This window comes from Spea bombifrons, chromosome 10 (assembly GCF_027358695.1).
Source record: "Spea bombifrons isolate aSpeBom1 chromosome 10, aSpeBom1.2.pri, whole genome shotgun sequence".
Classification (NCBI taxonomy): domain Eukaryota; kingdom Metazoa; phylum Chordata; class Amphibia; order Anura; family Pelobatidae; genus Spea; species Spea bombifrons.
This window is the reverse complement of record NC_071096.1, coordinates 34,921,223-35,065,401: the sequence shown is the minus strand read 5'-3', so window position 1 is coordinate 35,065,401 and position 144,179 is coordinate 34,921,223. Positions and strand designations below refer to the sequence as shown.

Below are 144,179 nucleotides of genomic sequence, written 5' to 3'. Positions count from 1 at the left end.
TCACATAGTATGGAGACGGTTTCGCAAATGCACAGAGTTGTCAACGCGTTAAACAGTTATACCTCCAAAGCACATTGTGTGGCTGACAAAATAGCCTGTGTTCCTAATTAAGGTAGATTAATTTTCACAGAATTCATTTCTGACCAGTGGAAAATTAACGCATTGCAAACATTTTAGAAAAGAGTGCTAAAGATAAGGGAAAGCTAGTGATGGCAAGGGAAAGCTAGTGATGGCAAGGGAAAGCTAGTGATGGCAAGGGAAAGCTAGTGATGGCAAGGGAAAGCTAGTGATGGCAAGGGAAAGCTAGTGATGGCAAGGGAAAGCTAGTGATGGCAGTGGATCCTGTTGTCCATGAGCAAGCAGAGCATGTTGGGGGCATTTACTTAATAAAATCTCTACATTACCAGGGAAAAATATTATGTAGATATACTTTGTAGAGTGTTTGGAATTACAAGGTTCCTAAAGCAGAGTCTATGAGGGAAGGGACAGAACACAAACACCATGGTCTGGCAAAGTCATACAATGGAATGATGTATTCAGAGAAAAGAATATAGAACATTTCTGAATGCTTTAATCCTACATTGGTGTAAAATCATATAACCAAATGCTTAACCAGACTAGGGATGATGACCTGTATGGTACTCCAACAGTACACATTATGAAGACAGACATAACATGACCATTTGCATAAAAAGATGTAAACAGTGCCAACGGTATATCATCCATGTACAAATGCAAGTTTAACACAATTTTAAACATAGGGTTAGAGAGATTAGACGCCCTGAAACAGTTGTGCTTGTGTTGCAAAAGAGTTAGCCGTGACATTGGTACCCCATCCCAAAATAGTGATATTAACTCAACTGGTGCAAAAATTGTATGAAGCCTTTAAGAAAATATAAAGTAAGACCTAGAGTAAGAATGCTGCAGTGTAAACTCAATGACAGGTTATAGGAAAACAATGTCAAAAAGAGAAAATACACAACATTTGACAAATCGAAAGAAATGGGAATTTTAGAAATGTTCTGAGAGTTTTGTCATAAGTCCTTGCCAAGTATCTATACTGTAAATATTTATTTACCCTTGCCTTGTTAAAGTATGTTAAAGGGTTAAGGCAAGTGACCTAGAAGGGACCATTTCCCTGGGATAATTAGGGCCTTTGATCTCCTCCATTGCAAGCTCCCAAATCAACAGCATGCTTTATTTGAAGTTACTTCCAAACAACTTCCTCGCAGATATCTTGGGAAGCACTTCACACAGGAATGCAGCACTCGGGCCCGATAAAAAGGCATATTGGGAGATTGTAGGACGGACTAACCAAAGCTGCCTTGCTTGGCTTACCCACATGGTTGGAATCAGTGGTTCATATTAGGGGAAGGTCACCTTTAAAATGATTTAATTTAATTGTTTTCCTCAAAGTAAACATTCCCTGTAGTAACGTTTTCTGAAAACAGTCAAGCTGTTTTTAAATAACCTGCTAAGCTCTTGTTGTGCCTGCAAAGTTATCATCTAAAACAAGTAGTTCCACGTACCGAGAACTCCTTTTCACTTCGCTTCCCTGGTGACGCAGACCATCTCCATACCTGAAATAGGGCAGGACACTGGAAGAAAATGAAAAAAAAAATTCTCCCCTCATGTTAAAAACCACTCAGGTAAAATAGTTTATTAAAATATGCATTGAAGGGAGGGAATTAATCAAATATCAGCAGGGAAAGTTCTCTGAGTAGAACTCGCAATCCCTGGTGAAACAGATAACTATATACCAAAGATCAAAAATAATGGGGTGGGGAGAAACAGCAGATTCAGTAACAGGAAACTAAATTCTCACCTGGTAATTCCTTACTACTACCAAACAGAGCCCTAAGTTCCCAAAAAAGTCTAATGCCTCGAAAAGGGATGGATGTTCTATGTGGCAGCTTTACAGATAATGCTCAGGTGCAGAGCGCTTTGAGGGAGCCAACGTCAGCAAGTTGTTCAAGTAGGGAATTACCTTAACGTCTAAGATACAAAAAAGCTGTGATTTTGCAAACCAAAATTTGTTGATAAGCTTAACAAAAGTCTCCTCTCTGGATGAAATGTCATAGCAACCAGGGATCTGAAGTAATCATGACCAACTCTTGGAGAAGGAAAGCCTGCCTGCCTCCCTCCCTCCGGCATGAGTCTGGCATCAGAATCTGCAGCCAGGGTTATCACCTCTGCCCCTTCCCTCTCTCTCTGCACTTGACCTTTGGGACGCAGATAGGGTTTTTCCACAAAATTAAAGCAACTGGACTCTCCTCTAACCCCTGAGTTAGAAAGGGATTAAATTTGAACCTTGGAGGCGCTCCTTTGAGAAAGCACATTTTTATCTACAGTGTTTTGATTCAAACAGATCTTACCCCAGGAAGGAAATGCCACATATGTGGTTTGTGGAGTAATTGTCTGCCAGCCAAGCCTTAAGCCACAGGACTGTCCTTGTGAGATGCCGCACAAGTTAATAGCTAGGCAGGTATTCGTTATTCATAGCCACTTGTTTGGACCCAGGGCTAGCTGACATAGCTTCAAGAGCTTGCTGGAGCCAGACCCTGGCTGTGGACGCAATGGCAATGTTTGGGCGTAAGTTAGATGCTTCTAAATCTCTTTGCAGCCCCTCTGCCTTCTTATACATAGGATCTTAGAAGTGGGAAGCATCTCTAAAGGAATTGCAGTCTTCTAAGTGGCTTAATCCATTCGGGGAATAACCCAGAGATCTTCATTCTTGGAGTCTAAAGCTTCTTAACTCTCCTAGAGAACAATTCTCTTTTCCAGTTGCGTGCACTGAGCAGAGATGACTGCAAGGGGTTTGTGCACTGTTAAGGCCTCACACTTTAGGGTAGCGAACTGGCGATATTATGCACCTTTCCACCAAGGATATCTACAAGGATGTCTTGGTAGCTGATGAGTAAGCCATTTGAATGGTCAAGATGAGTCATCTTGCTATAATCAGGATATGCTATGACCGTTATCTGCTCCAGAAGACTTCCGGACTTCCACTTAGTTTTCTTCCAGACAGGTAGTAATACACGGATCCTCAGTTTTGTACAAAACAGGTTGTACATTGGGAGAAGATTCTGGAGGCAATACAACCACTTTATCTGGAACAAAACTGAACAGAGCTGCTTTACTCAGCCCATAGTTCAGTCATTCTTTCAGGAGGTGGTAGCAATCATTAAAGGCAGTAAATTGACAGATCTTCTGGAGTGGCTCAGAAACAATATAGAGAGAGACACAGGAGAACTAAATTGAGATCTTGCGAACCATCAGAAGCGCCCTTTGCTCCTCAGGAGTAGTTTCATCTCCAGTCTGTTGGGTGAACCATTCCTGGATTGGGATGGAATATAAGGCCTTGGTAAAGAGTGTCACATAATTGGTAAGCTTTAACTGAGCCTGTGAGTTGAAGAATCAAATCTACATACCAAATCCTCTGTGGCCAATCTATAACTACTAGAATTGAAGCATGTCTTGGTCAGATTTTCTAGACAATCCTGCAGATGTTGAAATTCCACTTGTGAGAAAAAGGTCTCCACAAAATGCTTTCAAATTCAGCAAAATGGACACCAGGACTTGTGCCTTCAACCTGGACGCCGTAAGGCGTATTTCATGGATACCCTATATATATATATATATAAGACCAGTCCCTCTGGATGTAGAGTTGTCTTGCTTAGGAAGTCTGCCAGTCTATTCTCTACTCCGCTGATATGAAATGCATACAGTAAAAAACGAACAAGCTTTTGCCCATAGGAAGATCCTCAGAAAAGGTCTCAGAAGAAGGGGTGTACTCATACCACACTGTTTGAAGCATCATCCGATAATGGAGCTTTTTCACCCTATTAGAGAGACATGTATTTTCCTGGTGACAGTAGCCTTGACATTTCTTGATAAACGGCACCTTATCCTCTGCTGCTTGCATCAGTCGTTGGGATTTCCTTGGTTGAGGGAGGCCAACATTTGTCTGCGAGTATGCCCTGCTAAACCAACAGTCATGGTCAAGGAGCTGGACATGGTATAAAGAACAAGAACACCCCAGCACATGAGTACAAATGGTCGCAGATTTCTTATGTGCTCTGTGGCCCATAGAACTGCAAATCCTGCCGCCACCATACCCCTACGAGAAGCGTACATTGTCTTATAGAATCACCTCTTAAGAAATCCTATTTTTCTCCTGATTCAAACTTTGGTCTAAGCGTTGAAGTGCGATTGCAACAAGAGTTTGCAGTGTAGAGGCCGACTGCCAGATTCTTTGAAGCCCGAGGACTGTAAAGGGGGGGCTCTCGTGTCGACGTGAAACCAAAACCTGAGTAACAGTAAACTAGAAAACATCCTGCGGTTCCTCTTGTAAAACTAACCTTAGCTCTGCAATATCGTCAGAGATGACTAGAGATGTTACGTCTTCACTGCTCTACTGAAAGGTTGAGGCCTTTAACGATTTTGACAGTAGCTTCTGTTACATGTGTGGCTGATCTGACAGCAGAAAGATACCAATGTCTCAGATCAACTGGAAAAAGGGGTAGTATCTTTCAGGATCACCAGCTCTGTCATTATCTGAGACGTCATCTTAATTTGCATAATCTGAATTTAAAGGGGTCAGATACCCAATGTAACCCAGAATTGAGGCAGAAATGCGGATTATCCACAGGAGTGAGGAAGCCTGAATAGATCAAATGCACACAACCTCTCATTCTTCAACCAGGAGAGGAATACGCTAGACATAAAAAGCATTAGCATAATTAAAGCACCTTATGCAGGGCCTGGTTTCAACAGCTTATTAGGCGTATCCTCAACAGAAGCTATCTACCATAGACGGGGGCTGGCATACCTGCATAAAAAGCCTATAAACATACAGAAAGTAACCTATTAAAAAAAAAGTCACTTGATTAGGATGCAACAACATCACAGAAATCAGCATAAAGCTTACCATATCTGGAGGTGACCATATGAACTGCACACCAATGGAACAGCTGAAGAGATTCAGGACAGCTAGACTTCTGGGTTTACATCCACACGAAAAACAAAGCCTGGAACACATCCCACATTAGTCCTGGCGACCAAACAAGGCCTCTGAAAGTTGGCAGAATGCAGGCAATACCATGAAAAGCACAGCCGGATACCAGCAGAAGTTTGCCCGGCCAAGCCAAGTCACTTGGAATAAACCATCAGGCAAGCAGAGTCAATGTCCTCATCAAGCCGTCAAAGGGAGACAGCCAGGTAGATTTGGTGTGCTTATACAATGTGCCTATATAAGCAAGAGCACCACCGCAAAACATCCGCAAGAGCCACATATCATTTATGAAACAGCAAAAACATTTTAAACCAGGCATAACATTTCCAAATTATCAAAATCATAGATTTTTCTGGTGCACAAATCTGTATGTGGGTGGAGCAAGACGCTGTGATTAACACAAGTTTCGAGAGTGTAACAAAACAAAAACAGCATGAAATGAGTGACTACAGTATTTATGTTTAATGCCATAAAAGGCTCCATTTATACGGAACTGCCCTCCTTACCTTTACATTGGAGCCATTTTTAAACTCACTTCGTAATTCAAGCCACATGTAGACCTCTTTTTGTACGAGAAGCTGTTGAAGCAAATGCTGCCCCCATGTGGCCTAATACGGGCCCCACAAAGTGTGACTGTGGCAGGAATAAAGCCATTTGGTTTACGTTCAGCATGTGTAGTTTATCAGGCACAGTAAGAATGAAACAGAACAATACCAGTATATCTGAAAAGCGCACAAAGAAACAAACCACACTTTTTAAACCAACTTGTGACTTTTATTGATGGGCAAGAACTTTACTCCTAAATATCACTAACCTGTGTAACAATTAGGGACTTATAGGAGAGCAAGACAGCAAAATTAAACAGAGCGATCATTTATCCCACCTTCCTCCATCATTAATCCTGCGTGCGCTCATTAGTATTTGCAGTATGAACCGAGTAGCAGTAAAGTTAGGATCAACCATTTACACTGACTAACCTTTAACTCCAACTTTATTTCGCTTGCAGTGCTTTAAATCCTTTTGCTACAAGAACCAATTGAATATGTTTCAGTCAATCCAGCAGCTAAGATAAAACAGCCTAATACCTCACATTTAAAGAATGTATTTATTCCTATGAGGCACCCAGCAACCTTAATAAAGCCATTGTTTTTTTTGTGGGTTTTTGTATTTTTTTGGCTTTTTTTTTTATATTTTTTTCTTCTAACTGGGTTCTACAAGAAACCCTTTGAGAAAAAAAGCAGCCGGTTATTTTTTTTTTCTTCCTTTTTTTCTTTTAAATTCAATGATTTGAAAAGCTGATGACAGGGATTGTAATGGTGTGAAACAGCTGGTGGGGAAGAAGCAAAACATGAATTCAAGAGAATATTTCTTTTTCACAGAAATGTACAAGATTTGATGCTGGTGCAATGTATCTTTGGCTAGGCTTGTGGATGTCAAAGGAGAAAAGGACTGCCACTGTTAGCCTAGACACTAAAAAAATATTTAAAAACTTTGTATCAGTTTTTTTTTGTAAGTTGAATCATAAATCTCCCCAATTTACCTTCTTTAAGGATCTTACCCAAGCAGATTTTGGCATTCTAACCAGCCCTGAAGAACCCTCCGACAGCGTAAATGTTAACTATCAGCAGTTTAAAGAATACCTCCATAAACATTTGACTAAATCCTATAAATGATTTCAGCGCTGCAAGTTACATGGCACGCTTAACCCTCTGGGTGTCGAGGTGCAGTAACACCATCGTCTGTAGCCACCCATCCACCAGCTATGGCGCTCAAAAGGGTTATAGCAGTAGGAGTTGTTTACACATTCCCACCTACACTATTCTAAAAATTCAAGGAAGGAAGGAAAGAAAGAGCTGCAGGAAGGGGGGAAAAGGTAAGAGTTTCACTCGAAAAAAAGAGCATAGGATAAAAAGGAGATGCGATGTGAGTCGTTCCATGAAGCTTGTTTTTTTGCGCATGGAGACAGCTTCACAGCAGGTCCACGCGCCGGTAATACAGGAGGTAGGCCGTACGCTCCACAGTCTGTTTCACCACCTGGTACTGGTTTATCACTTTGACAGTCTGGTCGTCTATGCGTAGCCAGCCATTTAGACCGATCTGGAAGACGTCTGTAGTGTAATGGCCACCAGTTGCGCTATTTCCATGGTGATAGACGACTGTAGGATATTAAAAATAATTTAAAATACCAATAGATAACCTTTTAAGAATGAATACATTTTTATCACGCTTTAAAAAACCAACATACCTGCAAAGAGCCGATAGGTTCTTTGGCCTTTGAAAATCTTACTTTTCACTCCAGGAGAAAGCAGATCTAGAAAATAACAGAACGTTAATAGAGTAAAGCATTGCAGGAGTATAGGAACCTGGAAGTAAAGTGTTTTATTTTTGCCCAAGACTTCAAAAGCAACTATATAACCAATAACTATTTTTGTATTTGCCCACCATGCATTTTTGAGGTCAAATTTGAAGTTAACACTAAAGGACTGGACAGTTAAACCATTGAGATCCTAAAAGTCACTTCATAAAATGTATCTGCTTCAGGGATGGGAGACATTTTTGCAGGAGAATTTCACTTAAGTGAATAAAACCCGCTGTTTAAAATTACTTTACTTCTACCACATAAAATGGCTTAACATTGGTCCCAAGGTGGGAAATAAATGGGAAGACTTTCCTTTTTACCTTTACTAATTTCCAGGTCCACAGGATACTCAATGTTCTTGATGAGTTTCTGACAGCCGCCAGTCTTTTCAAACACAAACCTCTTGAGATGCAAGACTAGAACAGGGGGCAGCTCTTCCAAGGTCACCCTGCGACTAACCTCAACCTGGAGAAACATCAACATTAATAGCTTAGCCATGAACTGCATTGCGGACAGCTCGACAAAACTAGGATAAACCATCCAAGAACAGAAAGAACAAATTTACAGGAGCAAAGAAAGTTGGATATATATGTATTCCACAACATTGTACCTATAAGTAAGGGGTGCACATTGTTAAATATCTGTGACTTCAAGAAATGTTCTATTCTTACTCTTAGCCCGTTTTCCTCGTTCGAGCTTCCTCAGAGCCCGTAACCTAGCTGGCAACAAGCTGGTAAAGACAGGCCGCAGACACTACAATTTGCAGGTCTGGAATCGGAAGCGTGTAGCAGATCCAAGTGGCTGGATGGGTTTTGATACAATAACACGAGCTGATGTGACGGGCAAGCAGTTTCACCACAAGCAGCACAGCAGTGGGGGTAATTATCGCTTCTATTCTGCAGCCAGACTCCCAAGAAGCATGGCTGCCTGAATAACCTACATTTCAAAGATGGTCGCTGGGATTTACACAAAGTTTCGTCTGCTTAGCAAAGGCAAAGCTTGTGTCAAAATGAATCTAACAGTGGAGCGATTCCAAGTAGGGGTGTTTTTGAGAAATGGTTTAATTGGTATTATGCTGCCAGCTCTCATCTTATCTATGTTGTGAGTACATTGGCTACTGTGAACGACGGTGCAACAGAGCCCAAACATACAGTGAAATAGAACAAGACGTTCACAATAAATATTCTAGAAGTGTGAACGCAGCAACGTCACACTAACTCACGATCATCATCGCGTTTCAACAACCTCCCTGAATTTTGGTTAAAAAATCCAACAAGATCATTTGCCTTCAAGGAAATGGCTTAACACGGAATACATAAACCCTGCCATAAATCAACCTGCACAGAGACCCCTGGGGGGAAAAAGATGAGCTCTAGGGCCACCCAAGGTGATTATACCTCACACTTTTCAAGAGACATGCCCATTAAAGGTGACGGCGGAAGAGAAAAGGAAATTAATGTCACAACTTAGGAGACTCCAATTGTCAACTGCCTCAACTTTTTAATTTGTGTTGAATATGAACACCAAAATGTTCACTTTGAAGTATATACTGCTTGTTAATTGTTTAAAAAAAAAAAAAAGGCAGAAGGATGCTTCTATTTTGGTTAACGAAGGACTAGAATATTTGTTTTCCACACAGGTAAAAAGGGGAGGTAGAACAGTCTTTGTTTCTAAAAACATTACCCTGACGGGAATACAGATTACGAGAATACTAATATTTTTATGCATATGAACAAAGGTGCTGTATGCATAGATGCTTAATAAAAATAACCAAAATACATGTTTCTAAACTGCCGCAAACACAAAAAGAGAAAACGAACAGATATTTTGCTTTGAAAGTGACCACTTGTCTAAATGTCATAAAAACGGCTTATGCGAGGCTTCTGTCTGTCTACAGGGCATGTCTAGAGCTAATTATCATGCAGAGATTTTATTTCCAGTCCAGACATGAAAATATAAACCAGACAGAGCCACTGGTACGTAAAGTGAACACCCTTTTCTCCTAAACCCTTAATTGAACAGTGGTCTTTCTGTGAATACCGAAAATGACAGGTTAGCAACCAAAACCTTACATGTAAAAAAAAAAAAAATCACAAGCCACTTGGCCTGAAGGTTACTGCCACATAAGGGACCGTCTTCAAATAGCCAGGTTATGCGTTACCGGCGAAAGAACAGGGGCAAGCAGGGTTTACTAGGTGAAAAATAATTAACGCTTCCAAGGCATGTCAAGGTAGGGAAATACACATTAAACGCTTCTGTGCTGGACACTGGCCCAATCTGGAGGAATATGCAACATAGCCGTGGAAGATTCCTTCGCAACATCCGTTTTTAAACACAAACCGTGGCTGAACTAGTTAATACAGGACCTCGCCTCAGCTGCACTCCCTGCGGTCCCAAACCAGAAAGCCAACGGCCGGGTAAAAAGACTGCTCTTTGAGCCGTCTGGATCTGAGGACTGAAGGTCAGCCGAGGAGGGACACACCTCTTGTTTGGTTTTGGTGGTGTAGCCTTGGACAGACTCCCTCGCCACCAAGCTTTCCAAAGCCTCTTGGACCGTGCGAATCTTCTCAGACTGAATATCCAACTGGAGGGTGAAAAACGGCTGCAGGGTGGCAGACTCTTTCGAGCTTTGCTGGTACACGACAGACCTGCAAAAAAAAATTGGAGAGCAATGTGATTAGCCTTCCAAAATGCACTCTTGGTACACTTAAGTTCTATTAATTTCTGGAGAACTGAAGAATTATTTTGTACATTTTATAGGTTTAACAGCAAATAGATGATACAAGTCATTAATTATCCAAGTTCACTGCCTTCATTTGAAACATTTTAGGTTTCGTTAGATTAACCGTACAGGTTTCCCGGGGTGACAATGCAATAGATGGTCGGTTGATACACATCAGCCCCCGTCTACCTACGGTTTCCAAGGAGTATCTGCAACCACAGGTTGCGTACTCCCAGGAAGATGCGATATGGTAGAACAGCCACCAACACGACACCTTGTGTGTCAAACATTTCACACCTAATTATGCTCCCACATACGTGGAAATATGTTAGTGGTTTCTTCACAGGCAGCCCACGTCTGCCAGATGCAGTGATTCATCCCAAGGAGGATTCTGGCACAACAGTACCTTTTCTTTCATCTTGATTTTTTTTTTTTTCTTTAAAAAAGCCACCCTGGTTGAACCGGAGGAAAAGACCCGTTTCCAAAAAGCTGAATCCCCTGTGTCGACAGTTAACATCTTTCTATTAACATTGAATTCAGTTGTACAGATGTGGATGTTTCTAGCACACACACCGCTACAGGGATTGTGAAAGATAATCAGCTTATTGTTCAGTCTGCAAAGGGATCAGGAGTCATCGGCTCACATCTGGCTACTATCTATACCCATGTGACAATGGAGTGGTTTTTTTTTTCCTTAAATAAGATGCTTTACAATGGGCAAACATTCAACAGGAGAGGTTAACAGTAGTGCATAGAAGAATAAAAACACCCTGATAGAACCATCTTCCCCTTATCTAAAAACATTGACCGTGGAACACTTGAAATACTCCACGTACAGAAGGACACAGATCCCTGGTTTATTTTTTTTGAGCCTCACCAAAAGTAGATAAATTTGAACTAATCACAAATCAGTCAAAACAATCTTAAACTATGAAGCAATAACTGATACACGCCACATCCCGGCCTGCTTGGTAATTGTTTAATTGAGATACTGCGATAAGCTGCACTCCACCAACGGAACCTTTCATGTCAATCTTGACAGCACCAAAACCAAGCTTTCAACCCAAACTAGCGTTGAGAAACCATTTCTGGCAACTTTAGAGAGGTGTTTGTACTAACAGATGTGGGGGAACATGCTGTCCATATAACGTTTTGGAAGCTGCGGTGTGGGTAAGGGTTTCAGATTGCAGGACACACTCCACCCTTCTTACTCAGACAACAGATGTTAGGAAGGATCTTGCTGGCTCTGCTGCCGTCTGTAAATGCATAGTATACAACCCAGTGATCTTTAAAAGCACGATCAGCTGGCCATGTCTAAACAAAAGGCAGCATTTCTCAAGTTTGTTCTAACACTGGACCAAAATCATATTTAAACTTAATTGGGAAGCCAACATTACAGTAAAGCAGTAGATATTTACATTCTATTTCCTATTAAAGTGGATCAAAATGACTACCTCATATGTCCACCAAAAACATCGGTGATTGGGGTCCGCACAAAGTCGGCTTGCCGGGTGACAGAAGATTTGTTGCGGGGTCCAACCTGCTCCCATTCCTCGTCGCTGCCTTCAGCCTGCTCTACATGTTGGCTGCTCTCCTCCTCTTCGTTCCCAGGCTGGGTGTCAGGGCCGTTGGAGATTTGTAGTTCTGTGAGGACAGGAGAAGTACATATTATAAATATATGGATAATTGCGCTACATGATGACTTAGAGAAATGTTTTTGATACACTGAGCTATCAGTTTCTCTATTGCTTTGTAGATTACTTAAGGATTCCATTATAACCTTGTCCAATATGCTCAATATCCATCACATTTCATGCTATGTCCCTGCACACATTTTCATATCTTGGGCTGCTCCTAATAAAAAAATCCTTGCTTAGAATTTGCCAAATAGCAAGTCTATACGATTACTCATGGGTCATTATTATTCTAGCAGAAACCTGGTAACTGGACTCCACTACACCTCTGAAGGCGTGCTGCGGTATGTGGCACCAAGACATAAACCCTATAATTTGCGAGGTGCGGCCTCCATGAATGCATCTGGGTGCCGTGTGTTCTCCAATACCTGGATGCACCTGGCCATCCATCCACGAGAAGTAGAAGACCAACCCACCTTCTTCCACTGCTCAGCTAAACTTGGGATAAGCAATAAATGGCCATACAGTATGCCAGAATCCCCAATATTTTTTTAGAGTGGTATTTGCTGGGTATGCATTTGTATTTACTTTGTTTAGTCTATAATCGTAGCCACAAAGTAACCAAGCCATGAGCAAAACATACGCTCATCTGGACTATATCCACAAGTGATCTTCCTCCCATCTAAAGGAATTATTACCGTTACAGTATCTCACAGGCTATATGCGTCAACTATAATCAGTAATTACTGCTGCAGTGTATGTGCAGCTAAAAACGTACCAAGACCAGCAAATTCCGTGGTCTGGTAGATTTGTTAGAACCTGAGCGATATGGCACCAGTTTGCTTAAATTACTTTATGTGGGCAGCATCCTTCAGGAAGTGTGGAGGAATACAGAGCAAGAGATCGCTTCCTTGTTAGTAAATGCAGGGATTAAAGACACAGCTCTATAAACAGTCAGAACTAGGAAGCGGGGACAAGACCAGAATCCCACAATGACAGGGCTAACCAATATTCAGAAATAGAGCTATATCCCAACACCGAAAAGGAAGCCCTAACAGCTCAGGAAACTGGTGAATCACAGCAGGAGATGAGGTTTGGGGGATTAATAAAGAAAACCATAAAGTCAATTGTAATATCACTCTCCATCAGCACTTTAATATGCTGATTTACACCAAGACCGGGAGAAATGTTTTGGATCGGCACTTCACTAACGTTAAATGAGCCACAGCCTTAACCCACAAATTGACTTCCAGTTACGTAAATACAGCAATTCTAACAGAGAATGAACTTCTTGATAAGATAGGAGTTAAGACACTGACTTTTTCAGTGAGCTGCTGCGAAACCAAGTTCTAAAGAGAAAATTCTGTTATCGGCACCAAAAATTCTACGAAATCGTAAACGAGTAAACATTTCTTATCAAGAGACACTTAAGCATTCAGTTTGTTCTGCTCTAAAATCTGAAGGTTCTGTGGAGACAGCATCAGTACAATCACGCTCTAATAATAAAAAAAATCTTACTGTCGTCCTGTGGAGAAAGAAGCTTTTTCAGCGATAGCATTTCTTCATGCAGCCCGTTGAGGACAAAGCCAAGGTACTCCTCTGCATCTTCCTGACGACCCTACAAATACAGCCAGGGATTTCATAAAGCATTGTGACTTACAAGATCAAGCACTAAAAAACTGTGATCATACTTTAGGGCCTTTCTGTTACACTAAAGAAATCAGTTTTCCTGTAGGGGAGGACGACAAGCCTCAGGAATAGACAGAAAATTCAAAAGGGATGTTAATCTCATGGCATATGGCACCGATACAGCAGTACATTTTGAGGCAGCATGCTGGGATTGCAATAGCGTGAGGTTAGTGTAGTCTGTCCTACGAGAGTAGCAGCTGGAAACCGCAAGAACATTCCTTGCACCCATCAGCTTTTACTGGTTTTGGAATGGAGACGCAGGCGCCACTAAACAACCAAAAACTATTACCTTTTCTGAAAGAGTTGATTTGGAAACTGTCAGTAAACGGTAAATGTAGGTCGGTTCGAAAGGTGGCCCTGGGCGGATATCCCTGACAACCTTCTCTCCGGAAGCTAGGGGAAAAACAAAAACCCTATCATTTGATATATGAATACTTGATCCATGCACAGTCTTTCCAACACAACACTATTTTAAACGCATGGATTAATGGTCACTAAACAATAAAACACGACAGTTTCTCACTATAGTGAAAGGTATTAAGTGACAGTACGAACCTTGTTTTGCCTTATTTAGTACCGGCATACTTGTGAACTCGTTCATCAGACGCACGCTACAAAACAAAAAGCAATGCTTTTATAAGTGGGAGCAGAGATAGCCTACTTCTACCATGGGTATACATGTAACGTTTGTAGCATCCCCTCTTAAATGAAAATTAAATAATTACAGAAAAAAGCAAAGTACTTACAAACTGTCGATCATGGGAGTGGACGTACACGGCCTCTGGGCTTTAGTATAGATTGGAATGGATTTCATAAGATGATACATAGGCGGGCAAGCCACCAGCGCCTGCAACGTCTGAATAGGTCGTCAAGGAACATAATCTAAAATGCCCACCAAACACTATTTGCTTAGATAACTTAAACAAAACTTTTGTAATGTGAGAATGACGCCCCTTTTGCTTGGTATGGACTCTTGCCATAGACTTCACTCAGTAACAGACATTAAGGATACAGCATTAATATAACACCAGTTTCCTTTGTTGATCAATCCTCGTGGTTGTAACGATACCGGCTTATGAACAAGCTTTACTCCTTCAAGCAGTTCTGTAAGGGGAATAAGAGTGAAAGCATAGCTGAACCATGCAGCAAAGTGCAAAAAGCTCTCAATCTACGAGACATTCAGACAGGCATTTTTGCACATTTTAATGAATGAAAGGTGTATGCTTTCTTCAGCTACTGAAGTTAGAAGACGAGACTTCCGTCTTCGTTAACTCCTCCCTCGGCTGCCTTTACTGAAAACAGGAGGCATATTTAAGTACAAAAAAGTCCTTTCCAAATGGGCTCCACACCAAGCAGAAAACATTTTTAGAGGACTAGGATGTCTCATTAAATACATGTTTAACCTGAAAGAAAACAAATAGAAAAGCTCTTTTTTGGCCACATGTGATGTCAAGATGCTCTAGGAAGACACAGATACAGCATCAAGCTGCAGAACACCCTTCGGTGAAGCAGAAACCTTTAGGATAGATTCAACCATGATATTTTATGCAGTTATCACAAAGCTAAGGCTCAGTACAGCTGCTATGTATTTCTTCTAAGTGAAAGAACCTTTGTTATATAAAGGAGAACAGAATTATGTGATTGTCACACTATGGATGGAAGGATACTTTGTATGCATGTACACACATCCAGTGACCGTACAGTTATACACCCGTAATGTATCCGCTGCCACAAATGCAATAGACAGACTCTAAATCTGACAAGCACCGATATCCTTGTGAGAATATGGCCTCGGTACGGGTGGGATGTCTGCCTCTTGATAGCATGTATTTTTTACTAAGTAAAATTTGCATACAAAGTTCCTTTAAACCAGAAAAAAGTAAAGTTTTAACCGTGAATTGAACACCACCTAGTGGCCAGCATTGTGAACAGGCAAACATTGTGTTACGTCAAAACACTTACGCATTACCGAGCGCAGCCAATTGTATTTGAGTACAAAAAAATAAAACAACCTTTCAAAGTACAAAGCATTGTTCATGTACAACGCACAATATTTATACACTTCCTATTAGTGACTTGTACAAATGCCCTGGAAAACAAGCAAGGAAACTGTAGCTCTGTACATTCAAATCACAGCTTGAGGTAGCACTCAAGAAGAGGATCTAATTTCTGTGTTATCCAATAGATGTGATTGTTGCAGGAAACTTATAGCCTGCACAAGCTCTAAAACACTTTAATTCACCCAAGACCTTGTGTTTCTCGAAGTAAACCCTGATGCTGTTCCGCTTGGTCTTTCATATATTCAAAAATCCAGGCACTCACAGGTCTTTAATAAAACAAACCTTCTTTAATAAGAGGTATACATACAATAAATCAACGATTCAGTTCCACTGTGCATACCTCTTAACAAGTTATTTTTGTTAGAGGCCTGTGAGTCCTTGCATTCTTGGATAATATATACACATTTTATCTTACTTTGCATGCCCAATGGTACTGTCACAAATAATGGCTCGTTTCAGGGGCCATATATATTCTTTTAGAAACGCAAACCTGTTACACGACATGTTCTGCTGGCGTATTATGGCGTAGTACTACGGGGGTCTTAAGGTATACCTGCAATCTTTATGGCTACTGGATCCTCTGATACTGGAACAGGACCCTCTTTCACTTCAGCTTGTTTCTCTGGGACCTGGGGTGATGTGGCAGGAGGGGCGTATTTAGTCTCAACATAAGCCACCTGTGTGGTTGGTGAGGGCTTTGAATTGTGAAAGAGACTAGCCCATGACTTAGCTGGTTGATTTACATTGGCTGCCCCAGTAACATGGGTCACAGCCACAGAAGCCGAAGTATCCTCTTGCTTGGCTTGCTCCGAGGTGGCACTGACCTCCGGGTACAATTCCACCCCATTAGAGGTCAAACCCTCCTCTGGGGCTTCAAGTGTTTGTCCATTAGTAACGCCAAGACTTTCAGTAGTATCAGTACCAGCAAAAGGCTGGACAACAGCTGTCCTTACTGGGCTCTCCCTCCCACTGTCTGAGGGCACGAAAGATTGTTCAGAACTACTAACACTGCATTCCTCAGGCTGACCAGCAGTCCTGGCATCGTCTAGTGCATTAGGAACAGAAGCAACATGAGACAAAGCTTCGTGGTTAAAGTCCACAGAATTATCCGGGCTGTCACAAGTCCTAGGAGAAGCTGAAGAGATTGGTACATCTTCAGCAAGCTCAGGGTCCTCTGTGCTTATACTGTTAAGTCCTGCCGAGTTAGCATGCCCATTAACAAGGGTCTCTGCAGGGGCCTCATCACCTCCAACCCCTTCTAAATAACTGTAGTATCCAGGTGGTCTTTTTTTCTTCTTTTTACGCTCCCGTTGTCCCATGCCTGATGTGCCATCGCTGTCTGCATTGCCACTGCCATCCGGATGGGCAGACTCGGCAAACTGGCCATCCATGGAGTCATAGTTGTTTTCATGTAGAACGTCGTTGGGCGTTTTCGGGTTAGGAGAACAGCCGAGGATGAACTCTGGAGCCTGAGGGTTCAGGGTGCTTGAAATACTGTAATCTGTGTTGTTGAGTAGCGATGCATCAACATCAATGACTTCGTTGACACCAAACTCAATTCGCTGATACTCTTCTCCTGAAATACAGAGCCTTACGTCACAAGCCGAGTATGTTGCAATTAACAGATTTATGGGCACAGGTTTCTATTAACAACGGAGGGTCTTATTCCAATATCTTTAGATGAGGCAGGCAGACACTTACCATCTTGAAGATCACTTGAAGACTGTTGGCTACACTGAATAGATTCATTAAAAGGGGGTAGCTGGAGAGAGTGAAAAAAGTTGCATTATTATCAAAGGAAGAGAGGTGGGTAAGGATAGTTGAGACTGGAGTGGCACAGCACTCTTTATGAGTTCAGGATTTTTTGGAATACATGATCCAAACTACAGTGCGTTTGCATAAAGCAATCCTTCCCTTAATGATTTTTTACCGGTGTTCAAACCTGCGCTTCGTTGCAACCATATCAGTTTTTTTCCTTGTGGAAATCTGGGTGGAATAAGATAAAAACCGACAGAGCGTGAAACTGCTTTTACTCCCCCTGTCAAATGCTTTACTAAGCAAGCAGCAGGACTAACATTAACGTCAGACCTTTTAAAAATAAAACAGTAGACGGTGAATAGGACCTGTCACAGAAAGCAGTTCTACGTTAATCTACAAACCCCAATTTGTTTCCCAACAGAGAACGAGCTCTCAATGTCTAATTACCCTTCGTGAATACAACAGCTTCCATTTAATGATATTTCAGATCATTCACGGTTTGAGACGGCTAGTACAATACCGAACACGCGCAGCACTTGGATATTAGACACAAGTTATGTTTACTCACCTCGACTGTGCAGCGTGTTGTCACAAAGAACTGCTTGAACTCGTCATCGCTAAACTCCCCAAAGATATACTACAGAAAGAACAAAGCAAAACATTAGAGAAAAACATCCAACGAGGACGCAAAGGCTCACTCGAGGTTCATGGCAAATATTAATAACTTATCACCCATATCGTGGACCATTTCTTTTGGCAGCAAGCTCGGGAGGTCGGACCCTTCTAGACTGAAGGATACAAAAGCTATTGAGCCCAACTTTTCTAGTGTTTGGCCTCTGGTATTTAGAATGGTTCTACATCTTGTAGAGATTCCATACCGTACTCCTTTGTATAAAGAGGCGGCAAGTTAGTTCTCTAGCCCAACTGATCAGAGCTTTTACGGACCTATTCACCGGCCAAATAAGAACCGGTTATTAGAAGCACGCAGAAACGCTTAGTGTTTTCATCTCTTTCTTTGCAGAACACCAGTCACATACCCGTAGTAGGCAAAGAATATTAAACAAAGCTTTCAGAACAGCAGCTTTATGTAGGATGTCGGCAATAATCCATTTAACAAACAAGTGTAAGAGTCAGATTAGGGATGGGCAAAGTACAGAGAATTAAAAATACCATAATCCTCAGCGATTCTTTTGGCGAGTTAAGCATCGCGTGAGTTAGAGATAACTTTTGCCCATTCCTGCCTCAGACAGATGTATGGAAAACTGTGTCAAAAAACGTTGATTGTGGCCTCAGAACGGCATAAATCAAACACTACAACAATGCAGAATTTTAATAGCGGACTATGCCATTTTTATTAAAGGTGTAACAATTCATAAGAGACACCGAGCAATATCAGAACACCTATTAATTCACCTTTCCTAAACCAAAAGTAGCTTTTTTCCCAGAAGGCCGTTTGTTCCACACAATACAGTTTAATCCCGAGATGGTTACACGCTCAGAACAGCCACAGAAAAGTGCAGTTACAGCATGCGCCATTCTTTGGACATGTACATCCATACTGCTGAAATGGCACTAATGTGACAAATGACAGTAATCCGCAGGCCCCGGGCCAGCAAATCCTATTAAAACAAAGACCTTTGTGTATTTGCTACACAGTATATAGTGGTATGTGTCAAATTTACCACATTTATTACATTTTCTTTAAAAAAAAATAACTATCCTCCTCCATATCTATACATTAAGCAGAACTCAGTGAAGTTGGCGCTTCAAAACTAGATCATGCAACGTTCTGGTTAGTTTTTTTTTTTAACAAAATCTGCAATAAATACAAAACCAGCGTGCATATTTATAAGAATTGTTAAGCTACGTAACCACTCATCTGTGGGGAAGCAGGACCTCGCAGGCAGGAGACATCAGGATGACCCGGGAACGATAACCGGGCAGAGAGATTCCCCAGCTGCCGATCTCATATAGACCGTCATACTACCAAATATCAGTAAAACAACAAAAACCTCGGCAAAAATAAGTATCTACTAAAGAGACCCTCTCTCTAGATGTATTTCAGCGCTACCAGATAGATGAATACTAAACTGCCATGAGTTTTACCTGCTGACACCCAACTGAGCTCTGATTTACGGACTTGACACTTTTTTTAAGTCCAATTTGCACAGAGAATGTTTTACTTCCTAAAAGTGTCATGTTTAGACCATTAAGCATTTTCAAGCAAGCACTCACACCCTCACCAAATACTCAGTATTGTGACACAACGATAAGATATCTGAGCAAAACGAAGGAGACAAAGTCAGCATATTTCCAAACTCAACAGGGAGGGGGGTAAAAGCAGTCAATCATATCCCGGAGCCAACGAAAAACATTAACTGTTGTAAATCTTTAACTATTTAATTACTAGCAATCTGGGGCAAGTGGGACAGCCAACACATACCATCCCTTCCAAATCTGATCGCGCATCGCAGTGGATAAAACATCTACTACAGCACAGAAAACGACTGTTATATTTCATCACAGTCTGCAGAACTTACTGTGCCACTTGTGCGGTGCCTACATAGCCCTCCTAAATGATTTATACATATATAATTTATATATGTATATTTTACTCTGTTCAAACCTCTGCAGGCAGTTTTGAAGTTGTGCAAACAGCCACATTTCACGTGGTGTACTCTTCCTATCCGCCGCTTTCTTCGTTAAGATTACCCTGAGGCTCTGGTCGTTTTTTTTTAATTAAAACCGACTAGGAATCTCACTGCATGACAGCGGCACGTCGACGAGGATCACACAGGAGGATGTGGAAACAGCAAACACTAAATTTTTTAACTGGTGACACCAGGATTCAATGTATGACAAACATACCCAAGGCTGTTACATACGTGTAATTATTTTTATCTTTAGGCCACCTCATGAGCCAGGTATAACACAAATAACGAATATGCTCATCAAGGTGCATGCAGTAACAGCAACATAACATGCGTTTCTTCTTACCATGCTAAACTCCAGTTATAACCGGGGATGTAATATCAGAAGGCTGGGCCACTCATCTCCTAAACCGGAACCAACAGGCAGAACTCCCAATCGGGCCTTAATGCTACAATATGGATAATTATATAGCCTCTAAGCACAAGAAGTTATATGCAGCGGCACAGATCTGCGGTCAAAAAAACAAAAGGAAACCCAATTCCATTCCAACAGCCTCGTGCTCCGCTGGAAATGTAAGTGCAGCTCACAAGCTTTAATACATCTGCAAACACCGGAGCCCTTTACTCCTGATACGGTTACAACAGCAGACTCGTTACGCAGAGAGCTCGTTAGCACAATAATGCACTAACGAACCTGGCAGCAAGGCAGCCCTGGAACCAGAGTAAAGATATTTCAAACAATATTAGCTACAGTGAGCCGTTCCACTCACCTGGTAACGCAGCTGTAGGGCCGCTACAGAGTACAGGGCTGCTCATTACTGAATCGTTACGGGAGGCGGTTAAAAACACTAATAAGCTGATTAATTGGAATCCCGTTAATCGTGCTTCTTGTTTCTGCTCAGCCACCAGCGGCAGTTTAGTCGTTTAGTAGTTTTATCGTTCTGTTCTTATGAAAGCGTATTAGCTCACACGTCTAGGAAGATATAGTTTTGTTGCAGTAGCGCATATTTCCATGCTTCGCCATTGTTGCAACACATCACCTGGCAGCATTTTGTTTCAGGACCATCGCGGCCACTCGGGGGCGCTGCCACAATGCCTACACTGCCTTCAAACGAAATTTTTAAACAAACTTGGAACCCCATAGGTCTGCTGCGCCATTTCTTTACACACTGCCGTACTGAAATGGTTAATTTGACTAATTTGCTGCCATTTGGAAGCATACACCTGCGCTAATTAATTAGGGTACAGCTGTTAAGCTCGTTTGAGCCGGGCCCTCCTCACCTGTTGTCTCCAAGTCAAATTGTTACATTATATACTACTTGTTATACACCCATTGTACAGCGCTACAGAATTTGATGGCGCCATATAAAATAAATAATTAACAATGGTTAAAAACAGCTGCTTTTTTTTAACTCCTTCTGTGCTAAACTACTTCAAAATAAATTGCATTTGGTTAGTTTTGTCCAGAACTATGTCAGGCTCCCCGCACCTGATTCCTGGACGCATATAACCCCTGCTTCTCAGAAGAAGCTCGCTCCCCAAGTAAAATTTTTAAGTGAAAAGTTACATTCTGTGAAAAAGCTAATTTTAACCCTACCATCCCCAAAATTCCAGCTAAAACTCCCAAACCCAGGTGTGATCCCAGTTTAACATTTACCCATTTAGACATTTATGCAAAAGGCAGAGCCCATTATAAACCTGAGCACACGCAATATGATTAGGGAGTGGGCTTTACTACAGACCTGCAGCTTAGTATCACAACAATGTTTGTAAATAGAACGCATCCCGTACACTTATCACAATATTTACCAAAACAAACCTAAATATTGTCCATAACCCAGCCCTGTGTGACACTATCCTCATACACCGGGCTTCCAGCAGATCCAAACCCGAAATCACTAGAGGCCCCCAGCATGGCCGACACGCTGCCCTCTTTGTTCGGCAGAGGTTTGTCGCTTACCCCCCAGGAGTTATTAGGGGTACCTGTGGCCCTCCGCTATAAGGAATGACCTTTCAATGCCGCCCGGATCCCCAGCACACACATACGCTTATGTGAATGAATGGATTACGGTTGTGATCACACTCTCCCTGCCCACTTTCACTACAGCCTCCCCCGTGTCACGGGTCTGGTGTGCGTGGAAGCCGAGGGTGCTGCGCTACTGCCCATGCAGGCGCTGTGCTGTACACGAATAGGGGTTAGGGATGGAGGGCGCCTGACTGCCGTGCCGATTTACTGCATTACGGGGGCTGCGGCTTAATAAAGCAAACGGAAAAGGCATGCCGCTTGCAAACGCCCGGGGACCTTGTGCCACTTGCCCCGGGATTGCCGCGGCCCTTCGGGGCCTAGTCCGCTTACCACCACCCAAGCCCCGCGATGGCTCCAATGAGGCTGCAGAAATCAGGCCGGGCCTAACAGCGCTGCAGCGCCTTTCTTTCCAGCCCACCCTCAATAACACCCCCCGGTGACACCAAGTAGTGAGGGTCCCGGTGTGTGCACCAACAGCGAGCTGCCTGCTCCGTACCTGCGCGCTAGGGGAGGCCATGGCGATCCGTTTCAATGAGTGAGGCCGCTCATGCTGCTTCCCCCGCCGCCGCCATCTTCTCGCGCGCGCGTGTAAACACCCCTCGCTAGCTGCCGAGGGCTTTACGCATGCGCAATATGAGCGAGAGGCGGGGGAGGCGCAGGCGCTCGGGGTTGGTCATGTGACACTGAACGAACGAGAGGGCGGGAGAGAACATGGCAGTGACAGTGTGTGTGTGTGTGTGTGTGTGTGTGTGTGTGACAGTCAGCATAGTGACAGTGTGTGATAGTGACAGTGTGTGATAGTGACAGTGTGTGTGACAGTGAGCATAGTGACAGTGTGTGATAGTGAGCGTAGTGACAGTGTGTGATCGTGACTGTGTGTGTGACAGTGAGCATATTGACAGTGTGTTACAATGTGTGTGACTGAGCGTAGTGACAGTGTGTGATAATGAGCGTAGTCACAGTGTGTGACACAGAGCGCAGTGACAGTGTGTGTGACAGGGAGCATAGTGACAGTGTGTGATAGGGAGTGCAGGGACAGTGAGCGCAGTGACAGTGAGTGTAGTGAGTGTGTGTGTGTGACAGTGAGCGTAGTGACAGTGTGTGGATAAGGAGTGGGAAGAATAAACAGTTGGGTTTGTCAGGACAGAACGGAAAGTAACGTTTTGATACTTTGTTGTTGCCGTTTTGAAACATCTGTTGTGAAATTAACCGAAATATCGCATACTTCTTGATTTTATATTTCTGAACAGGCTGGAGGGCGGCCAGTTTTCCTCTAGAACCTCAGTTAATACATCACGGAATGATGCAATCATCCAATAAAGGCCTTTAGCATTCCATTGACCCCTCCAGGCTTATTGTGAGGTGGGGAGGATAAAGAGGGGTAACAGTAAAAGAAATGGGGTTTCCCCACTTGGGGTCCTTCTCACTAGCCAAGTGCTTGGTCAGCTTCAAAACACACTATATAAAAGATATTTTTAAGTTGCTTGAGAATCCAAAATACATTTTGTTCTCCCGATGCCGTGTTATTTTTTATATATATTATTATAATTGTCTGCCCAATACAAGAAACCTTTGTCGTTTTTCATCAACAAAGCAAATATTTAGTTAAGTGCATGTCATGTAGTCATGCAGATTCAATATGTATAATCAGATTTATTTACCAACCGAAAGAGTGGCATGACCAATGAATTCTAAACTCCACATACTAAAGGAGGAATAGAAGAAAGTCTCTTATAATCAGAATGCATTATATATTTATGTATATATATATATACACATATTTTTTATTGATGTTGGGTGTAGAGGGTTCACAATATCTCATTAACAGCATTTAAAAATAAGCTGGAACTTTATAAAATGATCAGTTTCACAAGATGTAACTCGCACACGGGAAAAATAAACAGACAGTGCACGCTTGCTATTTGAGCCTATAGAGCAATAGAACAATACAAAACATTTCCATTGGCAAAGCATTAAAAAACATTATGATGTCAGCACCCGATGTACATTTTCTATTATGAAGCTACTAACAAACACACAAACAGTGGCGGAATTTCAGTAGGAATGGTGACATTTGGTTAATTTATCCACCAACCAGTAACTTCTTCGGACTTCTATAACCTGCAAGTGTTTTTATTTGAAGTATTTTTTATCCTATGTATAAATGCATTTCATAACCTCCTCATAGTCTCTCCTGATGGGTATCTCATTGTTCATCGTGTCATTGAGGTAGAAGGGCCAAGTGAAACTCACATTCATCACTTTTGCTCTATGAGCGTAACAGGAAAAAAAACATCAAAGTGTGTTAAAATCATAAAAATGGTTTGCTATAAATGAATTTGTCTTGCGTGCCGTTTTTAATAGTATGCGACCTTTTAATATCAGTATACTAATTAGCACACTAAGTGGAGCGCAGTACTTCGATGTCATGTATCCTTTGTGAATGACTTTATAAAGGGAAAGCCGGCAGGTTTCTGGATGATCAGTTGACCTCTACGCTCGGAGTAAAGGTTTTATTCCACCCCAGCTGCCAGATCACCAGCCCCTGTCCGAGTGCCTTTTTGTCTTGGTCTTCTTGTTTCTGTCTTCCGACCCAGACTTCAGGACGCAGACACAAGCAGACACGCCGGCAATCGCTTTGGGCAAGTCAGTTCCCCTGGACCATTTATTTTTCTCCTTGTCATACAGTTGCACGGTTCTGGAAAATGCAGTGTTCTCCCAGCTGTACCCTCCTAGGATGTATATCTTGCCGTCCAAGACGGCCACCCCAGATTCGCTGTTAGGCTGCAGCAAGGGGGATATTCGCGTCCATTGGTTACACTGGGGGCTGTAGCACTCCACGCTCAGTATATCAAAACGCTCCATAGATTCCAAGTTATCATCGCTGCCCCCTATAGCGTAAATACTGTCATCTAGTGTGCACATGCTGTGCCAGCCTCTGGAAGTGATCATAGGCCTCCTCTCCTCCCAAGCATCTGCACGATGATCATAGCAAAGCATGTTTTTCCTGTAAGGCCCGATCTGATAGTCATGCCCTCCTGAGATGTAGATAAACTCCTTGTGTACAGTTCCAGCGTGGCCGTAGGTGAACCTGGAACAGAAGCAGAATATATCAAAGCCCTAGCGCCATAATGTACCTCCTTATATCATTTGCCGCAAATACACTAACTCATCATAAACCACAGTCATGTATAGGAGCCCTATAGTTCCTTCTCGCAAGTAACGGGATGACTCCTCCACCCAAACATCAGGCTGGAGACCTAAGCCTTTCCAGAATGCCATCAAGGTATCATCTTTATTGGAGTTTTGATAAGGACAGGGTGTCTTAACATAAACGGGGCGATGCTGATTGTTAAAACCCAAAGAAATTAAGATTTTATTATCCTGTAAAGAAATAGTGGAAGACTGCCAGGATAAGAAGACACTTCCTTTAACCTTCTACATTTGCAACTGTAACAATGCCTTTCTTATTTTGCTTTGTTTTTTTTATTATTATTTGTAACTGTAATAATAATTAGAGTTAAAGCATGCCGAGCAAAAGCTATGTTTACTTTTACACTTTTACAGCTATTTGTATTCATATCTGTAATATCCAGATCCAATTTCATTTTTTTGCTTCTCTAACGCTACGCAGTAATCCACCGGGAGCATTAAACATGTCCACACACACCCCGTTTTGTTTTTGCGCTAGCGTTGCATCATTTACTGGCTCGGCTTCTCCTGACACTAAAGCTAAATAAAGGAAAGGAAAAAAACAACACTAAAAGCTTACGGAAAAATTAATTAAGTTATTCAATGGATGGTAACCGTCCATGATTTGCTTTAAAACTCATCCTTCTTATTCGTTCCATTGAAGAACATTCAAGAGCCTCGAATTGGTGAAACAGCATTTCTGTTACACACAAGATTTGATATTCTTATTAATAAACTTGACCTTTAATCCTGACACCCGACATGTCTGACTAAGTTAGGCTGTTAATCATTTAAAGATTTACCTTGGCAGCTCCGACACATAGGTCCAGGTGTCCTGCTGAGGGCAGTAGGATTCAACTGAAGACATGGCCCCGTTTTCATTCCGTCCCCCCACCGCAACCAGTTTATCAGCCACCGAAGCCAAATAGAAGTCCACTCGGTGTTGGTTCATGGATGCAACCTGCACAAACGATACGTACATCTGTCTGCTGATGTGTGGAGCAGTAAGAGATGTTGCTAATCACTTTACAAACCTTGGAAAGTTAACTAATCAATATTGCATCGTTACCGCATCCCCAGCAGTGCCAATACGGATAATAACAGCCACATCGATAAGCAATTACCACCAACACTGGTTCTCAGGCCCTTATATTCGCTTTTCAACAGAACTTTGCTAGAATAGAAGCTGAGGATGGTTGCCTTTTTATTTTATACTGGAACAAATAACATAATTCAGAAGACTTTGTATGTCCAGAGCTCCTTTATTTACACTGACTCATACCTGAAAGCAGGCACAGACCTATCTGCTTCTATTTACTCAGTGAATCAGAACAATCTTTTGCCACATGAATATCCAGTGGCATTGATGATGTACTCCTACGTCTGTTTACTATCAGTTTTGCTTTTGAAAACATTGTGTTATAATGACAGGTGACGTTTAGTATGAATTTTGACTGTATGGTGTTATGGAAACTAGAACACTACCATGTATTTCTGGAGATGGATTATGGCTTTGCAATGCCATAGTAGCCATGGACTACTTGAAACACCACCCAAGTCTCACCTTGATCCACTGACTCCAGCGGGGATCATACCTGTAGAGAAGACTAGAGGCGGCGTCTCCACCATTGTCCCTTGAGAAACTTCCTCCGGCGACATAGATGAAGTTGCCTAGAGCTGTTACGCAGTGGTGACTTCTTCGGGCCGGAAGCTGTGTCTCAGACAGCCACTGCTCCTTCTTGGTGTCCATGCTGCAGACATCATCACTGAGCTCCAGGCAGTGTTCGGAGACTTCCCCACCAACAAAAAGTAGCCTTTCGATACCTGTGCGGAGAGTGTTGCGTGTGTTCTGGAGCAATGGCTGTGCCGCAACACTGTTATGGTAATGGAGAGCTTCCTCCACCAAGCTCTGGCAATTTGCCTCTTTTTGGAGGAGAGAGCATATTGCAGGCTTTACTCGATGTAGAAGATCACTTTTAGGAATCAGCTGGAAGCGAATGTTCTGGAGGACCTGGTACGCTTGGCTTTCCCTGTCAGGGCAATGGGTCAGCCACTGAAGGGCAGATTGCAAAAGGTCGTGTTCACTGACATGCTGCACTTGGTTGCTCGTTAAGTACTGGCATAATTTCTGGCCAGAGACATTTTGCAAGAAGTCAGTTGTGAAGGAAAGTGTGCCATAATTACGTAGAACAAAAGTGTCGATGTATGAACCCAGACGTTCTAGACTATAAATGGAAGCCAGCTCCTGGAGATAGAGATAGTTATCTTCATTAACCTCATTTTCCAAGTACTCACAGCAGAAGTCCACCACTTTCCAAAGCTGCAAGAGATGAGCCGTCTCCAAGACATAATCGATGTTCCCTCCGTCCAGTGACAAATCACTGTTATACAAAAAGTCAATGACAGCTTTGAGGCCTATATACGAGGCGCCCACCAATTCCACCTCCTTCTGATGAGCCTCCTTCATGCCAATGGTGAACATAGAATTGAAGTAGTCACTACACGCAGCCAGAAGACTTCTGTGGGCTGGCACTTTCTGGTCGTCGGCAACCAAAATTATGTCACAGAAGTGACCTCTTTGTCTTTGTTCATTCAAGCCACGAAGAATTTGGCTGGAGTTATCTGTCCATCTGTACAGCTAAACAACAAATAAACAAAGAAGTGTAATGATGTACAATGGATCAACCGCTAAATATTAAGATGAAGAAATGTAAATAGCTTGTGAGTTTTTCATTCTTCGCTCTCAAGTATATGTTTATGTCATATTAGCCATACCTTTGAAGACTCACTGATCTTGTGTGGTCTCGAGATCCGTGTCTGCCTAGACCCTTCCATGGCCTTATAGATGGCGCCCTGAAGAAATAGAAGCAAGACCCTATCAACAGCTTTCTAGAAAGAATATATTACAAGAAGACGTTTGAGGTTATGAACATTTTAGTTTGCCTCACGGAGTAATGCAATCTACGGATAACTGTATATCTTGTATATCATCAAGACAACCAACACTAAACACGGTGGTCTTACAGATACAGATAAATACAGTTACCGCTCTTTGTTTATTATAGATACACAATCTTCCTACAACTAATACTTTGTATCACAAAGACACTAGTATATAAAAAATGTCTTATTTCAACAAAGAATTTTTGTAAGTATCTACTTTAATTTTTCAACCAAAATTCTATGTTAGAATGATATGGAATAGGTTGCCCTGAAAGAACAACTGATGAAAGGTTCTAAATGTGTTTTGCTTCAAAATTACAACTTTTGCCCCAGACAATTTGCATTCTGTATATTTGACAACATAAAACCATGTGGCGGTCCAAGGTCATGTGGCATTTGTCACACATCAGCTTTAACTACATATTATTTGCAATTTACTACAAAGACTATATAATTGAGCATTAGCACTTAGCCTTTCAAGAAAGCAGGCAAAGCGTAGGCCGTGTTTGCCGCTGTTTAAATTATAAACAGAGTTCACCCATGCATTTGTTAATATTGAGGTCATTTCCACCGGCTAAGTAGCACTGTGACAACAAAGCATTATTTGTGGAGTGCATTCGCCAAATATAATTGTATTACTCCCCGCCATTGTAATCTCACCTCCCGACCTTCATTTAAAACATCTTCTGTCTGGAATGACCCAGTTATGGAGCCAACAGGTCTCACGGTTGAGGAATGCAGTCGGAGTTCATGGACAGCAGATTAACGTATGTGGGAACGCCATGTTACCGGTGGTAGCTGTCAATGCTTCCATTGTGGAAGTGAACGCAGAATTACCATAGCAGAAGCATTGCAGCGGTAGGATTATGATGTAACACAGTAGTTTAATTCACAACGTTTGTTCCAAGTCCTACTTTCTGTGTACAGATCCGTTAATCATATGACTTGTTAGGAGCCGACAGGTTCCTTAATTCTGAGTTAAGGTTACACAGAGGATTGGGATCTTTTTATAAGTGGGGAGTGTCACAGCCTTTTTGTTGTTGTTTCTCCTCTATTATATGACATCATACAGTATACAAAAATACAGATTTCCCCTGCAGGGGTGAACTATTTGTCCTATCCAGGACATAAACTATTATATCTATATGTGCTTCAGGGCACTGTATAAATGAAATAAAAAGTTATTCTACCTCTGGATTTATAAAGTAGAACCTTCTCATAGTTTCCGGCAAACCTCTGTTCTACCTACCAATAATCCTGAGCAAGTTCGCAGACAAGTACCGCATGCAGGAGATTCTCTCAACAATAATATGTGCTGTTATATATATATATATATATATACCCTATTTTATTATCATTCAGCAAGGCTTGTATACTGCCACCATTACTGAATAACTTTGGTTATATACCTGTTAGGGAACTAATGCTCTCTCTCTCTATATATATATATATAAAGCTATGAATAAATATATATATATATATATATATATATATATATATATAAATATATATATATATATATATTGACACAGCGTGAAAGATGGCTTCTATGTAAGCAGGAGATTGGGAAGAGCAGTTTATCCCAGTGACTAATGGGTTAATTGCTGGTCCCATTAACACAGGTGCCCCGGGTTTAAATCTGCCATGTGGTATAAATACAGGGTGGAGGAGACAGTCTTCCTTTCTGACTGTGAAGAGGCTGCTGCATTTTCTCTGCAGCTTGGAAGGAGCAGGAGGTGTCCCTGAGCACCTGTGTGCTACAAGGTGGGCTGGTAGGAGAGAGGACTTTGGGGAATAAGTTTGGTGTGTATTCTGTTTTGTTTTATACTGGGAACCAGTTTAGCTGGCCAATTTGTTAGTCAGGGAATGCTGCGGTATATCAAGACTTCTGAATAGGGGTAGGTTTTTCTTTGATTTGGGGCAATAAAAGCCTGGGACCATATTGGGTCTCCTGCTGCACTGGAAGTGTCCTAGCAGGTACCACTCACTCTATTTTCCACTGGTAGGTTATAATGACACTGGTGGTAGAAGTGGAGATATTAATATTTCTATCTTTCTGTGGGGGTAATCCTATAAACCTGCCTTTCACACTAAACCTGTGCAACTTTAGTTAACAATAACAAATGTTTGCTTAGTTTTCACAATATTTTCATTCTACAGGAAGCGAATGTTTGCAATTTCCCGTTTGAGACACCAGAGGGGGGTGTAAGCTTTAGATAGGACCATGTTTTCTCTGTACAAACACACTTGAGCCTGGTCTACATCCATGAGCGTTAAGATTTACAGTACCAGACTCTTAATACCCCCCCCCAATTACCCCCATCCCATGCCCTCCGTGATTCCTGGGGTGGGGGGTAATTGCACCCGTCATTGTTACCCAGTGACAATGTAAAGGTTTTTACAAACACAGCATTGGCAGAACATGCAACAAATGTCTACTATCCCCAGACATAACCACATTAACCCTTTATTACACCCCAGCTCTCGGGGACAGCATAATTTACCCCCTATTGACCCCAAAAGTCTTCCTACCTGCAGAGGTAGAAGCTGGGTCCCCTGTTGCTCTCCCCAGTGTATAGTCAGCGACACTTTTGCCTTATTCTCTTCTTCATGTTGATCTTTTTCTTTGGAAATAACAATGCACAACACTCAAAGCAAAGATGTCTCACAAAGGCTTACAAAGACATCTGTTGTGACACATGCAGACAGTGCTGTTTGGAACAGTAAAGAATCCCTTCACTTCCTGGTTTGCCTTTATTAAGCACAGGGATATAGTGTGGATTTTGGGTCTTCTCCTACCATTTCGTGACATCACCCGCATTGGTGTCCCAGTAATGCTTTGCTACATTGTAATCATCAAACAGGAAGCAGGCAAGGTGAAACCATCAGACTGCAAAGCCAAAGGGGTGATTCCAACCTCCTTTTCTTTTTTTTTGCAGTGGCATTAATATTACATGCACCAAACCCCTCCCCTCCTGCAGAAAAGTATTATCTGCACCAATGGGAGATGCCTGCTGCTGACTCAGTGCGAAGGGTTAACCCGCTGCTGTGCTGCTCATTCAGTGGAGCTGTGAGACCAGAAGCTGTAGGAGGGCTGTACCCACCGAGCTCGTTCACTTACCCTGCTCTGGGCTTGGATTCATTCATCAGCCTGCGCTCATCTGGTTAGGGGATTTAGGAGGGGCTGTTCTTCATTCTGCACCTCAGTGAACCCCGAAGAGGACTCGGAGCAACCCAGATGGCAACCAAAATTGATAAAGAGGCTTGCAGAGAAGCATATAACCTAGTGAGGGACGACACCAATGGAGTTAGCTGGTAAGTCTCATCAAAGTCTTAAATCGGATATTAGTAAACAGTCTTAATATTGTTAATATTGTTGCATAGTTTGTTGATACAAAATATATGTAGCTAAGAAAGATGTAAGGGCTTCGAGGGAAGCCTTTTGAATCAGCATTAGTTTGATTAATATGTAACCTTTATATATATCAAATAGCAATGCCATGATGTCACCTAATCACATATATGTATTCTTCTAGGGTAACCTTTAAATATGATGGCTCTACAATAGTACCAGGGGATCAAGGTTCAGAATACCAAGAATTTGTAAATACATGCACAGGTAAGACCTTTCTATGAAAGATCAGGTATTACCCTCTCTGGCAGTTCTCAGATTGCCCCCTTAGTCTTAGTTTTTGTTTATTTCCCCTGAGTTTGGGCAGTTCCTAGATGTCCTTTTCTGGATCTGGCACCATAATATTATGCATCAATTTGATGGTAGGTAAAAACTACCTCCAGCATGAATGTCCCAAAATATGGGGTTTGTTTTTCATCAGATGGAGTGTTAGGGCTCGCTTGGTTATCCCAATTAGTGAATCACTGAATATCTGTAGGTGTTTGGTTTAACATTTGTTAGGGTTCTTTGTTAGGCATTTTTTTTTAATCTTTTCTGTAAGTTGTGGGTCTGTTAGGTTGATATCTCCGGGTATTGCTGACAGAGTAGGTAGGCAATATTGATTGGGCATAGATGTTGCCTTAATGCTGCATCAATGCAATCAACAGTGAAAAATCCAATGTTAAATCATTGACCTGGGGCGATGTTTTAGGAATGTGTGCTACATCTGACTTGTTCAGCCCTGCCCTCCAGAACTCCAATTACTGTAACTTTGACCTAGCTTTTAAGGAGGGGAGATTGGAATAAGGCCATTCCTTGATATATATTCAGTAACTGGAGGATCCTTGTCATTTCTCCCCTCTTTTAACCAGTGGCAACATTTATTAATAGCTCACTGGTCAGTCTAAAATCAAATGGACTTTCTCGTGTGATCTTTCCTCCCTTCATCTTTTTATTTAAATCAATGGGCAGTTTTGTTTTAAGAGATTTATTCCCCCTAATAAAGTGGCCAGTGCTGTTCAGGTACCTGGAAGAAATATTTTAGCCCTAACAGTCTCCAAACAATATATTGCACAAATGCAAAGTCACCACCGGTCTGTATATGGCCCATTCATTTAGTATCTGCATGGGTATGTGTATCCTTTGATACATAGAGCATTGGTAAAATGTGCAAGCTCAGCAATGCCCTCTGCTTGGCACAGGAATGGCTGAAAGGTTAACCCTTTGCATTTTTATTATTTTTAGAGAGCATCAGACCTATTAATGTGGTGCTGGCTTTTCATTTAGCTTTTCTTCCTCAGTGAATAGACCTATAAAGGAGTTTGTTGGCGCATCCATAATTTATCCGATCTTTAAGTGAAGCGTGCGCTTCAATTATCTCATAACTTGTGCACTCAATTAGAAACCCATCAAGGGCAGCCAAAGACTTTTTTATTCCGTCTCCCTCTGGTATCTGACTAACGCTGACTAAGATTTGTCTAGGCAGACTGAGTAATCCTTAGGATCACTGGTATCCAGAGAGGCTGTGATTTTACAATGCTTCTTGGGCATAGACTTATGTAAAATCTCTTTACCTGGACACTGTTTGTGACGGAGCTGGTGGAGCATTTACTGAAATGTCCACCGACAAACTTTATTTTGACCAACCCAACCTTGGGTGTGAGGCATGATCTAGTATCTTGCACCCATCCCTCTGGAGGGATGATGCTTCACTATGACATCATAGTCAGTTCTGCCATGTTTTAACCATCATATGCCTCAACAGAAGTGGTGCAACTATGCACGTGCCAACGTTTGGAGCCTTCTTTGGTTAGTTGACTTCTAAACTATTTTGTCAGGGATTAGGTTTTCTTAGAGTTCCTGTTCAGATGTGTTTTCTATAATGCAACTTCTCTAACTTATTTTAGAGTCTTTCTTCCTCTTCCTGAATCAGTTTCCTGTTAAGGTTGATAAGAAATGATCTTGCATTATTCCAACACAAGGCCAAGACCTTTTGGTCAAAGTTCAACCTTTGGTTGCGGTCAATAGTGTAATGTCTTAGTTCCTTCCTATGAACCATCAGATTCCACAGAAATTAGGATTATATTCCCTTTTGGCCAAAGGTTCCTTTTTATGTTAATAGCAAATGTTCACAGAATAAGCGTACAATTCTATTTTTAGCAATGCTATTTCCTAGTTTAGTTCAGTTGAACTCACCATCTTAATTCAAACCATACAAATTCTGCCCAATATGCATATAATCTGAGAATGAGAAAATTATGTTATATGCCACGTAGTGACATCAAAAAGAGAAATATATAGGTTTATATGACATAACCACACCCGGCACACAGATATAGGTGGGTGAACGTGAATGTTGTGCGAAGGACTGCATGTAATTTAACACATGAAATCCCATTAATATTTGTTCCGGCTGTTCAGGACTGACATGCATTACAGGGAAAAGAAAACAACCCTGCGCTGCAGTTATAACAAAGAAATGTGGCTTGTAATTAGTGATACCTGGTCCATCTGCTCCTGTCCTTGCATTGTAATTATCCTGTCCCACAAGGACTGGTTGTGTTTTTCTTTCAGATTTAAGCATAATGCGGGGTTCTAAATATGTTTCCTTCTGTTTAAGGATTTGTCACCTGTGGAGATTCGTACACAACATTCTTATCCCCTTTCTTTAACCTGTGTGAGTCTGGACAGAAGTCCTCTTAGATAGGATGCTGTCCTTTACTTAACTAGGACACCTATTATAAAGGCTTCCCTGTATTACTAGCATATTACTGGAAGCATGCTCCTGTTTTGAAGTGTAGTCACTGCTGCACCTTAGAAAGCCCAATGACTCTGTGAGTTTATCCTGGCACGGACAGGGAGTGTAGCCGGATACGATCATCTGAACCAATGCCAAACGGCAAAGCTGGCATTTCTTGACTTAAGGACTCTTGAGACCTATTAAGTATTCATTTGTACCCATGTAGCAACAGTAATTCTTGTCAAGGTTTTGTATAAGTCACATCATCGCTTCTTGAAATATGTCCAGATTGCCAAGTCCTAGCCGATAGAAAGTTAATTAAACAGATAACTGTCTGTTTACAAATAAACCACAAAATGCTTATTAGAATTGCATACATGCAACATTTAAGCCGAGCTTCACCTTCAGTAAAACTTTTAAACCGAGGTGAGCATTTCACTATAAAAAGTGCAAGATATATCAAATAGGATAAATACGCCTTTCAAATGACTTTTCTCATACCTAATCATTTTTAAGCTTTTTATTTGTGTCTTAAGAAAAAAAGCAGTGAGGCACAAAGTAATAAGTGATCACAACTTTAGCATTCATATAAGGATCTCATTCAGTCTGTAAACATATATACAAACATGTCTCTTTATTGTAGTATTTATACCCAAACAGGCAGGTTTACATATATTGCACAGAATCGTATAATGGTTCTGCCAGATGTCCTCATGTCCTTGTTTTACCTTTCCTTTTTATTTTTTAACCTCGCCGGATATAAGTGCCTCAAACCCAAAGCATTGTCTGCTTCTGGCCAGGGTTACGTTTCCCTTGTATAAATGCTTAAGCACAGGGTTATTAAACATCCATAGCAAAGTTGAACTACCCAATATCTTTTGCTGAAGTTGTGCTTTTTTTCTGCTTAGCAGCTGCCTTGGAAATAAACTATTTCCTGGCACAAACGCTAGATCTTTCAGACCACGCATTCTACTAAAACAGCCATCTTTTCTTTACCTTTAGTTTTATTTTACACTAAAAGAAGGAAACCAGATATTTGGTTAGGATTATATTGTATTGGGTAGTGCCAGCCTATTCCACCGAGCTGTACAAAGGTTAGAACATAACTTAAAGAAACGGGTGGCCCTGCTCAAAATCCCCCAGAAGAAACATGGATGGCAGATAAGAGAAAGTGAAAGCTTTTCCATATAACTAAACTACAATGCCCTTCTACCATCTGGCAAAATATGTTGAGAACATTGCTGCTGGACTCCTTCACCTCTGTCCTCTCCAAATCTCAATGTGTCCCACCACTGGCCTCCTGCCACCTTCCTAATGTCTTCATTGACCTTTAATGCTGTTAATACACCTCCACTTTATACTATTTTCTGATTTCTCCTGCTGTGCTTAGTTTCCACGCTACAACCTCGATGCTTCATTCTTTTGGCACCCTTCAAAGTTCTAAATTTATGAAAACCCACATGTTTAGGATGGCTGGTCACTGACTAGCCGTCACCAGTAAGCACAAGCGTTCTGATCCTTACATCTCACCGATGCCATAATAACCCTCTGGAGTGTAAGCTTTAATGGCTCCCCATGCCTTTACACATTCGTGTACGCACACTAGTTTGTGAACTCTTGTCTGTGCATTAAGCTACTTTTCTTAGCAAGAGGTTACTGGCTGGGAATGTTCAGCTTTTGGGGTGTAAATCTGTATAATTCCATGATTGTATTTTGTCCAGCAAAAAATGACTTCTTGATAGATGAGTTGATTCTTTTTGTTAATGTGAAGCATGTTTCTTGCCAGACTATACCTCCGAACCAATGTCTTTACGCGGCCACCTTTTTTAGTTTACTTCTAATATAGCCACACTTTCAATCGTATGTCCAGCGAGCACTAAAGGTACTCTGCCAACCATAGGAAAAGTTTTTATTTAACTTCTAATCAATGTATTAACAGTCACTACCAGGCACCGGGAAACTCCCTGTAACTTTAATATTAAAGGCTTTATGACGGCTACTGGTTAAACAAAAGGGTTTTATTACAATAGTGATAAGGTATTTATCTGGCCAAAATTCCCCATAGGTTATAGCGACCCAAATCACTTAGACTTATACTAAGCTTCAAGATAATGTGCATTTTGGAGTTGCGTGTGAGGTTGTAGTACTTTCTTTATAAACATTAATATGTACTATATTGGCCCGAATATAGGCTGCACTCCCCCCACTTTAGGTCTTTAAAGTGGGGGTATGGCCTATATTTGGGGATTAGTGCAGGGATGTGCAGTTTGTATCGCCAGATGCCCGGGACATGCAGTTTCGGGTGCAGGGGGGGGATCTTTTTTAATTTATCCCTGCTGCAGGTAAGCAGCAGGGTTATGATCCAGGTCCCCCACAGCGCTTTGGGGACCTGGATCCTCTTCTCCAGCAGCCACAGATGTCTGTGCGATGTGTGTGGACAACTTCCGCTGCCCAAAGGCTTTAATGGTGGAGCACTGTGTTGCATAACCTTCCAGTGCTCCGCCATCAAGTGCCGGCAGCGGCGGATGCCTATGCATGTAACGTGGACATTCACTGGCTGTGCTGCATGTAGACAACCTCTGGTGCCGGCACTTCAGCCGGTGTGTCTCAGTCATAAGCTGCGGCTGAAATTCAGGCAGAGGAGGCTGTCTGCGCACATCGCACAGATGTCCACCATCTGCTAGACACCAGGGAGTCTGGGGATGCATTGGTAAGTGAGGGGGGGTGAGAGTGGCACTTCTAGGGGGGGCAGTGACATATGTGGGGTTATAAAGCATATTGGGGGGGCAGAGGGGCATATCTGTGGCAAAGGGGCATATCTGTAAGGTGCAATATGACTAACTGTATAATAGATAATGTTAATACATGTATTCCTGTTCATTAGATTATTTCTTCTTTAAAATAGCACCAAACTAAAGGGTGCGGCCTATATTCAAGCCAATACGGTATTTAATTTATATTGTTCCCTAATCTTTGTCATCACTAGACTGCTTTTTCTGTCCGTGCATAACTTGAGTTAATCCTTTGCACGCGCCAAGTTGGAGGTGATATTCTGACTGATCTGTGAACTGCTTGTGTCATTATAACCCTGTCTTCCGCTCATTTCCAGATGACATCAGGCAGTACGCTTACATCCGATTCACCACCGGGGATGCCATGAGTAAGAGGATTAAGTTTGTGTTAATCACCTGGATCGGTGAAAATGTCAGCGGACTCCAGAGAGCCAAAATTGGTACAGACAAGACCCTGGTAAAAGACGTAGTGCAGGTAATTAAATAAGCAGACATGTTTGTACACGTGGTTATTTGCTTCTGTTTGTTTACAAAATAACAATGGTGTAATTTGAGCATATACCGGTATATATGACAAACTGCATGTTGTAACAAAAGCTGTAATTTTCATTCTTTAAAATATCCCCGCGTGATTATATTTGCTCAGGCCTATCTCTGCTGGATGTTTGTATTCCCCCTGCGCATATTCATATTTACAAAAGAATTTACAGTATGCACAATGCCCTAAATTACGCATGGCGGCTCAAATCCCCCCCCTTCCTGCAAGTAGAAAGGACAATGTCTGTGCAAAGTAGGAAAGTCTATACGCAGTCAGCCTGATAGACATCTGGTGTCAGACTGTCAGATTCCAGCAGAGCCTACAGTGGAAGAAGAGGTCAGATTCATAATGAAGTGGTTTTTGGCATATAGAGTGAGGGCTTCACTGTTCTAATGTGAACAATACTTTCTTGTTCGGGTTGTTGTATTCTAAGAGCGGAGCTTGTGATAGTTTGGTGTCGCTGTGTTGCTTTCTTAAATACCGAATTTGCATGAAACCTCATCATTCTTTTATGCTTCCTGTTGTAGAACTTTGCCAAAGAATTAGTGATCACAGATCATAAAGACCTGGACGAGGGCTACATTAGAAATGAGTTGAAGAAAGCTGGTGGAGCCAACTATGATGCCCAGGTTGAATAACTTAATTGCCCACCTGATGCCCCCTGTCAGGTTCAGGCACAGAAGGTAACAATGAAAGCAACTGGAAACTAGGGGAAGCTGGAAGAAAGAATGACTGGTTACTTTGCGTATGTCCCACCACGGCTCGCCTACTCGCCCTGGACCACTGGAATTAACTCATCTACACCAAGATATTTCTGCTCATTTGTTATATTGTGGCTGTTTCTTCCCAACATGCCCCCAGTATGATTGATTGGCTTAGCCATCAGAAGGTCCAAAAACATACCAGTTTGCAAACGTATGTTTCCAATTGTATGAAGCTTGACTGGACTGATGGTTATCAAGACATTTATAGAATGGGGTGCCAGACATCAATTAAACATAAATTCCCAAAGCAAACAAGGCAGTTCTGCTACATCCAGCTATGTGTTATGATAGCAGGCTTTATGGCTGAATGCTTTTTGGGGTCTTTTTTTTTTGAGGGGGGGGTAATCTCATTGCAGCAGCAGCACAAACGTGGGCAGCTCTCACTAGGTACAAGATGAATGAAGCATTACAACTCATCAGCCGAGGGTCTGGAAGTGCCTGCGGCCTTTGGCATATGCAATAAGCCATTGTTCTGTACATGTTATAAAAAGTGACAAAGTATCTTGGTGTAATTTCTGTGGCGTATGATTTGCAAAACTAGCATGGAAGAGCAGAGTCACCGACGCAGAAGAAAGTATTGCATATAACTGGGTTCTTGCTGGCGCGAATGCTTGCGCTCAGCAGAGGTTGGTAAATGGGCTCCTGTTACCCTAGCTATGCCTTCTGCAAGTTTGTCATTAATATTTTACCGACCAAGCAAAAAATGAACTGGAATGGGATACATGAAAGTATCACTGCTAAGAAACCACAAACAATAAAGATTTTTTTCCAGATGTTTTGTCATGCGTTTGTTTCCTTAATGGCCAGCCTATGAATGTCCGGCCATTTATTTGGTAAAATCATCAATATAAGCTCTTGGTAGTTATGTAGGTTTTTTTTGAAACGGGTGCAATGTTTGGTTGCCAAAGACTGATTCATTGGCAAATTCTGAAGTCAAGAGATATAAAAACGTTCAAAGTTCCAGATAACATTTTTAGAAACGTGCTTCTCCTGTCTATTCTAACCTTGCGCTCAGCCATTGATAAAATATATATATGCTGATCTAGTGTTTTCATACACTAAGTTGTCATCTGCCCTTATCTGTAAAAACGGGGACTTTTGATAACTTTCACGCCCTAAAGGACCATTTCTTCAATATGAATTTGTCTGCAGTTTTCTCAGCAGGCTGCCTTTTTATGCAATGGAAGAAATGGACAGTTTTTGCAGTTTCTTTTGTAAGCAATTTATCTCCTGCGAAAAACACCTGAAACCTTTTCTTTTCCAGCTGCTGTAAAATAAATAAAAAATTCTTTTTACATCACTAGTCTGGATTAGAAAACTAATAATCCCCCCCCCCAGCCTGTCTTTGTGTTTAGAGCATTGGAGGCCAAAGTTCCCACTGGGAGCGTTTACTCTGCTTTAGAATGCAGACAGCAGCCAAATGTTAATTTCCCTTTCAAAAACCTCTAAGATGGGGAAACTCCCCTCACCCATGAAAAAAAGAACTCAAAGCTCTGTGCAAGAATGGCATTACTTTGATGGAATCCTTACAACAAGTGTGTGTGTGTGTGTGTGGTGGGGGGGGGGTATTGAGCATGTGATGGGAAACTGACCAGTCGCTCAATTGTTTAATAAAAGTTTGATCAGGTTTATGTATTCTTTTACGTGGTTTCACATACAGCCAAAGCCCCAGATTATTTTTTTTAAATGTACTGAAGACCATTCATATTGGAAATAGACCTGGTTACCCCAAAAAAACATGTTTCTGGGCGATCAAGTCACCTATACACCAGTGCTAAACTCCAGTTTAAGTTATGCACCCCTTAATTTGGCTGGGTTAGGTTAGGATCCATATTACATGATCCACTTTCTTTGTCTAGCATCTTTGTTTTTAATTAAGCATTTTGGTTTTAAAAAAAAAAAACACATGTTGGGAAATGTCCGACTAAAACTAAGATTGTAGCATATCAACAAAGAGAATCTGTCCTTACTGGCTAAAGCTTCATCTCAACAGACCACGGAATCATACAGTTCTACATACAGTATCATAGGTGTATGCCGAAAGAATGGGGGCACCACCATCATGCAACGTCTGCAACCCTTTAATGTGACTTGGGAGTAGAGGGTACGTTTGATAATGCTTTAATAAAAGGCTTTGCCATTCATGTTTCAACCTCCAATCAGCAAATGGGTTAAATATTAACGTTAACACACCCTGCTCTCTTTTGCTAACTCCTTACACTCAGTCCCTGGGAAGCCTGATGTAATATTCCCGTATGGCATTACCAAGCGGCCGGTTCTAAGACGGAAGAGACTATCTTGATTTGTTTCTTTGTTAACAGGAGTTGGGGTTGCTGTTTTGGTGTCTCTGCTAATAAGTAACCGCAATTACTAAACTGCCTTGTATAAATACAGCTCTACCCGTTCGGTAAACACAAGAACAAAACATTAAATATTTGAAGTCTAAAACCATGTAATTTTTGCGTTCTTAAGGAGTCCACAAAGCAATATATACAGAGTTGTAATGAGGATAGATTTACCTCTGACTTTTTGCAGTACATATTTAATGCTAATTCACTTTTGGAGATAATCTTCATAAAGAAGCTGTTTTATGGCATAGGCTGCACAGGCAGGCTGTTTGGGGGCACTAACCAACTCAAGGGACAAAGATGGCACTGCCAAGCTGTTTGTGGGCTAAAATGGCCCAGAGGTCACATTACAAATTGTAATTATTTCCCCCCCAGAATGCACCTTACTGTATCTTATTTGCAGCAGTTATCAACCTCCTTGATGCCGCCTATGGATCAAACCTGAAGATCTTTATAGAATATTTGAAAACTGAGACTTATATGAGGCTGTATTTCTATATCCCTGACATTGTGTGTTCAGGGCAAGTATTAGTTTGCCAGGAGAAGAGGTATGCAAGATTCTTACCCTGTCCACACAAACCTGCACATTCACATACAATCCTTTTAACATTCCTACAACATGTCTGAACAGGGAACGCACAACTGTCAAATGGCAAACCTCATTTTTAATAATTTATTAAGAATTTATCTTTAACGCTCCTTGTATCCTTTTTTTTAGGGCATTCTCGACAGGCCCTAAAACAAAAGGAGGCCTCCTATAAATGTGCAACATAATGTGTTCCTGCCAGCAATAAAGATGACGACACGTTTTGTCCTACAAAAAAAGGACTTCACGTAAAATCTAAATTTTTTTTTTTTTTTTTGCGATTTCACTGATATTTAAGCCAATTAAGAACGAGGCCAGGCCGGGAAGTTCAGCCATTAAATGCTTGCAATGTAATGTTAAGTTCAGACTAAATGCCACGTGTTCATCTACCGAATAAATACATTATCCTGTCATGTTAACCGGTCTGCAAAGTGTTTTATTAGCGTTTGAATGTGTAAACAGTGACCGGAAAATATAGCTGCTGTGATACATCCAGCGTCGTGTTCCTAATTTGTATAATTAAACTTCCTTCTTACATACACAATAAATCGCGTGCCCCGATGTGTTATATCGGTACTGTGCGTCGGGCGGTGAAGATGAGCTTGGCTATTACTGGATGTGGGACGCAGACGTTAAAGAGACCTTTAGGTTTTTAGGAAGCTAACATTCCACTAAAAAATAATGAAAGCAAATATTATATATATATATATATATATATATATATATTATTATGATTATTATTATTATTATTATTACTATTACTCTATTCTACATCTACCTTGTAGGGATGCTCCTCAAAACCCACTACTAGTGGTGGCCTCGGCGCCCTGTAAAGGTTCCTCCTGAAATACTAGGAGGAAGAAAAGCAGCTCGTAAGTTGGCCTATATCTAAGAACAGACTCGGAAGGCTGTGTCTGGAGCTCTGCAGTGATGGGATTTGAGATGGATCAGAATAATCGAGCATAATTAACCTACTTAATCAGAAGCTCATCTCGTAAAGGGATCATCAGGCACACGACTAGCTTCCTTGATTAAAAATACTTTATAGAAAATGGGCATTTGTTAGACATGGAATGGGCGTCCCCCCCCCGGGAGATGGTCTTTATGTTTTGCAAACGCATGGACCATTTTGAATATAAAACTAGTAAAATAAAAAATTTACCGTCAAATATTATTTGGCTGATAAAACACAACTAAAAACGGAATCGGTGGGGCAGACTTGTTAAAGATCCTACAAATAATGTAGTCGATTCTGTAATGCTCTTAAGATCACATAATAAGATGGAGAATATACAAAAAAAATCAGCTATAATAATACACAGTAAGACATACTGCTACAGAAGGAGAAGAGCTCCGGCGAGTTTATTTCCTCTAAACTATTATTCCTCTATTATTTTTGACTAAAATTGCGGCCTGAGCGGTACTCAGTGGAATTATCCAAGCCAGTGCTTATCCCACATATGTTCATAAAGGAATATCCCTCTAACCTGACCTGTTATGGCGACGTGAGGACAGAGCCGAGAAAGCTTAATCCGCACGGGTTAACCCTTTTGCTGCAGGAGTCCCAGCTGCAGAGAGAATTCCGCCGCAAAAATGGGCAATAAAACTAAAAATGAACAGATATAGAAAGTTCCCTAATCTTGGGTTACACTAATCAGACAAATCAGACAAGAGAGTATGCGCTGCAAACATATAGCATGGGTGCTTTTATTATCCAGGTAGTCATGATGTCATATCTACAGAAAGTTGTTTGAAATTAGGCTGCCAAAGTTTGTTTTTGAACTGTATATGTGGCAAGTTCTCTTATGGTCCCTTTAAGAGAGAAATCCCCCAAATTTTACATTGTTATTGCGTCTACCTATAAAATTGGTAACCAACAGGTATCTCTCCAGCTCCTGCGGAATTATAATTTTCAGACAGCATTTGGCCAAGCGTTTTGAGAGTTGTAGTTCCGCATGATCTGGACACCTATCTGTTGACCGTAGGCCGATTATCCATAAGGTAACCTAGGCCAGTGCTAAGTCCCTGGCCGTATGTGACCCCTGCCAGAGGCCTGCACAAGCATCATGGGAGTGCTTTGCTGAATGGCGCAAGCTTGTGTGGCACCAGTTGGTCCCTTGTCCAAGGCCTAGGGGCATCTTTATCCGGCTCTGTTGTTGCCACGCACAAAAATCCTAGCAAAATAGTAGATTCATAGTTTTTGCCAGTGAATGTGTCACCCATGTGCACAGACCCATAAAGCAATACACACATGGAGATATACAGTGCTAGTTGATCTGTACATCTGCCAGAGCTTGGATACTACACTGTATAGAACAAATATGTTCCTTCCGACTGACAGCCGTGGGTTCAGAGCAATTTTTTCACTTCATGTCCCTATATGCATGCTATTGCGGTATTGTGCGCAGTAACCTAACAATAAACAAACGTATGCAACCATACACACGCCGTTTACACAAAAGCGATAGTTTTTACGGTTTTCAAGGACATTTTTGTTGATCACATCTGAGCTTCGCTCCTAATCACCGGGATATGCAGCAACCTGCGAGACTCCCAATTACTGCAAGCTGCGCGGCCACAGACCACAGAAGGCAGAGCAAGGTATGGGAAGCTCTCTGCTCACCAAACAATGTATCGCGCTTTATATTTATTTATTTCATAATAATCTTACTGGTCGAGGGAAAAAAAGCAAAAGGTTTTAACTCTATCACTGCTGTACCGTCCAGTCTTGGTCATGTCTGTTGCTAATGAGGCCTTAGGCCAACAGACATGAGAAGGGTGCAGGGTTCCAAATGAAGCAGCAGCTATACATGCTTATAACCTGTTTATCTGACCGCATTTTGTTCTTTGTGTTGTTGTTTTGGAAAGCGATGATTGAATATTTTCACATTTATTATCCCAAAGCTTGAATGGCTCGCTTGGCGGTTTGGGGGTGATCTTTGTGTAACCCATTGATTGTGAAAGGGCTAAGCAGTATAAGCTTGTCATTTAATGTATTTTTATTTATCTATTTGAATGAATCCACCCAGTCTCCATATGCCAGTAAAGTCACTTTATTTTAATCATTTTGTGAAGCTGTTATTTACTTATCTCGTGCTGCCTCTACTATAGCCCAGTGGGGTGCAGCTGGGTTTGTTACGGACGCTGTATTTCTATATATCATGGGGTTTATTTACTAAACTGTGTAGGTGGGTTTAAAAATTCCAAATCATACTTCGTTATGAAGGGTCACCCCCAGTGAGCTCTTTTCAAGAAAAGCTGGGGTTGCTTGTATAATGTATGGTTAAATCAGCAATGTAGCTATGCGTTATACATTGTGCAGGGTCAGTTTGAAGGGCGCCCTTCATCATGCCTTTATTCAGTAACAGTGTTGCAGTTTGCCTTTGGTGACCCGTCTACTCCCTATTTAGTAATTAGCACCCCGAGGTATGGGCACCTGAACACTAGATCCCTCTTTCAACTGCCCTTGACAATAATTGCCGTTACCGGACGCTGCTCCCCTTAGGAGGATTAGATGTTTACCAGCTGAGGCATGGAGAACGAAAGGGGCAAGAGGGATAACAAGATATTTTCAGCTCATTCTATACAAATATACACTACTTTAGCGTGTTTTCTAATAATATTTATAACATTTAATTTAGTAATGTCAGGGGTATGACCATGGATGCAGTTCTAAAAACATAGTTACTGTTTCCATTTCAAATGCAACATGTATAGTTATGTTTTATTAATAATCAGTGCATCGGACCACTGAGCCAGTTTTCCGTCCCCCCCCCCCTCTGAGAAATACATTTTCTTTGCCAAACACAGATCATTAGCGTGATATTAAAGACATGTCATCCGTTGCCAAAGGGGTGCCGATAGCTCATCGAGCCTCATCACATCCAGGGAAAGCAGTTTTCCCCTCTTCATTTGTATCTTTTTCATTTGTATCTTTGTAGTTGTAATAAACATAAGGGGTTACTTTAAAAAATGTCCAATGACAAGTGGAAAAATAGGATAAATGAATAGGGGCAGTGGCATGAGGTGTGAATAGGGGCAGTGGTATGAGGTGTGAATAGGGGTAGTGACATGAGGTGTGAATAGGGGCAGTGGCATGAGGTGTGAATAGGGGCAGTGGCATGAGGTGTGAATAGGGGCAGTGGAGTGAATAGGGGCAGTGGCATGAGGTGTGAATAGGGGCAGTGGCATGAGGTGTGAATAGGGGTAGCGGTATGAGGTGTGAATAGGGGCAGTGGCATGAGGTGTGAATAGGGGCAGTGGCATGAGGTGTGAATAGGGGCAGTGGCATGAGGTGTGAATAGGGGCAGTGGCATGAGGAGTGAATAGGGGCAGTGGCATGAGGAGTGAATAGGGGCAGTGGCATGAGGAGTGAATAGGGGCAGTGGCATGAGGTGTGAATAGGGGCAGTGGCATGAGGTGTGAATAGGGGCAGTGGAGTGAATAGGGGCAGTGGCATGAGGTGTGAATAGGGGCAGTGGCATGAGGTGTGAATAGGGGCAGTGGAGTGAATAGGGGCAGTGGCATGAGGAGTGAATAGGGGCAGTGGCATGAGGTGTGAATAGGGGCAGTGGCATGAGGTGTGAATAGGGGCAGTGGCATGAGGTGTGAATAGGGGCAGTGGCATGAGGTGTGAATAGGGGCAGTGGAGTGAATAGGGGCAGTGGCATGAGGAGTGAATAGGGGCAGTGGCATGAGGTGTGAATAGGGGCAGTGGAGTGAATAGGGGCAGTGGCATGAGGAGTGAATAGGGGCAGTGGCATGAGGTGTGAATAGGGGCAGTGGCATGAGGTGTGAATAGGGGCAGTGGCATGAGGTGTGAATAGGGGCAGTGGCATGAGGTGTGAATAGGGGCAGTGGAGTGAATAGGGGCAGTGGCATGAGGTGTGAATAGGGGCAGTGGCATGAGGTGTGAATAGGGGCAGTGGCATGAGGTGTGAATAGGGGCAGTGGCATGAGGTGTGAATAGGGGCAGTGGCATGAGGTGTGAATAGGGGCAGTGGCATGAGGTGTGAATAGGGGCAGTGGCATGAGGTGTGAATAGGGGCAGTGGCATGAGGTGTGAATAGGGGTAGTGGCATGAGGTGTGAATAGGGGTAGTGGCATGAGGTGTGAATAGGGGTAGTGGTATGAGGTGTGAATAGGGGTAGTGGCATGAGGAGTGAATAGGGGTAGTGACATGAGGTGTGAATAGGGGCAGTGGCATGAGGTGTGAATAGGGGCAGTGGCATGAGGTGTGAATAGGGGTAGTGGTATGAGGTGTGAATAGGGGTAGTGGCATGAGGTGTGAATAGGGGTAGCGGTATGAGGTGTGAATAGGGGCAGCGGCATGAGGTGTGAATAGGGGCAGTGGCATGAGGTGTGAATAGGGGCAGTGGCATGAGGTGTGAATAGGGGTAGTGGCATGAGGAGTGAATAGGGGTAGTGGCATGAGGTGTGAATAGGGGTAGCGGTATGAGGTGTGAATAGGGGTAGTGGCATGAGGAGTGAATAGGGGTAGCGGTATGAGGTGTGAATAGGGGCAGTGGCATGAGGTGTGAATAGGGGCAGTGGCATGAGGTGTGAATAGGGGCAGTGGCATGAGGTGTGAAACTTTTAGGCCAGCAGAACACTGTGATACACTATTATTTTTGCTGAGCTCTTACTAGGGAAAATAAAAAGTGGACAACGTAATTGGGGTCTCACCATGGGGTTGGCCCCCTAAAAAAGGGACACTTGGCTGGTATTCTGTGGTGACTGCAATGCTTTCAATTGGACCATTAAATTATTAATTTGCATTATATATATTGCTCTATGTAAACTTTGACCACCATACCTCCCAACAGTCCCAGTTTTTGCAGGACAGTCCTAGTTTTCAGGCACTGCCTCTCTGTCCTGGGCAACTAGCTGTCCTGCTTTTGTGGGAATCATGGCCTGGTTGGGGAGACAATCTGATTTTCCCTGACTGGTCAAGGGAGCTATAACATCATTGAATGTCATTGCTGCTCCCACGGGGCCACCCAGTGAGCGTGGCAAAGTACCTCCACGGGTAAGACGGGTCGCCACGGCTCTTTCCCACTTCCAGGATGGCCCACCTATATTCAGGGCTAGCTCTTCCCCTCCCCGTCTCCTGTCACTTCACCCAACACTATTTGGACACCTGGAACATTGGGGGGTATGCATAGAAAGGTAACACAAAGGCCAGTCGAGTGGTGGATGGTTTACGTGGACAAAATGTTATGCAGGCAGAGGTAGTTTGTTATAGGACATCCTTAGTTAAAGGGTTAATCTTTCAATAACTTGCTATATGGTAAATTCAGGCATAAATCTTATTTACAATGCCATCTTCGCCTGCCCCGCACATCCTCCATCGCCCTGCATATGGCATGGGCTGAGTACATAATAAAAGATAAAAAACAATCATTCCCTAATGCACGTTGGAAAGTTGGCAATTAAAGTGCACCGGTGGCAGCCAACGTTATTGTGCGATCCGCTTACATGCTATGATTCCTCCCTCCCCAAACAATAAAGCGTGTTAATAATCATGGCGAGCGGTAGCATGAAACCACATTATGAATACTGAGTGCAGATTCTTCACCTGGTGTTGGGAATGGGTGAGGGGAAACGTGCCTGTTGGCAGGACTAGTCCTTGGAATTATACATGAGAGCAGTTCTACTCGACCCAAACATCTCCATCTAAGGCCAAGCATCATTAGGCCCGGCTGGCCTGCCTTGCGATGTCAAATTTGTACCCTGATTGTACCACAAACATTAGAAGTCTGGATATAAAATAAAAATCCTCCTGGAGGTTCAGAATATGTTCAATAATTAACACGGAGGTGTTTCACTCGGTATAATTATTAACAGGACACAAGACTTGGCATTAGCAGAGGAGACTGTTCCTCCAGATTACACGTAGAACTTGGTGCAATTGTGTCTTTTTCGGGCAGAAACCTACCTTTAGACTCATAAAAGTTGAGTACTTTGTCCAAACAAAATTATGGTTTTCCGCTTAGGGCTAAAAAGTATGAATAGTATATTATTAATGCGATTTATGTAAATAATTCATAACTCAAGAAGACTGCCTCCCCCCAACCTCATCAACATTAATAGGTGAGAAAGAACCTACAGTACAAATAAAAAAGAACCCCCCAATAATATAAGGGTATTAATGCAAAACATTGAGAGCTTCTATGCTCCTATAAACATGTCTCTTACATTTAGGAGACTTCTACTCTGTAACACACACAAAAACTAACACACTAATGGATAAGGATTGTGAAATCAACACAAAGTGTGCTCCTAGACTCCCCAGAAGCATCACTTTAGCACATCTTACATTGACATGGTATGTTATGTCCCGGGTAAAAGGTTTCCCATACTGCAGCCTTTAAAACATTAAACACTTTTAGTAAATAACCTCAACCATCAGTGTGACATGTGTCTGATGCCTCTCAACATGGCATTAGTTTGTATTGCCTTCCTGAAAGCATCTTTGGTGGGCTTGGCCAGTCCCTGGACCTGGAGCTCTGCCAGCCAATGATTATGGAAACCTGGAAAGGATCCTGATGGCTGCCCCTGACACAAACCAGTTACTGATACAAATCCATATCTAAGCCCTTCTCTGAGAACTTCCTCCTCGTCGATCTTACAAAATAATCCGTAGGAAGTCAAAAGTTGAGGCTTTTCTCTTTAATGTTATGAAACGCTCTCCACCCATCTTTTTGGTTCCCCTTTGGGTATGGGCCTTCACACATGGAGGCAGCTCAGGACCCCTCCCAGGGCATCATGGAAAAAAAAATGAAAATAAAAATCCCGCCCTAGAGATTATTTTGTGTTTCACAGTAAATTTTCACTACTCTGTAAGCCGTTTCATGTTTTACAGTTCTGCACAATTCCAAGGCGGGCTCCGTTGTCACATTGCTTTTCTATTTTTTTCATGGACCACCAGTGGTGGACATGTTTTTTTTTTTTTTTTTTTTTGAGACAAATGGAGAAAACCAAAATGTGACCTTTTTGGATACATTATGTAATAAACTACCTGCTTTATAAGGAAACTGTAGTTATTTTGTATTCAAGTTGTCCTGACATATTCTTTAATGCATTTTAGGGAAGCGGGAAGTCAGCCTGACACAAGCGTTGAATTTTAGACGTGTGCCGAAACCACCGGAAGGTCCTCTTTGGAGCGGAGACCTGCCGATTGGATATAAGGTAGGAGAAGGGTTTTTTTTCTTCTTGTTGGCTGTGTTGTGTAGATATTGCAAGCTTGTTAAAACAGAATGTGGATGTAAAACTGGTTGCTGTAAAGAGTTTATTTTCTGTGCCACAGAATACCGTTTCCTCTTTCTTCATCCCCCTTGAATCTGACGTCAGCATTCTTTATATCATCGCTGCCCATGCTCCCAAAGCACCAGAGAGGGCTGTTATGATATAAAGAAAGCTGATGTCAGATTAAACACCCTTGACTGGGCTATTAATGTAAAAGCTAGCTCTGTGGACAGATGCTCAAAGTGCTCTATTATCTGGACTGCGGCTCTAATTTTACCTTGAATCCGACCGAAGCCTCGCTGCTTCCTACTGCAAAACACTTATAAAAACTCACACTAATCCATATGCTCCCATCAGCTCTCTCCAGAGAGTAGGCTGTCACTTTCCGAGCTCAGGTGCTGTGATATAGTGACGGGCATTTGAATTAATCATGTGCTGCCATGTCAGGGTACACCGGGGCAATGATGTGAGCTGTCAGTGTCCATTAGCATATGCTACATGAAATCACCAGCTCTTCCAGCTTCGAAAAAAAAAATCACGACGTGTTCTACGTTCTATACTTAAAAGGGCTTTTCTTTATGTTTACGGGTCGTTGTGGATTCCAAGAAGCCATTGCATCGCCTTGTGCAGGTCCCCGCAGAGTGCTATGGCTGCGAGCAGCGCTAATTATAGTAATTAAAACTGTGACAGATTACAGCAAGACAAGGTGGTTGCATTCTGGAAAAGACAACCAATTTGCACTAATCTATTAAAAAAAATCTTGTGTTTTCTACAAGCAGCAGTATCAACAAAACATAGGGGGGAGGGGGATAATAGGATATTGTTTAGGAGCGCTTAGTCCTTGGATTTTGCTTAATCCATTCACATCCGTAAAAATATAGTTCAAATTAGAAATTTTTGCATGTGAGATTGTGTATGTGTGTATGAATGAATGAATGTGTGTGTGTGTGTGTGTGTGTATGTATGTATGTGTATATATATATATATATATATATATATATATATACACATATATATACACATACATACATATATACATATACATATATATATACATATAAACATCAGGAATAAGTCGTATGAGAAGCTGGAGAAGTACCAGGGCCTTAAAGAACTAGAGAAGATGTGGAGAGTGAAGGCCAAAGTGGTCATTGGAGCAATCAGTGCTGTGACTCCTAAGTTGGGAGAATGGCTGCAACAGATTCCAGCAACAACACCAAAACATTCTGTACAGAGGACCTGAGACTAAGGAAGACACGTACCATCCGTAGGGGTGAGAACGGGGCTTTATTTATTATTACGTATATATAAAAACCCTTCTAACCCCCATGGGTGGTATGTGTCTTCCTCAACCGCGGGGCCTCAGACGCCTGGGAGTTTGAGGGTTATGTGCCCTGCTTGAAGTTCCACGCCATCAGTCTTAAGTATATTTCCGCTTTTTTTTACTACAGTCCGGCTGCACTTCTCCAGTCTGAATGACATTTTAATGTCTTCGCTGTAAATCTGTGTCAGGTGGATCAGCAAGTCAATGTCTCGTTTGCTCTTGGCATACAGCTTGATGTCATCCAAGTAGCGGAGGTGGCTGATGGTAGTTGTATTCGTATCCAGTCCTTGTGATTAGTTGGCTGAGGAGTTTCAAGCCTATGCTGGACAGCAGCGGGCACATTGTATCACCTTGGTATATGCCACACTTGAGGGGCACTTGTGCTGGCTGTCTAGAGTTGGCTTCCAGTGTTATCTTCTAGACGCCCATTGAGTTCTTGAAGAATGTCCTTAGGGGGTCCTGTTGATATTGTATAGCTCCTGACATGCACAGATCCACGTGTGCAGCATTGACTATATATATTTAAGCATATTTTTTGTACCCAGCAGAAAATTGTATAAGTAAATACTAAAAGTGTTGGTTTTCACAAGACATTCCTGCTTTTGCGGGCATTGAGGACCATGTTCCAGTTGGGGAGATTACAAGGAACTGTAAAATCAATGGAAGGTTGTGCTTCTGATATAATATTTTTGTTACTTAATTAGCTGAACTGGTTGCTAGATCACTCTAGCGGGAACCAGGGAGATATACATGTTCCCCATGATTCTAAACCCACGGAAAATTATTGTTTGTTCCACATTCCATTCATTCATCATTCTTTGGAGAGAAGTGAATCTGATTACTTGTCCTGATCTTGTCATTTTAATGGATCCATTTCTTTATTGGTGCGCCAGGCTTACATGTATCTCGTCATACCCTTTGCATCCCCTGCATGACAGTTATTGGAAGTGAAATGTCAGTATTCGTGCTTTATGCGGCTGATTAAATTGTTCAATCATTTTTTTTTACCTTTTTCCTCATATCCTGATGACAAATGACTTGTTAATTTGAAACGCATTAGTCTGCGATATGCTGCAGCGGCTTAATCTCAAAAAGGTTTGGTTATCCACATCGAAGGCTGGTAACTGCTGGTCCGCTTAATAATGTTATTGCCGCACAAACTTGATATTGGGGATCTTTTAAAAATGTAAATGCTACTGCAGTCGTATTGTGCAGTGACCCGTGGATTAAATTAATTAGCTCTCATAAAACATTTTAAAAGGGCAACGGAAGGCTTAGCGGATATTGGAATACAGAAAGCAATTCATGAGATGCCACCTGCCTCGGTACATATATATTACATATTACATGAAATAGTACATATATTATTAGTGTTGCTTAACAGATTTATCACCGGACCTGCTTTGTTGTAAAGTCAATAGAACAATTGAAGTCAACGTTTATTCTGTTATTATTTTTTCATGTTTTCAAATGACCTCATCGCTGGTAACAATGACACCATAACTGTCCAAGAGAAATAATGGTTTTCAGATATGACACCTACATCTGCTTTTGGAAGTCTCTTATTTTAAGGCTGATGGCTCCGGGAGACCCCAGAGAAATAAAAATGAGTCTCTCAGTGGTAGTATAAATGATTGTAAACTGTGCGCCATCCGGTGTAACTCTATATTAAATTATTTTAAGAGTCCGTCCATCTGCTCAGAGAATAGCCCCCCCTTCTGCTTGATGTTTAATAATACATCTTCCGGGAAGTATCGCTTTCCATACTATTTCTTAGGTTGGGTGAAATTTGTGATAACTGCTGATAGTGTGGCTGTCATTTTAAGTAATTTTCTAGTAAGACCTTTCAGTAAATCTACTCTCGGGACTCGGAGCGTTTTCCAATGATGGGCTGTATGTCGTGTCCAGAAGGCTGAATATCTCATTTGCAAAGTTTAGGAAGCTGGGGTTGTCACACCTGTGCTAAAGCAGCTGGAAAGCATTTGTCTCATGGTGCTGTTTGGGGTTGGGAACAAGGTGTCCAAGTCTCTGTATCATGCGACAATGGTTACCGTCTTGGAATTCTCAGGCCGTTGTCAGTCATATAGGCCAATCTCTACATTGATAATGTTGTGTTGATGATGTGTGATAATGTCTGTTGTGTTGCAGGCATGTAACGGCTGATGTCTGCACACTGTTGTATGTAATTAGCATTACTCGGCAGTGGCAAAGTGTCCTCGGAATGAATTGATTATAATCTTAAACCCTATCCAATAGCATAGGATTTCCCAGCTTCATATGATGGGGCCGTATGTCTTTCAGAGGCATAGGTGGAGAAGCAGGACCCTCTAAAATCATTGATGGTCGGGGGTTGTTCAAATGCCTTTAAAGGTCACATTTACCCCGCAGGCCCACGACTGAACAGTTATTTAGCAGCATATGACCAATAACACCGGCGTTACCTGTGGATAGTAAAGTGTGTGTCTATATACTATATAGTTAAAATAAAATGAATGCCCATCTGTTGATGCAGTGTGCTGTATAAACACAGGTGTGATGCAGGGGACTATTAATCAGGATGACCGTGATGTCTCCGCTGACATAACCGGATGCGGCGTACAGGATATCAATCATTAGTCATCTTTCAAAGCGATCTGCCGGCTTTGTCTTAGTGACTCAGGACTCCTTGCTGACTCTGTAACGGATTGTCTTACATCAAAGCGTATAAACGAAGTCGCTCCCCACGCGTTGTAGACAATGTTTCATTAAGAGCATGAAAGTGGCAGAAGCCAGGAGTGTTTGCCGTTTACCGTTTAACGAGACAGAGGTTCTAAGCGAAGCTTGTTTCCTAATTTCTTTCTTCTATGAAAGCTTGGATTTAAGGATAACAATATAGTCGGAGGGAACGTTCTGCCTGCAGCAAACTTCAAGTAGTCTATACTGGAATGAACTTGTGCTGTAGACATTCATGTTTAGATCCATATAGATTATAGAATGTGTTGTACAGAGGCTTGTGATGATAAACAGCAAGAACTCATCCATCTTCTCGGCAGGTGGCCTTTCAATATGCATTCTCTATGTAATAGATAAAAATCTAACTACCAGGGACACGAGGGCCGCAGCTGTACCTCCAGATCGATGAGGTAATAGCTTAGTTACACATTGTCCATCGGGGACAAAAGGGTGTGCGCTGGGTCTATTCAGCATGCCGATGTGTTTGCATCAGCGTGACCTCAGCTTGTCTCGCTCGTGAATCCCCCGCGTGTTACAGAAAGACCAGTGGGGCGTGCGTTCCAAATTCCACACATTCTGTGTCAGACCCGGACTTTGTTTTTTTTTAAATGGAAATCCATTTTATAGGGTCTATACAAAAAGGCAAAAACAATCCCAATAATCCTTGGCACACAATCTCTGCCGTTTGGGGATGTTGGAGATGCGCACATAACCAATATCACATTAATTATTATGATTATTATCTTTAAGTTATATAGCGCCAATAGTTTACGCGGCGCTTAACTAAAACTTTAATATTTAGGTTTATTTGATGCATTATAACTGATGTAATGCAGTAATTAGGATAAACCTAACGGGTGATTATAAAGGATGCATCGTCTTAGTGGTTTATATTTTTTGGATGCCCTCACTATATTGGACTCCCCCCCCCCCATGTCCTGTCGGTATGATGGGCTTGCCGGGTTGTATTCACTCTCTGGCATAGTCTCGGGTGCCTCACGCATACTCATCACGTTGAGATGACTTTGATACAGGACCCTCTCGTCCCATAGATGTTAAAACCCTGAAATGAATACCTATATTAGCAGGAGTGGGCTACCCACATAGAGGCATAGTAACAGGCATGCGGCTGATGCAACTATACTGTGCCCACCGTCAGTGACGTATCCCAGCCTAGGACGACAGGTCAAGGGGGGCAGCCGTCCCTTGCTATGAAACTGGGGGACAAATTGCCCTCTCGCCCCCCCCCGTGTCTTGCTGCACAATGATCTGGTTACAAGGGAGATCTTTTATTTTATCAGAGACTCTGACCGTGGAGGTGGTGGTGACTGTGGGCGCCGCTCTAGGGCGGCCATAAAGGTAAATATACCGATGCCCATTGTAATTCAGCTTCTTTGCGTCTGCTTTTGAAGCTGACTTAAGCTAATTAGCGTCTTTTCTTTTAACCACAGAGAGGGATAATCTCTATTGTGAAAATAGTTTTTCACGGGTGTGCGCCGAAGCCTACACGTTTAGCAGACATGGCTGCAAAGCCGATATCCTACTGGGTACGTCAGGGATACGGGACATCCGGATATAGATCGGGATAATAAACCCGTATCTGTAGGGTCACTTGGCAGTTGCGTGTGGAGCACTGACCCCTTTGTATCGTGCTGTGTGAACTCTAGCATTAAAGTACAGGAAGGTAAGAACTCAGGAGCCGATGTAAGGAAATCGCTGAAGAGCTAGAACAATGTGTGGAGAATTTGGAAGGTAAACAAGAGAGAAACAGAGTACAGAGAGGATGTGGCACCATGTTGGAATTCCTGGCTCGTAGAGCGTGGCTGGATCTTGGGGGAGCATGAGGACTATTGGTGCACATATATGACCTATGTATGAGCTAGGACTCTGTACCACAGTACATAGATCAATAAGTGTTCTCTATACAAAGCAGATCAGCATGTGTGGGTGTTCTGTCACTCTCTGAAATGCTGCAGCTTTAGCTTTTTTAATGGTTTGCATTTATTTTCTCTCTCTACGTTACTGGGAATGTTGTAGCAATCGCACCATGTGCTTCCTTTGCCAGGAAACAGCGTGAGAGAGCGAGATATTTGCTGATGAATCACTGTACTCCTTGTTTGACCATATATGGTCATTTCCCAAAGAAGCAGCGTAATAGGTGCGTTTCCCTAGTGACCCAAACAAAAGGTAGCAACCGAACAAGAGAAGGAGCAGAGGCGGCCGACTAAACCTGAACACAGGATGTTCTACCGTATACGTGAAAACAGCTTTACCATATATGGTAAAAATAAGGCACGGATCCTATAGATTTGCTGGTTCTCACTGCTTGCCCACATGCTATCAGCTATTCCTATACATACTGATCGGAGTGCAATCGTATACCCATCTATATTCGTCGCTAGGAGAAATCTCATTATTGTTACGTTTTCTTCTTTTACACATTCTGGAGTTCTAAGAACATGTGTAAAATAATCCTTTTCAACAATGAATTATGTTTAGTCGTATACGCCCGCTTGTTACATAATCCTTGGCTTTTGTTTAGATTCCTTCTCGTTTTTACCCTTTGTGTACCAGAGACATGGGCCAATTAGGCACCCCTCTGGTAAAAGAATACATTTCTGTTTATTTACATGTGGCCAATATAACTGTAACAATAAGCGATACATTTTCTTTTGTTGGCCTATACCAATTCATAGAAGGGACCCCATATTTAAATTTTAACTTTAACCTAGATCCTGTATAGTCGGGGGGGTGGCAAGGGTAGGAATTGAGGATGTCTGGAATAATGTAGCTTTTCTATACATTCTAACTGCTTTGTACATGACTTGATAGTGCACACGGAGATGTGTTTCGGGCCACTTCATTACTAGACCACTCGGCCAGACAGGGTGAATGTTGGAAGATCATCCTTATGTGCGGTATTCAGAGCTTGTAATATGTGAACTTTAAAGTGCGGTGAGGGTTTGACAAGTAAACCGTTTTTCGATGCTTTTTAGGGTCAGACAGAGAATGATGGTGAGTGCGGTCCATCAGCTCTACGTAGGCTCATCATATAAATTTGTTTTTTCGTTGTGCTTTGTGTTTGTGCAGGGGTGTAAGTAGAAACCACAGGGCTCCAGTGTGACAATTGCCCCACAGTGCCACCTTTGCCCCAGGCAGCTTGTGTGTGCCTCCTTTGCCCCAAGCAGCTTATCAGTGCCATCCTAACCTCCAAACAGACTGCCTGTACCATCTTTGCCCCAGCTTGCCAGTGTCCCCAAACAGCTTTTATGTGCCATCATTGCCCCTTCTCAAATGTGCACATATGTAAACACACAAATTTACACATGCTAACACTTCCTCTCACACCACTCATTCTAACATACACTCCATCTCACACCACTTATACATCCATGCTCACACACACACACACACGTATACATAGACATCCATGTTCACATACAGTTATACATAGAAATCCATGCTCACATACATACAACCATATATACCCCCCCCTCTGCACCCCCTTAGCTCTCCCACCGTGCAAGCAGCTTCAGTGTTACCGCAGGCTCACGTGACGTAGTGTAACGTGCCCCTTCTACGTTCCTATCTCCCCTATCTGAACCCTGGTGGCCATTTAACATTGAATAGCCCTGTATCCGGTGTTTGGATTAGCCTATGACGTTTGGACAAAGTAGCTCTTCCTTGTAGCCACATGCTTTATCTGCAAACTAACATTTTACACTGAGAAAAAAAACGAAAGAGAAGAAGGGAACTATCTAAGGAAACATAGTTTCATCCTCTCCATATAAATCTGTAATTTTACAATAGAAGCACAGCTTCTTCAAATTCAATTTATAGAATAACATATCTATACATAAGTTATGGGAAAAGTATGTTTTAATAGCCTATGACAATTTACACTATACAATTGAACACTTTTGTAACTAAATGCAGTAGGGATGCTGTTTCTATTACTGTTGAATGCCCAGATGCTTTCCAGAAATAATGTTGTTCTAGTTTTTATAATACATGTAAGCGAGTGTTTATTGAGTCAAGTTTATTGAGTCAAGGGGTATAATCAGCTATGCTTTTTCAATTTAAATATGGAAAGCAAAATGATAGCAATAAGGACATCTAGTGGCAACAATAAGTAGTACAATCATTTTGGAAAATGTGCATTGATCACGCCATTATTGTGAGAATCACAATCAAAGCTACAAGTCTAAATTTTTCAGTGAAATGTGATGTGAGATTAAGCAATGTAATATAATAATTAACAAATTTAACACTTTTTTAAGATAAGTAATTTAATATGTCGTTTTATTTATCTTCCTTAATGGGTGTGGATATAATGTGAAATAAAGGGGATTATTTCAAGTTCTCATATCCAGAGGTACAATTACCAATGTATTCTGGCATAGGGTGGCGGGTCCAGAGGAGAGAAGTTTCTTGTAGTTAGTAGTTTGAATAGAAATTGGAAGCTATGCAAATTTTCTTCTTGTTACAAAGAAAACATGCTGTTTGGGGCAAGCATGACACAAGGAGTCTGAAGTAAAAATGGCACAGATAGGCTGTTTGGGAGGCAAATATATGGCGCAGTCTATTGGGGGGGCAATATGGCACAGGGAGGCTGTTTGGGGACAAAGATGGCAAGTCCTATGTGTCCAATGTGGGCGCTGGGCAGGTCCTGTGGATGCAATCTGGGTGCAAGAGCTGCTGTTTGGGCAATTAAGTGTTTCCATTAATTATTTATTTGGTCTGTAACTAAATGCTTAGTTTGCTTGTGATTCTGCAGATATTCTATACCTGCAAGGCTGAGTTTGTGTGTTATTTGGTTGCTTTGTAGCTGCAATGCTGTGTTTCATGTGTTATTTATTAATACGGTACTTGAAAATACAAAGTGTGTATGTTTTATTTAGTTGATCTATATCTGCAATGCTGTGTCTATGCCTGAACTACATGAGGGATGAAAAAAGAAGTGTGGTACAGTAAAGCAGGGGACAAAAGGACTCTGAGGGTGATGACCAGGGAGGGAACATCACAGAGGTGGCCCGCATATAGTTCCTGAACGACTAAAACTGACCCTGATCACAACTCCTACTCCCTTTCAGGTCACTTGCCAGACCCACACCATTAATTTCCTATGCGATCAGCATCTTCACCTGCCCTGTGCGCGTGGCATGAGGATGTCTCACGCATAGTCACAGGGTCAAAAGGAGGAAAAACTGCACTGACGCCGACAGTGTTTATTGGTGTTGTAGAGGAGGGTGTGATTGTATTACAGTAACCGCGTGTCCCAGATTGCCTGGAAGAGTCACGCAATGGGACTTCATATCCCTGGTCCTGGGCACACTCAGTCTGAGACAATGTGTTGTTCCATAATTGAGAGCTCTAAGCAGAGCTTGTATCTTCGGGTGGCACATTGAAAATTATTGAGCAGACCCAGCAAGATGACACGTTGCATGGAAGGATTGAGCGATGCTCAGTCTCCTGAAGTCTTCAGCCACGTAAGTTGGCATTGGGAATTTTTTGTTGGGACAAGGTTGGCAATGGGAAGCTGTTTTTTTAGGATGAAGTTGGCACTGGGAAGCTGTTAGGGGACAAGGTTGATAATCGGAAGCTGTTTCTTAGGATAAGGTTGGCAGTAGGAAGCTGTTAGTGGAGAAGGTTGACACAAAAAACCTATTAGGGGACATGGTTGGCATTGAAAAACTGTTAGGGGACAAGGTTGGCAATGGGATGTTTTTTTGGGAATGGGTTGGCAAAGGCAAAAAGTATTTTGGGACAAGGATGGCAATAGGGAGCTGTTTTTGGGAGAAGGTTGGTACTGTTGAGCTGTTAGGGGACAGGATTGGCAATGGGACGCTGTTTTTGGGAGAAGGTTGGCAATGGAAAGCTGTTTTTTTTTTGCAACATGGTTAGCAAATATGAAGCTGTTTTTTTCAGGCAAGGTTTGCAATGAGAAGGTGTTTCTTGGGACAAGGTTAGAATTGATGAGCTGTTAGGGGATAATGTTGGCAATGGAAAACTGCAGGCATGTTGGAAAAACCTTGGCATTGGGAATTTGTTTTTTGAGACAAGGTTGGCTTTGCGGGACAAGTTTGGCTCTGGGAAGCTGTTAGGAGACAAGGTTGGCAATGAGAAACTCATAAGGGACAAGGCTGGCACTGGGAAGATAGTATTGGAGCGAGGTTTGTACGTGGAAGCTGTAAGGCAACAAGGTTGGCAATTGGAAGCTGTTTTCTTGGGACAAGGTTTGCACTGAAGATCTATAAGGGGACAAGATTGGCAATAAGATGCCGCTGTGTGGGAGAATGTTGGCAATGGGATGCTGTTCTTTGGGAGAAGTTTGGTATTGATAAGCTGCTAGGGAAAAAGGTTGGTAATAGGAAGCTGTTTTTGGGACACAGTTGGCATTGGGAATTCATTTTTTGGGACAAGGTTGGCAACGGGAAAGAGGGGACAAGATTTGCAATGGGAAGCTGTAAATTGGGACAATGTTGTCACTGGAAAAACTGTTAGGGGACAAGGTTGGCACTGGTAAGCTGTTAGGGGACAAGGTTGGCACTGGTAAGCTGTTAGGGGACAAGGTTGGCACTGGTAAGCTGTTAGGGGACAAGGTTGGCACTGGTAAGCTGTTAGGGGACAAGGTTGGCAATTGCAAGCTCTTTTTTGGGACAAGGTTGGCAATGTGAAGCTGTTTTTTGGGACAAGGTTGGCAATGGGAAACTGTTAGGGGACCAAGTTGGCAATTGGATGACGTTTTTGGGACAAGGTTGGCAATGAGAAGCTGATTGGAAACAAGGTTGGCACGGGGAAGCTGTTAGGGGACAGCGTAGGCAATGGGATGCTGTTTTTGGGACAAGGTTGGCAATGGTAAACTGTTAAGGGACAAGTTTGGCAATGGGAAGCTGTTTTTGTGATGACGTTGGCAGTGGGAAGCTTTGAGGAGACAAAGTTGGCAGGGAAGCTGTTAGGATTCAAGGTTGCCAATTGGAAGCTGTTAGAGGTCATAGTTGGCAATTGAAAGCTGTTTATTGGGACAAGGCTGGCTATGTGAATGCTTTTTGGGGACAAGGTTGTCATTGGGAAGCTCTTAGGGAGCGAGGTTGGCAATGGCACAAGGTTTTTTTTGGAGAAGGTTTGGATTGATAAGCTGCACGAAAGCTGCTTTTGGGACGTTTGGAAATTAAAAGCTGCCTTTTTGTGACAAGGTTGGCAATGGGAAGCTGCTAGGGTAGAAGGTTGGCAAAGGGAAGCTTTTTTGGGAAAAGGTTGGCAATGGGTATCTGTTTTTGTGACAAAGTGAGTCCTGGGGAGTTGTTACAGAACAAGGTTGGCAATGAAAAGCTGTTTTGGGACAAGGTTAGCATTGAGAAGCTGTTTTTTGGGGCACAGTTGACATTGGGAAATTGTTTTTTGGGAGAAGGTTGGCAATACGAAGGTGTATTTTTAGGACAGCGTTGACACTGATAAGCTGTTTTTTGTAACAAGGTGGGCAATTAAAAGCTGTTTTTTGGGAGGAGGTTGGCAATCTGAAGTCATTTTTTTGTGAGGAAGTTGTCAATCGGAAGTTGTTTTTTGTAAGGAGGTTGTCAATGAGAAGCTGTGTTTTGGGACAAGGGTAGTATTGATAAGCTGTTAGTTTTGGAGAAGGTTAGCTTTCGGAAGCTGTTTTTTTAGGACGGCGTTGACACTGGTAAGCTGGTTTTTGTGACAAGGTTGCCAATCGGAAGCTGTTGTGGTGGGACAAGGTTGGCGCTGATAAGATGTGAGATAAGATGCGACACTGTTGTGAGAAGGTTGGCAGTGGAAAGGTTTTTGGGGGCAAGGTTAGCGTTGATAAGCTGTTAAAGGACAAGGTTGGCAATAGGATGCTGTTTTTTTGGAGAAGGTTGACAATGGGAAGCTCTTTTCGTGACAGTATTGGGAAGATGTTAGGGGACAAGTCTGGCAATGCCAAGTTGCTTTTTGGGACAAGGTTGGCGCTGGATGGCTGTTTCTTTGGACAAGGTTGGCAATGTGAAGCTGTTCTTTGGGACACGGTTGGCAATGAGAAACTGTTAAGGGACAAGTTTGCAGTGGGAAGCTGTTTTTTGTGATGATGGCAGTGGGAAGCTTTGAGGGGACAAAGTTGCCAATTGGAAGCTGTTAGGGGTCATGGTTGCCAATTGGAAGCTGTTTATTGGGACAAGGTTGGCAATGTGAAGGTTTTTTTGGACAAGGTTGTCATTGGTAAGCTGTTAGGGAGCGAGGTTGGCAATGGCACAAGATTTTTTTTTGGAGAAGGTTGGCATTGATAAGCTGCAGGAAAGGTGCTGTTGGGACATGTTTGGCAATGAAAAGCTGCTTTTTTGAGACAAGGTTGGCAATGAAAAGCTGTTTCTTGAGACAAGTTTGGCACTGGGAAGCTGCTAGGGTAGAAGGTTGACAAAGGGAAGCTGTTTTTTTGTGACAAGGTTGGCAATGGGAAGCTGCTACCGTAGAAGGTTGGCAAAGGGAAGCTGTTTTTTTGTGACAAGGTTGCCAATGGGAAGCTGTTAGGTGAGCAGTGGAAGCTTTTTTGGGGAAAAGGTTGGCAATGGGAAACTGTTTTTTGTGACAAAGTGAGTACTGGGGAGTTGTTGCAGAAAAAGGTTGGCAATGAAAAGCTGTTTTTGGGACAAGGTTAGCATTGGGAATTTGTTTTTGTTTTGTTTATTTTAACAAACAAACAAGCTTGTAAAGCGCTTACAATCTTATAAACTTCAAGTAAATTATACAATTCCATACCAATACATTCAATCATGCAAATTATACATACGGGATCCTCTTTAATTACATCTCAAAGGATATTTGTAATTGTATTTTGGATTCAGGGGAGATGATTTTATCATGAAGGTCGGGGGCTGCAGTGGCTTTATCGGGGACAGATTCTACAACGTGCAGGGCTAATAGGACTCATTAGAGTAAATACGTGAATTAATATGAAATTGTCTGTTTTACCCTTGTTAGGCCCTTGCATTCCCACCATATGTGATACATTGTTCCCAGTGCTTCCAAACACCTCCAGCATATGTTGGATGTAGATCTGTTAAATTTATGTACCATAGTGGGAGTGGGATACAGTAATTTTCATGCATATTAAGACTGTGTGTTATCCTAGTTACTTATAGAACGGCTTTACTCCAGTCAGTCATTGAAAAGGATTTATTCAGTTCCTTCTAGGTCCATCATTAAATTTATCACTCTGGATACTAATGTACTGTTGTGATGATTAACTGTTCTAGTTGTGGGCAATTCATAATACCTGTATTTTTTATAAAATTCCTAATTCTGAGATAGTTATAAAATTCCCTTGCAGGCAAATGGAAGTTTTCTTGTCTCCTCTTCCCTCCCAATAGGATTTAGGAGATTTCATCAGTTTTATGGATGTTCTTTCATTAAAATGTGTTCTGGCTAATAAGGTTGCTGCTGAAATATCAGAAAAAAATCTTAAATCTCTGGATTTCCCATCTACTATTGGAAATGTATCCAGTCTTTTAGATAAAAATTTGTAAGACGGACTATTGTATCTCGTGGTCCTGTGATGTAGCTATCCTTAGGTTTATGAAGTCTGTAAAACCTTTCCATTGGATGGGGACCAACTGGCTGTAGATCTGTTTGCTTCTATAACAGAAGTCATTCTTCCAATTCTGGATTCGCCACAGGTCTAAAACAAGAAGTATCTACCATTGGAGTGAAACTAGGGACTCAGGCAGACATCCTTACCTTAATACAGGAATATTTTAAAAAGATACAAAAGGGGAAGGTGTTAAGGTCAAAATCCTTTTTAATTTTAACGTATAGCTTGTCCAATATCGCGTTTAAGGAATCCTGAGTAAGACAGGGTGAAGGAATCTCGGCTGGAAGAGGTTGAGACCCTAGTTTTGGGTCCATAGATGCTCTTCTCTCTGCGGAACCCGATTTGTGTTGCTGTATCTGCACCAAGCTGTGAGATTTTGGAGAACCAAATATATTCATAGATTTATTTATTTTCAGAGTCATGTAATTTATCTTTCTTCTGGGCCATGTTAGTATTCAGCGGATATCAGTTCAATAGAATTTAAATTGTTATATAGAGAGATTATAGGGGGCATATGTTGTAACTCTTGTATTCCCCTGAGAGTTTGGGTTTATTGTATGTAACCGAGACTGAAATAATAACGTATGTTAGACCACGGTTGCATAAACTGAGTGAGTTTCTTGGAGAGAGATTGTTCTTCAGCGTAGGATTATCCCATATAATACCCTTTCATAGTTCTCCCGAATCTTACGTACGATTCTTACAATTAATCAAATCTTTATCTCACATCAAGGCAGGGCAAGACCAGCTCGCCATATATCTGCTAAACTCTGTTAATATTCTTGGGGATAATTTCAAATGAACCCATTAGGGGCATAGATGATCACTCAGTGCTTTACAAATAACTATAATTTGTTAAATAATTGTGTATACCCTAAGCCAGCTTTACCTCTAAGTTAGCTTTGCTCTGGGACCTGGAAGCTTAATATAAACTCCCAGTTACCCCTGAGTAAAGGTTGTCCCATGGACATAGAAGGAAATATGATTTGCGGTCTCCAAACACCTGCTGTAACTTCTCAGAAGGATAGATTACAATCAACAGGTATATCTGAGAGGGCTTGTATGACGTGTAAGGCCTCAATTGCTCAGCAAATAACATTTAAAAGTTATATCAACAACAGTAACAGGGTTCAGCTCCCCCGTTTTTTATTCTTCGGCTTTATACGTTTTGTCAGCTATTTCTCAAACCAATGCAAAAAAAAACTAGGATTACTTACGACCTCATGAGTCCTATCTGGGCTTGCAGGAGTCGAGCTTTCTCCATGCTGCTTTCAGGTATTGCAGCTTCCAATGCAGGTGAAGCGGGAAGGGGTATACAATCGACGGCAGGTAGGAAAAAGTTATTCAGTCCATTTAGTCCGTTTTATTTTGGGCAGAGATGAAAAAGATTTGTTCGGCGTTAAGTAGCTGACCCGACATCAGGCCCGTCTCTGGGCTTCACAGAGTAGAAACCACCGGAAGGTGAGGTAGTTTTGGAAACCCCATTCCTATCTTCCTGCAAGGGCTTGTTTCAGCTCCTCCTCCTCCTCACATGATCAGGTGGTGTGATCAGGTGGGAATTTGTTTTTTGGGGCAATCCTAACGGTGCAGAGGCTCCAGTATCGGTACAAATAGACAGTAGTCCTTGAGAAGCCTGGCAGACCAGGGGAATATAGTAGTAGAGAACTTTGGTTTACGGCGCAATTTGCTAAATACTGTATTGGCTTGGATATAGGCCGCACCCTAAAAGTTTGGTGCTTTTTTAAAGAAAAAGTTTTGTAACAGATATGCTGCCACTCTGCCCTCCCCCCCCGAGATATGCTGCCACTCTGCCCTCCCCCCCAAAATATGCTGCCACTCTGGACCCCCCACCCCCGAGATACGCTGCCACTCTGGACCCCCCACCCCCGAGATATGCTGCCACTCTGTCCCCCTGCCCCCGAGATATGCTGCCACTCTGTCCCCCTGCCCCCGAGATATGCTGCCACTCTGTCCCCCCGCCCGAGATATGCTGCCACTCTCCCCCCCCACTCCCCAGATATGCTGCCACTCTGTCCCCCCCGCCCGAGATATGATGCCACTCTGTCCCCCCCACCCCCGAGATATGCTGCCACTCTGTCCTCCCCCCTCGAGATATACTGCCACTCTGCCCCCCCCCGACTTACCAGAGTAGACTCCCGGGTGTCATGCGGGGCCGGAGGGGGACATCTACGCAATATGCGTATACAACTCCCGGTGCCGGCACTCAGCGGAAGTTGTATATGCGTATTGCGTAGATGTCCCCCGCAAGATGGCCCCACAAGACACCCGGGAGTCTGCTCTGGTAAGTCTTGGGGGCAGAGGTAAAACGCATCGTGCAGACGTTCACCGACTGCGGCGATGCGCGTAAACAACCTCCGCTGCCGGCACGTCTGCACGATGTGCTTTAACAATCTCCCTTGCCGGGACTCCCCCTGTGGGAATTCCCAGCAAGGGAGATTGTTAAAGCACATCGTGCAGACGTGCCGGCAGCGGAGGTTGTTTACGCACATTGCCGCTGCCGGTGAACGTCTGCGTGATGCCATGCTGATTTTGGAAATCATTTACCGTATTGGCCCGAATATAGGCCGCACTCCCCCCCCCCCACTTTAAGTCTTTAAAGTGGGGGTGCGGCCTATATTCGGGGTCTAGCGCCCGACAACCAGGACATGCAGCGGTGCAGGGGACCCGTATCCTACTCTCTGATACGCTCAGACAGCCTCCCCTGCCGGCACTTTCCACGGGGGTTGTTTACGCACATTGCCGCTGCCGGTGAACGTCTGCGCGGGGAGGCTGTCTGAGCGTATCAGAGAGTAGGATACGGGTCCCCTGCACCGCTGCATGTCCTGGGTGTCGGGCGCTAGACCCCGAATATAGGCCGCACCCCCACTTTAAAGACTTAAAGTGGGGGGAAAAAGTGCGGCCTATATTCGGGCCAATACGGTAAATGATTTCCAGAATCAGCATGGAATCCCAAAACCGGGAGATAAGCCCAGGTCGTACGTCAAGCAGGTAAGTAGAGAAGCCGGGGCCATGCACAGAGCAGGTAAGTCATAAACGAAACTGGATGCACGGTATCAAACCGACCAGGCAAAAGGAGGTCAAATACAAGCCAAATTCCGGACAAACCTCCCCATCAATCACTTCCCTGAGACACGCTCCCTTGCAGCCCTATGAGGGCACTGAGAAGCTGTTTTTTGGCACAATGATGGCACTGAGAAGCTGTTAGGGGACAAGGTTGGCACTGGGAAGTTACAGGACAAGATTGGCCAAGACAATGGGAAGCTGTTCTTTGAAAGAATGTTGGCATTTATAAGCTGTTAGGGGGGAAGGTTGGCAAAGGGAAGCTGTATTTGGAGAAGTTTGCTGGGGACGCTGTTTTTTGGGAATGGTTGGCATAAGGAAGCTTGTTTTTTTTGAGACAAGGTTGTCGATAGGAAGCTGTTTTGTGACACATGGTTGGCAATGGGAAGCTGTTTTTGGGACAAGGATGGCAGTGCTGAGCTATTAGGGGACAAGGTTGGCAATGTGATTCTGTTTTTTGGATTAATGCTGGCAATGGGAAGCTGTTTTTAGGGACAAGCTTGGCACTAGGAAGGTGTTAGGGGACAAGGTTGGCATTGGGAATCTGTTACGGGAAAAGGTTGGCATTAAATACATTCACTCTGCACAGCAAGGGGTATACCCAAAGTGCCACAAACAGGGCCTAGGCAATCCCAACAGTGAGGAGGCTTCGGTATAGGTAGATAGATAGTAGTCCTTGAGTAGGGTGGCAGACCAGGCAAATACAATAGTTAGTAGAGAGGTAAACATCTTAGTACTAAATAAATTATTTACTAGTAATAAATAGTAAATTACCAAATAAATGATTTTCAAAATCAGCATGGAATTCCAATCCGAGATCATACGGAGCAGGTAAGTAGACAAGCCGGTGTCATACATGGAGCAGGTAAGTAGACAAGCCGGTGTCATGCATGGAGCAGGTAAGTAGACAAGCCGGGGTCATACGTGGAGCAGGTATGCAGACAGGCTGGGGTCATGCATGGGGCAGGTAAGTAAACACGCCAAAGTCATACACGGAGAAGGCAAGCAGACAAGCCGGGGTCATACGCGGAGCAGGTAAGTAGACAAGCCTGGCTCATACACAGAGCAGACAAGTAGACACGCCAGGGTCATGCACGGAGCAGGCAAGTAGACACGCCAGGGTCATGCACGGAGCAAGCAAGTAGACATGCTGGGTCATGCACGGAGCAAGCAAGTAGACACACCAGGGTCATGCACGGAGCAAGCAAGTAGACGCGCCAAAGTCATACACGGAGCAAGCAAGTAGACACGCCAGGGTCATGCACGGAGCAGGCAAGTAGACACGCCAAAGTCATACACGGAGCAAGCAAGTAGACACGCCAGGGTCATGCACGGAGCAAGCAAGTAGACGCACCAAAGTCCCTCCCACGAATCACCTCACTGAGATGCCCCCTGGCAGCACTACCAGGGCACTGAAAAGCTATTTTGGCATAATGTTGGCACTGGGAAGTTAGAGGACGAGGTCGGCAATCGGAAGCTGTTTTTTCAGGACAAGGTTGGCGTTGATAAGCTGTTATGGGACAAGATTGGCAATGGGAAGCTGTTCTTTGGGAGAAGGTTGTCGTTGATAAGCTTTCACGGAGTTATACACGGAGCAGGTAAGTAGATAAACCGGGATAATGCATGGAGCAGGTAAGTATACGAGCCGGAGTTATACACGGAGCAGGTAAGTATACAAGCCGGAGTTATACACGGAGCAGGTAAGTATACAAGCTGGAGTTATACACGGAGCAGGTAAGTATACAAGCCGGAGTTATACACGGGGCAGGTAAGTATACAAGCCGGAGTTATACACGGAGCAGGTAAGTATACAAGCCGGAGTTATACACGGAGCAGGTAAGTATACAAGCCGGAGTTATACACGGAGCAGGTAAGTATACCAGCCGGAGTTATGCACGGAGCAGGTAAGTATACAAGACGGAGTTATACACGGAGCAGGTAAGTATACAAGACGGAGTTATACACGGAGCAGGTAAGTATACAAGCCGGAGTTATACACGGAGCAGGTAAGTATACAAGCCCGAGTTATACACGGAGCAGGTAAGTATACAAGCCGGAGTTATACACGGAGCAGGTAAGTATACAAGCCGGAGTTATACACGGAGCAGGTAAGTATACAAGCCGGAGTTATACACGGAGCAGGTAAGTATACAAGACGGAGTTATACACGGAGCAGGTAAGTATACAAGCCGGAGTTATACACGGAGCAGGTAAGTATACAAGCCCGAGTTATACACGGAGCAGGTAAGTATACAAGCCGGAGTTATACACGGAGCAGGTAAGTATACAAGCCGGAGTTATACACGGAGCAGGTAAGTATACAAGCCGGAGTTATACACGGAGCAGGTAAGTATACAAGCCGGAGTTATACACGGAGCAGGTAAGTATACAAGACGGAGTTATACACGGAGCAGGTAAGTATACAAGCCGGAGTTATACACGGAGCAGGTAAGTATACAAGCCGGAGTTATACACGGAGCAGGTAAGTATACAAGCTGGAGTTATACATGGAGCAGGTAAGTATACAAGCCGGAGTTATACACGGAGCAGGTAAGTATACAAGCTGAGGACATAAATGGAAATGGATACAGGGTACCAAATCTTCAGGCAAAACGAGATAAAAAAAAAAAATAAGGGTCAAAGCTCAGCAAACTTTACAATACAGGATACACAATATCAGTGAATCAGTGGAAGGAATTTCTGGGTTTTTAAATCCGATGTCGAATTCAGGACAAAACTCCACGCCAATCACCTCACTGAGACGCCCCCTGGCAGCACTACCAGGGCACTGAGAAGCTTTTTTTGGCTGGGGTCGTGCACAGAGCAGGTAAGTAGACACGCAGACGTCATACACGGAGAAGGCAAGTAGACAAGCCGGGGTCATAGACGGAGCAGGTAAGTAGACAAGCCAGTTTTTCAGGACAAGGTTGGCAACGGGAAGCTGTTTTGTATGATAAAGTTAGTACTGGGAAGCTGTTAGTGGACAATATTTGCAATGGAACGCTGTTTTTTTGTGACAAAGTTAGAACTCAGAAGCGGTTCCGGGGCAAGGTTGGCAATGGAAAGGTGTCTTTTGGGACAAAGTTGGCAATGGGAAGCTGTTAGGGGACAATGTTTATGAGAGCATTAAGTGAACAAAAGTGATGTCATTGTCCAGATTGCTTTGAGATAAAACAACCACATTAGTTTAAGCAAAATCTAAATATATTTCTCTATAATACGTTTTATAAGGTCTATATATATATATATATATATATATATATATATATATATACAGTACACACACACACATACACACACATACATACACATACACACACACACACACACACACACTCACATATATATACACAGAATGTATGTGTATGCAAACAATAGCACTGACCTAGCAGTGGAGATGTGCATTAACCCTTATCTGTGCAGGAGCCTCACACATCTCTTTTATATTTGGACCCCCCCCCTCTTTTATGGGCAAACTGCTATTGAATACGATATACTATACATGATGATTACCTATGTCGTGTATGTCAGGACATGCAGAGCTCCCCCTCCCGCACGACAGGCTGCATGCCATCTATCCATGCAGAATACAGCAGGGCATGCTGGGCGCATGTGCAGATGTCGCCGACGGGCGTGGCTTAACGAGGAAGTAGGCGGGGTATAAGAAGCGGTCGCTGGTGTCCTGTCAGGTGAGTGCAGCTCCTATGTGTCTCCCCTCTGTTGCTGCTGCAGTCCCTGCACCTTTACATGTATGACGGAGAGTGATCGGGTGTTGGTGTCAGATGCCCCCTAGAATGAGCTGTGGGGGCAGAAACACAAACTTTTGCACCAGCACCCATGACAGGAACACTGCCCCTGAACACTTCTGTGTGGGGGACACCTTCATATGTCACTTAACTCTCATGACCCTCTTACATGTAAAATGCAAATTCTGAGACTGAAATAATTGTTACATGTAAGGAAATTAGAGACTTACAGATCTCCTAACAGAAAAGGCGCTGACAGACATCCGTTCCATAGATTCATTTTTATATACGGATCTAAGCAAAGGACTGTAATTACTGTAAATATTTAAGGTTGAAACAGACACTTACCATTGAATGTCGTATGATGCGTGTGTTCACTGTAAACAGCGTGCGTTATACCAGGTGGCGTGTGCGTGACCCCCCCCCCAAACCACCTCTAAATCTCTCCATCCCGGTATCCTTTCCCCATGGGATATAGGTTACCGGTTACCCCCTTAATTTGATTGTATAAAAAAAATATAAATTCCAAAATGTATCCTTGATGACTGATAAAAAGATGCATTTTTTTCATATAAAAGTTAATTTATGAGTATTTGCGTCGTAGGCGTGGATTCAAATATGGATTCCATGCCTTCTGTGGCTCCAAATTCTCCTCTACCCGGTGCCCGGAATGTCAATACCTACGGTTATGGCGAAATAGTAAATGTCAGATAAGTCCCTTTAAAGTATTAGAAACTTTAGCAAATGTTGGTAATCACGAACAATTAAAACGAATGACCTCCTTAGTAACCAAACATCTCTTTTTATCCGTTCAGATGCCGCGTTGGTTGCACTATCCCTCTGAACTTAAGAGAAACGCGACGTGTTTGATTCTAACCTCTAAAGAAATGGAGCATTTATCCTGGGGGCCGCAAAATCATCCTAAACCCCCCTTTTAGTCCGCGTTAAAGATTGATTCTGCGATGCATTAACAAACATAATGGTTCTCCTGGCTGCCGCTCTTATAATTATTGGCAACGTGTAACTTTTTCCATTTCAGGAACAAAATCTTTACATAGCGGCGACGCTCTATTTTATTCTGAGCTCTAACGTGCTGAAGTCTCATAGAATCCCCGTTACACATTCTATACGGACCCCCCCCATATATAATTTCGATATTATCTTCATATACACGTCCTGATTTATCTTTTAATATTTTTGCTAGGTTTTGTGATTTTTTTTTTCTAATTTTAATTTTTTTTATTTTTGGCAACAAAAGCATGGGGAACGTGGAGAGCGGGTCCTACCGGAAACGCCTTTCGAGGGTCTCCCCCGCAGAGCAGTCCGAGATGGAACAAAGCTTTGAAAGCTTCTGCCGAGGAAAAAGTTCATCCCAGAAAACCGTCGACTTGCAGACTTTTCAGGTAATTTCATCAATTCACTGAACGATCTGTAAAGAGCACAAGGAGCGTTGTTAATTTTGTTGTGTAAACATTGAAGAAATATTTACGCACAATATTTGCAGAATTGGCATTTTTACAGCGATTTCCTTACCTGTAAGAGACAGCTTAGAACGGCCTGGAATTTATTAGTCTGTATTTATGATACAGATACAGATCTGATTGCGCTATATAAAACAACAATATAATAATAATGAATAATAATAATGCTAATAATAATGCTAATACTAATTAATACATTGAATTTTCTTCCATAGAAGGTTATAAAACTTATATTTCTGTGACTGTTCTATTTTGGAACCTTTCCATAGCTCATAAAATATAATGCTGGACAATGTAAGCTTCAAGAACTCAAGATGCTTTCCTTAATGTCGCGTGATGCATAGAACATTATTTATACATGTCTCTATGTCTTCCAGGAATCCATTGGGAATGCCCTGCCAGCCAGCATGTCCGGGAGGATTTTTAAGGGTATACAGTCTGTAAACACAAGCACCAAGACGACGGCGGCGACGGCGGTAGCGACGCGCTCTCCCGGCGCGGAGATCGGCAAGGAGCAGTTTGTGCTGTTTGTGGTAGATGTGATCAGGGGAACGGCAGAGGAAAAGGGCTGGCTGATCTTCCAGATGATCAGTCCCGATAACAGCGAGAACATCACAGGACGACAGGTCCAACAGGTGGGTTATATTATTAATATGTATTTTTAATCCCCCGTATACTGTTTAGAGAAAACATCTTTCTGTTAATCTCCAGTGACATAAAAAACTTTCCAATTACATAAATGGTGTTAAAGACATTATTGCACCAAACATTAAACGTGTTAAACGGTGATGTTGTAGATCAGATTTTTTATACAATCTTAACACTGGGTAGAGGCCAGTCCTCTGCATGAATTACGTTAAAAAAATGTACTGGTCCGCCATTATTCTATATGTGCCATTTGTGGCTGGACTGTATGGAAATAATTTTTTATGTCTATCTGTCGCCCCCTCTTCTTACTCATACTGACCGTCTTCCATTTATTTCATTCCCCATACAAGTTCTCAGAGGATTTGATAGCTGCCGTGGTTCACGTATTGAAGCAGCAGAAACTTCTCAATGGTTGGACTGCGGATAAAAACCAGGATCGTTGTCTGGGCATTTCAGCGCTGGCCGCTCAGCTTCTGTCGCAGTTAAAATCTACAGGTACCCCTCTACAGTTCATCAGGATTTATACAGGTTGAACGATTGCGTGTATCATGTATAGGGATTTACGTATGCCACGTAATCCAAAATCTTTGCCCATCCTGTAATTGCACGTTTTAGAGTGAGTTGATGGAATGCTTGAGGAAGAGGATTTTAGAAGGTGTAGAATATGTTTTTTAATTTTTAGTATCTTTTTTTGTTCCAGATCTACAGAATCTTGACAGACCTGAGCTCTTAAATTCTGTATGTTCAAGAGCCTCCATCGAGGATTGGTTGTACAAGGTCCCAATGGTTTCTACATTTCTCAGGGTTGTGACCACACTGGGATTATCCATCTTGAAAAATCACACAGAGCACCAAGGGGACTTTGGCACCTTAGTGCCAAAATGCAGAATTCCCAAAAAAGCCTCGTTTGTCAGTCTAATTGACCTCCCCGCTGTCATTTATCTCAACTCCCACCTCCCGTCAGAGGTGCAGCACAAGTGGCGCCTGCTTTTCTCTTCTCAGCTTCACGGCGAGAGCTTCTCTCAGCTCTGCGGGAACATTGTGGACCAAGGACCTTGCTTGCTAATCATAAAGGACTCCGATGGCTTCATCTTTGGTGGATTCGCGTCACAGTCGTGGGAGGTTAAGCCACAATTCCAAGGTAAGAGATTTCGTTAAGAAATAGACTTGGTGTAAATGTTTTATATTTATTATAGTGAAATATCCTCATTCTTTTCATTGAAGCCCCTTTAATTGTTCCATTCGGATGAAATATATGATGGAGCAAATTCCCCCCTAGCTGTACAACTCTCCTGTTTTACATTTAATCATGACTGTGCTCATCAATAGCTATTTTATAGGCTTAGTAGGTGAAATAATTCAGTTCATTTGGTTTCTAACTGATTATTGTTTGTTTTGTTCTTCCCAGGGGACAGTAGGTGCTTTCTGTTCACTGTTTCCCCCTGCCTCGAAGTGCATACATACACCGGATACAACGAGCACTACATGTACCTAAACCACGGGCAGCAGACAATGCCAAATGGACTGGTGAGTGGCCATTTCTATTAATTTATACTTGCCAATGGCACAAGGGACTGGCTATTAGTTGACTATATTTAACTATTAATGTACCTTGGGGAAACCTCTATCATGATATGAGTAACCTCTGAACCCCATTTATTACAGGGAATGGGCGGTCAGCACAATTATTTTGGCCTTTGGATAGACAGTAATTTTGGATCTGGACACAGCAAAGCCAAACCTAGGTGCACCACCTATAACAGCCCCCAGCTCTCGGCCAAAGAAGATTTCTCCATTGATGCCTTGGAAGTGTGGGCTGTAGGGGATCTGCCGGAACACTTACTGGTAAGTGCAGTATATAATAAGCAGTGCTACTTGCTCTCTATATAAAGCTTTATAAACGCTTAATTTGTACAGCAGGCATGTGAAAACTCATATACATGGTTTCAGTGTACCAGCATGCTCTATATAGCATGTGCGGAGAGCATATTGCTATCTTTTTAACTAGAAACTAACTTGCACCCCAATATACATAAAAAGAAAATTGGGGGATTACACTTGGCCTTTACGGTCTATTTTGTGCTTGAAATATTTAGCACACAAGTGTTTGCTTGGTAATCTGGTCCTAAACAATAAAATATATAATAATTGATTTTGAGCAGAGAAAGTAGGATCTGTGCCGCTGGGGCGGGAGACATTTGTTGGCAGCTTCTGCTCGATCATTTGTGGTCAAGGTTAGCTAATATTTGGAGAAACTTAGAGTATTCATTTTGACTGATCTCTCGTCTTTCTTTCCTTACAACCAGGTTAGATATATCTATTTGTTTTTTATTTTTATCCAGGCTAAAAACAAGAAGAGCATCCTAGATGCAGATCCTGAAGCCCGAGCGTTGCTGGAAATGACGGGCAGAACGCGCCAAAGCGATGGCTTGAGAGATCCGGGAGACGAGGACCAAAGCTAAGCTGTCATTTGAACTTCATTATGATGTAAACATTTCTGGTCCTTTTACCAGTTCCTTTATACACCTTTTTATAGCTGGTTTCTTCTAAAACATCCTCCACAGACTACTGCGGGGCACAAGTCATGGAAATGTAATTTTTCCACAAACACTAGACAAATGCTGACTTTTTTTTGGGAATATATTGAAGATGTTAACTGTAACCAACATTTACAGAGAACTTCATAATGATATTAAGCTGTTTTGCACGGAAAACAAACTTTTTCAAATTCTATATTAATTTTAGCTGACGGTGGGCACTAGTTTTCTAGACTGACCTACTTCAGACTTTCCCAGCTGTGTAGGAATTCTCGCAATAGGCGACTATACTTTATCAGCATGATCTTTTCTCTTTCATTGACTCACTTTTTTTTTTTTACTAAGGTACCACTTTTTTATGTGGTTTTTCTCCATTCTAAATGCCTTACCCCAGCTGTTCACAACACTATCCTATGTGTCTGCCACCATGACGGTAGTGGACTCCTTCACGGGTGACTGTTGTACGCTTAATGTATTGTATCAATGAAGGTTTGCAGATCTGTATGTATCGGTCACTTTTAACTTGGACTATAGGGGCTAATGGAGCCATCTCTCCTAGTCCACCACTATTTGCACAATTTGTGGAGAGTGATTTTTAGTTAAATTATGTGAGAATTGGGTTTAGCTGTACAGAACAAGCCTGCACTGGATTCTGCAGAACATCTGGTAGATCATAAACCTTTTGTACGATATGCTCAACTGCCTTCCTACCTAATAAATAAGTGCTGAAGTCTAGGTCTTAAAGACAATGTTAATCATTTTACTGCCCGACAGGTGTTTTGTGACATATAGATTGACTGTTTCATGTGTTTACATGCGTATTAAATTCTATTTGCTCTATTTAGTTTGGGATGTGTGATTCGCTTAGCCTGCAGGGATTTTGTTGGTGTTTACATACTTAGGAGGCACACAATTCAGTAATTTGCCCTTAAAAGTAACGATGACCTGTTTAAATAATTTACATTATTTCTGCGTATGCACCAGACCCTCTTATTTGTAACACTGACTATAGTAGGATTACTGTGATACTTTTTCCCCCCTAAATGATATTTATCCTTTGGATTAAAGAAGAATTTAAATGTCCCGGAAAAGACCACTTTCGTGTAAGGTAGGTAAATATTTATTACTAAAAACATCTGAATGATTTAAAGAGAATTTTAACAAAAGATGCACATTGACACTCGTTCTATAGATTTCTTTTGAGACAGCACTGCGTTATGTAAAAGTGTTACAATTGGGTTTTCTTTATGTTTGTTAGAGACACAGAGTAAATGAAAAATGTAACTTATTATCCTCCTGGCTTCATATAAGATGTGGAGATTGCAATGTGCTTTTTGTGGATATATTTAATGTTTTGCTGACTATGGAACGTTTGAGGAAGTATATTTTAAAGATGTTTTGTAATTATGCTGTTGAGAAAGAGGAGAGTTCCCGAAGAGCAGAACACCAAGGTAAGCAAAATTCTAAATGTTAAGATTTCCAAGCATTTTACTCTGTTTGCGCACTGAAGTGATCATTCGACGCGTTATTCTTTGATACTGTCTTGTGTCATAGGCTGCGAAATAAAAGCCTGCATCTTGCTCAGTGACACACGTGTGGTGATGTGACTTATTACGCCTGAAATATTGTTCAAGGGAACACCGTTATTGCTCAGGAGTTGCTTGCTAGCGTTTTAAACCTCTTATTACGTTGTTTGCTTAAGCAGAGAAACATAACACTTGATGATGCCTTCTTGTCTAGTCTTTGGTAATGCATTGTGTGGTTTTTTTTCTGACATAAAAATGACCAATGCAAGAACGTGTTTAAAAAATAAATGATTAGTCTTTATTTTAAAATGAATTATAAAGTACAAAAAAAGTATTGAGGATATGGATATTTTTATTGTGGCTGATCAAAGATGCGTCACATAGTCTTGCAAGTCTTTCCGATAAACATGCCAGGTTAATGTACATTTTTATCCCGATTAAAAACACAGCAGTGTTGACTTTACATAAATACGTAAAATAGCACGTGATCTTGGAAGTCACGGTGTGGGGACGGGTCACAGTGTCGGAGGACAGGTTGACGAGGGTAGGCCGGCCGGGACGTGCGCGTTAAATCTCTTCCTCCAGAACCTTTGCTGTCTTTTTCCTGCAGCATTGTTGCTCGCAGAATTTTATCAGCTCAGACACCAGGAAAACGGAGGACGAGAGGCCGGTCAAAAAGAGCAAATCTGTCAGGAAAAAAGTAAATGCAGCTCGGTTGATGTATTTTGGGGAATACAGGCATATGTTGTTAGTCTGAAGTCTGTTTTCTTAGCCTTTTCTCTGTACATTTGTGGGAAGAACACGCCGTAAAATGAATAAATATGTTTTTAAACATGTACCGGGTTTCTCTATTGGCTGGGGCAATGTATTTCAATCTTACGAGCGTGTGTGAAGTTAGTGAATGGTTCAGGCAGGCAGTCCATTAACTTATTGTTTGCACGCAAACATTTAAGTGGGAAATTATCAATGTACGAGCATGTTTGATCGGTGTTCTTCTGATGTGTTCCATCGCTTTTACATGATACAGTGTGGTGGTTGCAGTAGCTGTCTCATTGCAATTTTAATATAACAAAAGGAAGGACTGTACTAAAGGTGCGTCATGTAGAGAGAAACGTAAAAAAGTGATCTGCCATCTTGTTGCTGTCCTCAATGTTCCTGTCAACTCGGATAGTAAGGCATGATGGGTTGTTGAGCAATAGGAGTGAGGTGTGTGATGTAATGATAGTGAGACAGTGAGGTGGTGTGTGATGAGAGTAAATTAATTGAGATGAAGTGAAGTGATAACACAATATCTCTCACTACTTTTACTCCCATCACACAACACCTCACACTTGAGAGATGTTTAACTGGAGTAAGGGTAGTACTGTGTTGTTGAATGACCAACAACACCTTATTCCCACCAAAGAACACTTCACAGTTGTGAGACGGTAGTAAGGTTAGTGAGATAGTAAGGTGTTGAGTGATGGGACTAAGGGTTGTGAAATAGTGGGGTGTTGGGAGTACTACCCTTATTGCCATCAGACAATATTTCACTATTGTGAAATGGAGAGGTGTTGTGTGATGGGAGTAATAGTGAAGTGTTGATAATTGGAGTTAAGTGTTATGTGATGAAAGTGGTACTGTGGTGCTGTATGATGAGAATGAGATAGTGAGGTGTTGTGTGATTGGAGTATGCATAGAGAAATAGGGAAGTAACTCAAGGCACACCTATCTCCCTGTGGTAAATGGGAGTGAAATGGTGATGAGAGTAAATGACATGATGGGTTGTTGAGTTATGGGAGTAATGATAGTGAGACAGTACGTGGTATGGTGTGATGGGAGTAAATTAATTGAGATCATTAGATGTGTAACATGAGAAATGATAGTGAGTGTGACATCACAGTGAGATACTGAGGTGTTGTGTGACTGGAGTGATTGGAGTACCGGTAGTGATATAGCGAGGTGTTGTGTGATGAGAAAGGGTAGTTAGATAGGAAGGTGCTGTTTTGTGATAGGAATAATAGTAGTGAGATGGCATTGAGTGATTGTAGTAGGGTTAATGAGATAGGAGTGTGATTGGAGCACGGGACTTGAGGGGTTCTTAAATGATAGTTGTGAGATTGTGTGATGGGAGTACAGGTAGTAAAAACAGTGAGGTAGAAGTGAAGGGACATGAGATGATGTTGTGTATAGTGAGACAGTAAGGTGGTGTGTGATGCGATAGGTGTTTAAAGGGAATAAGGGTAGCAAAATAGTTACTTCCACAACAACTCACTATCTCACTGTTGTAAATGGGAGTGAAATGGTGAGGTGTTGTGTGATGGGAGTAAGGGACAAGATGTATTGTTGCGTTACAGGAGCGAGGTGTGTGTGATGGGATTTATGGTAGTACTGTGTTGAGTGATCACATAATACCTCACTAAATTTACTTCCAGCACACAACACCTCACTATTGTGAGATGGGACTGAGATCATGATGGGGGTAAGAGTAGTGAGAAAGTGAGATGTTGTGCAATGGGAGTAATGATAATGAGATATTGAAGTGGTGTTCTGTGATGGGAGTAATGGATTTAAGGTAGTGATGTGTTGTGTTTAGTAAGCTGTTGTTGAGTGATCACACAATACCTTACAACCCTTACTATCTCTCTGTTGTGAGACTGTAGCATGGTTAGTGAGATAGTAAGGGCAGTAATACGGTGTGTGACGCGAGTAATAATATTCAGATAGTGGGGTGTTGTGTGATGGTAGTGAGGGTAATGCGGTGTTGTGTGATCTCTCAACAACACCTCCCTAGGGTTTTGTGATGTGTTATGCCATGGGAGTACGTGTAAATGGTGAAATGGTGAGGTGTTATGTGGTTGGAGTAATGTAACTGAAATAGTAAGGGGTTGTTGTGTGATTGGGATACAGATAGTGAAATTGTCTAATGGGAGTAAAATAATTGAGACAGTAAGGTGTTTGATGGGAGTAAGGGTAGTGTGGTGTTGTGGGAGTAATGATAGTGAGACAATGAGGTGTTGTGTGATGGAAGTAATGGTACTGAGGTGGTGTTGAGAGATCACAAAATACCTCACTAACTTGACTCCCATTCCCTCATTATTGTGAGATTAGAGTAAGGGTGATGTGTGATGGGAGAAGGGGTAGTGAGATTGTGAGGTGCTGTTGTGTGATGGGATCCAGATAGTAAGGTGGTGTGTGATAGTGTGATATGACTAAGATAGTGCTGTGTTGTGTGATTGGAGTAATGTAACTGGGATGGAAAGGTGTTGTCTGATGGGAGTAAGGGACACACATGGTTGTTGTATGATAAGAGTGAGATAGTTTGATGCTTAACGGGAGTAAACTAGCGAAATAGTGAGGTGTTGTGGGATGGGAGTAAGGAGTTGAGTGATTGCAGTAATGTTAGTAAGGATTTGTGTGAGGTGGTGGAGTGCGATGGGAGCAAATGAATTGAGATAGGTGTGAGACGTGAGTAATGATAGTGAGGTGTTGTGTGATGGGAGTACCAGTAGCGAAATAGCGAGGTGTTGCTTGTTGTAAGGCCCGTGAGGGGTTGTTTAATGATCATTGTGAGATAGTGTGATGAGGTTAAATGTATTGAGATAGTTTGTAAAATAGTGATATGAGTAATGAGTGGGGTGTTGTGTAAAGAGATTAAGGGTAGTGATGTAGTGATAGGTGTAAAGGTAGTAAGATGATGTTAAATGATCACACAATATCTCACTACCTTTACTCCCACCATACAACACTTCACTATTGTATGGTGTGTGTGATGGGAGTAAAAGGAATGAAGTGTTGTGCGATGAGAGTAGGGTTAATCAAACAGTGAGGTGTTGTCTGATGGGAGTAAAGGAACAGAGATATTAAGGTGTTTGATGGGAGTAAGGGTAGTGAGGTGTTGTGTGATGGAAGTTGTGTGTAAACTTTTACCCCTACCCCATAACACCTCACTAGCTCATTACCCCAACTCGGTATATCAATGTTGTAAAATGGGAGTAACAAGAGTGAGGAGTTGTGTGGTGAAGGTAAGGGACGTGATGCATTGTTGAGTTATAGGAGTGAGCGTGTGATGGGAGTAAAAGTAAGTCTGTGTTGTTGACTGATCACACAATACCACCCTCCTTTTACTCCTGCCACACAACACCTCACTATATCTGTTGTGAGACACTAGTAAGGTTAGTGAGACAGTAAAGTGTTGTGTGATTAGAGTCCGTGTAGCAAAATAGTGGGGTGTTGGGAGTAATGGTAGTGCATTGAGTTAAGGTAGTGAGTTATTGTGTGGTGGGAGTAAAGGTAGTGAAAAAAAAGAGTTGTGTGGTGGGAGTAAGGGTAGTGAGGTGTTGTGTGATAGGAGTAATAGTGACATAGTGAGGTATTGATAATTGGAGTATGGTTACTGAAATAGTGAGGTGTTATGTGATGTCAGTAAGGGGCATGCAGTGTCTTGTGATAGGAGTAATGGGGGTTAGAAAGTGAGGTGTTGTGCCATAGAGCAATGTTACGGAGATAGTGAGGTTTTGTGTGATTGGAATACACATAGTGAATAATGGGGTGTTGGAAGTGAGATAGGTGTGTGATGGGAGTAATGGTAGTGCATTGAATGATCACACAATACCTCGCTAACCTTTCTTCCACCACACAACACCTCGCTATCTCACTGTTGTAAACGGGAGTGAAATGGTGAAGTTTTGTACGAGGAGAGTGAAATAGTTGTTTAAAAGGAGTAAGGGTAGCGAAATAGTGAGATGGAAGTAAAGGACATGAGATGATGTGTGATGGGAGTAAATTAATTGAGATCATAAGGTGTGTGACATGAATAATGATAGTGAGTAGTGTATCGAGATAGTAAGGTGTTGTGTGATGGTAGTAATGGTAGTGCATTGAGTGATCACACCTCATGGGACAACACCTCAATATCTCACTGTTGTAAAGGGAAGTAATGGGAGTAAGTTGTTGTGAGATCACACAACACCTCACTACCTTTAGTCCCACTACACATCACTATCCCACTAACCTTACTACTGTCTCACAACAGAGAGATAGTGAGGTGTTGTGTGGTGGGAATAAGGGTAGTGAGATATTGCGTTATCACTCAACACCACCTCACTGTTGTATGATGGGAGTAACATTAGTGCATTGAGTTATCTCTCTTTTGTAAGATGGGAGAAAGGGTAATTAAATAGTGAGGTGGAGTGCAATGGGAAAATAGTAGTGAGGTGTTGTGTAATGAGAGTAAATGAACTGAGATAGGTGTTGTGTGATAGCAGTAATAGTCATGAGAGTGTGGTGTGATTGGAGTATGGTTAGTGAAATAGTAAAGTGTTTGATGGAAGTGAGGTGATGTGTGATTGGACTTTAGGTAGTGAGATAGTGAGGAATTGTGAGGTGTTGTACCATGGGAGCAATGTTAGTGAAATTGTGAGGTGTTGTGGGATGAGAGTAATGGTTGTGGGAATGAGATAGTGAGGTGTTTGTTGTATGAAGGGAGTAAGGCTAGCAAAATAGTTAGGTGTTGTGTGATGGGAGTGAGAGGCTGTTGAATGCTGGGAGTAAAGAAACTAAGCTAGGAGTAATGGTTGTACAGTGTTGTTGAGTGATCACACACTATCTCACTACTTTTACTCCCTCCACACCTCATATCTCTCTGTTGTGAGACGGTAGTTAGGTTAGTGAGATAATAAAGTGTTGAGTGATGGGACTGATAGTGAAGTGTGTGATTGGGAGTAATAGTAGTGCATTGAGTGGCCACACAACAACTCACTGTTGTAAATGGAAGTAATGGTAGTGCATTCAGTTATCACTACCCTTATTCCCATCAGATAACATATCGCTATCTCACTGTTGTAAATAGAGGTGATGGGAGTAAGAGACATGAGGGGTGTTGTGTGATGGGAGTGAAACTGAGAGGTGTTCTATGACGAGGGTAAAGGACATGATGGTTTGTCGTTATAGGAGCAAGGGGCGTGTGATGGGAGTAATGATAGTGTGGCGGTGTTGTGTGATGGGAGTAATGGTAGTACTGTGTTGTTGAGTGATCACACAATACGTCTCCCAGCACACAACACTATCTCTCTGTGAGACAGTAGTAAGGTGTTGTGTGATGGAAGTAACGTCAGTGAGCAATGGTTGTGAAACAGTGAAGTGTTGTGGGATTGGAGTACGTGTCGTGAAATAGTGGAGTGGTGGGTTTGGGATAGGAGTAATGGTAGTGCATTAAGTTATCACACAATACCTCACTACCTTTACTCCCACCGCACAACACTTCACTATTGTATGATGGGAGTAATGATTGAGATCGTGAGGTGGTGATGTGTGATTGGAGTATGGGTAGGAAATGGAATAAGATATAGTGAGGTGACATGAAGTGTTGTGTGATAGGAGTAATGGGAGTTAGAAAGTGAGGTGTCATGCCACAGGAGCAATGTTACCAAGGTAGTGAGGTGTGTGATGAGAGTTAGGTGGAGAAAGGGAGAAATAATGAGGTGTTTTGTTGTGACTGGAGTACGCGTAGTGAAATAGTGGGGTGTTGGGAGTAATGGTAGTTCAGTGGGTTATCACACAATACCTCACTACCCTTATTCTCACTATCTCTCTGTTGCGAGACAGTAGTAAGGTGTTGTGTAGTAAAATAGTGGCGTTTTGGGAGTGAGACAGGTGTGTGATGGGAGTAATGCTAGTGAGGTGGTGCTGTGTGATGGGTGTAACTGTGTTGCGTGATCACACTATACCTCATTACCGTTACTCCCACCGCACAACACCTCACTATCTCATTGTTGGGAGTAACGGAAGGGAGGTGTTGTATGATGGGAATAAGAGACATAATGGGGTCTTGTGTTGTATGATGGGGTAAGGGACATGATGGATTGCTGAGCTATTGGAGTGAGGCGTGGGATGGGAGTAATGTTGTGAGTGTCTTGTGATAGGAGTAATAGTGAAATAGGGAGGTGTTATGTGACTGGAGTAAGGGACATGAAGTGGTGTGTGATAGGAGTAATAGGGGTTAGAAGGTGAGGTGTTGTGCCATGGAAGCAATGTTACAGAGATAGGGACATGAAGGGTTGTTGTGTGATGTGAGTAATGATAGTGAGACAATGAGGTGTTGTGTGATTGGAGTACAGGTAGCGAAATAGTGAGGTGTTGTATAATGGGAGTAAGGGCAATGAGATAATGAGGTGTTTGATGTGAGGTGTTGTGTTTTGTGAGTACTGGAATTGAGATAGGTGGTGTTTTCTGATGGGAGTGAGGCGATGTGCGATGGTAGTAATAGGAGTTAGAGACCTGAATTGTGTGATAGGAGTAATGGGAGTTAGAAAGTGAGGTGTTGTGCCATGGGAGCAATGTAACTGAGATAGTGAGGTGTTATGTGATTGGAGTAATGATAGTGAAGTGTTCAAAGGGTAACCAAAATAATTAGGTGTACTGTGTTGGGAGTAAGGTGCGGTTGAGCGATCATGCAATATTTCACTACCACTACTCCCACCACACAACCTCTCTCTTGGAGTAAGGTTAGTGAGATAGTAAGCTGTTGAATGATGGGACTAAGGGTAGTGAGACAGTGAGGTGCCGTAGTGCGATGGCAGTGATATAACTAAGATAGTGCTGTGTTGTGTGATTTGAGTAATGTAACTGGGATGGAAAGGTGTTGTCTGATGGGGGTAATGATAGACAATGAAGTGTTTGATGAGAGTGAGATGGTTTGATGTATAAGGGGAGTAAAGGTAGCAAAATAGATGTTGTGAGATGGTAGTGAGAGGCAGTTCAATGATGGGAGTAAAGAAACTGAGATAAGAGTAATGGTTGTACAGTGTTGTTGAGTGATCACACAATATCTCAAAAGGGAGGTGTTATGTGATGGGAGTAATGAGATTAAAGGTAGTGATGTATTGTGTGACAGGAGTGAGATGGTTAGGTGTGGTGTGATGGGATGGCAATACAGGTAGTGAAATAGTAATTTAGGAGTGATGGGTCAGGGGTTGTTAAGTATAGGAGTGAGATGAGTGTGGAGTAAGTAATGATAGTCAGACAATAAGGTGCTGTGTAATTGGAGTACGAGTAGTTAAATAGCGAGGTGTTATGTGATTGGAGTAAGGGACATGAAGTGGTGTGTGTGATAGGAGTAATAGGGGTTAGAAAGTGAGGTGTTGTGCCATGGAAGCAATGTTACAGAGATAGGGACATGAAGGATTGTTGTGTGATGAGATTAATGATAGTGAGACAATGAGCTGTTGCGTATGGGAGTAAGGGCAATGAGGTGTTTGATGTGAGGTGTGTTATGCGAGTACTGGAATTGAGATAGGTGGTGTTTTCTGATGGGAGTGAGGTGATGTGCGATGGTAGTAATGGGAGTAAGAGACATGAATAGGGTAGTGAGATGTTGTGTGATCATAAAGTGTTGCGTGATGGGAGTAATGGTAGTGCATTCAGTTATCACTACCCTTATTCCCATCAAACACATCACTATCTCACTGTTGTAAATAGGAGTGATGGGAGTAAGAGACGAGGGGTTGTTGTGTGATGGGAGTGAAATGGTGAGATGTTCTGTGACGAGGATAAAGCACATGATGGTTTGTTGAGTGATGGGAGTAATAGTAGTACTGTGTTGTTGAGTGATCACACAATACCTCATTACCGTTACTCCTACCACACAACACCTCATTATCTCTCTGTTGTGAGACGGTAGTAAGGTGTAGTGTGATGGAAGTAAGGTCAGTGAGGTGTGTGATTGGACTATGTGTCGTGAAATAGTGGGGTTGTTGGGTTTGTGATAGGAGCAATACCTCGCTACCCTTATTCCCATGAGATAACACCTTACTACCTCACAGTTGAGTGTAATGGGAGTAAGGTGTTGCGTGATGGGAAGAAAACGGTGAGGTGTTGTGTAATGAAGGTAAAGGACATGATGGATTGTTGAGTTATAGGAGTGAGGTTTTGTGTGATAGGAGTAATGGGGTTTTTAATAAGTGAGGTGTTCTGTGAAACCAATGCTACTGAGATAGTGAGGTGTTGTGTGGTGGCAGTAAGAGACATGAGGTGTTGTGCCATCAAAGCAATGATACTGAGGTGTGATGAGATTAATGGTAGTTAGACAATGAGGTGTTGTGTTATGATGGGAGTAAGGTTAATGAGATAGTGAGGTGTTGCTTGTTGGAGTAAGGGACATGAGGGGTTGTTGAATGATAGTTGTGAGATTGTCTGAGGTTAAAAGTATTGAGATAGGTGGTGTGCGAAGGGATGGCAATACGGGTAGTGAAATAGTGCTGTGTTGTGTGATGGGAGTAATGGAACTGAGATAGTTAGGTGTTTGATGGGAGTAAGGGTAGTGATATAGTGAGGTAGTGATATGTGATGGTAGTGAGGTGTTGTGAGATGGGAGTAATGGAATTGAGATAGTTAGTGTTTTGTGATGTGTTATGCAGTGGGAGTATGAGTAGTGAAATAGTGAGGTGTTGTCTAATGGGAGTAAAGGAATAGCGATAGTAAGGTGTTTGATGGGAGTAAGGGTAGTATGGTGTCATGCCATGGGAGTAATGATAGTGAGACAATGAGGTGTTGTGTGATGGAAGTAATGGTATGGTGGTGGTGTTGAGAGATCACACAATACTTCACTATATCTCTGTTGTGAGACAGTAAGATGTTGAGTGACAGGGCAAAAGGTAGTGGGTTGTTTTGTGACCACACAATACCTCAGTAACTTTACTCCCATCCCCTTACTCTCACTATTGAGAGATTAGAGTAAGAGTAATTAGATTGTGAAGTGCTGTAGTGTGATGACAGTGATAGTGCCGTTGTATGATTGACACAAGGGACACAAGTGATTAGTGTGATAGTTTGATGTTTAAAGGGAGTAAGGGTAGAGAAATAGTGAGGTGTTGTGTGATGGTGTAATGGGAGTGAGGAGTTGAGTGATACGAGTCCTGTTTTTGGCGCTGGCCAGGCACAGCCTACTTAGTAGTGAGTATTATTATAATTACTACTATTGCTTTTATTTCCATGTCTATTGCTTTACTGACCCTATTTTATCTCCTGTTAACATATTAACCCCTTGTGGGACAGGTAGAATATTTTTTGGGATCTATTATTTTTGTGTATCTTTATTTATGATTAATGATTTATTTTTGAGATTTTTGTGATATTTAGTATATTGTCTTTATGGTCTATATATCTATACATATTTTTTATACTGTATTGTATACTATTTATTTTATATCAGGTTTGTTTTGTCTTTGTATTTATTAAAGCATATATTTTTATATTCACTTTTAGCACTGTCTGAGTTTTTTTGTGTGTTTTCCCTATTCTGTGGAGAGTTATCTTCAAGACCAGCTGCTTTGCTTTAATTGTTGGTTGTCATTCTTTTCTTATTTAAGAGTATGCGTAGTGAAATAGTGAGGTGTTGTCTGATGGAAGTAAAGTAACAAAGATATTAAGGTGTTTGATGAGAGTAAGGGTAGCGAGGTGTGATATAGTGAGGTGTTGTGTGATGACAGTTATGTGAGTAAACTTTTACTCTCACCACACAACACCTCACTACCCTTACTACCATCAGAGAACATCTCGGTATATCAGTGTTGTAAATGGGGGTAATGGTAGGGAGGTGTTGTGTGATGAGGGTAAAGGACATGATGGATTGTTGAATTATAGGAGTGAGGTGTGTGATTGGAGTACGGGTAGCAAAATAGTGGGGTGTTGCATGACAGTAAGGGTAGTGATATAATGAGGTGTTGTGTGATGTTAGTAAGGGTAATGCGGTGTGGAGTGATCACACAACACCTCGCTATCTCTCTGTTGTGATCCAGTAGTAAAGTTAGTGAGATATTAAGGTGTTGAGTGATGGGACTAAGGGTAGTGAGTCAGTAAGGTGGTGTGTGATTGGAGTACAGGTAGTGATGTAGCGAGGTGTTGTGTGACGAGAGTGAGATAGTTAGATGTTTAAAGGGAGTAAGGGTAGCAATATAGTTTGATGTTGCGTGATAGTAGTAAGGGTAGTGAGGTGTTGTGTGAAAATTCAACAACACCTCACTACCCTTACACCCACATCACTATTGTGAGATGGGACTGAGATAATGATGGGGTAAGAATAGTGAGATGTTGTGTGATGGTATTGAGATAGGTGTTTAAAGGCAATCAGGGTAGCAAAATAGGGAGTTGTGTGATAGAAGTAAGGGTAGTGATATAGTGAGATGTTGTTGTTTGTTGGGAGTAAGGGACATGAGGTGTTATGCCATGGGAGCAATGTTAGTGAGATAGTAAGGTGTTTTGTGAGGGGTTGTTGTGTGATGGGAGTAATGATAGGAAGGTGTTTTGTGAGTACAGGTAGTGAAATAGTGAGGTGTTGTCTGAAAGGAGTAATTGAACTGAGATAATTAGTAAGGGAAGTGATATAGTGAGGTGTCATGTCACTACCCTTATTCTCACTACTTTTACTCCTACAACACTTCACTATCTCTCTGTTGTGAGACAGTTAGGTGTTGCGTGATAGGAGTAATAGTAGTGTGGTGTTGAGTGATCACACAACACCTCACTGTTGTGAGGTGGGAGTGATGGGATATAAGCAAGGTGTTGTGTGATGGAGTAATAGTAGTGAGGTGTTGTGTAATGGAGGTCATGGTAGTGAAGTGGTGGGTGACTGGAGTACAAGTAGTGAAATAGTAAGGTGTTGAGATAGCTAGGTGTTTGATGGAAGTGGGGTAGTGAGACAGTGAGGTGTTGTTTAATGGGTGTAATGGTAGTGAGATGTTTGCTTTTTGGAGTGCGGGTTATGACAGAAGTAAAGGAACTGAAATTGGTGTTTGATGGGAGTAATGGTAGTGCGGTGTTGAGTGATCACACAACACCTCACTATCTCAATATTGCGAGATGGGAGTGATGGGAGTACAGGTGGTGATATAGAGAGGTATTGTGTAATTTGAGTAATGCTAGTGTGTTGTTGAGTGACAGTTGTGTGATGAGAGTAATGGAATTGAGATAGGTGGTGTTTTGTGATGGCAAAAGGGTAGTGAGGTGTTGCAAGATTGTAGTAATGGGAGTTAGTGAGGTGTTGTGCCATGGGAGCAATGTTACTGAGACAGTGAGGTGTAGTCCTTTTTTTTTGGGGGGGGGGTATTGTCCAGAAATGAAACTAGGACCTGTACCTGCGCGTGTCCTCGATACGCGACTTACTGTAAGATTACTTATCTCAGGCATCTTATAAGAGATCTTTGAAACTAGAAAAGCCGCGACGGGAGTATAGAAAGCGTAGTATGCTCTGCTTACCTAACGCGTGTAGATTTTGTGTTAGGAACACTTTCTGTAAAGGAGGAATGTAAATGACCGCCATTTGACCCAGGATGGATCCAAGTACAGAGACCCAAAACATTCTATTCTTGAAAACGCCGATCTCAAATATAGTTTTATTCTGAAAGACAAAGAGTATCAAGTAACCACACATGTTACGGAGCGACTATATACAATAAACACTGGCAGCAAAGATCTCTGCGTCTACGGCCGTACGTTGGGCAGCGTCGTGCCGAGTCCTCAGTGTAGAACGTGCCCTCCTTTGTTTGGGAAGAGGGTGTTTAGTGTCATTGCGAGGATATATCAATAACCCAAGGGCTTGGCATGATCTCTGCGGCTCTATCATTGCAGCGCAGCCGTGTTCCTTGTGGCTTTACAGAAGCCACAGGGCTTTCAACTCCTTCTGTAGCTTAGGCTGATTGTACGGCGCTTAATGTATTGTTATATAGTGATATAGCGAATGCGTGAGTGCTACACTCGCTGGCAGTTCTATAAATGATTCTTTTGTCAGTTATATTTATCAACGTTGGGTTTATTTTATAAATACAGGAAGCATGCTGTGTGGCAAGATAAACACTCAGCAGCTTTATGTAGTAAGAGCCGGCGTAGTAGTGTATGTATAAAAGTACATAAACAGTTTTACGCTATAATAAGGGGAAAGGGCATCAATCTATTCACTAAATGTTAAATATGTAGGGAACCCCTAGGATGGGGACACCGACACAGACTGTTATAGGTCTTAGCGCAGCCACTCAACCTCGCAGTAAGTGCGCACCTAGTTGTGGTCACTGGAAAACGCTGGGATGTTACTGACTGTCCCAATTCATCAATACTTAAATTATAAATAAAAGATTAAGTGAGATAAAAGTGGAGGTGCCTGGAGGAATCAAATGAACTTTAACAAAACATCTGATTTAAATTAACATATTTATACCTATTTATTTATTTCACATATTTTATTTATAATTTAAGTATTGATGAATCGGGACCGTCACCAACATCGCAGCGTTTTCCAGTGACCACAACTTGGTGCACACTTACTGCGAGGTTGAGTGGCTGCACTAAGACCGATAACAGTCTGTGTCGGTGTCCCCATCCTAGGGGTTCTCTACATATTTAACTAAGTGTTTTGAGTGTTTTTAGGGTGTTGCAGTATTGATTCCCAACAAAGGTACTGTACATTTAGAAGAGTCTGGAGGATGAATGTGCTACCTAGGATGACCACGTCAGCCATGTTTCCCAGGACACATTTACTTTATACTTATTACTGACCAACCCAGATAAAATGCTGCCCTGTAGTATGGAGGATGTATAACTGAATAATTGGTTCCCTTCCATAAGTTTATACAACCCACATACTGCAGGGCAGCATTTTATCTGGGCTGGCCAGCAACGTGTCCTGGATAACGTGGCCAATGTGGTAACCCTGGCACTTTCGTGCCACAAACCAGACAGCTTTATCTATACCACAAAAGCCTAAAGACAAATACAAGACTAAGAATAATTACTAGGATTACACCAGTGTTTTCCAAAACCTAAACCTATACTCATGTTTATGATGATTACACTTAATATTCTAGGTTTCTGTCTGCCCTATGCCATCACAAAGCTCCCAACGGATTTACTTACCAGTGAACGACATGACAGTGCATTGAACATATCAAAAAACACAAAGCAGGTAAAGGTCATGGTTGTGGTCCTTGGTGTGACTTTTCCATCAGGAATCTGGAGTATTGCAAGAAAAAGAACACAAAAAAAGAATAAACCATGAGATATTTGTTAGCGCAGTAATACAACCTAAAGTGTCAGCGGGGAGAGAATGACCACCATGTTTATAAGATACATTCTGTAATTAAAAGTTAACTGGAGTTCTCACCTAATTGTAGATGTTTGTCCTTTAATGCAGCGCTAATCTCAAACTCACCTTGATGCCAACGTGTGTATTTTACTTGCATTAAATGTATATTACAGTACTATATCTGCATCCCACTCATCCATCGCAGCACACATGCTTATGGATCCCCCTTCCTCGGGTAGAATAAGAAACAAAGCAGTATAAGGAGGAAGATACCATTATACTGCCAATGTTTTTTCTCCTACTTCAGGAGTACAGAAGTCTCTTCTATGAGTTTTAGGTCTGTGGGGGGTGTGGAAGATTATGTTTACAGGACGCCGGGCCTCCGCTTCTGTAGTCACATGGCCCCGGGGAACAGTCTTCTGCTTGGTAATGCCGATGCAAGTGACATCATCATGGTTCTGGTCCTTTTTTTCCTAAATAAGAGACTTTTGAAGGCATGATCAACTAAGTACAGAGAAAGCAAGATCAGCCCAGATAAAATGCTGCCCTGCAATATGTGGGGTGTATAAACTTATGGAAGGGAACCAAATAGTCAGTTATACATCCCCCATACTACAGGGCAGCCATAGCTGCCAGAAGAGACCTGTTTTTTTTCCCCTCAATTCCAGACTCCAGAAGATCCAAACCCAGGGACAAAAGCAGCTTCAGGACACGTCTTAAGTCGGAATCTGAAGGTTTACGAGACATGTGTGTGTTCAATTAACCTCGGTTCCATCCTGAAATCCAGCACAAAGGAGGTTAAGCAGGGAATTGTTTTCCAGCATCTGTTGGCACTGAAAGCCGCTTCATCCTGGAACATATAAACATGCCTGTGTGTCGAGAGCGAGTAAGCAAGCAAGTGTTCCAAGGGAATGTAATTAAACAGTCATGTTGACCATGATTACATGAGCTCCTTGTCCCTCCTCTGGTGAAAGATGTTTCTCTCTCACCAGGTCTACTCCTTGGACCGGTTGTCCCCCAGAATTCAGTCTGGCTCGGTTTGATAATTCCAAGAGATAAAAGCCTTTCTTGAATCACATTTTTTACTGTCCTATATACAGGAGGAACCAGATACATATACCTCTGTCTGGCAGAAATATGTAAATTCATGCTGAGAAACAGTGCTTCAAGTCCAGCTTATTTCTCTTCTAGACTGGATTTTCTTCTGACAATGTTTTGGAATTAGAATCATCTACCAAGAAGACACAGGTTTTTTTCTTGAGGCTCTTGCATGGTCAGGAGTCCTTCAGGAGTCCTTACGGCAGACTCTAGGTTCTTAAAGATGCTTCTTAGTCTTACAATCTTACCTTGGTTTTCAATAACGTCATGTGGCTTTCCTTTGAGGCATTGGGAGAGGTTCCTATGCATTCTATATTCTTGAAGATGGTCTGGCTTGCTGTTAGCTCTGGCGGAAAAGAAGATGAAGCTTCCTCTATGTGACGGCCTAACGCTCTTTCCACAGAGTGTTTTTTGTAGCGTTGCTAATTATCTGGAGAGTGTGTTTCACAGACTGTTGTAAAGATATTTCTTTTGAAGCATTGAATCATCAAAGTTGTTTGTCCCATTTTCTGGTCATCAGAAGGCGAAGGCTGCTGCCAAAAAACCTCTCTCTGCATTCAAATCGATCGGGAGGCATATGAATCACACAAAGCAGCAGGACTCAAACCTCCTCCTCTCAACAAGGCTTTATTCTCTACAGCGGTTTCATCTCCATGAGCTCAACAAACAGCCGACATATCTAGAACATCCTCCATACATTTCCCAGACTCTGGTGGTGGTACGAGCTGGTTTCCAAAGCCATGGCTGCTTTATAAATACTGCCTTTCTTTGGGGGGGGGGGGCATCTTACGCTGCCGTGAAGTATGACATTTCTTCAGAAGTCTTCTTCTGTTGTAAATCCCTGGCAGCATACGTTGTTACATGTTCTTCAGGGATAACCTTTCAAATTACTGTTTGTAGAGGAGAAGGTGGTCCTTTAATATAACTTTTGTTTTTGTGATACCATACGAAGGGGGACATTCACAAGGCGATAAAAAGTAAGCTCTCTCAATATGATACATTTCCGGGATGGCTTTGATGGCGGTGACACGAGGTTGACCCTTAATGTCTTAAGAGCAGAGAGAGCCTGCGAATGTATCATTCACACAGGATAACATGCAATACTTAACGCCGTGCTTTAAAAACCCAAACATTTATAAAGATTGATGGCAAATTAACGCTCGAGTCTCATCTCCCTCGGCCGTGATCGCGTAATTGCTTTTCTATAACCATGTAATTGTTGGTTCGTTTGTATCACTGTGTTCAGCATTCCCACTTAACAATTAATTGGGTACAATTAAGAGTGCCAACCTCTTTCCAAAACACGAAGAGAGTGCCGCTGATTATAATGGCAGCAGAGAGAAAGATCTTGAGGAGCAGGGCCTTGCTGAGAATGGCTTCCTTGGCGTTTCTGGGTGGCTGTCTGATGGCATCTTTATCGACAGGCTCCACACCCAAGCTGTGTAAAAGAAAACGGCACGTTTCAGCGAGTTGAACGTTACCCTGTATTACAGGATCTTTGCTATACATTTAGACTAATTTCCCAGATTGTGCTCTGAAGCTGAAGGGACAGCTGGGGCTTTCAGTCCACGGCACTTAGATATTAGACTGCTAGGGAGGCCATTTGCCTTTTAATACATGGGGAAAGATTCGAACTCTAGAGATCAATCCTATGTATGCCTCTGCACTTTGGTAATGACAGCAAATCCCCCCCCCACTCAACTGCCACACTGAGGGCAAATGCTGGTGAATTTCTCCAAGCTGCCCTTGGGGTAGTCACATAAGCCGATGGTATTTGGTAATGGTGCCTGGATAAACCCCGGGGACAGCTCAGAGCATTTATAGACAATTACAGATCTGTTAGCAGAATTTTAGTGGTCATCAAACCAGCGCTCACCATCTGCTTACCTCTGAGCAGGCGGACCGTCCATGATTATATTAATCCAGAGGATCTGCATGGCGTTCAGTGGGTTTGGCAGATTCATGACAGTGGACAGGGTGATCAGGCTTAAGGCAGAGATGCTCCTATAATGGAATCGTGACATGTTCAATGGATTACTTTTGGTATATGAAGCACATCATGTTTCCCACCTGCAGCAAAATCCGCTGCGGTCAAACAGTAAAAAAGGACTCATGTACTTCATTTCTCCAACGCCCCGTCCCTTATATATAAAATACACATTGGGGAGGTGGGGGACCACTGGCAGGACACTAACCTCATCCATTATCTATGGAAACCATTCCTCCTCTTTGGACTCCTCATTATAGTCAAGTAAAATGTCCCCCACCGCTTATCAGTGCAACACTCGATATATACACCTATACAATACATTACGTGAAAGCGCTACTAGCCGTATACACTCAATCTATAGTTATATACAATACATTAACACCAAAGCGTTTCTACCCGTAAAGGCTCAATGTATACAGTTATACAATACATTAATGCCAAAGCTTTACTAGCAGTACACACTTCTATAAATGTATATATTGAGTGTATACGGCTAGTAATGCTTGAGCTTTAATGTATTGTTAATGTTTTTAGTAATACATTAATGCCAACGCGTTACTAGCTGTATACACTCAATCTATACAGCTATACAATACATTAATGCTAAAGTCTTATTAGCCATATACACTCAATCTATATAGTAATATATAATACATTAACACCAAAGCGTTACTAGTTGTAAAAGGTCAATGTATACAGTTATACGATACATTAACGGCAAAGGGTTACTAGCCGTATACACTCAATCTATACCGTTATACGAGTGAATACGCATAGTAACCCTTTGCCATTAATGTATTGTATGACTGTATATATTAATACTTTAAGCCAAAGCGTTACCAGCAGCTTAAACTAAATCTATACAGTTATATACAATTAAGACTAAAGTATTACCAGCTTGTACCCTCGATCTATACAGTTATACAATACTTTAACAGTAAAAAGTTACTAGCCGTGTACACTTTATATATAGTAGACAGTTATCCAAGTGTTATAAACGGTATACATGTAATCTATACAGTTATATAAGTGGATATCACTAGTAACCCTTTGCAGGTAATGTATCGCATAAGAGCATATGTATTGTGTAACTGTATAGATTGAGTGTATACGACTAGTAATGCTTTAACATTAATGTATTAATATATACAGTTATACAATACATGAATGCCAAAGCATTACTAGCCGTATCCCGGATAAAGTTACTAGCAGTACGCACTAAATATATAGTTACACGAGTGTGTGTGCTGCTAGTAACGCTATGGCGCCAATGTATTTCATAACTGTATAGATTAATACATTAATGCCAAAGCGTTACTAGCCGTTTACATACAATATATACAGTTATACGAATGTATACTGCTAGTAACGCTTTGGAGTTAATGTATTGTATGACTGTATATATATATAGTGTGCAACCCACTAGTAAATCTTTGCCGTTACTGTATTGTATAGAATACTGTATAGATTGAGTTTAACTGTATATATTAATACATTAACAATAAAGCGTTACTAGCCGTATACACTCAATCTATACAGTTATACAACACATTAACAACAAAGTGCTCAAGCCATATACGTTAAATCTATACAGTTATATACATGCATTACACCAGAGTAACTAGTCATATACACGATACATACAATCTATATAGTTATACGAGTAAATACCTACGCCATTAATGTATTGTATAACTGTATAGATTAATACATTAAGGCTAAAGCATTACTAGACATATACACTCAATCTATACAGTTATACAATACATTAACACCAAGCCGATACCAGCCGTATACACGCAATCTATACAGTAAATACATCAACACCAAGCAGATACCAGCCGAATACAAGCAATCTATACAGTAAATACATCAACACCAAGCCGATACCAGCCGTATACACGCAATCTATACAGTAAATACATTAACACCAAGCGGATACCAGCCGTATACACGCAATCTATACAGTAAATACATTAACACCAAGCCGATACCAGCCGTATACACGCAATCTATACAGTAAATACATTAACACCAAGCCGATACCAGCCGTATACACGCAATCTATACAGTAAATACATTAACGCCAAGCCGATACCAGCCGTATACACGCAATCTATACAGTAAATACATTAACACCAAGCCGATACCAGCCGTATACACGCAATCTATACAGTAAATACATTAACACCAAGCCGATACCAGCCGTATACACGCAATCTATACAGTAACACCAAGCCGATACCAGCCGTATACACGCAATCTATACAGTAAATACAATAACACCAAGCCGATTCCAGCCGTATACACGCAATCTATACAGTAAATACATTAACACCAAGCCGATACCAGCCGTATACACGCAATCTATACAGTAAATACATGAACACCAAGCCGATACCAGCCGTATACACGCAATGTATACAGTAAATACATTAACACCAAGCCGATACCAGCCGTATACACGCAATCTATACAGTAAATACATTAACACCAAGCCGATACCAGCCGTATACACGCAATCTATACAGTAAATACATTAACACCAAGCCGATACCAGCCATATACACGCAATCTATACAGTAAATACATTAACACCAAGCCGATACCAGCCGTATACACGCAATCTATACAGTACATACATTAACACCAAGCCGATACCAGCCGTATACACGCAATCCATACGGTAAATACATTAACACCAAGCCGATACCAGCCGTATACACGCAATCTATACAGTAAATACATTAACACCAAGCAGATACTAGCCGTATACACGCAATCTATACAGTACATACATTAACACCAAGCCGATACCAGCCGTATACACGCAATGTATACAGTAAATACATTAACACCAAGCCGATACCAGCCGTATACACAGAATCTATACAGTAAATACATTAACACCAAGCCGATACCAGCCGTATACACGCAATCTATATAGTAAATAAATTAACACCAAGCCGATACCAGCCGTATACACGCAATCTATACAGTAAATACATCAACACCAAGCCGATACCAGCCGTATACACGCAATCTATACAGTAAATACATTAACACCAAGCCGATACCAGCCGTATACACGCAATCTATACAGTAAATACATCAACACCAAGCCGATACCAGCCGTATACACGCAATCTATACAGTAAATACATTAACACCAAGCCGATACCAGCCATATACACGCAATCTATACAGTAAATACATTAACACCAAGCAGATACCAGCCGTATACACGCAATCTATACAGTACATTAACACCAAGCCGATACCAGCCGTATACACGCAATCCATACGGTAAATACATTAACACCAAGCCGATACCAGCCGTATACACGCAATCTATACAGTAAATACATTAACACCAAGCAGATACTAGCCGTATACACGCAATCTATACAGTACATACATTAACACCAAGCCGATACCAGCCGTATACACGCAATGTATACAGTAAATACATTAACACCAAGCCGATACCAGCCGTATACACGCAATCTATATAGTAAATAAATTAACACCAAGCCGATACCAGCCGTATACACGCAATCTATACAGTAAATACATCAACACCAAGCCGATACCAGCCGTATACACGCAATCTATACAGTAAATACATCAACACCAAGCCGATACCAGCCGTATACACGCAATCTATACAGTAAATACATTAACACCAAGCCAATACCAGCCATAAACACGCAATCTATACAGTAAATACATTAACACCAAGCCGATACCAGCCGTATACACGCAATCTATACAGTAAATACATTAACACCAAGCCGATACCAGCCGTATACACGCAATCTATACAGTAAATACATTAACACCAAGCCGATACCAGCCGTATACACGCAATCTATACAGTAAATACATTAACACCAAGCCGATACCAGCCGTATACACGCAATCTATACAGTAAATACATTAACACCAAGCCGATACCAGCCGTATACACGCAATCTATACAGTAAATACATTAACACCAAGCCGATACCAGCCGTATACACGCAATCTATACAGTACATACATTAACACCAAGCCGATACCAGCCGTATACACGCAATCCATACGGTAAATACATTAACACCAAGCCGATACCAGCCGTATACACGCAATCTATACAGTAAATACATTAACACCAAGCAGATACTAGCCGTATACACGCAATCTATACAGTACATACATTAACACCAAGCCGATACCAGCCGTATACACGCAATGTATACAGTAAATACATTAACACCAAGCCGATACCAGCCGTATACACGCAATCTATACAGTAAATACATTAACACCAAGCCGATACCAGCCGTATACATGCAATCTATACAGTAAATACATTAACACCAAGCCGATACCAGCCGTATACACGCAATCTATACAGTAAATACATTAACACCAAGCCGATACTAGCCGTATACACGCAATCTATACAGTAAATACATCAACACCAAGCCGATACCAGCCGTATACATGCAATCTATACAGTAAATACATTAACACCAAGCCGATACCAGCCGTATACACGCAATCTATACAGTAAATACATCAACACCAAGCCGATACCAGCCGTATACACGCAATCTATACAGTAAATACAATAACACCAAGCAGATACCAGCCGTATACACGCAATCTATACAGTAAATACATTAACACCAAGCCGATACCAGCCGTATACACGCAATCTATACAGTGAATACATTAACACCAAGCCGATACCAGCCGTATACACGCAATCTATACAGTAAATACATTAACACCAAGCCAATACCAGCCATAAACACGCAATCTATACAGTACATACATTAACACCAAGCCGATACCAGCCGTATACACGCAATGTATACAGTAAATACATTAACACCAAGCCGATACCAGCCGTATACACGCAATCTATACAGTAAATACATTAACACCAAGCCGATACCAGCCGTATACATGCAATCTATACAGTAAATACATTAACACCAAGCCGATACCAGCCGTATACACGCAATCTATACAGTAAATACATTAACACCAAGCCGATACTAGCCGTATACACGCAATCTATACAGTAAATACATCAACACCAAGCCGATACCAGCCGTATACATGCAATCTATACAGTAAATACATTAACACCAAGCCGATACCAGCCGTATACACGCAATCTATACAGTAAATACATCAACACCAAGCCGATACCAGCCGTATACACGCAATCTATACAGTAAATACAATAACACCAAGCAGATACCAGCCGTATACACGCAATCTATACAGTAAATACATTAACACCAAGCCGATACCAGCCGTATACACGCAATCTATACAGTGAATACATTAACACCAAGCAGATACCAGCCGTATACACGCAATCTATACAGTAAATACATTAACACCAAGCCGATACAGCCGTATACACGCAATCTATACAGTAAATACATTAACACCAAGCCGATACCAGCCGTATACACGCAATCTATACAGTAAATACATTAACACCAAGCAGATACCAGCCGTATACACGCAATCTATACAGTAAATACATCAACACCAAGCAGATACCAGCCGTATACACGCAATCTATACAGTAAATACATCAACACCAAGCCGATACCAGCCGAATACAAGCAATCTATACAATTAAACCAGTGAATACTGATAGTATACAGTTAGTAATTCTTTAATGTATTGTATAACTGTATATTAATGCCAAAGCTTTACTAACGTAATATGCCTAAACTATATAGATATACAATATAGTAACAGCAAAAGGTTACTAGAAATATATATATATATATATATATATATATATATATATATATATATATACACATACACATACATACAGTTATACAATACATTAACGTGTTACTAGCAGCACACACTCAATATATGCACGTATACGAGCGTTATACGCTTTGGTGTTAATGTACTGTATAGATTGTGTGTATACGGCTAGTAATGTTTTGTTTAAATGTATAGTTTATCGACACCAAAACGTTACTAGCCATATACAATCAATCTATACAGTTATATACAATACATTAACCCCTGGCGTTTGTGACATGCGCTGCGCTGTCCAGTACTGAACCCTAAATTGCTAATAACTAGTAAGAGAAAATAAATCATACTCACGTGCTCAGCTGAAACCGGACAAAGTTTTTGATGTTGTAAAATATTCCTTTTCCTTCTTCAATAGCGTTCCTGTAACGGGGGACACGTTTACTAGCACGGTCAGGCTGTATTGGGCATTGGCTTTAAGGGAACTGGTGGCCGGTGGTGTGCCGGGTTATTCTATACCCCTAAGTGGTCAGCAGGCCCAAAAGCAGTGTTATTTCCCCATAAAATAATGTAGGACGGTGCATTACTTAGTTACTTTCAGTAATGTATCCGTGTATCAGGCTTGGTGACTCTTCCGCTCCCCCATCTTTTAGTACACCCATTAAACTTGGTTTAAAGATAATGGGGGGCGCAGATTCCATTCTATGGCCACCAAGCTTTGAGGTGGCCCCATAATGGGCTATCACGCTGCAATGTGTAAGGTCATACATGTGTCAACTAAAAGGGCAGCATTTTCTCATTTAATCATGGCACAAGACAGACTGTGTATAATGATTAACGATTACAGAATGCCGGACTAGTAATGCATCCCGGGGTGTGTTTGATTATCTAGAAGTACCATGTCTCTGCCACATTCAGTTTAATGGAATGGAAATGGAACTTTGTGGATTAATGCGAGACCACACTTAGTATCTCTGTGTCAACACCAATGCAAACAGGTTGAAGGGATTAGATCTGCACGACGGCGTTGTGAGCGGGAATCAGGTTAATGCACAGATCAGCAGCCTCTACTTACATGATAGTAGAAAAATCATCGTCCACCAAGATCATATCGGCGGCCTCCTTACTGACGTCGGTGCCCGTTTTCCCCATCGCCACGCCAATGTCTGCCGATTTCAGCGCTACAGCATCGTTGACGCCATCTCCTGTCATTCCGACGATGGCTCCGGTGCGCTGCAGGGCCTGTTAACAATACATGACACGCTTAGTGAGGTCATTAAGAATGTGCACATCGGTAACACTTTGCACGCATTATTTAACGATCACTTGTACATTCTGGCGTAGAATATTGTTACAATTGTCACAATGTAACTGTTGCTTCTGCCTAGTTTGCTGTAGATACACGTTATTGTACCATTGTCCTTGCCGTAATAATTCCTGACATAGGGTTTTAGATTCTCGCTAAGATGGCTGGGTTCTGGTGCATCTGTTGAGAAGTCTTTACAAAGTCAGGGCCCATAGGGAGGAGGCTGGCAGTCAGGCCTCTCCGGTGGCCCCGGTGATGGAGGGTTCCATCACAAATACGTAAAAGAAAAGCTTTACCTTGATGATTTTCAGCTTGTGCTTTGGGCTGGTCCTGTAGAACACGGATACCTGGGCAAGCATAGCAAAAAAACAAACAAATGAAGGTCTTTTTCCCATCATAATGCCAAGTGTATATACGGAGAAGCAGGACGAGGTAGGTACCTTTGTAACGACGGACGGGAGGGCAGCTTCACTCAGCTGGTCCAGCTCTTCTCCAGAGATCGCTTTGAGGTGCCCATTGAATAGCCCAATGCTCCTTCCTGAAGGAGAGACATTATCAGAGACCTTCTGGAAGGACACACTGGTCCAGGTCAACCTACGTATCTCAAATTCCTTACCGCATAGTATGTATCCACTTACCAATGGCTTGTGCGGTCTCCAAAGCATCTCCAGTGATCATTTTCACAGACACGCCGGACTCAAGAAGAATCTGGACGGCTTCGTTGACCCCGTTTCTTGGTGGGTCGATTATACCGATCAACCCAAGGAACATAAGCTTTCCAAGCTCCGAGCCGCATGCCAGGGCGAGAACTGCAAAGATTAAAAAAAGGTAAAAAAATAAGCGACTGCTATATGTTTCAGGGTTGGTCATGTTTCTGTGTGAGGAAGGGAAGGACAGAGTATACATGTAAAATAAAATCCAGCAATAAACGGTTTGAGTTCACCTCTCAGTCCCTGGCTCCCCATGTGTTTTTCTTCTTGGAGATATAGGGTTTTTTGCTGCGGTGTGAGGGGCAGAGGCATCCCACCACTGTTATATGTGGTGCAATACTGGATAACTTCCTCGAAGGCTCCTTTCATAAAGTAGATTTCTTCCTGCTTCTTTATCCATAAAATCAACAAGAGAAAAACGTACATATTAGAGAGAAGAAGGGGGACATGCGACCCGGGGCAAAACCTACCACGTAAATCAAAAGGGATAGTATGAGGAATTGAATATGTAGTATATGGGTATTCATTTGGGTTTTGTTTTTTTTTTTGTTTGTTTTTTTAAACAGCCTCCCTGGTACTCTTTGTCTTTATAAACCTGTCGCGCAAGTTGGTTGAGATAAACATCTAGTTAAATGACTCTCTAAACTGTACCAAGCAGTTCAGCCTAGATAGTATAGGAATTCAATGCCAAGATCTTAGCAAACAAATAAAAATAAATACAACTTCTGGAGATCTGGAATCCGAACTACCCTAATTCTCTTGGTGTCTTTTATGCGCAGTTTATTTTTCTTGTAAGAACCTGCAGGTATATAAGCATTATGTGGAATAGAGAAGACGTCGTTACCTCCGCTTTGTCGATGCATTTCACGGCCATCCAACGCTGCTCTGAACTAAACGGGATTTCTCTCTTCCTTATGTAGTTTTCACTCGAATTTCCGAGTCCCATCTGGAAATTAAGCAAATGTGCCAATAAATAACCCAAATGTTTAACGTTTGCGGCTGTGTATGTGTATTCATTAAACCCAAAGGAGTCCGACAAGCTCTGTGAAACCATTAGATATTATGTAAGCGCGCTCTCTGATTTCATTGCGGTTACTGTATGAACTCACAGGTGGCTTTCGTGCCATACATAAAAGCCCTGTACTGAAAAACCTTACCTTCATTGCTAGGACCAATAAAGCCCCCTCTGTTGGCTGACCCATGAGAGTGTTCTTCTGAATGACTGCATTATTGGCCACGCAACCGGCCTAAAGAGAAAACGGTGTAGGTGTGAGGTCATACAGCAGATCAGAGGAACTGTGGATGGCTGAGGGTTACTCTTGATGCTGGGGCCCTACCACTCCAGACATCCTTAGCAGTAGGGAATAGAGAGAGGTGCCCACACTGGCACGGGATCCATGAAGCCCACTGCTAGGGACACCACGAGGAGCCCACAGTCATTTGCGACTGATACCCAGTACTGTAATATATACGTAATCTGATAAAACACGTTCTCACCTCTACTAATTTCCCAATGGACACGTTTGAGAACTCCCGAACTTCTTCGTTTGTTGGCATAAGGTATACGCTTCCTTTCCCATCATACCCAACACCAGAAACCTAAGAAGCAATCAGAAACTAACTGTAGGACAAGGCAAATAGAGACAACAAGGCGAGGGCTGTTGAATCGGGATGTCATTTGCATGGTAAACAAGATAAAAGATTACCTCTGCATGAAATCCATCGGAGGTGACTAATTTGGTGGCGGTCATCTCATTGGCAGTCAGAGTGCCCGTCTTGTCTGAGCAGATGACATTACAGCAACCTGTCAATTACAAAAAAACCCCCCAAAACAACAGTCAATCGAGAGTGAAAGTCTTACTGACCCCATCAAACCATCAGAAATAAAGTGCTGCACAGAATCCGGCATTGTAGTGTAGTAATGGCGTTAGGGGTATTGGAGTGACTGATCAGGCACGGTTTAAGTCTTACCCAGCGTCTCGACTATTGGCAATTTCTTGACTATCACTCTTTTTTTGGCCATTCTCATTACACCCAAGGCGAGGGTGACAGTGACGACGATGGGAAGACCTTCGGGAATAGCAGCAACAGCTAAGCTGTAAGGAGAGAAGGGCCCATGGCTGGCGTTAGTGACCGCGTAGAAAGACAAGATCATCCACGACAACCGAGCAGAGCTGGAATGTGAGCCGTTTCTTATCCACGTATTGCTTTATCTGCCTGGAAGGATCTCTGCAGTGACTTAGAGGAGAAGTGTTTGGACCATAAACTTTGTTATTGTTCTAGGAATGGCCAGTTTCCCAGCGTTGAAACTTTGCCTTCATTTAAAATTCACCTGGCATTATTTTTCTTAAAGATATTTTCAACGATTAATTACATTTTAACTGGTGGACAGAGTAACGCAACAGAACCGTCAAAAAAATAAAATAAAAAAATGTGATGATCTTACCTGACTCCGATAGTAAACATGCTAAGCAGCGGCTTTCCCTGCAGCCAGCCAATCAGCATTATTATACCTAAAATACACACGCAGAGTTGCTTAATATCATAAATGTTCAACAACATATCTTCAAATGCCTTTTGAAATATAGAAATCACAGAACTATTTCAGAAAATCACATTTGCATACGGTTTTTTTGCAGGTTATTTTGAAAACAGATTCAGAAATTCTCTCATCACTATAGCAACCAAAAGAATATTCCAGCTGTTTGGATCATTCATTCGGAGGCTCCTCAGCTGTAAAGATAGAACCTTGATCTTACCTATGATTCCGAAGGAGAACAGGGACAGCTGTTTCCCCAGCTTGTCCATACTCTTCTGCAGGGGAGTTTTTGGTGTCTAAAGAGACAGGTTTTGTTAAATATGTTAAAATACATTACTTCTCAACAAGAGGGGAGGAAAACCCCCAAACATTCAGCTTTATCCTATGCCATCTAAGGAGGAGTGTTATTATATGGGACAAACCTCTTCTGCTTGCATCATTTTGAACACTTCTCCGAACTGAGACTTCTCCCCAACACCGATGACCAGGCCCTGCGCAGAAAAATGGAGCTTGTGATCAGATTTGATCCATACACCAATGAAGACAACCCGCAATTCCTTGTGTGTCTATGAAAAACTATATCTAGGGAATCACAGTGTTATATGAAGAGCTTATTGGTGAACCTGAATATAGAAAAACCTTTTCTAAATGACTATCACTGTAGGCATGCGTGATATCTGCTTCTTGGCTGTAACGATCATGTACATTAGCATGTTCTAGGTTATAATTACCCGTCCTTTCCCATATCGAACGAGTGTCCCCATGAAGACAGTGTTACTGAGGGTTGCGATGCCGTTGGCTTCATCCACGGGGCCATGAGTCTTCGAACACGGCTCAGTCTCTCCAGTGAAGCTGGATTCATCAACCAGTAGGTCTGTGGTCTGGAAGAGGGGGAAAAAACCTGCATTTTACCATGCAACCTGAATAATGAGATTACTCCATGCAATATAACCCTTTACAGTTTAAATATAACAACACACAAGGATTCCACACAGTCTCTAGTGACAGCCACTTCCTACGGCTCCTTTAAGTTTACATTTTTGTCCTGATCTGCAGTGTAGAGATTACACAAAACCATTTGTACAGCAATGCAAACAGGGATCAGATTTCCAATAATAATCTACATGAGACACGGGACTATTCTTATCTGCAAGTAAAAATTCCACTTGTGATCTAGAATCTAACATCATCTGGATTTTTCTTCCACCAGCCAGAAAGGAATCGAATACATAAGAGGATGAACCTCGTAGCACCTCGGTGGGGAACACCACAGCCCCGTCATAATCAAAGTCATGAGAATAGCCTTAGTGGGGGAGCAAAACGAAGACAACATTGGCCTTGTAAATTGTACGGCCGGGGAACACCCAAAGCAAATATTTAAAGTCTGAAGACATCTTTAAAAGGAAAGAAAATGAGCAAGGTCTTGTTTGGGAATGTATTGTGTTCGAGGCCACAGCAAACAGAGTCTAGATAACAAGAGTGTGGGAAAAATGAAAATCCATTTGTCTAAGAATAACACGTAAGTGTCTTACGTTTCCAGCATCTAATAATAAATGTACTGTAAGTGGAGAAATAATTCATCTAAAGCAGAGAAAAATCTGATCAAATATCAAAGGTCAACACAAGCTGGTCTTCACTTTCTTTGCAGGAGGCCCAATGGTTCCCAACCAAAGTAAACTTCTTGGGACAAGAAGAAGAATTAGCCCAAAATCCTCAAAAGAAGAATGTGGAAGCTTTGTTCAAAACCAAGACTCCGACAAATCTAAAGGAACTCAAATCCTTTCTTGGAATAACCAATTATTCTAGGCAATGTATCGATGACCTTGCTGAAATAACTCAACCACTGGTAAAGCTATTGAAAAACAGAGGCCCTCCATACACTGAAACAAAAGCGAAGTCAAGACCCGTGTTTGTCCTATCCAGAAAAAGGAAAACCTTTCTATCTGTTAACTGGTTGCACAGACTTTGAGTGCTGCCCTTTATCCAAAAAAACATGATCAGCAAAATAAAGCTTTGCTTGCATCAGCAATTATCTTATCACCAGCGGAAGAAAAAAAACAATAACTGAAAATTATACAGTGGATGGGTGAGCTTTTCATGTTAATGTTTGGAAATATTATTACCCCAATCCAAAAACCTTTACAAGGTATGGGCATAAGTCTAGTGGTAGCCGTTGACAAAGCTCTTTAACCCACTATGGATCATCAATTATAAGAATTGTTACTGATTCTGAATACGTCTGTTATAGCTTTTACGTGGGTGGAAAAGGAATCTGATGATGGATGCGAGAAATAAACCTGTGTATCATGGAAAATGTATCACCACCGTAGGTATGGCAACAGCTAATGGCGTTACAATATATTGGGAGAAAAGAGTTCATTCTAAAGTTCCAGGAGAAGATAAGGAAGGTAATGGGGGGGTTAAAAGGGATTGACCACCTTCTGGGGACCTGTCAAGTGATGACTGTCACAAGACAACCAACGAAGAAAGAGTCAGAGGAATGACTTTTCTGTGGTCGGATATGGATGTCATTGATCCTTTGACCCGATTGTCAAAAGGAAACCAATACATGTCAACGATGACATGCCTATTCACCAAACGGATCGAGTGTTTTCCAGCTAATAAACCAGGCCTTTTCTAAAGTTGGACTATGATAAGTGTAAATCTGGGAAATATTGGGTGTGAAAAGGAAATTTCAGATATTCTATTAACCCAGCATCAAGCCGGAGGCGTTCAACATTATACCCAATTGATCTGCAATACGCTAAAGAATTTTGTGAAGGAGTCGGGTAAAGACTATTGGTTCTAATGGATGTTACGCTACCGTACTGCTACCAAAAGGTCTCCTTTGGAACTTATGACTGGAAGAAAAATGGTGCTACCACAACGTCTTATATAGAATTTCTGATCAAAATGTCATTAATGCTACTACTCCTCAATATGTGGAGAGTTAGAGGAAACGCGTACAACAAGTCTTGGCATTTGCCCAGTTGAATTTTTAAAAATCTGCAGTAGCACCAAGACTTTATATGACTTGAAAGCAACCAAGAAAGAGTTTGAAACTACAGACCATGTCCATCTATCTAACCTTCACATAAATCAGATGAAAAGAGGGGTAATTTCTACCATCTTGGAAGGGACTGTACACGATCTTAGTCAAAATCCCACCCGTGGGTTACAAAAGGTAGATGAGTAATCAAAAATGATTGACAGGTGGGTCCAGACAAAGTCATGCCATCCCCAATCAAGATTGAGAATTGTGGAAGAAGGGAAAGAAATATGTAAATTATAACATAATTGTAATTGTAAACTGTCATTTTTTTATTTTTTTTCTTTCCGCAAACAAAATTCCATATTTTTGTTACATTTTCTAACATGGTTGTCTAGGTATGGACACTTCTTTGTACAGTGCAAACAAACATGAATGGCTAAAGAACTAATCAGATATGTTCTCTCCTTACAGTATTCATTTATTTTCATATAATTAACATATGTTTGTTTATTTTAAGGAGTGAGACTATGAAGCACAGAGAGATCGCAAAGATGGCCATGGTGTCCAGAATCCTTATCAGGATGGAGGAGTTTCATGGACCATCGTCCGGCGTGATGATTCAATAATCGATCAGGATTCATCATCTTCACCGATAGGAAACTAATTTCCCAAAAGGTGCTTATCAGCCTGTATCCTGCTAGCATTATTGGGGAAGAAGTCCAACATTTCAGGAATCCAAGTTGTCATGGAGAAATAATGGTATCCAACTTATGTTAAACGGAGGATTTATTGATATATAGGGGGATAGATGACTCTAGAGGAATATCCATTGCAAACTTTATTTTAATAAACATTTTGTATTAAGAAGCTGAAGAACTTTGTGATTACATTTACCAACTTTGTGATACTTTTACCAGGAATTAACATAAAAAAGAAAATCTAATGGATGCCACAGTGGTGATTAAGACATTATGATTAATGAGTGATTTCTGGATGAATTGTTATCCTGCTCACGTAAATGTACATTCATAGTGTGGCCAATGGTGACAATCTGTATGATAATGGTATGTTTCCTTCCCCGGGAAAGGACTTGCCATTTCCCGTAATATTCAAGCACTGGACGAGAAGGATTGAGAATTTAATACACGGTGCACAGTATGAAAACCCTTTGATCTGGAATATACGTTCATCTATCCGACCAGAGACGGGACTTATGATTTTTCTACAGAGTTTAGGTATCAATAGCACTATGTTTTATTAATATAGGTCAAAGAGTTACTACTACTACTACTGCTACTACTACTACTCATAACCTTATTTGTTTTTCAAAATATTGATTATGTAGTTAATAAAGAAGTTATAAACATTCTATAGTAGTTTTTTGTTTTGCCGGATATCAATTATTTGGGCAAAGTATAATTGGTAAAGGTCCTAAAACCTTCCCATTTAAGATCGGCAAATAATGGAGGTAAAAAAGTATGAAAGAGTAGAACAGGAGGAATAGGATAGAATCTCATAACTCTTGGAATGTTCACATGCTTTTTTTTTTATATATATATATATATATTTTTTTTTTTATCACAGGAATTTGACCAAACGCACCATAACAGGCACTTCTTGTCTGTTAAAACAACTTAGATCCTTATCCTTTACCTGATTTTTCTGCTATTTTACTGTTATCCTACGAAGATTGCTACTGATTGCTGTCCTTCCACAACAAAAAGAGATCCGGACTGGTCGCAAAGGAACCTGTATTGGCATATAGGAGTGGTATCGTATCTCCTCACCTTCCTAGCAGTCTATTCTATGTCTATGACGAGTTGTTTGGGATTGTGGGAGTAGTAGTTTGTTGGTCTGCTGGGTCTGACTTCCAGAAGCCAGCCCTGGGAGTTAGATGACCGTTTGGGGGTTCTGATCCGGGGTGGCATGCTATAGACTCTGCATCTTTGCTTACTTGTTACGGATTGCGGTATAAGGATAGACTACAGAATAATATTGTGCATTATTTACTTAGGTCCTAACTCAAATTATAAAGTAACAATGGTACATTATGCAGGATAGATTGTTGTCATATCCAGATAAATTAACGCATAATTAAAATCACATTAATATTCAGATTCATTCCCATATTTGAACGTTCAGTGTGTATATTGTGTTTGTTATAGCATTGTATTTACATTTATTTGATTTATACAATATCATAAGAATTTGAATTCTTGCTGTTTGATCCTACAACTTATTACTGTAATTCATTTAGAATATTTCTATCGCTGTTCTTTTGCTGTGCATTTTTCCAATAAAAGCTGCTTTTCTTTATGTAGAAGCGATTTGTTATTCCTGCACGAGGCTATAAATCGATACGTGTAAAAGAATGTGGTTCATGATGTAGGGTTAACACATTCATAACCCTTAAAACCATCAAGTGTAAAAATATTCCCCCGTTAATAAGCATAGCCAGTTACCTCTATCAGCCGGATGTCAGCAGGAACTCTGTCCCCGACTGCCAAGCACACCAAGTCCCCTGGAACGAGCTCCCGCGCCAAGAGGTGCTGCAGCTTCCCGTCACGGATGCTGGGCAGATAAGAAAGCAAATGTAATTAGACAGTGATGCCTTACACGCCATAGTCAATAGAAGGGTTAAACGGTACGTACGCTGACTATTCCCTATACTCTCTTAGTTTAAGCGGCAGGATATTAATGCGTGGCTCAGCCCTCTATTTCAAAAGGGGCTACAGCAGTACGAACCCCCACCCCCCTCCGTTTTCTAAACCTTGTTGCGCAATGAGCCACATCTCCTGCTTTTCATAGACAGTAGAAAATAAAACAAATCCATACGAAAACCTGGCTGAAGTGCCCATTTTCACCAGGTAAATAATTTGCTAGGAGTGGCTCATTTATTCTGCATCGGCTGCTTTTGCTTTTTATCTAAATATATTTAAAACCATTTCCAGTAACTAATATCACTCACCAGTTGCATTCTGGAGGAACCAGCTTATTTAACTCTTCAAGAGACTTTTCTGAGCGGTATTCCTAGCAAAGGAACAAAAAAGAAAAAAAAAACTACATTAAAATGTTATGGTGCCCACTTCCATAGCCTGGTCAGTTTTTAATAAATATTTGTGTTTTTAACAAAAAAATGCAGAGAGATATAGAAGCGTTTCCAAAAAGGTATTATACGGTAGCTCTTCACATGCTGCACATTATTCAAATATTTTGTCACTAAAGAAAATATTTGGGTGTTTTCTTTACACAAAGCACAAGGAAGATTCTAAAAGATACAGGTCAGTAGGTTTAAGAAAAACAGTTCAAAGATTAGTAAATTCCTTCGGGGGCAGCCAACACCCCACCGTAGCCGCAATGACTTCGCGATGACGTACCTGCACAAAGGCCACAGTAACCACGATGAGAATCGCCTAAAGAAAGGGCAGAAAGGGAGCAGTTACCCGTTTGCGTGGGTGTAAAAATAACCATTATTATGTTACGAAAGAGAGAATGGGGAGGGGCAGTGTCCAGAACAGAGACACGGGGAGGGCCAGTGTCCAGAACAGAGAAAAGGGGAGCGGCCGGGTCCAGAACAGAGAAAAGGGGAGCGGCCGGGTCCAGAACAGAGGAAAGGGGAGGGCCAGTGTCCAGAACAGAGGAAAGGGGAGGGCCAGTGTCCAGAACAGAGGAAAGGGGAGGGCCAGTGTCCAGAACAGAGGAAAGGGGAGGGCCAGTGTCCAGAACAGAGGAAAGGGGAGGGCCAGTGTCCAGAACAGAGGAAAGGGGAGGGCCAGTGTCCAGAACAGAGAAAAGGGGAGGGCCAGTGTCCAGAACAGAGAAAAGGGGAGGGCCAGTGTCCATACATCCAGTATAAGTCATATAGAATCTCAAACATAAGACTGTTATAAAGCATTAACCCGTATGACGAAGAACAAACACCAACACAAAGCCGTTCTATCGATGGTTTTTTTCTCTTGTGCAGTTTTTCTATTATGCATTTCATAATATCTTTCATTTGAATGTTTGATGAACAGATGTCTCCATAAAACTATTCTTGAGAGATATGCCCAGCGGGTAACGACCGTTCTCAGCGCATTCACGCATTGCTCCCAAAGTAGAAATCATGCCTTTAGCTCCTGGAACTCACCACAGTAATGCTCACCGCGTCTTCGTACTCCTTGGTTATAACGCTAACGAGAGCCGAGCCGAGCAGCAATAAAATGAGAGGGTTGGTAAACTGCAAAACAGAGACGGAATGATGAAAATCTCCAAAATTATACATTTTTATTCGCCATGGTATTTGATAATCTATTACCCAGCTTTACATACGGGACCAGCTTGGGTATTACCTCAAGCAATAGAACATATACCACTATATACCGTACACACACACACACACTATATAGATATATATATATATAATATAGAAATGCCGGCAATTAGCCTCTTAAAGGTACTCAGACCTTGTAAGCTTCCCCCTATGCAATTATATAGAATCAACGATCATTGGCGTTCTTTGTAAAAAAAAAAAAAAAAAAAAAAAAAAAAAAAAAATTTTAGGCCCAAACCCAACTAAAACCAAATGTTATAACTTCACTGAGGCCCGTAGTCTGTATAAAATCAGTAACGCATGTTCACCCGTTTTAGACTACAAACTGTCTACAAAGAGGGCCTTAGCAAACCCTGTAGCATGAGGGCCATAAATTTCACTTTTAGGGATCTTCAGCAGGGTCCTTTTGGACAATAAAGCCCAGGAACACCGATTTGCAGCAAACCGTGCTTAATTTCTTGGTGGAAAAAAAACACAAAACATCCCTTAAACAAAATCATAAAAAAAAAAAAAATAAATAAATAAAAAGCTCCCAGTTGAAGCTCTCTCTGCCTAGACTTCACAGACCCAGACTGACCACCCACCGACTATATCTCCCTGCAAAACCCAGCTAAGCCAGGCTCTGAAAGTCTCCTCCAAACAGAAACCCAGGTAGGTAACACGACACTTGGCTCACAGGTTGTCTTCAAGGCGTCTCCTGGACCTGAGATCTTCTCAACCTCTCCCTTCCACGGTCTACCTGATTGTGAGGCTGCAGGAAGCTCTAACGCCCAGCACCTGTGTCTCATGTGAGCTCATTAGCCTCCTGGGAAGGAACCTGCAAACCCAACTTGGACACCCAATCTGCTGCAGTACACACAGCCCTCCCCTATGAGTGTGTAGTGTGTAGTGTTATAGTGTGTGTGTGTATATGTATTATTTTACAGTAGGTACATATGAGCACTTATGGAGTAGGCAACACATGTCCGACAATGTGACGTAAAGGTTAGATGCGTTACCATAAAAGTAATGATTGTTGGTTCAAGTTTCTGGGAGAATATAGTGAGCTTTGTCTGGTTTTTTTCACTGGCTGTTTATATGAATCATCAGTGGGTGAATATTTGGTGGTGAATATTTGTGGAAAATTGTGCACCATTCATCATGCAATGACATGGCCTGACGGTTAGGTGTGACACCCACAATTTAATATAAATTTATTGCGTCTTTGTGTATTTTTTTATATTTTAGGTGAAAATGAGTATTTGTGGAAGAGACGAACAACACATTTCGTCTCATGGTGTGGCCTAATGGTTAGGTGTAACACCTAACATGCGGATGGTCGCTGGTTTGAATCCTGTTTTTTGCTACATATTATGGGTGAATTTGAGTATAAGTATTACGGACGAGCACATTTGGGTCACCGCAGTGGTGGCTCACATGCTAGGTGTCCTACTCACCATGCAAAAGGGTCCTGGCTCAAATCCCCATGAGGCTTAGCAAGCAGTTGTGGTGTGTAAGTAGGTTGGATTGAATGGTGATGAGAAACAGTAAGTAGGATGCCTGACCTTTAATGTTTTCATTTTAAAAAAATAATGTATATATATTTATTACTAGAGAGCATGCTTCCATATGTACTTATGATGCCTGCCTCCCCCTGACATATACACCCCCCCGAAACCTAACATATACATACAGCCCCTCTATCTGTAATATACATAACCATTACACCACGTGTCTGGTCAGATGATGCCCGTCTGTGGAGAACCTATACTTGTGCGTCCGCTCTAAAACCTAACATATAATACTACGTATAGCTCGGCTGTATGTATACGTATAAATTATATATATATATATATATATATATATTAGAGAGAGGGCTGCATTTTATTCCCAATGCAGCCCTGATATCACAGAGACTTCTCACTTAGGATAATAATTAGCAACAGCAGCTATATCAGAACGGATTAATAGTTTAATCGCTCATGTTCGGAGACCTACTTTAAATGCTTTAATTAAGTAAAACAGTAACATTATGCAGCCTGCATATTCTTGTATTCGCGTATACGTCAATGTTTATTGACCGAATAACTTAAACAAAATATCTTTACAAATAAAAACACGAACATACAGCTACCTGCTACAAAACCAAGCTCTATTTCACCAAAATACATTCGAATAAAATAAAAAAAATCCAATATAAATAAATACAAAATTTCCAATTTAAATACGAAATGTATTTGATGGTTGCTTCTGTGTTTTTGTGCAAAACTAATTAACTTTAATTCACCCCGGGCAGCCCTAATGAAACGAGGTCAGGGAACCCCACGTTAAAGTCTTCATAAATAAGAAGCCTTTAATGTGGGGGACCCTAAACGGGGGCCGGCGGTGGCGTAACCGTCACGCGCTTCCATACTTACAGACGACAGAAACACAACCTCACGCGGCGAGGGGGCCGAAAGGACTGAATCAAGCTCGTTTACAGATAAAGGCGGGGCATTAACTAAAAAGCACTAATAGAATCCACCTGTGCCATGAATGCCACATTAACCCTTTCAGCCCTAGAGGGCAGCGCACCGTTGAAACCAGCATAGTAAAGGTTAAACGAGCTGATAACTCCAGCCGTTACTAAAAGGATTACCCCCGTACATGAATACATGCCCTGTTATCTGTCCCGCTGTATCTGAGTGCGAGTTTAGTCCATCTTCCCCGCAGTGCACTCACATCCCGGCCCTAGCCTTTGCTGGGTGCTCAATGAGATACTCTGCTGCAGGCAACCTTCTTATTACCCCTGGGAGGGGCAGCTGAGTGTTTCCTCTGTTTAACATTAAAGAGCCCTTTCCTTTTGGCCGTGTTCACTTCATTTCTATCACGGCTCCGTGTATACGGAGCGATAATTATTCCACCTCAGTGCTCGTACCTGCAAGGCTTTCCTAGACCTTGTACTAAGAAAAGGGAGAGAAGAACAGAAAATGAACCTTTAATGATATATAACCCCCCCCCCACTAGGGGGCAACTAATTCTCCTTAAGAGAACAGCAGCGAGTAGATCAACTAACAGAGACACTCGGTGGTGGAGATAAGTCTCTCACCACCTCCTACTGCCCACAAGGACCTTGAGATTCTAAGATCACACGCTAAGGTGTTCCGCGGCAAGACTGTGATCTTAGAACGTCGAGGTTCTTAGCTTCTATTGCATAGCGGGCAGTAGGAGGTGCTGAGAGACTTATGTCCACCACGGGGTGTCTCTGTTGGTTGACCAACACAATACCATTCTTGCCCCCAAAGTCGCCCCCTAGTGGGGGGTTTATATATCATTAAAGGTTATTTTTTTAACCAGGTCGTGTTCTGTTCTTCGCTCCCTCTCCTTAGTATGTGATTTATAGAGGAGTTGTCCCTCATCTTTGAACAGGATCAATCAGAACCTGCTTTTGATTTTTTCTTAACCCATCCAACGTTTTGAATGAAGGTGAGGACCCCCAGGTCATCTGCCCCAGTCTGTGCCCTTACCCAACAGACCTGGTCTCCAGAGCACCAGCCACCAACAAACGTTTCGAAATTGTATCTTATTATGTTTGCGTTTTCTTTTATAGATCACATCTGGCCCGTGGGTTCCCACAGACAGCACAGAGTACGCCGCTGGTGTTCTGTAGAGATCTACAGATGTAACGAGGGATAAAATGCCTGCGCTATCAGGCAGGAACGGAACATTCGGAACGTTTGTGTGACACGTGGCCGTTGTTTATCCAGATAACAATTCATTGCAAACCAAGACTCTGGTCTGATCGTTTTCAGTGTAACGCAGAAAATAACGTTAAACGCTTCTCTTCTTAAACACAAATTACAAGGTTGCATAGGAAAAGTTATGGCCGCTCACCTGGACCCAAGCAGACCGAGCTTACCCCGCACCGCAAAGGAAAAATAACTACACAATGTTTAGAAACTATCCTATTGAGATATTGGTGCCCAGATATATTCCCAGGACAACCATAACCCCCCCCCCCCGTGTTGTTTGGCATAACCCTTGAAGACGTCATACCTGCCCCAAGTACTTCTTCCATACAGGTTCGGCGTTGTCCACCTTAAACTCGTTCCAGCCATGTCTGACCCTGCGCTGCAGCACCGAACACTCAGACAGTCCGGCGCTGGGATCGACCTGAAGACGGATACATTGTGATCAGTGGTCGCACAGCCATAGATACCCCCCCTCGGCATGAAGCTTGCCGCTGGACGCCGGTCACCACCAGAAGGCACCAAACAATTACTCCGTTACCCGCTGCGACATATTGTTACTTTCTGAGCCAATGTTAGATTTCAGTGCCAAATGTGTCTGGGTCTAAGCCATCTTTCTTTCATTAAAGTCCGCCATGTTTTGCTGGCCCATCCAAGATTTCTTTTCATATTAGGACATTATAATAATTCTTTACCTTTAAAAACATGTTACAATCCCCACTATCTGAGCGGTATATGTGTTTCCAGTGAATGTAATGATTGACTTTTATCTATACTGGGTATTTAACAGGCAGACAATGTTTCTGTGAAACTTGTCCGTTGCCTTCTCACAAAGCAGGTCTTTGTGATTACAGTCGACATCTCCGTGTCATGCAAGGAATTTGTAAAAGGTATCAATTTGCAGAACACATAAGACTACAAACAATGACCCACGGACTGTACACGCGAAGCGGTCCATGGAAACCAATGGCCCAAAGCTGTAATTTCACTGTAAGTGACACTGCCAACTGGGGGGTGGCTTCAGCGGATAAAATAAAGTTAATCTGGTTACAAATACAAAGCGACGTGAAACAGAGGCGGTAAGAAAGGCACAAAAACAACGTATGGAGCTGGAAACTATTTTCTAGAATAAGATGGTTAATGTTACTTCTAACAAACAAATACCCAAGGATATCGTTTTATATGGCGCCATCATATTCTGCAGCGCTGTAGATTGGAGTTCATAGACCGGTCCTCTGAGGAGATGTTTACCAGGCGTGTAACTAGAAACCACGGGGCCCTGGTGAGAAAAAAGCCACAGCCCCCCCAACTTCAACAGCTAGTCTGCCATCATTGCCCCCAAACAACTTGTCTGTGCCTTCTTTGACCTTTGCTTCCCATTTCAACATACAACAAATGCAAATGCACTTACACAAATTACACACACTTACTCGTACTCACTAACACACACTCCATCTCACCCCACTTACACATGCATGCTCACACACACAAGTACTCATACATGCTCACACACAATTACACATCCCCGCTCTCTCTCACACACACACAAGTACACACCCATAATCACACACACAAGTACACATCCCTGCTCACACACACACAAGTACACATCCCTACTCACACACACACAAGTACACATCCATGATCACACAGACACACACACAAGTAAACAACCCTGCTGACACACACAATTACACATGCATGCTCACACACAAGTATGCATGCATGCTCACACACACACACACAAGTGCACATGGATGTCCTCGGTTTCACCACAGGGTCACATCACGTCACGTGACATCACGTGACCCTGATGCGTTCCTGTCTCCCCGTGCTGGTTCAAAATAGTTTATAAAGGGCCCTCCCGACCTGGATCGGATAGATGCTCACAAATACCATTACACATCCCTGCTCACACACACACAAGTACACATCCATGCTCACATACATACAAACATATATACAAACACATATATATACACATCCCACCCCCGCTTACCTCTCACCACTCCTGCAGCTTCCTCTCCCGCTGCTTACACAGTGCAAGCAGCCTTAGTTTCACCGCAGGGTCACGTGACCCCTGATACGCTCTTGTCTGCAGTGCCGGTTCCGAATATTTTAGAAAGGGCTCTTTCGACATGGACCACCCTTTCTAAACAATTTTTAGTCGGTATCTCTACCGAAATAGTTACTCTGCTTACCAAAAGGGGTCTGCCGTAGAGCTGGCATTCCACCCTCCAAAACTGCTCAAAACCCACACAAGTAAATCTAAATTTTATTTATTTGTGCCTTCACAGTAAGAGCAGAATTTCTGTCCCATGTGGAAATTAATTAACTGACGAAATGGGGGAAAAAAACTGCTTACGTGTAAATATTTTAGCAGCTCCTCCTCGCTCAGCCGACTGGCTTCCTTGGCAGGTAGAGGTATGACGTCTTCTTCTTGTTCCACAGACTTCAGTTCACATTGTTCATCTAACTGTATTAACACAGAAAGGGATTGTCAAGAAAGTCGGGCCATAATTGACCAGCTGCTTCTACCCCTCTGCAGTCTGCCGGGGTATCTACAGCACGGTGAAGACACCGAGGCAAACATGCCAGTATTTCTACCACTAAACATATAGACCACATGCCACTGTATGAGTAATGTGGCACCTTATATCTCTACCATGCACCAATCTAAACAAACACATTTGCGATACTGGTTATAAGTTCTGGATTATAACTCATTACACCCGCCGAGGCGATCCTCAAGTTTCACCGATCAGCCATAACATTATGACCACCTGCCTAATATTGTGTGGGTAAACCTTTGGCCATCAAAACAGCCCTGGCCCGTCGAGGCATGGACTCCACTAGATCTCTGAAGGTGTGCTGTGGTATCCGGCACTGAGACATTAGCAGCAGGTCCTCTAAGTCCAGACTTGTTTCTCCAGCACATCCCACAGATGCTCAACTGGATTGAGATCTGGGCAATTTGGAGGCCAAGTCAACACCTTAAATTCATTGTGTTCCTCAAACCATTCCTGGACCATTTTTCCTTTGTGGCAGGGCGCATTATCCTGCTGAAAGAGGCCAATGCCATCAGGGAATGCCGTGTCCATTAAAGGGTATATATGGTCTGTAACAATGATTAGGTAGGTGGCACATAACATCCACACGAATGGCAGGACCTAAGATTTCCTGTCGTTGGCCAAAGAATCTGCCTCGGCCAGCTTGCCTTCTTCCCATAGTGCATCTTGGTGTCATGTGTTCTCCACCTGGCCATCCATGTGATGTAAAAGAAAACATGATTCCTCAGACCAGCCACCTTCTTCTGATGCTCCGTGGTCCAGTTCTTATATGCCCATTGTAGTGGCTTTCGCCAGCGGACAGGGGTCAGCGTCTGGTCTGCAGCTACGCAGCCCCATACGCAACAAACTGCGATGCACTGTGTGACAACTTTCTATCAGAACCAGCATTAACTCTTTCAGCAATTAGAGCTCCAGCAGCTCGTCTGTTGGATTTGACCCCACGGGCAGCCTCCCCCCTACGTGCATTAATGAGCCTTGGTCGCCCATGACCCTATCACCGTTTCACTGCTTTTCCTTCCTTGGACCACTTTTGATAGATACCGACCACCGCAGACCAGGAACACCACATAAGAGCTGCAGTTCTGGAGATGCTCTGACCCAGTCGTCCAGCCATCATAATTTGGCCCCTGTCACAGTCCCTCAGATCCTTTCTGCTTTCCTGCTTCTAACATCAACTTTGAGGATAAAATGTTCACTCGCTGCCTAATATCCCCCCCCACTGATGTGTGCCATGCACCAGAATCTTTGTACAGTAACTAGGCCGTATTTAATTCTGTGGCTGCTTAATTTATCATACGGACTCGGGGAATTGTTCGAGCAATCACAGTCTTAGCTTCTGAAATGAGGTGCCATTTGCAATGTCTCACCTGTGTTCAAGCATGAATGCCAGGCTTTTATGACTGTGTGAAGAGCTTAATAAAGCTTGAACACGATATACCGGAACGCATGAACACACCATCCATTCAAACGTATTAAACTTAATTATGGGATTTCCACCCCAGAAAGAGGCAGCCACATCGCCGCAGGCTGACCGTAACAAACACGTTGCAGAGTACGTCATACCAAACTTTATTTCTAGACCTTTTCTGGAGACTGAACCTGCAAGGAAACTAATAACTCAAGCCTTCATGTGACAGAGACTATTGTCTTTGCGATGAATTAGACCATTCAGTTTATTTAAGGTGGATGCGGGATCGCTCGGAAAGGCTTCCTGATTCTTACAGCGAAAAGGAAGAAAAATTACCAAAAATAATCCTTAACCCTTTACAACAAACCCTGTGACACCCAATGGCATGTTGATAGGGAATGTTTCACGTGAAGATAGGTCCCTGACCAGTGGTCACCGGGCATCCCCGAGTCCTGTCTACTAATAGGGGCCCCAGCAAAAGATTTAGCGTTCTGCCAGTGTGAAAGGGCCCTTTGTGATGTGCGTGCCTGTGAACGACTGCATCCGCTGGGTGCCAATCCTGGGGCCAGTCATTTGGATTTAAACAATATGTCATGCTTCTCTGCCTTAATAGCATCAAATACACCTAATGCAATGTGTCATTCTGGACAATAGACCATGGGGTTCAGGGCTCTTTTATCAAGCCTTGCTTGTGTTTCTTGTAAGAACATTGTTCCAGTTTCCCCTTCTGTTCTAAGACTCAGTTTAGTGAATAAACCCATAGGTGCTCTGAAGGGCTACTACATTGTCTAGAGAAGCGTGAGAGAATGTCCTGCCAGCACTGACGCAGGCATCCAACGTGAACACGGGATGAGGTGTATGAATGAGAGCAGAACTGTCTCTAACAGATGCCTCAGATTATATATATAGGTACGCCCCCCCCCCCCCCGCCGTGCTCGTATCCTGGCCACCTATCCATCTGTACGGCCGAATTACATGTAACATGTTCATACCAAGCTATACCAAATCTATAAAGGAGAAAGACTGCCGGCCCCATTCAGCAGACAGAGGCGCTACCTTCAAACTGCAAACTCTTACTGTACGTGAAACGTAGTCCAGCAGATACAAGCAAAACACCCGAGAGGAGTCTGGACACCTCGGTTTGTAGGAACAGATAAAGCACTGTCTGCCTGCTGGATGAAACTGGCATTAATATTTGGAATATTGCAAAGAAAGTAACAAGCGTCCCCTGTTGAGAAGACCTCTTCAAACGTCTCCAACACGATTTTAAGATGAGCACTTCAGCGAATTGTGTTCCTCCCTTAAAGTTACCAAATTTAAATAACTTTTACACACCTATGAATCTGCCAACTTGGATTATCTACATCTTGAAAATCTTGCTTTAGGTCAGGGAGAGTCCAACAACAGTCCCAAAGACACATCAAAAGGTAACTGGAAGGATGATACAAGGTCGGTGAAAGCCCGGGGATCTGTTTTTAACCAAATAAAAGTGTGTGTGCATAACACAGAATGTGAAGGAGGAAGCAGCGACTTGTTAAGTAGACCCTCGGGCTGTGTATTAAACTTAATGTCTATGTACTTTTGGTGACCGCACGTGGCTATGGGAGGAGGTCGCTGGGGTCCAATGTCCTTCAGGCCCCTAAACATAAAAAATCCATGATCTTAATCCTGGCCCAAGCAATACGCAGACCGTACACTGAACAGGAGCAGGACACATCATTTGCAGAGATATATCTTCTTTCATTCACTGTTAAGCACATGATGTGATCATTAACCTCCGAAGAGTTAAGATTATGCTTCCCAACCCATTATGTACACAATCAGCTGAACATTCCTAAGGCGTAAAAGAGCAGCCGGACCCTGAGAGCGTAAAAAACAAAATACTGTTCCCCAGCTGTCAGGGAGACAGGCTTTATATCAGAGAAAGTCTCTTTATGACCAGCGAACACGTGAAGTCAGCAAACATGGCTGTCGGAGGTAGCAGGATGCAGCGTGTAAGAGATTACAGCAAAGCCATCCACCTGTGTCCTTATCTAGAGGCGTCTGAATGGGAGGAATAACGCGCAGGATCATCTTTCTTTCCCAGCTTCGCATTCTTCTAGTTAAATCTACAATTTATATTTCGGCCAATAGCAAAAAAAAAAGCTTAAAAACAGCCAGATAAGAGAACTCTTCTATTCGCTTTCCTTTCGCGGGAAAAAACACACTTATTTATCTGTTTTGTTAATGGTTACGACAGGCAGGGTAGTCATTATAGGATTCATAGACAGAGAGTTACTATATGTTACTATAGACCAATACTAGGATGCCGTAATCTGCATAATTAATTATATATACTTTGGTAATCTCAACAAAACGTGAAAATCTGTCTGGCTCTGCTCTTACACACCCTGTAAGTTATTTAACACAAAGCCTTTTGGTTGTCATGTCACCAAGTAACTTATCCGCTCGAAACGTTCGCAGTCTGCAAGTCCAGCCGCTACACATCATATCACGTAACAGGTTTTTCTGGAGATGCAAGTCACGGTAACAAGGAAAGGCAAAATACTTAAAGACACATCAGCAGAGAATCCAACTCACGGCTAACAACAAGAGGCGTGGATCGGGATATTTTTAGGTATGTCTGGTTTGTAGATTCTTATCCCTAAACCATCCCTGCCGCAAACCTTTAATTACCTCTCATAAACCCACTGAACAAACTTTCCCTTTGATTAGTCAGGTATGGTGTCAGAGAAACATCAATAGGCCTTTCTGTCAACACATGCACCGGGTTGATACATTTCTACGGCAAAAATACATTGAAATATAGAGGATAGCTACAAATTTTGGTAAACTTGGCAATTCGTACAAAGCCACAGAAGCAAGGTCAAAACGCGGGGCTTTTCATTCATGCTCTCACACCCTCATTCTTGTTCACTCACTCTCCCATGCTCTCTAAAGGTTTCCTTACTGTCTCTGCCAACCATTTCTGATTCCTCATCTTCTTCCTAGTTTCCAATCGGGGGAGAGGACATCACCAAATGTTTGCTCCAGGGTGAACGTTGCTGATGTCCTCTTACCCGATTGGATGATAGATTCTGTAGTACATGGTTTGTGTTTTCTCCACTTTCTTAAATCAATATTGATAACACTTTTATTGTTATTCTTTTGTAAATATTTGTTCCTTCCAACATAATACATTTTAGGGACGCAGAGAATAAATCAGGAAAATATGCAACCAGCACACCAAGGTCTCAAGGTACTAAAGATTTTGGGTGGCAGTGGCTTCTCCAACACGATAATATAGAAATAGAAAAAAACCTTAGAGAATAGAGCAAGGAACTTTCTTTATTGTTCATTCATCCCTGAATGAGTAAACAGAACAATGCAAGTCAAGTTGTACAAGACTCCTTGGTAGGTCCTCCGTCCACCGATCCCATTGATTCTGTGATAATTGGGGTAATTTAATATTCCACGGAGTCACCGGATATGGCTGGCACAGGTAGAGGGGGCTGAGGAGGCCAAAGTATTCGACTCACTCTGTACTCTCACTATTGAGAGCTACACCTGCTGCAGGATCTCAATATATATATATATATATATTATATATACAATTATATATCATCCATTATCCTGAATATTACAGCTGCCCCCCGCAGGGCCGCGTACAGGACATGGGATCTAATGGCATTTGGTGTCTCTGAGATCCAAAACTGTAAGTATGACCGGCGGCACCACAATGGAACACTCGTTTGGTAACCACGGTGCGGTCAATCATTGCAATTCCGGTAATTGGATCCAAGGCAGCAAAATAATTATGGAAATCACCAAAGGGTGCAACGAAATGCAGCATTCAAAGGATCCCAACACTCAAACCTCTCCCCGTAATACTTATTTTATTAAATATTTTGCACTCAAAGGTTGTTGCCATAGAAACCGAAAATGCTCTTTAATAGTATATGTTTTGTTTTCCGTGATCTTCCATTATATAACAGAGCTGAACACCGGCAGAATCAGCGACAGAAAGTAATGAGAAGCACGTTAGCCGTCATCTCGCTGGCTTCATTACGTTATTCACAAAGAGATTCGCTGGGAGACCGTCAGGAACACTGTCAATGTGCCGTAGCAACGTACCGGCCAGCTAATGATATAGACAAGAGAAAACTATCGCCAACATTCAATGGCCAACACTTGTTAGAGTGCTTGAAACATGATACTAAAATAAAACATGCGGACATATTTCATTAGGAAGCAGAACACGCCATGGAACTATGCCAATAGAAAATACTGGGGGGGGGGGAATAATACTTTAAGGATAGCATTGTCCAAGTGTCACCATGTGTCAGGCCAGGCCAGGGACATGCCGCAAAATCCTCTCATCTCAAAGGGTATGAAATCAATTCAAAGAGAAGTAATGCTTTGTGTCTCGGATGCTACCGGTAGAGGATGGGTCAGGAAAGAGTCCGACTCTCTGTATTCTTTAGCTGTAACTAATGACTTTAGTGAAGGGGTTGGTGCCAGGATCTTCTTCCATTACAATAAGCAAAGCTCTGCTCCATAAGCCCCAGCTCCGGAGGCAGAGCCCTGAAAACAAACAGGATATCGGTTCTTCATGCTAGAGGAACCTGAACAGACAAGGGTTCCGCTCAATGCGAGCAAACATTCCATCCACACCATGGTGGGCCTTCTGGGGCACTCCGTAATCACGTTTTACAATCCCATGATTTTAATAGTACCATAAAACATGCAGCAATACATGGAAAAAGAAACACATGGATACAGCATACTGCATCAATCGTCTACGGATCACGGGAGGACATCCATGAACACCTTGTGGCATGAAGCGTGAAAGGTTACTAACTGGATTAAAATACCGAGACATTTAGGCCAAAAGCAGCTGGGATCTCCCTGCTCCTGAGACATTAGACATCACCCAGACTGCAAGTCAAGCTGACAAGAAGCTGTACAGCGGGGAGAACACTGTGAACGTTCTAGGCTGACTCTAGAATCCTCATCATGTTCCCAAGAACAATGGATGTGATGTATTTACAATCAGGGGCCACAGAAGGCTTCAAAGGATTTTTGCCTTATTGCCCTGAAATATTTTGCGTTTTCTTCCCCTATTTAATATTGATGTAAATAACAGATCAATGATAAGCAGGAGTGTTAGTAAATCAGGTCCTGACAATCATCTTCTGCGGTGCAAAGGAATTTAAACATTTGGCCTGCCGGGTTTATCAAAATAATCTAATAAATGGTTACAAAACACTTATTAGATTAAATAAAGAACAGGTAGTGTTACCATGGTAACCACAGCAACATTAGCCACAGGGCAGTTTATAACGGGAGGAGACCTATATAGAACTATAAATAGATAATCTATAGAATCCATACATAGAGGAAATAAACTCGCGTGTTTCCTTTCTCGGAGTCTGTGTGTAAACACCCCACAGCGATACATTGTATAAACACCTGCAGAACAAGACACTTCCTCCCTGCCATCTGTGCTCTCCTGGAATGTTCTTGATCTGGTCATTAATAAAGGTACCACTAGCCCCATAAATCAGACCCACGGAGAACACCAAGAGACGGCCCCGCGGGGATGCGGACACGAGTGGGTCAGACACAGACAGAGTGTCAGCCCTGGGGTCCAGCTGTCAGCGCCCTGTGCCCCCAGCAGCAGCAGCCCCGCCACATCAGCCAGCAGCAGCCCCGCCACAACATCAGCCCACAAGCAGCCATCATCAGCCATTCTGTGAGCCCACAATGACGCAGATCCCCCCCCCACATCCCACACTCACCTCTGCCTTCAGGTCGTTGCCCCCCAACAGGTGGTATTTGTGGGGTAGTCTTCTTACATGGGAGAGCAGTTTGGAGAATCGCTTGCCCCCCATGGCCCCGGGGAGAAGGGTCACCTGCACCGGGGGCACCTGCGGAGCGGGGGTGTCCGATGAAGTCGGGGCAGGTGAATGCTCCGGTGTGATCGGGATCCCCGGACTGTACCTGGGGCAGGTGAGTGAGGCGCCGCCCACATCCAGCAGGTGCCCGCCCATGCCGCACTCTGTGCACGGGGTACAGGAGGAAGCCATGGGGGGCGGTGAGCGCCGATCTCTGCGGCCTGGGGTGCACCGAGGGCGGGGAGGACAGGGACAGATCTCCGGAGCTCCAGCAGCAGGATGATGAGATGTGGTCCTCAGAGCCGTGTGAGCTGCGCATGCGCGACCCCCGCACATCACTGAGGCTGCAGAGAGAGACACAGAGGAGGGGTCTGCAGAGCATCATCTGACAAAGCTGCAGATCGTCACACCAGCATCTGCAGAGCATCACACTGCCAGGGCCATGCAGAGTATCACATCCACAGGGACTGGCAAAGCCTTTCTAGAGAAACATCTGCATAACATCACCAGAGCATCACATCGGCTGGGGGGGGGGATGCAGAGCATCATCTTATAAATCTGCAGAGCATCACAGCACAAGGGTCTGCAGAGCGTTAATGGGGGTTGCAGAGCGTTAATGGGGGCTGCAGAGCATCGCCGTATAACTGGGCTTCGGATATGCAGGATCGGGACTGGAAACAGCCCTCTATACAGAGGGGTGGGGAGGGAGGCAGGGTATCGGGGGATTAGGTGGTATTTAACCTGCTGCCCCATGCAGAGCATCATCTCCTAACGGGGAGGACCAGTAGAGAGGGGGTATAGTGACATGTATACCCGCAGAGCATCATACAGCTGGGGTAACCACAGCCTGCAGAGCATCATCTGTAACACAGTGGGATCTGCAGCACATCCCAAGGGGATACGGGGCTGCAGAGCATTAAAACATACAATTAACACATCGCTCAACACACCTATTAGGTAGTATTCATTTATTTATAATATACTTTTTTCACTGATTGGATTTAATTTAGCGCAGTCCCCTGGTAATTGTATGTTTTTATGTTTTATGTTTTTATGTTTATTGGAACCATTGTGGGGTTTTGTTTCTTTGGTTGACTTGCAGCTCAACAATTTAGCAACCTAATTTTGTTGTATACACTGTGCGCACCTATCACTTTGTTTTATTTGGCTGCAGAGCATTGTCTGGGAGTGATTGGGTTTTATAGAGCCATACAAAGAGGATGAAGCATGCCGAGACCCCCTCCATCATCACGCGTGTTAGGAGGAACCACGCGGTGATCGTCACGCCAGTTCTATCCGTGACATCTGTCATCAGTGTTTAGCAGGTAATCGGCATTACCGCCACCAAGGGGGTCCAAAAATAAAGGATTGTGGGAACTTTCCAGGGGTGCGTGTCGGTCTCCCCGTGGGGGGCTGTCACATTACGGCAGGAGCTGCTTTCTGAAACACGAACATAATAATAATAATAATAATAATACTAAAAATAAGTTATCGATACAGTAACATAAATCATTGCCTGAAACACACGTGAATGCTGCTGGAACCCGGCATCTGTTATGAGCCCAAAACTCGGAGCGGAGCCTCTCGTTACCCCCGCGGTACTCCCATTACTGCCCCGACCAAAACACGTTAGCGTTCATACATAAATTCCTAATGAAAACGCAATTAAAAGTCCACTGATGGCTCTAAAAGACTATCCAAGCGCCATTAGTCTACACCCCGGGGGGAGCGCCGAGACGATATCGTCTTAAAAAGCTTTCCTTTTCATAATGATTGGATTATGAAGTCTAGAGCTACACTTTAGGCGACTATAAAGACTAATATTTAAACTGAAGATGGGTCCATCGATGAATGGGAATAAGGGCAGCCCAATTACCCCAAGATACACTCCAGGGGGCTTTGGCGACAATAAGGGGGGGTGGGGGTGGATAAACAGACACTTTGATGGTGAGTTGAAACATTCTTACTCTTCTACTCCGCCATTCTTATAAATGGTCAAAGCCCGGGATCGGTGGGAGCTGCCTGTTCATTCGCGGCCCCAGTGACCCCCGCAGAAGAAACGATGAGCATGTAAGGGGCCATAAAGCACCAGGCCCACTGATGTCTCTCTAGAACCTCGCTCGGGTTGTGTAGTGAACGCAGTTACTCGTTGTACAGCGCTGTGGAATATGATGGCGCTATATGTAACAGAGTGAAGAAATGAGTGAATAAACTCTGCATTTTACACGTTCTAGAATCGTAGTGAAGCCCCCCTCCTCCGTCTCGGGGTGCAGGTATGTATTCTGGATTCACATAAAGCGTAGGTTGGAGGACTCAATCAGTAAATGCCGTTTGTATGTCTGTCCCCGAGCCCCCAGGTCCCTCGCTCTCCTGTGTAATCGCCGCAGTCCCCCGGTCCCTCTGCTGGTCGTTATTTTATTGCCGCCGTGTCACGGAATCAGGAAGCAGCAGGAGGATCGCTGAAAAAGGGTTAATATCGAGCCCCTTTGGGGTAAATACAGTAAGTTTCACTAGCCGTCCGGCTCTTTCTTCCTGGCGAATGAAGTTCCAATTAGAATAAAGTGAAGAGGATGATTTTTGTTGCCGCTGTTGATTATCCCTTCACTGGGAAATTTGCCTCTAAAATATATTACATATGTAATAAGCAGAAATAGTCTGAAGCCCCCGGGTAGTTCTGAGACGTATAAAAGCCTGATATAGGGAAGCTCTGTGAATAAAAGGCTTCTGTCTGCACCTCCTTCCCTGAGTGCCCAGGATGCCCCCTGGTTGACCCACCTGGACCGAAGCTGCCATCCATCTAGATGCTTTCTATTTACCCCTCGCCCATCTACCCCCAGTGATGCCCATAAAGAGGGGGAAGCACCCAGGCCACCAACACACCCCAGAAATTCTTACATATAAAGAACCTTCGGCATCCAACATGACCCCTCGAGTCTAGTGGGTTAAATACAAAACGCTAATATATTTTTAGTTTAAAAAGGGAGGATTCGTGGAATGAAAACACATTCTTCGGCTGCTTTTATGTTTGTTTTGTTATCTAATGTTTTTATTATTTAGTGTTTTTAAACAGTAAAGCCGGTTGATGAGTGTTTAACGGCAGGTGGTTTTACCGCAGCGCCCGGTACCCAAGTAGCAGGGATCTCGAAACATTCAGCTGCGAGCAATTCAAAGAAAAGGGGCTCTTCAAAAATACACATTTATATCCACCAGACGTACAAGATGTGTTTATACAGCGCTGATTGCATCACTTCTGTGATCCGGAGTCTGCAAAATGTCAAACCGCAAGATAAACGCTATATTAATGGGATCTCTTACCCTTAGCGGGATCCAGAGGGCCTTGTGCTTTAAAATCCTTCATTTTGGTTACTTTTGGTAGCATCATGGGTGTATAATAAAGTGTATCATAAATAATAATAATAATAATAATAATACACCCCAGATGATGAATTCAGTAAGGGATCAGGTCTGGTCTGTATAAAACATAAATGTGTATTTTATTTTGCTGCTTCTTATTATCATTTAAGCTTTAACTGCAGACTTATGCTGTGCGAAGAAGAATTATTTTGCTAGAAAAGTATTCTCAGAAGTAATCCCCACCAAGGCTACTTCCACCTGTCGGGGGTCACTTCTTGGATCTATCACGTCACAAGAGGGCAGACTGTTATCGTGGCTTTCCTCAACACTTAACGGTTTCTCCACGTTGGGAAAGGCCTATAAATGAGAAACATCCATGAGGTATACGTTGATTTACAGAACTTTAGTCTGTTCCACACCCCGGTCCAACCCTCACCAAGAAGCACTCAACAGCAAGAGAGGGAAGCACCTATTTTAATTAACAATAGAAATCACATTAACATCATTTTTATTTTTTAACAATATTTTTGATATGGCCACCAGAATGTGGATATTGGCTTTTAAAATAGCCTTGGGATTGGCCGGCCTTCATCCAATCGGTTCGATCGAGTGAAAGAAGCTTCGGGCAACGAAACCTTTTTTTTCCTTGTCCGCAATATTCCAGGAAAGATCGTTTAATCCTCTTTATTATTTTGTACGTTGGATGAATCGGAGTCTTTGTTTTCAAAGCACCGGGTTCCATTGCCGGCGATAGCTCTTCAGGCATTTCCTAATCCAGCGATAGCACCGCGAGAAATGTCTCTCTTGGAGAACTGAAGCTGAAGCCATGCCTCCATAACACAGAGTTGGATGGCAGCTTCTTCCCCGGTTTCCTGGGATAACGGTCCGTTTGTGACTGTAAGTAAAAGACAAGATGTTATTCGCTGGATTTATCCAACAGGAGAAGCAAATTGTTACACGGTAACTGAAGAGTAACCTGCGTGTGACCGAGAATGTCCTGAAAGCCCGTCGGGTGTCCATGAGGACCTCTGCTATACTAGGCTCGGCTCAACAGATAATGAATATATATCAATATGGTATGTTTATTAAACACAATGCCCAGTTATGTTCTAATCAGAACTCTTAGGAGTCATGCACTATATTGGTATGAGCTTACTGAACTGCTCCGAAGCCACTATTTATCCAGCATTGTCAACCATACGAGGTTCCTGCCACGTCCGTCAGAACATTTAACGCACAATAATGTGTACGGCAGTCCGTGACGACTGATGATACATGTTTCTGAATAATTCCGAGCATAAACTGGATAAAAACAAACAGCAGGTCTGTGTGGGATCTGAGATTCTGGGACATTATGTGTCTGAAGTAAAAATCAACAAATCAATTAATAGAGAGAGAGGGGGTAGTCATACCCGGCATAGAAGAAACAGGCAGCTGTGTATTAAAGGGGAACCGTCAGTGATGGATTACCCAGTAGGGATGTGCCTAGGGGTCCCCCAGAGCTCAGTAGTCTCATACATAACCTATAATCACTACTGCAGCTGGTGTTTATCAGGGTCACACTAGACATGTGGTAGAGAGTATATGCGTATGCTCCTAGGGGCCCCAGAAGGTCCTAATCAGGCACTGGGATCAGTGATCGGTATATGAGTGGTAATCTTATTAGCAAGAGCTATGCTTCACATCTCATCCTTGTAAACATATTTTGGGTGGAGGTGAAGGAGCAGAACCAGCACTTAACTTTGCCACTCCGTCTCCAATCGCACTTTACCATTGGACACGCCATTGGGTAATAACGAATGATAACGATTTCCTGTTACCTTGCTGCTCGCAATGCATCATGTGACCAAGAGAGGCGCACTTTCTACCGGCCATTATTACTTTACTTTATCCCCCTTTAATGTTCAGTTATTAAATCAGGGCACACATTGTGTCCGGATCTCCTTTTATCAGATTTTTATACTCGACTAGCAGAAGAAAAAGGCCTTTTCGAAACAGAAGCCATGAGTTCTACTGTTCTATTCTGCTCCTGAGGACATTAATATTGCAGATGAATGACTTCAAAGTAATTCCCGCGATCTCGTCAGATCGTTTTCAGCCTTAACGTTGAATAACTATGTTTGGGGTTCTGTCGTAAATCTCTCCGGCTTGCACTTCTAGCTGTGATAAGGAAAATGAAACTGTTCTTTATGTGATATTTATAAACGCTGTGTGCTACGCTGTATTAACAATCGAATCAGTTGTTGCTGGGCTTGGAACACATAAAACTTGATTTTACAAGAGATCAGTCTCTTTCCTAAAAGTAATAGTTCATAAATCACTTATATTTTGCAGAGATGTTGATTTTAACTTTTTTCCCTTTACCAAAGGCATTTTTTTCAGCTAATCTCCATTGTTTTTAAGGGCAGATCATTAAAAATGAATAATATGTTTTGGTTTCACTCCAGATCATCATTAAATTGAAAAAAACGGTATTAATTATTGAGATATTTATACCGTTGAATACTGACCTTTACCCTATGTGCTTCTGTTGCTGTTTGTCAAATCCGACCAGAACGTTATTGTGGTTATTACCTGCCAAGCAGAACGAGATACATTTAAAAAACATTTCACGCAGATCCTACGCTAAAAACAATTTCTAAAAATCATAACAATGGAGGTTTCCAGCCTTTCCTCTTTTGATTGACAGCTTTCTACGGAAAAAAATTAGGCATTATTTCCATTTTTCTAGCAGCCCTATTAGCGGTATTAGGGACGCGAGGCGACGTTCCTCTCTGCGGTTGCTATGCATTCTCTCAGGTGGATTAAAGGTTCCTGGCATTGCTGCACTGCTTGCAAATCAGGCCGGGAAGAAGGATAATGAGCTACGCCGTCATTCTCACACCCACATTCTCGGGTTCTGTTACGCAATGTTTGGACAGGGAGCGGCGATCGGACTCGATGAGATGGATATGGCAAATAATTACACACAGAGCCTTTGTCCGGCTTTGTGATTTCGCTACAGAAAACCTGAATTTCCAGATTTGCGGTGAAATGCTATATTACCTAATAAAAGAACAAACTATTTCCCTTGTAAATCTGATTTCTGTAAAAAAAAAAAAACCCACGCTGTTCTTTCAAACCGAGGCAGGAGATTAAAGAGTAACACAGAGGAATTTTAAATCCAATTATAGACATATTGCCTGTTTCAATAGGGTTTATTTATGAAATACGATGTTCTGACGGCTGTGTGTTTGCTTTGCTATTTTATGGCGTGTATAGAATTTTCTAATCTCAACCAGCTAAATAAAACTAATGAAGGCCCAAAGGCTGATCCGGAAAGGATTTGACCCGAAGCGGCGAGGGAGACCAGAATATCTAAACATAAAATGAAATGGCGAGTAAAAGGTCAGAGGATAAAGGAAGTTTAATGTAAGAATAATAAACACGCACACACTTAAACACCCTCTATCCCTCCCTCTATCCCTCTCTCTCACTCTTTTTCTCCCTCCCTCCCTCTCTCCCTCCCTCTCTCCCTCCCTCCCTCTCTCCCTCCCTCTCTCTCTCCCTCCCTCCCTCCCTCTCTCCCTCCCTCCCTCCCTCCCTCTCTCCCTCCCTCCCTCCCTCCCTCTCTCCCTCCCTCCCTCCCTCTCTCCCTCCCTCTCTCCCTCCCTCCCTCTCTCCCTCCCTCTCTCCCTCTCTCCCTCCCTCTCTCTCTCTCTCCCTCCCTCTCTCTCTCTCTCCCTCCCTCTCTCTCTCTCTATAGATATATATATATGTAACTGCCACATATTTCATTCTCAAAGACAAATTCTGCTTGGGACTTCCCATTTAGACCCAGGCAGAAGCCGTATGAGTAGGACTCAACTGGTTTCGAGCCAGGAGGACAGATCGGAGACATAAAGAATCTGAGCATTCGCTGAGTTCGTCCGCTGATTGTGAAGCGAGATCCGTCAATATCTGTCAGGCCACATGAACTGGATGAACAATGAGCGGCATTGTCCTTTCTGTGGAACGTCTGTGCGCCAACATCAATAAAACATAAAGATTAAAAATGTTAACTCGAAATCTGTTACCTGGTAAATCCTTGTAATATTTGTGTCTCAGATTTCTTCCATCTGGTAAAAGATACATCGAAAAGCAACAAATTACTTTAAATCATTGATTAACATACAAGACGAGATAAAATCCCCCGGATCTCTGGCAATCTATGAAAAAAATCCACTTCATAGTAAAATTACAGACTACAACTTCACTCAACTCGATGGCCAGGGTTGCCATTATTTTATTTCACTTTTTCTTGACATCATATGTTTAAGGGCCTGTCCCACTTGAATTGCTATCGTCAGTGTGCTAAGCACATAAACCTTTTAAAGATCCATCATTATATTATTTCCTCTGAAGGCTTAATCCCAGTAATATTAAAGAACCGTGGTTTTAGGCTCACCCTAATCAGATTCCTGCTCGTACTGACCTGTGTTAGATCTCTGCTTGATGCACTGCCCCCGGTTTGGGATTCCCTCCGCGGGGCTGCCGGGGTTGATTATATGACATTCATACCCTGTAGGACAATGCAAGGGCTCATCGCCATCTTCAGTGGTGCTGCATGCTTCGGCTGTCCAAAAATTAAGACAAAACAATAAGCAACAAATTCTTCATTCATGCACCTGAGAAGTTTAAAGAATTCATGCCTGTTCCATTTAGATCAAGAAGGGATACAGTCTGTTGTCCTGGGGACATTTCCCTTGTGGTTAGATCCTTTTTGTGCCCTTCCACTATGAGGTGAGCAGCCTCTGGCCCTTCCGTTCGCTGTCCACCATGTTCCATGTGCTTTGTATACTGCCCTGTATGGTGAAGCCACTGGGTACACGGCTGGAGATCGGTGGCACGGCCTTAATAAGTGAAATGCCCTGTTAGTAATTAAAGGGGCTGTTTGTCAGATCTTGCCTCCTGAGCTGACAGTTAACAGCCTTTGGTCTAGATGAAGTGTTACCAATTTGATTGCCGTATCATACGCAAACAATATGTTTAGATGGATATATGGCAAACTACAACGAAGAAGACGCAACCCAAACACACTTGACCCTCTCAAACTCTTGCGCTTCAGATACTTCCAGTTTAATAAAAAGGTAAGTGGTTCTTTTTCATATTCAGCAACACAGAACCCAATTATCCTGAACAGATTGAACGTAATCATCGGGCAAAGAGTACAAAAAGAAACGGCAGGCAGATTGCGGCTGTAACTGCAGTAGGCGAGTCTGGCAGGAATCCTTCGCTCACTAAGAACATGTTGGCTTCCACAAATATTGCTTTCTAAAGGCAACAATGTCAATTTTTGCTTTTCCTTCCATTCTGTTCCCTCTTTACACAGCGTGTTCTTTCCAAACGACTTCATATATATATTTATGCTATTTGGATATGATAGAAATCGAATGTCCTCTTAAAAAAGAAAGAATTGCTCCAGCGAGGAATATTTAGAAAGTACAGCAAGTAGAAACAGGAGATGCACAACCAGGTGACCTGACATTAATTCAAAGCAACATCGAACAATAACTTCTTACAGCCGCTATGATGGTCTGCCGTGTGTCATACAAACAGGCTGAGGTTTCGGTGCCCTAGAGACACGCAAAGGGGAAAGAACTTAATATAAGTGTGTTTCCTGGTATCGCACACACAGTGCAGCGACAGGAATGGTTAAAAGGAAGCATTCCTAAAAAAAAGCTCTGATTTTATCATGCAAACGTTCTGCAGCACAGATCTGCGGAGGGTAAGTTTGTTTAGTTTGTCTCGTAGTATGGGGTGACTTGTTACACAGTGACTGCGCTACCCTCCCCCTTTGAGACTGGAATACGTGATCACATTTTATAGACGCGATACCTTGCAAGGCTTCTTCTGGTCCATCGAGCAGCCATCCGTTCCCACCAAGCCAGCGAGGCTTTGGCTGCACCAACCAATCAAGCACTAGAATGAGAAATAACAAGGGCAATAATCAGAATTACAGTCCCGAGGACAGACAGGGGTATAATAACCCAATAAATCTACAGGTAGCACAGAAGCCAGAGAATATATGAATACTGATACTGGTGAGATAAGTTGGCTGCACCCAGAGGAACAGAGAATTTGGGGTTATCCCCGGAGAAACTATTTGGGTCTTTTGAACCTCAAAAGATTAAATATACTGGAAAGACTTCGATAAGTGACTACGAGTACTATAGGAGTAAAAGCAGAGTGTAAGCTCTTTAGTACCAGGGTATGATTTCTTTTTTGCCTTTTCTTTTTCGTTATATTATTTTGTTTCTACACAAATAATGAAATAATAGTTCTTTCGATTATATAAGGAAACCATATGTTCCCCAAATGATTACGTTAATTATTCTGTTTCCTGCAGCCAGGCTAGCTGCGTATTTCTGTTTTTTATCAGACACAAAGGGTTTTTAAATTTGGCTCACACTGTTAAATATTATTTCTTGTACTCGTGGTGACCTGTTAATGCAGTTCCTTCTCTTTTAGCAGACGCGAGCTCAAGCTGGCAGAACAATGAATGCATAAAAGACGTGCCTGGCTCCTCCCTGGGTTTCTGGAACAAGTATATCTGATTTACTTAATCAGCAATCAGCGTGCCAAGTCTGACAATAAAACGGTGATTTAACGTTCATTGTAATTTTATTCTCATTAATCTCAGTATTATCCCATGCGAAGTCAAGACAACAAAATTCAGGCATCATCCAAGTCAATGTGAGGCTCTCAGAAAGTATTTATGACCCACTTGACTTTTCAAAGGTTTCTATACCTGCCAAAAGGTGAGTCCCATCTGAAGTCTGAGCGGAACGCGTTGGCTACCTGGCGTACTAGATGACGTACTGTAGTACCCCCTTACAGCCACTAGATGTCAGTCACATTGAAGGCAGGATGTTTCAGTGTCAGGTTACATGAATAGGTAGACATCTATATTATTATTATTATTATTTATTGATTTATATAGCGCCATCAAATTCCGTAGCGCTGTACAATGGGTAGACAGGACATAATAAGTAGTATGTAACATAACAAATTGACTAGCAGAGACAACAGGTGAGGAGGGCCCGGCTCCAACGAGCTTACAGTCTAAAGTCTTAACCTTCAGACCAGGTGTTATATGAATAGGTCCTACCTGGTGGAGGCTGGACTGACTCCAAACATGCGTAAATACAGCCATTATAACAGCAGCGCTTGTGCCGTTCACACTCTGAGTCAGAGCGGCAGCTGGGCACCTCGCAGGCTCTCTCTGGCAACGTCTGGGGTGGCGGAGGGCACCTGTCATTCTTCTGGTAGTTGGTGTTGTGAGGATGGAGAGGGTACTCATAATCCTTTAAAAAGAAAAGTACAGACAGAGATTTAGCTGGGGTACCCTAGCCCAAGGGCAAATAACTTGCTTGGAAAACATCTGCAGATATTTGAATAAAAAGGGAAGGTTAAAGTTAGAAAGATGTGTGACACTTATTTTGTTACAATGCCCGTTGCATTTTACTTGTGCAGCTTTTTGCAAGGGCCCTCAGGTGTCTCTCAATGCACGTGGAATCTGCATTCTTATGTGTTCATCATTAGTGTTACGGCTTTTAAATGAAGTGCCCTTTATTAGAAAAGCTTAGTATTGTGAACATATGACATAATGAGTGAGAGGAGCTCAGAAGAAGGAATGCCTAAAATCAAGAGGACTCGCGCCATCGCAAAGATTGTAATGGGTCAGTCTCAGTTTCTTCTAGCCTTTGAAAGGTGCATGCAATACCCCCAGTTTCCAACAGATGGCATCTCATCACATACAATGACTCCTTCAGGAAGACCCATGTTAAAAAGAAAGGTATGTCGTGTTTGTGTGTGTGGGCATAGATTGGTATGTGTAAGTGTTTGTGCGTCAGCATGGATGTGTGTGCTAGTGTTTTTTTTTTGTGTTGGCCTGGATGTGTGTTTGTGTGTTATTGTGGATGTGTATGTGTGTTTCTGTGTTAATGTTGATGTGTCTGTGTGTGAGCATGAATGTGTAAGTGGTGTGAGTGTGTATGAGTGTGTGTTAGTAAGTGTATGTTAACGTATGTGTAAGCTGGTGTGTGTGTGTCAGCATGAGAGTGTGCGTTTGTGTAAGTGTATGTACATATGCGTGCCAGTGCTTATATTGGGGGGCCATGGAGTAACTTGCCTTTACTTGCCCCGAACCAAAAGGTGCCAGCCCTCCCTGTTCATATATATTTATTTGTTCAAGGAACTGTCATTTACAATCTACTCTGAATCCTATCTCGCTGATAAGTGAATCACCAAGAACTTGGGACAATATCTAAAGAATACGTTGCCATGGCACTTTGGAATGTATTGATTCTATGGTACTCACACGTCAGAGTTAGTTCTCATTCTATTTTTTAGCCTAAACCTTCCCCGGATAATAAAGAACATGTGCTTTCTGTCACTCAGTTTTCCTCCCCTGCTCTCTGTTCTCCAAATGCTTGCTGATCTGCGAGTGTCTGCGAGATGTTATTTCCCCGGTAATAGCAGTACATGTCAAGGTGCAATCACCGTGCACACAGAGAGACTCGTTTCAATGTTTCTGTCATTGTTAATGTCATAGATTTAAGCTGTACGATATTTCTGTGATCCAGGCGCGGATCAATGCCACAAGGTGGGCGAAAAACCATATGCCCTTTCAATGGACCAGTGGAACAACAGATAAAGGTGTTTCCAAAATAAACACTGAGCCATATTTATAAAGAATATTTCAGGGGCCACATGCTAGACACGGCGCAGTCAGCATTGGTGATGATCCGTGATGATAGGTCTAACTTGCCCCAGAATAGTTCTGGAAAGCTGGAATAGGACCCCGCTCCTGGCAGGGTGCAGATTCAAGGCCCCACAGGCTTGCCTTGGTAATCCATTTATGATGAGTCGGCTAAAATATTACTCAGAAGGGTGGAAAGTGTAGGAGTAAGAGCCCTGGATAAAAGTCGAACGTTTGGCAGTGCGCTAGAAGCCGAGAAATATCCCGTAAGACAAAAGGAGAATACTTTTTAACGCTACGTTAAGCAGCGCTTATAAATTTTAATAGGTTGGCTTTTATAATCTTGCAAATGAGTCTCGTGACCTCATCCACTTTCTAACATCTGCCTTGGGACTGGCTGCCAAACATCTGCGTCTCCTTCTCAAAACGTTCTTTCCAAGAAACACAGGACTGGGGGCTTAAAAAAGGACGAGAGACGATTTATTGTTTTATCTTCAGTTTGTCAAACCATGAAGACTATTTAAGTATTTTAGATTCCTCAACCCTTCAAAAAAAGGGTAAACAAGCAGTATGTGGATGTAAAACAGACATTAGGATTTGTTTGCATAACTTTCAAACTTCTGTAACAGTTTGTCAAACTTTTCAGGGCTGGGTAGGTATGAGATACAGATTCCAGCAGCTCTTGGCTCTTAGACACGTGACAGCCTGCATTGGCCAACATTATTTAGGAATTTATGACAATTTAGATGCCATGTTGATATACAGAAGAACCAGGAACCTCTTCATACAGTAGTATATCCCTAGATTCCTACTTAGAACACTCGTGATAGTCAGACACCAGCAGTAACTTAGTAAGGAGTAGATCCTGGGCATTGTCAGGTTTTGTGATGCAGTACATCCTATTAGCTGGTAGCCACATGGCGCCGAGTGCTAGCCCAGATCATAAATGTGTTAAGAACTAATTGTAAATTTCCTCCTGACAGCCAGGCTAACCAGCTCCGGACATCCTTCCTTAATACGTGGCATCGCTTATTAAAGGCAGGTAGGGTCCTACTCCTGACATTCACTGCTGGAGTTCTCCCATTACAAGCAGTGAAGTGTCCTCATGCGATCTCCTGGATTTCTGAACAGCTGCAAATAAAATGTAATGAATGCAGAATGTCTCGGGGAGCCAAGCCACAAGGATTGTCAACTCAGCTGTTGAATCATATCTGGAGGTTAATGCACTGGACAGGTTCTTCTCCAGCACAAGCACACAGATGGTGCCGGAGAAACCAGTCTTCCCAATCCGAGAGGATGCTGTCAATAGCTGGGATCGATTGCAGGAGATTTCACTACACAGGGGTAGTGCCTGATAAATGGGAGTCTTTAGACAAACCGGGTTATTGTCTACAAACAGGAACACAAGAAACTCTAAGCTTCTCAGTCTGAACACTTCCGTGTGCTCTCACATGTGTCGCCACCTTACACGCTTGCCATGAAAACAGTCACGCAGAGGGTTTCAGGCCCAAGCACGCAAACATTTACGTTCAGGTAGACTGCGACACGGCTGATGTGCAGGGATCTCATTCAACTGTTAGAAGGTGAGCCATCGAGATGTCACACCTGGCCCGGAGCGCCAAAAGGTTAAAAAGTTATCCTGGTTGGTGTGTTTGAAAATTACGGTACTTCAGCATGCTTCCATTCTGCACACAACTCCCATAACTCTAAGCCGGGAAATGCACTGCTCTGTCACCATTAAATGCAGGCTGTCAATGACTACTGCATGGACAGGCTGTTTGCGCTGACATTTCTTACCGGGTTTTAAATGGCTCACAATAAACATCAATGAAAGAAGACGATATAAATGAGTTAAAAGTATCCACAATAATTGTTACATTTTAATGGAAAATAAACTAATAGATGAGATGTTTGTGTGAGGAGCTGAGGGGGCAGATAGCGAGGACAGCAGGACAGATATAGCTGAAGATACAGATCAGAATAACAATAAGTTTAATATTTAAACGTTAGCTGTATTGCCCCATTACTCCCATGCCCTCTGGGTGCTGTATTGCCCCCCTTATCCCCTTCCCTCTGGGTGATGTATTGCCCCTTTACCCCCTGCCCTCTGGGTGCTGTATTTCCCCCTTGCCCCTGCCCTCTGGGTGTTGTATTGTCCCCTTACTCTCTAGGTGCTGTATTGCTCCCTTATCCCCCGCCCTCTGGGTGCTGGATTGCCCCCTTGCCCCTTGGGTGCTGTATTGCCCCCTTGCCACTGTATTTTCCCCTCCCCTCTAGGTGCTGCATTTCCCACTTGCCCCCTGCCCTCTGGGTGCTGTAGTTCCCCTTTACTTCCTGCCCTCTGGGTGCTGTTTGCCCCCTTGCCTCCTGCCCTCTGGGTGCTATATTGCCCCTTTCCCTCTGGGTGCTGTATTGTTCCCTTGCATCCTGCCCTCTGGGTGCTACATTGCCCCCCGGGTGCTGTATTGCCCCCCTTGCCCATGCCCTCTGGGTGCTGTATTGCCCCCTTGCCCCTGCCCTTTGGGAGCTGTAGTTCCCCATTGCCCCTGCCCTCTCGGTGTTGTATTGCCCCTTTTACCCCCTGCCTTCTGGTGCTGTATTGCCCCTTGCCCCTGCCCTCTGGGTGCTGTATTTCCCCCTTGCCCCTGCCCCCTGGGTGCTGTATTGCCCCCTTGCCCCCGTTATACTCACATCGTACTTGTCGCCGGGTTTCAGGCTCCGGGAAAAGCCGCAGTGCGGGAGGAGCAGCAGGGAGCAGAGAGCGGCAGCCAACACCCTCCTACCCCGCTCGGCAGCTGCCCAGAAGCGGCCGCACTCAGCCATCCCTCCGCTGAGGCCAGCCGGGGCAGACAGGAGAACGGCTTCAGCAGGCCGGGGAGCGGCGGTATGGGGGCCCTGCACGGGGGTTCACGGCCAGGCTGGGCGGCTGCAGTCCGGAGAGGGCGCAGGGAGATCAGGCACGATCACACGCAGAGCTAGGGGCAGATTACCCGGCATCAGACACAGCCTCGGGGGAAGAAGGGGTACAGCCTCGGGGGTAGAAGGGGTACAGCCTCGGGAGAAGGGACACGGCTTAGTGGGAGGAAGGGACACGATCTCGGGAGAAGAAGGGACACAGTCTCGGGAGAAGAAGGGACACAGCCTCGGGAGAAGAAGGGACACGGTCTCGGGGGAGGAAGGGACACAGCCTCGGGGGAGAAGGGACACGGTCTCGGGAGAAGAAGGGACACAGGCTCGGGGGATGTGGACACAGTCTCGGGGGAAGAAGGGACACGGCAGCGGCAATGCTGACTCAGAGCGGGGCATCCAGCGGCTGCGTGAGCAGTGCCAGCTCCATGTGCGCCACCTGATATACTGCCGGATCCCTAACACAGAGTCCTAGAGTCCGGAGCAGGTCCTGATGATGCCCTCCGGCTCATTCATCCGCATCAGAGTCCAGGAGTCAGGCAGGCAAGGTCTCCTCCAAGCAGCTACATAACATCTGGACCTCGGAGCTTCCCTCACACCTACTGCCTGGGACCAGGGGCCAGGAAAGAAAGGCTGTGAGTCTGGGAAGGGCTTTAGACCCCCCCCACCCCTCCCCAGAACCCAAGCAGGGGGTTTGCAGGCAGTAGTTTAGGCATCCTGTCTGTGCACAGTGTGGCTTTTCAATGAGATAATAAAACAATAAACAATATTAATTCCATAAAATGACATAATAACTTTCCCAGAACCATTCTCTCTCCTGCAGAACCTCTTGGGACCTGAAGTTGTCAATAATCATTTTATCTAAGAAGCTGTAGTTTTCCAAACCAGAACTATGATTGACAGCTCAGCTTTCCAAGGTGAGGTGCAGGATCTGAGGTCCACAGGTTGCTCTGGTCATTAGGGGGTATACATACAGTATGGATTTTGCGCTTTTTTAGAAAAAAGAAAGGAAAACAAGAGAAAAAAACATAAATCCGCGTCTCAGCCCAGAGACAAGTTACAATCTGCCCGGGGAAATAAGGTGTTTGTGTAACCGGCTCCCGAGGGTGTTATTTTCCTGGAAGAATTAGCACTGAACCCTTGAGGATTTCCGTCTCCAAAGCCCTCTTAACCCTTTGGGCTCTGGCCAGCGAAAGCTCTTTTTCCAAGTATTTTACAAAAACCCTAATAAGAGCAGACTTATCGCGGCACAAATACCCCGCAGCCCTCCGAGCCCGGTGCAATAACAGCTTAGCTCTAGGAAGGCAAATCAAACGAATACAGCCATGGCAGACACTAATACAAATCCGCGCCCGGCTTAATATCACATCAGTATGGCTGTACGAGTTGGAATCCATGGCTTTATAGTGCCAGGAACTGGCGTGACGCTTGGAAACAAATTGTCTGGGGTACAGACATGGCCATTATGGGCAATAAATGGTTAAATAGTATCCAGGCAAAGGTATCGAAAAGAGAAGAGGTTAAATTCCAGGAACGAACTACATTGTCCATTGCGGGGTCTTCATTAATGCCGTGACTTTAGTGTCGCTGGAGTTGGAAGATTTCGGCAGGAATGATAATTCTGATTACGTGATGATGAAACACACGCAAGCCACATACATGTATATATAACGTGTAACTAGGACTAATGAATTGCCCTTCCCATGCAGTGGACTCCGGTAATGCCTGCAGAACATCTGCTTCCCATTATAACTGTCTACACAGTGTTAAGAGTTAAAATAACAAATCTGGTTTTGACTGAATGATGGAGCTCTAATACGGTAATTGTATGAAGAATGACATCAGCGTTTCTCCTGTGAGCTCAGCATGTCGCAGGCACTTCATTTCCAATGAGTGTTTCTGTGGATGGATCGGATAACCCCAGTGCTGGAGACGGGGTAGATACAGAGGGCATTCGACAGGCGGAAGAATATTATTATTTATTGTTTTATATAGCGCCATCAAATTCCGTAGCGCTGTACAGGAATATGCAGAACCTAAAGTAAAGGACTTCTAAATGGGTAACGGCTACAAAAAGTGCACGGGCAGAGAACATGGCGGGACTGAGACACTAGATATCAGTGTCTCCGCAGTGATAACAGGAGATAAGATTATAAAGGACTTAAACTGCAGTATAAATGCCACTTGTGTGTTATAACACCCATATCTCCCCCTCTCTGCCCTTCTCTCTCTCTCTCTCTCTGCCCTTCTCTCCATCTCTCTCTATCTCTCTCTGCCCTTCTCTCTCCATCTCTCTCTCTCTGCCCTTCTCTCCATCTCTCTCTCTCTGCCCTTCACTCCATCTCTCTCTCTCTGCCCTTCTCTCTCTCTCTCTCTGCCCCATCCCTTCTCTTTTGTCCCTTTATTGCTGCTTTTATTTATCTGTCTCTTCTCTGTCTCTTTACAATGCAACTTCAGTTCAACCTTCTTTGGTTTAATTCTGCCTGATCTTGCCTTTATCTCCCTCTCCTTCTCCCAGTCACCCTACACCTTTATTCCTCCCCTCTATCTGCTTTACTTCATTTGTCTACAGGTCATTTGTCTACTATTAAGGTCTGAATACCCGCTGTCATATTCTATGTTTATATATATATTAAGTCTAGCAGTCACGGCGCTCTTTCCCTGTCCTGCCTCCGGATCCCGTGTTTCCAGCACATGTTGAGGTTAATTTGTGGAAGGGCCCCTTGCACATGTTTGGTTGGGAACATTCCTTAGCTGAAGGCATGAGCCTAATTCAAACTGAGTCATCCGCACGGCTCAAACCATTAGGGCGTCAGAAACAGAACGTTAATTAATTTTCTGCTTTTCTGGCCAAAACAACCGCCAATTAACGCAGGGAACGAGATTAACCTCGCATCTGCCACCCGGCCCCTTAAGGAGAGCTACGGAGAAAGCGGGAACCCAATCACCCCATGTCTTATCCATAAGTGACTTCTGATCCTCATTTCCAGCCTCCGACTCCGAGAGCAAAAACAGCCTGTAAATGAAACGAGCCCAATTTCCTAAACACGTCTTTGTGTACTTGTGAGGAATATGAGGCGGATTGTGATGTCCCCGTGAGATATTTCCACCTCTGGTGGATGACAAGGATACTGTGTAGAACCGTGAACCCCGTTTCCTATGGGCCTGGATGATGTCAGTGGGGTTTATTCACTAAAGTGCAAGTTTTCCAGCTTCACTATGCATTATAAGGGGCATTCCTCATTGGGCTTCACGGAGGCCGTCCTCATCTTCTTCCCTTCATTTAGCCCACCAGTGATGGATCTCAAACGTCAACTTCCTTCATACAATCAAATCTCATCTAATTACCAAGGTTGTTCCGAACGCCCAAGTAGCCAGTGAGGAAAAACACCGCTAAAAACGTTTCTTCTGCCAACAGAATATGGCCAGCCCAGGACCTATCACTGGATTTTGGACCCAACCAAAGCCAACATGATAGATGCCTCACCTACAGGAAATGTTGCTTCCTTGGCCCCCGCCACTGAATTGGAACCAACTGTACTGTAGATGCCCCAGACCTGAGCTAAATGCCCTGCCCTGCCTTACGTTAGTGAATAAACTTTATAATGGGTAGCAGATTTCTAGAGCAAAGCCAATGCCGGCTCTCGCTTCTGGGCTCTTACTGTTGTATCCACCATGAAGAATAATATCTTTCATAGTCTGTTTTTCTTTTCGGAACAAATGGTTCCGCCCCCGCCGCTGTAATTACCCCTCCAGACCCCCTTGATTAGTGTTGTTCTGCTGGCTATAATTGTAGACCTCCAGAAAACAGTCTAAAAAAGAAGAATTTGGAGAAGCTTCAGGCGTTTCCTCTCTGCATCGTTCCTGAATCTCCTTTATACCTCGTCTGACGTCTAAACAATGTTTCTTGTTACTGTTGTTTGTTTTCTTTCAGGTAAATACATTTGGGATTATTTACGACGCGGTTTATCTGGCACTGGAAGGGATTTCTTTTTTGCTGCGCGGTATAACTGGTGGAGAAAGCTGAGATTCCTTCCATTAATGCTGACGTAGGATGATATGTATACATATATAATAATCACGCGTCGAACGGATTCTTACGAGGCAGGGGAAGGGCAGGAGACGTGGCCCCCTTTTCTACAGATTTTTAATGGTAATTGCAATTGTTTGGGGTGCAGGTACCCTGTTCTGACTCATCAAACAGCAGTAAATGCCCCCAAAAAGGGAATGTCTATGAAACTCAAAGGAATAGAGTATTTATGTTAACTTGTTATTTGCCAGAGGGATGAGCTGCGCACGAATGTATATATTATATATATATGTATAACGCATTTGTGTTACTTACAGTGACATCGCTATCCGTTCTGGCCCCCAAAGTTATGAGAACTGCTTAACTCTTTGCCCTTCCCTGATTGAGGAGTTTTGAGTAACTTTAAACATCCTCTGGCGTGCTTTTAAGATGCTGCGGTTGTTTGAAAATGAAAGCATTCATTCGCTACAGTAAGCATAAAATGCGATGAATGATAGCGTTCACATGAATCTTTTACATGGGCCTTTAACAGGAGAGGGCCTCCCAGATCCTCTTGGCATCACACCGGGGGTATTACAGACCCCGCGGCCCTGCGCTGCCCCGGCCATATAAGGCAATGGGCTCGAGCGGAGCATCGCAGAACATGTGCTGTGCTGGGCATGCGCCAACGGGGCAGGGAGAACTAGCAGTCGCAGCCCAGAACCGCTCCACATCATCAAAGAGTGG

The 144,179-nt window shown here is 42.7% G+C and overlaps 6 protein-coding genes across 7 annotated transcripts; 2 read left to right on the top strand and 4 right to left on the bottom strand.

Moving 5' to 3' along the window:
• Window positions 1-5,766: 5,766 nt before the first annotated feature.
• Window positions 5,767-22,513, bottom strand: USP10 (ubiquitin specific peptidase 10). 2 transcript variants are annotated; one of them, XM_053448480.1, is made up of 14 exons: window positions 22,410-22,513; window positions 17,805-17,873; window positions 17,180-17,240; window positions 16,032-17,054; window positions 14,431-14,522; window positions 14,165-14,274; window positions 13,974-14,029; window positions 13,708-13,811; window positions 13,248-13,347; window positions 11,550-11,739; window positions 9,856-10,021; window positions 7,694-7,838; window positions 7,260-7,325; window positions 5,767-7,170 (listed from the first exon to the last, which is right to left on the bottom strand). In XM_053448480.1, the coding sequence occupies exons 1-14, from the start codon at window positions 22,428-22,430 to the stop codon at window positions 6,983-6,985; spliced, it is 2,391 nt and encodes a 796-aa protein (XP_053304455.1). In that variant the 5' UTR covers window positions 22,431-22,513; the 3' UTR covers window positions 5,767-6,982. The 2 variants fall into 2 exon arrangements, with proteins under 2 accessions (XP_053304455.1, XP_053304456.1); XM_053448481.1 differs by having other exon boundaries at window positions 13,248-13,338; window positions 22,410-22,511.
• Window positions 22,514-24,169: 1,656 nt separating this feature from the next.
• On the bottom strand, window positions 24,170-27,948 carry KLHL36 (kelch like family member 36). The gene is made up of 4 exons (XM_053449106.1): window positions 27,881-27,948; window positions 26,670-27,743; window positions 25,909-26,066; window positions 24,170-25,004 (listed from the first exon to the last, which is right to left on the bottom strand). The coding sequence occupies exons 1-4, from the start codon at window positions 27,938-27,940 to the stop codon at window positions 24,449-24,451; spliced, it is 1,848 nt and encodes a 615-aa protein (XP_053305081.1). The 5' UTR covers window positions 27,941-27,948; the 3' UTR covers window positions 24,170-24,448.
• A 3,131-nt stretch (window positions 27,949-31,079) lies between these two features.
• COTL1 (coactosin like F-actin binding protein 1) lies at window positions 31,080-39,046 on the top strand. Its single transcript, XM_053449120.1, has 4 exons — window positions 31,080-31,363; window positions 31,585-31,667; window positions 37,289-37,446; window positions 38,037-39,046. Exons 1-4 carry the CDS (start codon window positions 31,287-31,289, stop codon window positions 38,145-38,147), a joined length of 429 nt encoding a protein of 142 aa, XP_053305095.1. The 5' UTR covers window positions 31,080-31,286; the 3' UTR covers window positions 38,148-39,046.
• A 32,099-nt stretch (window positions 39,047-71,145) lies between these two features.
• MEAK7 (MTOR associated protein, eak-7 homolog) lies at window positions 71,146-74,651 on the top strand. The gene is made up of 7 exons (XM_053449108.1): window positions 71,146-71,306; window positions 71,762-72,019; window positions 72,383-72,527; window positions 72,733-73,173; window positions 73,441-73,559; window positions 73,698-73,877; window positions 74,375-74,651. Exons 1-7 carry the CDS (start codon window positions 71,163-71,165, stop codon window positions 74,492-74,494), a joined length of 1,407 nt encoding a protein of 468 aa, XP_053305083.1. The 5' UTR covers window positions 71,146-71,162; the 3' UTR covers window positions 74,495-74,651.
• A 1,719-nt stretch (window positions 74,652-76,370) lies between these two features.
• On the bottom strand, window positions 76,371-124,727 carry ATP2C2 (ATPase secretory pathway Ca2+ transporting 2). The gene is made up of 27 exons (XM_053449019.1): window positions 124,345-124,727; window positions 116,952-117,062; window positions 114,894-115,010; window positions 110,697-110,786; window positions 109,945-109,980; window positions 109,536-109,597; window positions 109,030-109,138; window positions 104,307-104,456; window positions 103,998-104,066; window positions 103,796-103,871; window positions 103,483-103,549; window positions 103,008-103,132; window positions 102,743-102,840; window positions 102,534-102,635; window positions 102,194-102,283; window positions 101,881-101,982; window positions 101,270-101,426; window positions 100,965-101,135; window positions 100,767-100,864; window positions 100,623-100,673; window positions 100,096-100,262; window positions 99,375-99,443; window positions 93,131-93,247; window positions 92,534-92,681; window positions 89,977-90,072; window positions 88,327-88,468; window positions 76,371-76,781 (listed from the first exon to the last, which is right to left on the bottom strand). Exons 1-27 carry the CDS (start codon window positions 124,630-124,632, stop codon window positions 76,663-76,665), a joined length of 3,027 nt encoding a protein of 1,008 aa, XP_053304994.1. The 5' UTR covers window positions 124,633-124,727; the 3' UTR covers window positions 76,371-76,662.
• Window positions 124,728-128,252: 3,525 nt separating this feature from the next.
• On the bottom strand, window positions 128,253-139,720 carry WFDC1 (WAP four-disulfide core domain 1). Its single transcript, XM_053449302.1, has 8 exons — window positions 139,702-139,720; window positions 139,208-139,523; window positions 134,924-135,119; window positions 133,651-133,734; window positions 132,248-132,388; window positions 131,850-131,891; window positions 130,305-130,368; window positions 128,253-128,689 (listed from the first exon to the last, which is right to left on the bottom strand). Exons 2-7 carry the CDS (start codon window positions 139,337-139,339, stop codon window positions 130,307-130,309), a joined length of 657 nt encoding a protein of 218 aa, XP_053305277.1. The 5' UTR covers window positions 139,340-139,523; window positions 139,702-139,720; the 3' UTR covers window positions 128,253-128,689; window positions 130,305-130,306.
• Between the last annotated feature and the right edge of the window lie 4,459 nt (window positions 139,721-144,179).

What these genes read in the sequence shown, in the direction of transcription:
- USP10 (XM_053448480.1), bottom strand. Translation starts at nt 22,430, where the DNA reads ATGGCCTCCCCTAGCGCGCAG. An exon ending in ACTGGTGTTATATTAATGCT is followed by an intron (nt 14,275 to 14,430) that starts GTATCCTTAATG and finishes CGACCTATTCAG; the next exon opens with ACGTTGCAGGCGCTGGTGGC. An exon ending in CCACCAAAACCAAACAAGAG is followed by an intron (nt 7,839 to 9,855) that starts GTGTGTCCCTCC and finishes ATGTTTCTCCAG; the next exon opens with GTTGAGGTTAGTCGCAGGGT.
- KLHL36 (XM_053449106.1), bottom strand. Translation starts at nt 27,940, where the DNA reads ATGGAAGGGTCTAGGCAGACACGGATCTCGAGACCACACAAGATCAGT. An exon ending in AGATCAGTGAGTCTTCAAAG is followed by an intron (nt 27,744 to 27,880) that starts GTATGGCTAATA and finishes TTTGTTGTTTAG; the next exon opens with CTGTACAGATGGACAGATAA. An exon ending in TATGTGTCGGAGCTGCCAAG is followed by an intron (nt 25,005 to 25,908) that starts GTAAATCTTTAA and finishes CTTCTGTTCCAG; the next exon opens with GTTCACCTACGGCCACGCTG.
- COTL1 (XM_053449120.1), top strand. Translation starts at nt 31,287, where the DNA reads ATGGCAACCAAAATTGATAAAGAGGCTTGCAGAGAAGCATATAACCTA. An exon ending in GACACCAATGGAGTTAGCTG is followed by an intron (nt 31,364 to 31,584) that starts GTAAGTCTCATC and finishes GTATTCTTCTAG; the next exon opens with GGTAACCTTTAAATATGATG. An exon ending in TGGTAAAAGACGTAGTGCAG is followed by an intron (nt 37,447 to 38,036) that starts GTAATTAAATAA and finishes TTCCTGTTGTAG; the next exon opens with AACTTTGCCAAAGAATTAGT.
- MEAK7 (XM_053449108.1), top strand. Translation starts at nt 71,163, where the DNA reads ATGGGGAACGTGGAGAGCGGGTCCTACCGGAAACGCCTTTCGAGGGTC. An exon ending in TCGACTTGCAGACTTTTCAG is followed by an intron (nt 71,307 to 71,761) that starts GTAATTTCATCA and finishes TATGTCTTCCAG; the next exon opens with GAATCCATTGGGAATGCCCT. An exon ending in GGTTAAGCCACAATTCCAAG is followed by an intron (nt 73,174 to 73,440) that starts GTAAGAGATTTC and finishes TGTTCTTCCCAG; the next exon opens with GGGACAGTAGGTGCTTTCTG.
- ATP2C2 (XM_053449019.1), bottom strand. Translation starts at nt 124,632, where the DNA reads ATGGCTTCCTCCTGTACCCCGTGCACAGAGTGCGGCATGGGCGGGCAC. An exon ending in GGAAGAAGTACTTGGGGCAG is followed by an intron (nt 110,787 to 114,893) that starts GTATGACGTCTT and finishes TCTGTTTTGCAG; the next exon opens with TTTACCAACCCTCTCATTTT. An exon ending in TCCCGTCCGTCGTTACAAAG is followed by an intron (nt 100,674 to 100,766) that starts GTACCTACCTCG and finishes ATGCTTGCCCAG; the next exon opens with GTATCCGTGTTCTACAGGAC.
- WFDC1 (XM_053449302.1), bottom strand. Translation starts at nt 139,339, where the DNA reads ATGGCTGAGTGCGGCCGCTTCTGGGCAGCTGCCGAGCGGGGTAGGAGG. An exon ending in AACCCGGCGACAAGTACGAT is followed by an intron (nt 135,120 to 139,207) that starts GTGAGTATAACG and finishes TTCTTTTTAAAG; the next exon opens with GATTATGAGTACCCTCTCCA. An exon ending in ATATTACAAGGATTTACCAG is followed by an intron (nt 130,369 to 131,849) that starts GTAACAGATTTC and finishes TCTGCTTGGCAG; the next exon opens with GTAATAACCACAATAACGTT.